This window comes from Triturus cristatus, chromosome 1_2 (assembly GCF_964204655.1).
Source record: "Triturus cristatus chromosome 1_2, aTriCri1.1, whole genome shotgun sequence".
Lineage (NCBI taxonomy): Eukaryota > Metazoa > Chordata > Amphibia > Caudata > Salamandridae > Triturus > Triturus cristatus.
In genome coordinates this window covers 309,508,760-309,649,896 of record NC_140580.1, presented here as the reverse complement: position 1 = coordinate 309,649,896, position 141,137 = coordinate 309,508,760, and the positions used below count along the sequence as shown (strand labels likewise).

At 38.8% G+C, this 141,137-nt stretch overlaps 1 protein-coding gene across 1 annotated transcript; it reads left to right on the top strand.

The window, feature by feature from the left end:
• The first annotated feature begins 34,543 nt into the window (after positions 1-34,543).
• On the top strand, positions 34,544-120,272 carry LOC146867228 (uncharacterized). Its single transcript, XM_085620399.1, has 3 exons — positions 34,544-34,976; positions 35,285-35,688; positions 120,105-120,272. Exons 1-3 carry the CDS (start codon positions 34,544-34,546, stop codon positions 120,270-120,272), a joined length of 1,005 nt encoding a protein of 334 aa, XP_085476525.1.
• Positions 120,273-141,137: the final 20,865 nt, after the last annotated feature.

Genomic DNA, 141,137 nt, shown 5'->3' with positions numbered 1-141,137 from the left:
AAATGTAGCCGGGTATCCTCTAGCCTGTTCCTTACCTGATCCCTGGCCTGGGGGAGCTTTGCTCCTACAGAGCAGCCTCCAAAACCCCAATTTCCTGCTCTAGGGCAGTACATTCTGCTCTCTCTGCCCTACTCTTGGCATACCACACGTTTTGCAAATCTCCTCTTATGAAAGCTATAAATGTGTCCCAAACTGTTGTAAGGTAGGCTGTCTCTATATTGTCAGCAAAGAAATCATTGATGGCCTTTTCCAGGGTCAAGGTGACGTCAGCGTCAAGGAGAAGGGCATGATTGACCATCCACCTAGAGTTCTACCAATAGGTAGAACATTGAAAAATCATAATTACAGGTGAATGATCAAAGATATTCCCTGGCCAATGATGAATTCTTTTAACCTTATCTTCCCTTGCTGTATACATAAAAAAAGAATCAGGCCTAGAAAAAAAGCTGTATTTCTTACTATGAAATGTGTAACCCCTTGTCTGGCCCATTTGGTGGCGCCATCCACCGTCCAACCCCAGATCTTAGAGCACACTCCTTAGAGCCTGCCTAGTTTTAGGTGTAGGGATACAGTTTCTCCCGGTAGATCTATGTAGGGGTAGGATCGAGCAGACTATTAAAGTCGCCCCGAGACTATCGGCAATGCAGCCTCCAACAAATTCCACTCTAAGGTCGCGAGTTATGAGGTGTCATCAACATTCAGTATATGAAAACCCCCACAGACAAATTCATAGTTAGAACATCTTATACCCCTCCAAAACCCATCTACACGAGCTATCTGTTTTAGATGATAGCAACTCCAATCCTGCTCCTTTCCTCAAAAGAATGGCTACGCCCTACCAAAGTTCTACCTGATACAAAACTGTGTAACTTCCAATTTACTACACTGTGAATAAAGTTGTCTACTCCCTATTGCTGTCAAATGAGTTTCCTGCAAAATTATTATGTGGGCCCAACTTTCTTCAAGATAGCGATACCTGCTGTTTTGCATTTTAATGCCATTGGGCTTCCCCTGGGGAGGGGATACCAAACACACAAAACAAACAATTGCACATACATGAACCTGGCATATCTCCCGGCTCCCATCCTATCTCTTCACTGCTCCCTACTATTTATGTTTCCTAATTATATTGATCAGACCAGCCACCTCTTCAGGGTACAATTGTTATGCATCTGGTTGTTCCACATGAAGTGCAGCATTGCCTGGAATTTTAGCTGTACTTTAGCGCCTAATTTATGAAGCTCTTCCAACCTTTTACTCAGCTCCCACTGCCGCTGATCGTCGACCTTCCAAACATCTGACCTAATAGTGAAAGAGTAATCTTTAGCAGGGCAAGGCCCGCTTTTCAAAGCTATGCCCAAAATGGTCTCCTTCACCATATAGGTAAGGAAGTTCACCTGAATCTTTCTGGGTTTCTGGCGATTCGGGTTCCTTTTAAATAGTTCCCTGTGTTATCTTTGGATCTCAAGTTCTAGATTAATGTCAGACATGTCCTTGAGAACCACAAAGGACTTCAAATTGGCCCCTTCCTCCATTTCTGGGACATGTAGAATCCAGAGGTTAGTCCTCCTTGAAGGGTTCTCGATCTTTTTTAGATCATCCCCCAGGCCTTGATTTAGTTTCGTCTGCAGCTAAATTTTACTTGCATTTTTCTGTATATCTTGCTTAACCAGTACCACTTCTTCCTCCAACACTTTAGTTCTTGCGACCACTTCATCAAGTTTTTGATTCAAAGGTAGGCAGGGGACTCGTGCCCCAGAATGATTAGCCTCAGAAACCTAAAATCAGTTTTTAATATTGGTCCTTAGACTCAGTAGTATGGTGGATAGCGACTCTTCCTCCTGCAGTCCTGCTATCTCAACCCTATCCTCCCTGCCATTCTCACCAGAAGACTCCTGAGTGGCGACTATATCCACTTGGGGCACTTCAACCATCTCCTCTCGGCTTTCTAAATAGGCTAGCACCTAAAACCTATTACTAACGGGGATCTGCGTGGATAACTGAGTTCCTCCATTCTTACCCAGCCCTTCAACTGTATTGGAAGTGCCTATATTATTTGTATCCGCTCCTTGTATGTTTTGATTTTGAGCTGTTGCATCCATTACTCTACAATAAGAATTAAGGGATAGGGTCACTCTTATCTAGATGATAGGAATTTTCCTTCCTCTAGTAACTTATTAGCCTGTTTAGAAGATTTTCAAAGCTTTGATTTCGGTTTTGGGTCTCCCAGGGCCACCCCAACAATATTACAATGGGGTTTAGCGGAATTTTCAGGGACTACCACCAAGGGGTCCTCATCTGGAATCACCCCTGAACTACCGACCGTATGCGCACGAAGCACGTACTTTGATTTTCCTCCCAGTCTGAACCTACTCTACTCCATAGAACTAGGAGACTGGGGCTGGTACTTACTTTGCTGTTGTTCCTAGTGCTCTTGCTTCGTAGTTGCCTCAATTTCTTCCCCTCTCCTCTGTACTTTTCCTTCCCCTTGCCTTGTTCTCCCAGCAGGCAGTGGGCAAATACTGCGGGGATCACCAACTCCTTTTTCTCCCAGACCTCCTCGACTTCGTGAGTCATCTGTCCTGCCGGACCTATGCTGATTCTTCCCTGTCGGGACCCAGGAGAGACCCATTCTACATCACTGGAGCTTCCGCCTGGCAAGCTCCAAGCGCGGGGTTGTAGTGAGACTCTCCCAGCATAGGAGGGAAAGTGAAAATGTCATGGTGAGCAAAAAAACTATGGATTTTGGCCCAGATCTCTGTACTGGGGTTAATGGATGACATTGTTCTGCATTCTGTCCATCAATTGTTGTGTTTGTTTAGGCAGATCAGCGGCATCTCCACCATCAGGGGGATCCGGTACCAGAAATGCAGACATTACATAACACACCCCAACAGGTAGGATGATCCTCTTTTTCTTTGTACAGTCACATCACCACATCACCGCATGTAGCCCAAGACGGGAGCCAAAATCACTCAGCCGACTAGTGCGCGGCCGCCATGTTCCTTCGATGTCTCCCCTCTCTTTTCAAGTGTTAGCTCAATAAAGTCAGCCGAATTTGTTTTGGCAATGCTGGTTTCATTTCTGTGAGTAAATGAACCATACATTATTGTGGACTCATAGTAAGTGGAACAGAAGGCCAGATATACCTTGTAGTATCAGTACTATCACTTTAATAACATGTCACCCCTGCACAGGAGTAATGAGCACCGGCCCTATAAATGGATCTCAGCCTTGTAGAAATATAGCAATATTCCTCATACTAGAATGTGAGCATGACAGAAAGAGTCAGCCCAAACAAGTCCTCCAAGCGCACAAGTGCTAGTATTGTCCCTTACATAGAATGTCAGTCCCTCCGCGTCAGTGCTGTTCATGTAACAGAAACACAGGAATTGCTGAGAACTGGGAGTACTTATTCAATCTTTCTCCAGAATGCCAGCCGTGTGACAACTTTTCAACACGGTCTCCTTAGTAGAATGTCAACCCTGCAGGGATTTGTCAGTGCTGTGTCTGTAATGGAATGTTAGCCTTGTAGAGAATTACCAGTTCTGTATGGGTTATAGATGGTAGGTTTTGACAGAAATGTTTGGGAAAGAATTTCATTCCTGAAGATAGGTAGTAGCACACATGTCCACAGCAGAAAAGGAAGTGTAAATAAGGGATTGTATTATGCTGTCTCACGTGCATCACGGCTGAACTGCAGATTAAGGTAACAAGCCATTACATTGACCTACAGGCTTGCACTTAGTGGTCCAAGCATGGTTAATTGCCATGTCTGGATGAAGGAATGACCTCATTGCTTCCTGTTACTGCTTGCTTACTTTCTCATGCTGAAGGTTCACCCACATTTTCAAAGGGTTGCACTGCTGCCTTTACCTGCCAGGTACTATTCAAGATCACACATCTGGTTTCCAATATCACTGGTCTAGGATTTCCTCTTTACGTGGAAACAGACTCCAGCATTCCAATGGGAAACGATATGTTTGAAGCGCTGGATGTTCTAGGACCAAATCAGTGTGTCTTCTTGAGCTTTAGACTACCCAAGCCTTCTGGGAGGGTTTCACAGAGACTGGTACCGCTGATGGAGCAAGGATTCAAGGAAAAGAAACTTGCTCGAATCAATCGCTCATTAACAGGTACTAATAACTAAGAAATAATAAATAAGAGAAAACTAACATGCACACACCATTTACCTATTAGGAAAAGAGCTTTATGCATGCTTGAATAACAAAGAATAATTTGCTACCTAACTGACATCTCGCTTGAAACCGGAAAATGCTTTGCGCATGTGCAAACCAGAACTGCGTAAATAACCATGTGATTAACTCGTTTGAGAGGGACATTCTCACGCATGCGCAAAGATTACTAATCTTAGATCTTGAGGCACCGCATGCTTGGCATATGCTTGCCTGAACTTCAAAAGAAGACGTTGCTGTTAGTGCTTTTGCTTAAAGAAAGGGAATTTAACATGGAATAGAGTAGAAATGGGTGGTGAACAGTGACAATCACATAACTAAGAAATTAACATCTGTTTATGTTTCTTTTATTAATAATGTATATTTGGGCCTAATGTGCTAAACCAATTAAAAAGATGGCGGTGATGATGTACGTCAGTTGAGACATGCGCGGTGTGATAAAATTGTGACCCGCTGACCGGATCGTTGACAGGCTGCCAAGAGCCAAGGACAAGTCGTTGTGGGAACATGTTCATCGACTGTAGAGTCTTATTGAAAAAAATTGTTTGAATTGATACATCGGACGCATGGGAAAATAATAAGGCAGAGTATTAAATGAGCTAAAGGGGAAGGGTTTTGCTAAACAAAGAATTATTTAAGAAATTAAACATGACAGCATGAGGTGATGACAATTCCCCTGCCCCTGCCCAATCACAGTCTATGATTCATTGATATTTGCAACTTTTGAGGGTGGGATGTATAGAATTAAAGAGTATAACTAGAGTGATTTAAGTTAAGAAAGTGGTTGACTTCGATGCTGAGTGAGGTGTGGGCGAGAGCTACTGCTGGAAAGAAGAGAACAGACTGGGAAGATTCATTCCTGAAAGACAGCCTGATTAGATTGAAGATTTATTGAAGAATATCGAGGAGGGAGAGAGTGTAAGAGAGGGATGTGCTCCAGTGTGTCAGGGTTCTAGAGAAGTGTAGAAAGTGTAGTAAGTATTATCCTATCCTGCTTCTGTTCTATAGTCTTTGTCACTTGATTTTTAAGGGTTGGGTTTCCCTGTTTCATCATTTGGTAAATATTATTCTGTCTTAAATTTGCATATCTTTTGCAAATGTATGATTTATCATGTATTTTGTCTTTTCATCTATCACACCTAATGCATTAATTTGTTGAAGGAGTCTATACGTTGAATGTACTTTGATAAATGAATTTTTCTCTCCCATGAAAGTTGATGGAGTTTGCACTGTGAATCTGTACAAATGAGCGTTCATTTTGACCGAGTTATTAGATAAAAATTCGTTGAATCTTACACGGAGTCTGTGATTATTTTATTGAGAGTTATAAGATAAAATTAATACATTTGTTAATATCACCATCAACTACTCGACTAATGGTCCATTGACCAAAGGAAGAGTGTTAATCTGTGAAGGTTAGCTAGGCATTGGCTAATCCAGATCAAACTGAAAATAAAACTTGACCCCCAGAGAAACAGTCAGGAAACTTGAATGTGTATATGGGCCCATTTTGGATGAATTTGCTGATTGTGAAATGTTCATCCTGGCCTTTCGCTGGAGCACCGCCACCCACAGATGGCTTGCAGAGTCCTCCTTGAGGATGGACAACTACTCCTGAGCCGATCTCCAGCAGTGTTTTTCAGAATGTGTTTGTGCACATGAGGGAGTTAGTTTTCCTTTAACTCTTTCTGTTTGAGAAGGCAAATTCTAGGATGTAATTGGAAAGGGGTTGTGAAGTGGCAATCGTTCGGTGTAAAATGCTGCTTCATGTCCATTGACAGAAGTTGGGTGATCGTGGTAAAGTTATGAATTGTATCCTGAGAAGGACCTGAATCATATCTAAAGCAACTCTTCTGCAAACCAAAGCTGGGTTGAATGCATGTGAGTTACAATGTCAAATAAGTATGCTGAGAGTCTGAGAGGAGCAAGAAATACAAACAGTACAGAGCGTTGTAAGTCCTAGAAGAATTTGTGATGAGCTCATCATGCAGCAAAGAAGACCTTAAAGAACTATACAAGCAGTGCATTGGTTTGGAACTAGGAGAGTATAGCACCTTATGTGGTATTTTAGTCTAATAAGTGGCTGGTTATGTGTACTAGGAGAAGTAAAGTCCATTGTAGTGGGTTTATAATGATCTATGATTTATCTACCCTGTGACATGTGTACTCCATTAAAGATTGTATGTTTCAACACCCACAGACTCTATTCTTTTCTAGTTGCTGTGTGCGTGATTATGTCAGATTGTGTGTCCACCACGTTTTGTTGGTATAGCACAATTGTATTGTATTTCATATTTTTAAAGCGCACTGTAACACTACGGGTATCCTGGCGCTGCAGTAAGAGACTCTACCACCTTGCTTCCTACCTAGTTAATTGATATGCTAAACCTGCACTCTAGGGAAAAGCCAGGTTTGAATTTTTCCCCTGAACTTCATCAGATCTTGTATCTGTCTTAGCTCAACTGGCAGACTATTCCAAAGACGTGCTGCCGCATAGCTAAAGGCTCTTCCTCCCGATTTGGCTTTCTTAATCCTGGGTATATTAACCAGCCTAGTCGAGGAGGACCGAAGGCTGCGGGTAGGTTTATACCAGTTGAACTTAGATTACATCGGTATCGGTCCCATCCCGTGCAGGGCCTTGAAGACGATGCACAGTGACTTGAACTGTATTCTCTGGAGTACCGGAAGCCAGTGAAGCTCCGTAAATGCCAGGGATGTGGATGACTATCTCGGTCTTGCTAGGGCCAGTTTGACTGCTACCGTCTGGACTTTCTGGAGTCTCCCAATCAGATATCTAGGGGATTCCAGCAGTAGAGCATTGCCATAGTCCAGGCGACTCAGAATGACACTCCTTATTACAAGTGCTCGTGCCTGATATGGGAGTAGTGGGAGGATCTTCCGAAGGACCCTAATAAGCGAAAAACTACTTCCCACAATTCTGTTGACTTGGCTTTCAAGGTTTAATTTATCATTAAAACTAACCCCGAGATTGCGTACCGTCGAGACGGGTAGCAGAGGTGTTTCTGTGGGTATGGGCCAGAATCCTAAGGGCAGAGAGCAGGGAACTTTGCCTGCTGCACAGCAAAGGATCTCGGTTTTTTCGTCATTAAACTGTAAAGTATTGTTTTTCAGCCAGCGTGCCGTTTCTAGCATACAGGTATGAAATTTTTCCAGTGAGCCCGCTTGGTCTCCCTCCGTGATACTATGAGCTGAGTATTGTCAGCGTAGTTTACCAAGCTGACCCCATATGATTTAATAATTGCAATCAGGGGGCTCATGTAGGTGTTAAAAAATATCGGGCTGATTGCTGAGCCCTGGGGAACCCCATGCCTAATCTCCGCAAACTCCGACCGATAGGGGTGGAGGGCCACTGCCTGACGTCTAGATGTCAGATATGATTGAAACCACTTCAGTGCTACCCTTCCCACCCTGACTGTTTCCTGCCTGTCCAGGAGGACTGTGTGGTTGACTGTATCGAATGCGGCAGATAGGTCCAGTAAGATCAGTATGGCCGATTGTCCCCTATCTGCTCGCATTCGAAGTTCTTCCAAAACAGTCACCAGCGCTTTCTCCGTCCCATGACCAGGGCGAAACCCAAACTGCACATCTTCCAGCTTGTTGTTATCCTCCAAATACTGTGAGAGTGCTCTACTCACCACCCGTTCTAAGATCTTTACTGGGTAGGGGAGGAGGGATATGGATCGGTAATTTTTAGGGCATGCTGGATCCAGTGTGGATTTTTTCAGCAGTGGTGTAATTACTGCTTGTTTCCAGCTCGCCGGGACCTGTCCACTGCTCAGTGATTGGTTACACAGCTGTCGGAGTATTGGAAATAGTTCACCTCCCAGCACCTTCCAGGTTTTGGGGGAAAGGGGGTCCAAAGGAGATCCCGAAGAGACTCCTAGAGCTAACTTGTTGAACTCCTCCTCAGAGGGGAGCTCAAAATGGTCCAATTGGGCCACATGATCTTCCGACTCTGTCTCCCCTTTCCTACTCTTATGCTTACTTGTCAATGGTTGCCCATCTGTCTTGCCAGATATGACCGTATCGTCAATTTCCAGCCCTTCTATGATTTTCCGTATTTTTTCATCGAAAAAGGTAGCTAGTTTGTTACATAGCTCTTGACTGGGTGGGATGCTGTTATTGGTGCACTCAGGACTAGCGATGTCCTTCATGATCTTAAAGATACCCCTGGTACTATTGGGCGCCTTCAGGATGGTTTCAGCATAGTAGTCTGCCTTGGCATTTACAATTTCCTTTTTGTAGTTGGCTAGTTTCTCCTTCCAGAGCGCTTTGTCTATCTCTGTGTATGCCTTTCTCCACTGTCGTTCATCCAGTTTACAACCCCTTTTTTTAGTCCTCAGTGTTTCATTGTACCATGGGGCAGAGGCTCTCCCCATCTTTCTAATTTTTTTAACCGGGGCAATCTGATCAAGGGTGTCCGCAGAGTGACGTATAGTTATTTTCCACCGATTTCAGGGGATCCAGAAGCCCATTGTCCTTAAGTATTGGTGATGAGTCAGCCCTCTTTATGAGGTTCTTCCAGTCCCTATCTAGGTAGCTTCTTTCCCTGGCTGCCTCCGCTCACCTTGATTTGGGGATCGTTACCTGGAATAGTACCAGATTGTGATCCGACCAGCCCACCGGGACAATGTTTTCCACCTTAACAGCTTGTTCTTCTGCAAAGATCTAATCCAAAACATGTCCCCCCAGATGAGTAGGTTCCAAGACCAACTGTGTTAGATTTAGGGTCACGAATGACTGTAGCAGATTATTGTACCCGGAGTCCAGACTCCCATTGGCCCATAGGTTAAAATCACCCAGGGCCATTACTCTGGCATGGGTAAGTGCGAAGTCACTGAGTACATCAACCATATCCTGTTGCAGTTGAAGACAGAATGGCCCCGGGGGTCTATAGCATAGTATGACCATCCAGACAAGCCCATTGCGGCCTTTAAGGCGGAGACCCATCCATTCAATGCCTGGAGCATCAACGATATCCATTGATGAGATATCCCATGTCTCCTTGAATATCATCCCAACCCCCCCTCCTCTGCCATTTGTTCTAGGTTTGTGTAGGGCCTTATAGCCAGGTGGGCATGTCAGGCCCAACTCCAGGTCAGACCCAGGTTGCATCCATGTTTCTGTGATGAATAGGATATCTAAATGATTAATTTCTATTAGTAGTTGGGCTTCTATGTGGTGCTTTGATAGTGACCTCACATTGAGCAGCCCACATCTCAGGCAGTCCATGCTAACATAGTCTGATTCTGGGCCAGCATTCTCTTCCCACTTGAGTTCCCTTTTCCCATTTCCCATGCGCCCTATCTCTCTTAATTGGTTACCTGAGTATCTCTACTTTGTCGTTCTGTTCACCCCGTTATCAGCATTCCTGGCAGCAGCATTCCTGGCGCTGAGCGCTTCCGGTTCGCGGACGGGCACAGACGGGCTTGCCTTTGGTGCGCTTTTGGCGCGCTCGTTCTGGCATACGTTTTAAATGCCCTGTGGCTTTGAGGACTAGAGCGCTCAGCTCTCCGGAAGCCACGTGGGCCGGAAGTGAGGAGAAGGTGTAACAGCCCAAAGGTCCACCCTCCGTGCAATCGGCACGTGCCGCGACGGACCAGGGTGCAGGGCAGTGTTACAAGTGAGTTCGCCTTATTCCCCCACCACTCCCCTTCGTAATATATCAACACAAGATTGGTGCAGATTTAAAAAAGTAAATGTGCAGGTTTTTTAAAAAAGTACAAGCAGCGTAGCTGGCAGTGTTCTTACCGCGTCCGCTGCGCGCTCGTTCTGGCATATGTTTTAAATGCCCTGTGGCTTTGAGGACTAGCGCGCTCAGCTCGCCGGAAGCCACGGGGGCCGGAAGTGAGGAGAAGGTGTAACAGGCCAAAGGTCCACCCTCCGTGCAATCGACACTTGCCGCGATGGACCAGGGTGCAGGGCAGCGTTACAAGTGAGTTTGCCTTATTCCCCCACCACTCCCCTTCGTGATATATCAACACAAGTTTGGTGCAGATTTAAAAAAGTAAATGTGCAGGTTTTAAAAAAAAGTACAAGCAGCGTAGCTGGCAGTGTTCTTACCGCGTCTTACCGTATGTGTGATGATGCATGAGATGGCAGCACTGCTGCAGTGGCAACTCTTTTTCGACAATATGGCTTTATTGGTGAATTGTGCCCAAGATTGTGCCAGTGGATATCAAATGTGTAATGTTGATATAAAGACTATTCAAGATATAATTAGTGTGATGTGCAATTTCTAGGAATTCAAGATAAGACAAGATTATATATTGTATAAGTAAATGGTACATTAGCTTACTCTTTTGCATGAGGAAAGGGCAAGTGAAAGCGGTCTGATGGCCCATGGTTTCTTTGTCTTTTCTTGATGAGTCTGTGAAGTTACTGATCGTGCAATGTCTTCAGGACAAGACTATACCATCTCCACTTAAGAAAAAACTCCCCTCACCGAGACAAGAAGTCCTTCCCATCAGTCGTGACTTTAAAGAAGACGCAAGTTATAAGCTTAGCGCTGTAGGGCACCTTCGAGTGATCTTGAATATTAGGCAAGAACAAGCTACAGAAAAGCACATATTTCACTTGTAAGACATCGTCCATCATGCTCCTGAAAGGACTCAGGAAAACTCAAATAGGAACCACCAGGCACCTCGATCAGTCCTAAAAGGATCACACAGAAGGATTTCTAGCCTCCTCAAACTATCTCTTGAAGATATGGTGTTCAATCACCTCCCCCACTGCCATCCAAACATTCCCTGGCATGATTCACAATCTTGGCCTAGGGCTCCAAATTCTTCCAAAGCACCATGTGAAGCATGCATGGAATATAAGTGACTCTGCTCCAACCAGCTTGCCCTTTACAGTTTGACATCTTAAGGTAGGTCACTACGTTAATGTATCTGCTGAAGTGAAAATCATGTGCATAACCATCATACAAGTTGGTCCTCAGCAATTCTCCACCAAATGAAGGTGGAGAAAGATCATCCCAGGGCAATGATCCAGGATGGTCTCTGTCCCCCATACAACAAATAGAACCTGAAATTAAAAGCCGTCATATCTAATACCAGCCACATCACTTGTAGAGTCTTAGCTCTAAGTAATTCGCCCTAGTTCTGCTGCAACCTGAAAATAGTTATTTGCTTCTTCAGCTGTAACAATGTGGTTTCATCTTTTCTAGGCACAGGCCCCAACTACCGATTTGCAACCATCAATCATGCAAACATTCATTTAAGAAGCTTTTTTTCAGTAGTTGAGGGGAAGCACGCAGAAGAACCCAAGGGGTCTGATTCAGAGTTACTGCTCTAGCTGGTGGAACATTGAGAGGCCTGGATGTGTAGAGGTGGACACATCTGCCGCAACTCTTCCTGAAAGAAAGCTGAAATGCTCCTTACTCAACCCATCTATTTTGGGACAGTTTGATTAACAGAGACATCTATCAGATCAGTTTTAATCAAGGAGAAGGGTGTAGATAGAGTCCACAATGTTTTCTCATCACCTTCACATTTCAACTTTGACCTCTGTTTCCTCCCAAGGATCATAGGCAGTCACAACATTTTGTTCCCCTCCATGCTTGAAGGCACACAGCTCTTTCAATGCATCACAAGCAAACATGACTAATTGTAAGTCCTTGAATACTGTCCACCTTCTATTGACGCATGAATGGTCCTGGGCTTTAACTAAGGCTGCCCAAACAGAGCTGCTGTTTTTTCATCTCGAAAAATAACATCAGCCTCCTCACCAACATCTCCACGGCATGCAGAGCTGAGATCTACGCTGGTGTGTAGCCCATCACGACATGGATATATGGCTGTAAGAATTGAAGAACTTGAAGAACCATGTTTAAAATTGGTGTTTTTGGAGTCCCTGTTTAAGCTAAACTTTGCTTTAAGATTCTTCATGCACCCACCAACAAACCAGTCCTTGATGGAGGTCAGAGAGGACGGGTAGAGTAGTCACAGAGAATATTCATTCTTCCCCTTTAGATTGATTGTATGTAATTTATTTACGTGGAAATCCAAAGTACCTGGAATGGATCCAGCCCTCCAAGACCTACACTGGACACCCCAGATTTAAGGCAAAGGTTTTCTAACACACTTTTAACACCAGTTGTCTAGTTTTTTATTTTTTGTAACATGTCATTTACTATGAACAGGATTAATATGGTCCTTATAATTTAGCCCATAAATGCAGTCTTATTAGCTTTACAGGCAGTCCAACCTATATACCATTGCAATCAAGTGTCTCAAACTACAAATACATTTGGAGTGAGCATTGTGTGAAAACGTTTACAGGAAATCACCTCTTGTAACCATTGCCTACACTACATATTTATAATATATTGGAGAAATATACTGTGGGGAATAGATAGATATATGATGTCCATACAAGCATCTTCCCTATCCCTTGCATTCAGATTTATACCATATTTATAATATATGTGTTGTATACACATTGTAAATATAGAGTTTGCTTATCACCACTGCACTTAATATGTACAGCTTTTAGAAAAGGCAAAAACAAGAAGAATTAAGATATTTTAATAATTAGTTATTATTAACCTTGATAAATACATCTCATTAACCCCCAAACTATCACATTAATATGATTTGGAAGTGCATTAGTAGAATGTAAGTTGTCCCGTACATTACCCTTTTATAGTCCCTGTTCTCTATATTGGTATATGTTAAAACCTAGAAATTCTGCACACCATATGATTAGTGATCAGATAAATGTAAATAACATGTCCCAAATGCGTTTCAATGGAAATTAATTTCATGAAGTGTTATATATAAACATGAATTTAAAAAAACAAGGCGAAATGTAGGTGTCAATGCATGTTTATTATTTCATTATATTTTAAATAACTGTATGCTTATAGTTCTGACTTCACTTTGAAACCAAAGAAGAAACATATTATTATAAGAATACTATATGACTACCTTTTAAAAGTTGATGAAAAGAATTTAACAGAATTTGATGTAGTTTATCACTGTCGCGGCCGGCATGGCTCCTGGGTGGGGGGGGCTGGCGGGGGGTGGGGGGGTTGCGCGGGGAGTGGGGGGCAAGGGGGTGTTCGTGCGGGGGGTTAATTTAATAATTAAACAAATAAAATAATTTAACAGGAACAGGATTCAGGCAGCCAGGCTCTCTCCCCTAAGCCAATCACAACGCTGCAAGCAGCGTTGTGATTGGTCGGGACGGCACCCAGCCAGGTGGTTATGGGGAGGCCATGTTCTCCACGTAGGCTGCATTGTGGCCTGCATGGAGAAGAGCAGAGTGCGCATGACTGGTTTGGGCGGCCATATCCTAAGTCAGTTTCCGAATACACTTAGAACGATACCTATCTAGGTATCGCTTTCTCAATAATTCAGACAGAGGAATAGCTGTAGCGCAGGAATACACCCTGTTGTATAATAGTAGACACACTGCAATCAGAAAACAAACATTCATCAAAATAACCATGGTCTATAATGTAGTGAACTACACTCTTGCACACATGTCCTTTAGATATGTATCATGAGAAAAAAACATACATGCCAGAAACACTCCATTGTCTGAAATCAAACTCTTTGGGGAACCAACGTTGTGTTTTGCCAAATGTTTTTTTTAAAGATGACTATAACATATTCCAAAGTCTCGTACTCCTTGTAGTCACCAAAATAATGAGCAGCTAAAATATTCAAAATATAAAAAAATAAAAAAATATATAGGAACAGCACAACGCATCAAGAAAGGTACTTTAAAGCCCTTAATCCTTTTAGAGAATAAAAGTTTAAGATTCCTGTGCCTGGAAAACAGGTCATACACTATCGCTATGAAAATAAAGAAAGTACGCCACAGACAAATGAAACATTCAGTTTAAAGGACTCACTGAGGAAAAATAACACGAATAAATAAGTGCTTGTTCACTAATGTTCCGCAAAACTTACCGGATACTGGTGAATTCTTTTGACCTTCAAAAGCGACAATCAGACAGATCCAGGCAGGCCACTCAATTACATAACTTAATTACTCTCAGTCGTGACTGCTGCCTAGAAGCAGCAATGGGGCGGGTGGGGGAGATCGTGCGGGTAGGTGTTTTAGAGTGTTTCAGTGTTTCAGTGTTTTAGTGTTTTATTGGTTTATTGGTTTAATGTTTTAGTGTTTTATTGTTTAGTGTTTTAGTGTTTTAGTGTGTTAGTGTTTTAGTGTTAGGAGTGTTTTAGTGTTAGAGTGTTTTAGTGTTAGAGTGTTTTAGAGTGTTTCAGTGTTTTATTGTTTTAGTGTTTTATTGGTTTATTGTTTGTGTTTAAGTGTTTTAGTGTTTTAGAGTGTTAGAGTGTTAGAGTGTTAGAGTGTGTTTTAATGTTTTAGTGTGTTAGTGTGTTAGTGTTAGAGTGTTAGAGTGTTTTAGTGTTAGTGTTTTAGTGTTAGTGTGTTTTAGTGTTAGAGTGTTTTAGAGTGTTTTAGAGTGTTTTAGAGTGTTTCAGTGTTTCAGTGTTTCAGTGTTAGAGTGTTTTAGTGTTTCAGTGTTTTATTGGTTTATTGTTTTAGTGTTTTATTGTTTTATTTTTTTGGTGTTTTAGTGTTTTAGTGTTTTAGTGTTTATTAGGTTTATTGTTTGTGTTTTATTGTTTTAGTGATTTATTGTTTAGTGTTTTAGTGTTTTAGTGTTTTAGTGTTTTAGTGTTTTAGTGTTTTATTGTTTGTGTTTTATTGTTTGTGTTTTAGTGTTTTAGTGTTTTAGAGTGTTAGTGTGTTTTAGTGTTTTAGTGTGTTAGTGTGTTAGTGTTAGAGTGTTAGAGTGTTTTAGTGTTAGAGTGTTTTAGTGTTAGTGTGTTTTAGAGTGTTTCAGTGTTTCAGTGTTTTAGTGTTAGAGTGTGTTTTAGTGCTTTAGTGTGTTAGAGTGTTTTAGTGTGTTTTAGTGTTAGTGTTTTCGTGTTAGAGTGTTTTAGAGTGTTTCAGTGGTTTATTGTTTTAGTGTTTTATTGGTTTATTGTTTGTGTTTTATTGTTTTAGTGTTTTGGTGTTTTATTGTTTTATTGTTTTAGTGTTTTAGTGTTTTAGAGTGTTAGAGTGTGTTTTAGTGTTTTAGTGTGTTAGTGTGTTAGTGTTAGAGTGTTAGAGTGTTTTAGTGTTAGAGTGTTTTAGTGTTAGAGTGTTTTAGTGTTAGAGAGTTTTAGAGTGTTTCAGTGTTTCAGTGTTTCAGTGTTTTAGTGTTAGAGTGTTAGAGTGTGTTTTAGTGCTTTAGTGTGTTAGAGTGTTTTAGTGTGTTTTAGTGTTAGTGTTTTAGTGTTAGAGTGTTTTAGAGTGTTTCAGTGTTTTAGTGGTTTATTGGTTTATTGTTTGTGTTTTATTGTTTTAGTGTTTTATTGTTTTAGTGTTTTAGAGTGTTAGAGTGTTAGAGTGTTACAGTGTGTTTTACCGTTTTAGTGTGTTAGAGTGTTTAAGTGTTAGTGTTTTAGTGTTTTATTGGTTTATTGGTTTATTGTTTTAGTGTTTTAGTGTTTTAGTGTTAGAGTGCTTTAGTGTTAGAGTGTTTTAGAGTGTTTCAGTGGTTTATTGTTTTAGTGTTTTATTGGTTTATTGTTTGTGTTTTATTGTTTTAGTGTTTTGGTGTTTTATTGTTTTAGTGTTTTAGTGTTTTAGAGTGTTAGAGTGTGTTTTAGTGTTTTAGTGTGTTAGAGTGTTTTAGTGTTAGAGTGTTTTAGTGTTTTAGTGTTTTAGTGTTTTATTGTTTTGGTGTTTTATTGTTTTATTGGTTTATTGTTTGTATTTTATTGTTTTAGTGTTTTATTGTTTTAGTGTTTTATTGGTTTATTGTTTTAGTGTTTTAGTGTTTTAGTGTTAGAGTGTTTTAGCGTTTTAGTGTGTTAGAGTGTTTAAGTGTTAGTGTTTTAGTGTTTTATTGGTTTATTGGTTTATTGTTTTAGTGTTTTAGTGTTTTAGTGTTAGAGTGTTTTAGAGTGTTTCAGTGGTTTATTGTTTTAGTGTTTTATTGGTTTATTGTTTGTGTTTTATTGTTTTAGTGTTTTGGTGTTTTATTGTTTTATTGTTTTAGTGTTTTAGTGTTTTAGAGTGTAGAGTGTGTTTTAGTGTTTTAGTGTTTTAGTGTTAGAGTGTTTTAGAGTGTTTCAGTGTTTTAGTGTTTTAGTGTTCTATTGTTTTGGTGTTTTATTGTTTTAGTGTTTTAGTGTTTTATTGGTTTATTGTTTGTATTTTATTGTTTAGTGTTTTAGTGTTTTAGTGTGTTAGTGTTTTAGTGTTAGGAGTGTTTCACTGTTTTATTGTTTTAGTGTTTTATTGGTTTATTGTTTGTGTTTTAGTGTTTAGTGTTAGGAGTGTTTCAGTGTTTTATTGTTTTAGTGTTTTATTGGTTTATTGTTTGTGTTTTAGTGTTTTAGAGTGTTTCAGCGTATTGTTTTAGTGTTTTATTGTTTTATTGTTTTTGTGTTTTATTGTTTTAGTGTTTTATTGTTTTAGTGTTTTATTGGTTTATTGTTTGTGTTTTATTTTTTTAGTGTTTTATTGTTTTAGTGTTTTAGTGTTTTAGAGAGTTAGAGTGTTAGAGTGTGTTTTAGTGTTAGAGTGTTTTTAGAGTGTTTCAGTGTTTTAGTGTTTTAGTGGTTTATTGGTTTATTGTTTTAGTGTTTTATTGTTTTAGTGTTTTAGAGTGTTTTAGTGTTAGAGTGTTTTAGTGTTAGAGTGTTTTAGTGTTAGTGTTTTAGTGTTAGAGTGTTTTAGAGTGATAGTGTTTTAGTGTTAGGAGTGTTTCAGTGTTTTATTGTTTTAGTGTTTTATTGGTTTATTGTTTGTGTTTTAGTGTTTTAGTGTTAGGAGTGTTTCAGTGTTTTATTGTTTTAGTGTTTTATTGGTTTATTGTTTGTGTTTTTGTGTTTTAGAGTGTTTCAGCGTATTGTTTTAGTGTTTTAGAGTGTTAGAGTGTGTTTTAGTGTTTTAGAGTGTTAGAGTGTTAGAGTGTTTTAGTGTTAGAGTGTTTTAGTGTTTTAGTGTTTTAGTGTTTTATTGTTTTGGTGTTTTATTGTTTTAGTGTTTTATTGGTTTATTGTTTGTATTTTATTGTTTTAGTGTTTTATTGTTTTAGTGTTTTAGTGTTTTAGAGTGTTAGCGTGTTAGAGTGTGTTTTAGTGTTTTGGTGTGTTAGAGTGTGTTTTAGTGTTTTGGTGTGTTAGAGTGTGTTTTAGTGTGTTTAATGTTAGAGTGTTTTAGTGTTAGTGTTTTAGTGTTAGAGTGTTTTAGAGTGTTTCAGTGGTTTATTGTTTTAGTGTTTTATTGGTTTATTGTTTGTGTTTTATTTTTTTAGTGTTTTATTGTTTTAGTGTTTTAGTGTTTTAGAGTGTTAGAGTGTTTTAGTGTTTCAGTGTTTTAGTGTTTTATTGGTTTATTGTTTTAGTGTTTTATTGTTTAGTGCTTTAGTGTTTTAGTGTGTTAGTGTTTTAGTGTTAGGAGTGTTTTAGTGTTAGAGTGTTTTAGTGTTCGAGTGTTTTAGAGTGTTTCAGTGTTTCAGTGTTTTATTGTTTTAGTGTTTTATTGGTTTATTGTTTGTGTTTTAGTGTTTTGGTGTTTTAGAGTGTTAGAGTGTTAGAGTGTGTTTTAGTGTTTTAGTGTGTTAGTGTGTTAGTGTTAGAGTGTTAGAGTGTTTTAGTGTTAGTGTTTTAGTGTTAGTGTGTTTTAGTGTTAGAGTGTTAGAGTGTTTTAGAGTGTTTTAGAGTGTTTTAGAGTGTTTCAGTGTTTCAGTGTTTTATTGTTTTAGTGTTTTATTGGTTTATTGTTTGTGTTTTAGTGTTTTAGTGTTTTTGAGTGTTAGAGTGTTAGAGTGTGTTTTAGTGCTTTAGTGTGTTAGTGTTTTAGTGTTAGTGTTTTAGTGTTAGAGTGTTTCAGTGTTTTAGTGTGTTAGTGTTTTAGTGTTAGGAGTGTTTTAGTGTTCGAGTGTTTTAGTGTTCGAGTGTTTTAGAGTGTTTCAGTGTTTCAGTGTTTTATTGTTTTAGTGTTTTATTGGTTTATTGTTTCAGTGTTTCAGTGTTTTATTGTTTTAGTGTTTTATTGGTTTATTGTTTTAGTGTTTTAGTGTTTTAGTGTTAGAGTGTTTTAGCGTTTTAGTGTGTTAGAGTGTTTAAGTGTTAGTGTTTTAGTGTTTTATTGGTTTATTGGTTTATTGTTTTAGTGTTTTAGTGTTTTAGTGTTTTAGTGTTTTAGTGTTAGAGTGTTTTAGCGTTTTAGTGTGTTAGAGTGTTTAAGTGTTAGTGTTTTAGTGTTTTATTGGTTTATTGGTTTATTGTTTTAGTGTTTTATTGTTTTAGTGTTAGAGTGTTTTAGAGTGTTTCAGTGGTTTATTGTTTTAGTGTTTTATTGGTTTATTGGTTTTGAGTTTTATTGTTTTAGTGTTTTATTGTTTTAGTGTTTTATTGGTTTATTGTTTGTGTTTTATTTTTTTAGTGTTTTATTGTTTTAGTGTTTTAGTGTTTTAGAGTGTTAGAGTGTTAGAGTGTGTTTTAGTGTTAGAGTGTTTTTAGAGTGTTTCAGTGTTTTAGTGTTTTAGTGGTTTATTGGTTTATTGTTTTAGTGTTTTATTGTTTTAGTGTTGTAGAGTGTTTTAGTGTTAGAGTGTTTTAGTGTTAGAGTGTTTTAGTGTTAGTGTTTTAGTGTTAGAGTGTTTTAGAGTGATAGTGTTTTAGTGTTAGGAGTGTTTCAGTGTTTTATTGTTTTAGTGTTTTATTGGTTTATTGTTTGTGTTTTAGTGTTTTAGTGTTAGGAGTGTTTCAGTGTTTTATTGTTTTAGTGTTTTATTGGTTTATTGTTTGTGTTTTTGTGTTTTAGAGTGTTTCAGCGTATTGTTTTAGTGTTTTAGAGTGTTAGAGTGTGTTTTAGTGTTTTAGAGTGTTAGAGTGTTAGAGTGTTTTAGTGTTAGAGTGTTTTAGTGTTTTAGTGTTTTAGTGTTTTATTGTTTTGGTGTTTTATTGTTTTAGTGTTTTATTGGTTTATTGTTTGTATTTTATTGTTTTAGTGTTTTATTGTTTTAGTGTTTTAGTGTTTTAGAGTGTTAGCGTGTTAGAGTGTGTTTTAGTGTTTTGGTGTGTTAGAGTGTGTTTTAGTGTTTTGGTGTGTTAGAGTGTGTTTTAGTGTGTTTAATGTTAGAGTGTTTTAGTGTTAGTGTTTTAGTGTTAGAGTGTTTTAGAGTGTTTCAGTGGTTTATTGTTTTAGTGTTTTATTGGTTTATTGTTTGTGTTTTATTTTTTTAGTGTTTTATTGTTTTAGTGTTTTAGTGTTTTAGAGTGTTAGAGTGTTTTAGTGTTTCAGTGTTTTAGTGTTTTATTGGTTTATTGTTTTAGTGTTTTATTGTTTAGTGCTTTAGTGTTTTAGTGTGTTAGTGTTTTAGTGTTAGGAGTGTTTTAGTGTTAGAGTGTTTTAGTGTTCGAGTGTTTTAGAGTGTTTCAGTGTTTTATTGTTTTAGTGTTTTATTGGTTTATTGTTTGTGTTTTAGTGTTTTAGTGTTTTTGAGTGTTAGAGTGTTAGAGTGTGTTTTAGTGCTTTAGTGTGTTAGTGTTTTAGTGTTAGTGTTTTAGTGTTAGAGTGTTTCAGTGTTTTAGTGTGTTAGTGTTTTAGTGTTAGGAGTGTTTTAGTGTTCGAGTGTTTTAGTGTTCGAGTGTTTTAGAGTGTTTCAGTGTTTCAGTGTTTTATTGTTTTAGTGTTTTATTGGTTTATTGTTTCAGTGTTTCAGTGTTTTATTGTTTTAGTGTTTTATTGGTTTATTGTTTTAGTGTTTTAGTGTTTTAGTGTTAGAGTGTTTTAGCGTTTTAGTGTGTTAGAGTGTTTAAGTGTTAGTGTTTTAGTGTTTTATTGGTTTATTGGTTTATTGTTTTAGTGTTTTAGTGTTTTAGTGTTTTAGTGTTTTAGTGTTAGAGTGTTTTAGCGTTTTAGTGTGTTAGAGTGTTTAAGTGTTAGTGTTTTAGTGTTTTATTGGTTTATTGGTTTATTGTTTTAGTGTTTTATTGTTTTAGTGTTAGAGTGTTTTAGAGTGTTTCAGTGGTTTATTGTTTTAGTGTTTTATTGGTTTATTGTTTGTGTTTTATTGTTTTAGTGTTTTGGTGTTTTATTGTTTTATTGTTTTAGTGTTTTAGTGTTTTAGAGTGTTAGAGTGTGTTTTAGTGTTTTAGTGTGTTAGTGTTAGAGTGTTAGAGTGTTTTAGTGTTAGAGTGTTTTAGTGTTAGAGTGTTTTAGAGTGTTTCAGTGTTTTAGTGTTTTAGTGTTCTATTGTTTTGGTGTTTTATTGTTTTATTGTTTTAGTGTTTTATTGGTTTATTGTTTGTATTTTATTGTTTAGTGTTTTAGTGTTTTAGTGTGTTAGTGTTTTAGTGTTAGGAGTGTTTCACTGTTTTATTGTTTTAGTGTTTTATTGGTTTATTGTTTGTGTTTTAGTGTTTAGTGTTAGGAGTGTTTCAGTGTTTTATTGTTTTAGTGTTTTATTGGTTTATTGTTTGTGTTTTAGTGTTTTAGCGTTTTAGAGTGTTTCAGCGTATTGTTTTAGTGTTTTATTGTTTTATTGTTTTTGTGTTTTATTGTTTTAGTGTTTTATTGTTTTAGTGTTTTATTGGTTTATTGTTTGTGTTTTATTTTTTTAGTGTTTTATTGTTTTAGTGTTTTAGAGTGTTAGAGTGTTAGAGTGTGTTTTAGTGTTAGAGTGTTTTTAGAGTGTTTCAGTGTTTTAGTGTTTTAGTGGTTTATTGGTTTATTGTTTTAGTGTTTTATTGTTTTAGTGTTTTTGAGTGTTTTAGTGTTAGAGTGTTTTAGTGTTAGAGTGTTTTAGTGTTAGTGTTTTAGTGTTAGAGTGTTTTAGAGTGATAGTGTTTTAGTGTTAGGAGTGTTTCAGTGTTTTATTGTTTTAGTGTTTTATTGGTTTATTGTTTGTGTTTTAGTGTTTTAGTGTTAGGAGTGTTTCAGTGTTTTATTGTTTTAGTGTTTTATTGGTTTATTGTTTGTGTTTTTGTGTTTTAGAGTGTTTCAGCGTATTGTTTTAGTGTTTTAGAGTGTTAGAGTGTGTTTTAGTGTTTTAGAGTGTTAGAGTGTTTTAGTGTTAGAGTGTTTTAGTGTTTTAGTGTTTTAGTGTTTTATTGTTTTGGTGTTTTATTGTTTTAGTGTTTTATTGGTTTATTGTTTGTATTTTATTGTTTTAGTGTTTTATTGTTTTAGTGTTTTAGTGTTTTAGAGTGTTAGCGTGTTAGAGTGTGTTTTAGTGTTTTGGTGTGTTAGAGTGTGTTTTAGTGTTTTGGTGTGTTAGAGTGTGTTTTAGTGTTTTAGTGTGTTTAATGTTAGAGTGTTTTAGTGTTAGTGTTTTAGTGTTAGAGTGTTTTAGAGTGTTTCAGTGGTTTATTGTTTTAGTGTTTTATTGGTTTATTGTTTGTGTTTTATTTTTTTAATGTTTTATTGTTTTAGTGTTTTAGTGTTTTAGAGTGTTAGAGTGTTTTAGTGTTTTAGTGTTTTAGTGTTTTATTGGTTTATTGTTTTAGTGTTTTATTGTTTAGTGCTTTAGTGTTTTAGTGTGTTAGTGTTTTAGTGTTAGGAGTGTTTTAGTGTTAGAGTGTTTTAGTGTTCGAGTGTTTTAGAGTGTTTCAGTGTTTCAGTGTTTTATTGTTTTAGTGTTTTATTGGTTTATTGTTTGTGTTTTAGTGTTTTGGTGTTTTAGAGTGTTAGAGTGTTAGAGTGTGTTTTAGTGTTTTAGTGTGTTAGTGTGTTAGTGTTAGAGTGTTAGAGTGTTTTAGTGTTAGTGTTTTAGTGTTAGTGTGTTTTAGTGTTAGAGTGCTAGAGTGTTTTAGAGTGTTTTAGAGTGTTTTAGAGTGTTTCAGTGTTTCAGTGTTTTATTGTTTTAGTGTTTTATTGGTTTATTGTTTGTGTTTTAGTGTTTTAGTGTTTTTGAGTGTTAGAGTGTTAGAGTGTGTTTTAGTGCTTTAGTGTGTTAGTGTTTTAGTGTTAGTGTTTTAGTGTTAGAGTGTTTCAGTGTTTTAGTGTGTTAGTGTTTTAGTGTTAGGAGTGTTTTAGTGTTCGAGTGTTTTAGAGTGTTTCAGTGTTTCAGTGTTTTATTGTTTTAGTGTTTTATTGGTTTATTGTTTCAGTGTTTCAGTGTTTTATTGTTTTAGTGTTTTATTGGTTTATTGTTTTAGTGTTTTAGTGTTTTAGTGTTAGAGTGTTTTAGCGTTTTAGTGTGTTAGAGTGTTTAAGTGTTAGTGTTTTAGTGTTTTATTGGTTTATTGGTTTATTGTTTTAGTGTTTTAGTGTTTTAGTGTTTTAGTGTTTTAGTGTTAGAGTGTTTTAGCGTTTTAGTGTGTTAGAGTGTTTAAGTGTTAGTGTTTTAGTGTTTTATTGGTTTATTGGTTTATTGTTTTAGTGTTTTATTGTTTTAGTGTTAGAGTGTTTTAGAGTGTTTCAGTGGTTTATTGTTTTAGTGTTTTATTGGTTTATTGTTTGTGTTTTATTGTTTTAGTGTTTTGGTGTTTTATTGTTTTATTGTTTTAGTGTTTTAGTGTTTTAGAGTGTTAGAGTGTGTTTTAGTGTTTTAGTGTGTTAGTGTTAGAGTGTTAGAGTGTTTTAGTGTTAGAGTGTTTTAGTGTTAGAGTGTTTTAGAGTGTTTCAGTGTTTTAGTGTTTTAGTGTTTTATTGTTTTGGTGGTTTATTGTTTTATTGTTTTAGTGTTTTATTGGTTTATTGTTTGTATTTTATTGTTTAGTGTTTTAGTGTTTTAGTGTGTTAGTGTTTTAGTGTTAGGAGTGTTTCAGTGTTTTATTGTTTTAGTGTTTTATTGGTTTATTGTTTGTGTTTTAGTGTTTAGTGTTAGGAGTGTTTCAGTGTTTTATTGTTTTAGTGTTTTATTGGTTTATTGTTTGTGTTTTATTTTTTTAGTGTTTTATTGTTTTAGTGTTTTAGTGTTTTAGTGTTTTAGAGTGTTAGAGTGTTTTAGTGTTTCAGTGTTTTAGTGTTTTATTGGTTTATTGTTTTAGTGTTTTATTGTTTAGTGCTTTAGTGTTTTAGTGTGTTAGTGTTTTAGTGTTAGGAGTGTTTTAGTGTTAGAGTGTTTTAGTGTTCGAGTGTTTTAGAGTGTTTCAGTGTTTCAGTGTTTTATTGTTTTAGTGTTTTATTGGTTTATTGTTTGTGTTTTAGTGTTTTGGTGTTTTAGAGTGTTAGAGTGTTAGAGTGTGTTTTAGTGTTTTAGTGTGTTAGTGTGTTAGTGTTAGAGTGTTAGAGTGTTTTAGTGTTAGTGTTTTAGTGTTAGTGTGTTTTAGTGTTAGAGTGTTAGAGTGTTTTAGAGTGTTTTAGAGTGTTTTAGAGTGTTTCAGTGTTTCAGTGTTTTATTGTTTTAGTGTTTTATTGGTTTATTGTTTGTGTTTTAGTGTTTTAGTGTTTTTGAGTGTTAGAGTGTTAGAGTGTGTTTTAGTGCTTTAGTGTGTTAGTGTTTTAGTGTTAGTGTTTTAGTGTTAGAGTGTTTCAGTGTTTTAGTGTGTTAGTGTTTTAGTGTTAGGAGTGTTTTAGTGTTCGAGTGTTTTAGTGTTCGAGTGTTTTAGAGTGTTTCAGTGTTTCAGTGTTTTATTGTTTTAGTGTTTTATTGGTTTATTGTTTCAGTGTTTCAGTGTTTTATTGTTTTAGTGTTTTATTGGTTTATTGTTTTAGTGTTTTAGTGTTTTAGTGTTAGAGTGTTTTAGCGTTTTAGTGTGTTAGAGTGTTTAAGTGTTAGTGTTTTAGTGTTTTATTGGTTTATTGGTTTATTGTTTTAGTGTTTTAGTGTTTTAGTGTTTTAGTGTTTTAGTGTTAGAGTGTTTTAGCGTTTTAGTGTGTTAGAGTGTTTAAGTGTTAGTGTTTTAGTGTTTTATTGGTTTATTGGTTTATTGTTTTAGTGTTTTATTGTTTTAGTGTTAGAGTGTTTTAGAGTGTTTCAGTGGTTTATTGTTTTAGTGTTTTATTGGTTTATTGGTTTTGAGTTTTATTGTTTTAGTGTTTTATTGTTTTAGTGTTTTATTGGTTTATTGTTTGTGTTTTATTTTTTTAGTGTTTTATTGTTTTAGTGTTTTAGTGTTTTAGAGTGTTAGAGTGTTAGAGTGTGTTTTAGTGTTAGAGTGTTTTTAGAGTGTTTCAGTGTTTTAGTGTTTTAGTGGTTTATTGGTTTATTGTTTTAGTGTTTTATTGTTTTAGTGTTGTAGAGTGTTTTAGTGTTAGAGTGTTTTAGTGTTAGAGTGTTTTAGTGTTAGTGTTTTAGTGTTAGAGTGTTTTAGAGTGATAGTGTTTTAGTGTTAGGAGTGTTTCAGTGTTTTATTGTTTTAGTGTTTTATTGGTTTATTGTTTGTGTTTTAGTGTTTTAGTGTTAGGAGTGTTTCAGTGTTTTATTGTTTTAGTGTTTTATTGGTTTATTGTTTGTGTTTTTGTGTTTTAGAGTGTTTCAGCGTATTGTTTTAGTGTTTTAGAGTGTTAGAGTGTGTTTTAGTGTTTTAGAGTGTTAGAGTGTTAGAGTGTTTTAGTGTTAGAGTGTTTTAGTGTTTTAGTGTTTTAGTGTTTTATTGTTTTGGTGTTTTATTGTTTTAGTGTTTTATTGGTTTATTGTTTGTATTTTATTGTTTTAGTGTTTTATTGTTTTAGTGTTTTAGTGTTTTAGAGTGTTAGCGTGTTAGAGTGTGTTTTAGTGTTTTGGTGTGTTAGAGTGTGTTTTAGTGTTTTGGTGTGTTAGAGTGTGTTTTAGTGTGTTTAATGTTAGAGTGTTTTAGTGTTAGTGTTTTAGTGTTAGAGTGTTTTAGAGTGTTTCAGTGGTTTATTGTTTTAGTGTTTTATTGGTTTATTGTTTGTGTTTTATTTTTTTAGTGTTTTATTGTTTTAGTGTTTTAGTGTTTTAGAGTGTTAGAGTGTTTTAGTGTTTCAGTGTTTTAGTGTTTTATTGGTTTATTGTTTTAGTGTTTTATTGTTTAGTGCTTTAGTGTTTTAGTGTGTTAGTGTTTTAGTGTTAGGAGTGTTTTAGTGTTAGAGTGTTTTAGTGTTCGAGTGTTTTAGAGTGTTTCAGTGTTTTATTGTTTTAGTGTTTTATTGGTTTATTGTTTGTGTTTTAGTGTTTTAGTGTTTTTGAGTGTTAGAGTGTTAGAGTGTGTTTTAGTGCTTTAGTGTGTTAGTGTTTTAGTGTTAGTGTTTTAGTGTTAGAGTGTTTCAGTGTTTTAGTGTGTTAGTGTTTTAGTGTTAGGAGTGTTTTAGTGTTCGAGTGTTTTAGTGTTCGAGTGTTTTAGAGTGTTTCAGTGTTTCAGTGTTTTATTGTTTTAGTGTTTTATTGGTTTATTGTTTCAGTGTTTCAGTGTTTTATTGTTTTAGTGTTTTATTGGTTTATTGTTTTAGTGTTTTAGTGTTTTAGTGTTAGAGTGTTTTAGCGTTTTAGTGTGTTAGAGTGTTTAAGTGTTAGTGTTTTAGTGTTTTATTGGTTTATTGGTTTATTGTTTTAGTGTTTTAGTGTTTTAGTGTTTTAGTGTTTTAGTGTTAGAGTGTTTTAGCGTTTTAGTGTGTTAGAGTGTTTAAGTGTTAGTGTTTTAGTGTTTTATTGGTTTATTGGTTTATTGTTTTAGTGTTTTATTGTTTTAGTGTTAGAGTGTTTTAGAGTGTTTCAGTGGTTTATTGTTTTAGTGTTTTATTGGTTTATTGTTTGTGTTTTATTGTTTTAGTGTTTTGGTGTTTTATTGTTTTATTGTTTTAGTGTTTTAGTGTTTTAGAGTGTTAGAGTGTGTTTTAGTGTTTTAGTGTGTTAGTGTTAGAGTGTTAGAGTGTTTTAGTGTTAGAGTGTTTTAGTGTTAGAGTGTTTTAGAGTGTTTCAGTGTTTTAGTGTTTTAGTGTTCTATTGTTTTGGTGTTTTATTGTTTTATTGTTTTAGTGTTTTATTGGTTTATTGTTTGTATTTTATTGTTTAGTGTTTTAGTGTTTTAGTGTGTTAGTGTTTTAGTGTTAGGAGTGTTTCACTGTTTTATTGTTTTAGTGTTTTATTGGTTTATTGTTTGTGTTTTAGTGTTTAGTGTTAGGAGTGTTTCAGTGTTTTATTGTTTTAGTGTTTTATTGGTTTATTGTTTGTGTTTTAGTGTTTTAGCGTTTTAGAGTGTTTCAGCGTATTGTTTTAGTGTTTTATTGTTTTATTGTTTTTGTGTTTTATTGTTTTAGTGTTTTATTGTTTTAGTGTTTTATTGGTTTATTGTTTGTGTTTTATTTTTTTAGTGTTTTATTGTTTTAGTGTTTTAGAGTGTTAGAGTGTGTTTTAGTGTTAGAGTGTTTTTAGAGTGTTTCAGTGTTTTAGTGTTTTAGTGGTTTATTGGTTTATTGTTTTAGTGTTTTATTGTTTTAGTGTTTTTGAGTGTTTTAGTGTTAGAGTGTTTTAGTGTTAGAGTGTTTTAGTGTTAGTGTTTTAGTGTTAGAGTGTTTTAGAGTGATAGTGTTTTAGTGTTAGGAGTGTTTCAGTGTTTTATTGTTTTAGTGTTTTATTGGTTTATTGTTTGTGTTTTAGTGTTTTAGTGTTAGGAGTGTTTCAGTGTTTTATTGTTTTAGTGTTTTATTGGTTTATTGTTTGTGTTTTTGTGTTTTAGAGTGTTTCAGCGTATTGTTTTAGTGTTTTAGAGTGTTAGAGTGTGTTTTAGTGTTTTAAAATGTTTGAGTGTTTTAGTGTTAGAGTGTTTTAGTGTTTTAGTGTTTTAGTGTTTTATTGTTTTGGTGTTTTATTGTTTTAGTGTTTTATTGGTTTATTGTTTGTATTTTATTGTTTTAGTGTTTTATTGTTTTAGTGTTTTAGTGTTTTAGAGTGTTAGCGTGTTAGAGTGTGTTTTAGTGTTTTGGTGTGTTAGAGTGTGTTTTAGTGTTTTAGTGTGTTTAATGTTAGAGTGTTTTAGTGTTAGTGTTTTAGTGTTAGAGTGTTTTAGAGTGTTTCAGTGGTTTATTGTTTTAGTGTTTTATTGGTTTATTGTTTGTGTTTTATTTTTTTAGTGTTTTATTGTTTTAGTGTTTTAGTGTTTTAGAGTGTTAGAGTGTTTTAGTGTTTTAGTGTTTTAGTGTTTTATTGGTTTATTGTTTTAGTGTTTTATTGTTTAGTGCTTTAGTGTTTTAGTGTGTTAGTGTTTTAGTGTTAGGAGTGTTTTAGTGTTAGAGTGTTTTAGTGTTCGAGTGTTTTAGAGTGTTTCAGTGTTTCAGTGTTTTATTGTTTTAGTGTTTTATTGGTTTATTGTTTGTGTTTTAGTGTTTTGGTGTTTTAGAGTGTTAGAGTGTTAGAGTGTGTTTTAGTGTTTTAGTGTGTTAGTGTGTTAGTGTTAGAGTGTTAGAGTGTTTTAGTGTTAGTGTTTTAGTGTTAGTGTGTTTTAGTGTTAGAGTGCTAGAGTGTTTTAGAGTGTTTTAGAGTGTTTTAGAGTGTTTCAGTGTTTCAGTGTTTTATTGTTTTAGTGTTTTATTGGTTTATTGTTTGTGTTTTAGTGTTTTAGTGTTTTTGAGTGTTAGAGTGTTAGAGTGTGTTTTAGTGCTTTAGTGTGTTAGTGTTTTAGTGTTAGTGTTTTAGTGTTAGAGTGTTTCAGTGTTTTAGTGTGTTAGTGTTTTAGTGTTAGGAGTGTTTTAGTGTTCGAGTGTTTTAGAGTGTTTCAGTGTTTCAGTGTTTTATTGTTTTAGTGTTTTATTGGTTTATTGTTTCAGTGTTTCAGTGTTTTATTGTTTTAGTGTTTTATTGGTTTATTGTTTTAGTGTTTTAGTGTTTTAGTGTTAGAGTGTTTTAGCGTTTTAGTGTGTTAGAGTGTTTAAGTGTTAGTGTTTTAGTGTTTTATTGGTTTATTGGTTTATTGTTTTAGTGTTTTAGTGTTTTAGTGTTTTAGTGTTTTAGTGTTAGAGTGTTTTAGCGTTTTAGTGTGTTAGAGTGTTTAAGTGTTAGTGTTTTAGTGTTTTATTGGTTTATTGGTTTATTGTTTTAGTGTTTTATTGTTTTAGTGTTAGAGTGTTTTAGAGTGTTTCAGTGGTTTATTGTTTTAGTGTTTTATTGGTTTATTGTTTGTGTTTTATTGTTTTAGTGTTTTGGTGTTTTATTGTTTTATTGTTTTAGTGTTTTAGTGTTTTAGAGTGTTAGAGTGTGTTTTAGTGTTTTAGTGTGTTAGTGTTAGAGTGTTTTAGTGTTAGAGTGTTTTAGAGTGTTTCAGTGTTTTAGTGTTTTAGTGTTTTATTGTTTTGGTGGTTTATTGTTTTATTGTTTTAGTGTTTTATTGGTTTATTGTTTGTATTTTATTGTTTAGTGTTTTAGTGTTTTAGTGTGTTAGTGTTTTAGTGTTAGGAGTGTTTCAGTGTTTTATTGTTTTAGTGTTTTATTGGTTTATTGTTTGTGTTTTAGTGTTTAGTGTTAGGAGTGTTTCAGTGTTTTATTGTTTTAGTGTTTTATTGGTTTATTGTTTGTGTTTTATTTTTTTAGTGTTTTATTGTTTTAGTGTTTTAGTGTTTTAGTGTTTTAGAGTGTTAGAGTGTTTTAGTGTTTCAGTGTTTTAGTGTTTTATTGGTTTATTGTTTTAGTGTTTTATTGTTTAGTGCTTTAGTGTTTTAGTGTGTTAGTGTTTTAGTGTTAGGAGTGTTTTAGTGTTAGAGTGTTTTAGTGTTCGAGTGTTTTAGAGTGTTTCAGTGTTTCAGTGTTTTATTGTTTTAGTGTTTTATTGGTTTATTGTTTGTGTTTTAGTGTTTTGGTGTTTTAGAGTGTTAGAGTGTTAGAGTGTGTTTTAGTGTTTTAGTGTGTTAGTGTGTTAGTGTTAGAGTGTTAGAGTGTTTTAGTGTTAGTGTTTTAGTGTTAGTGTGTTTTAGTGTTAGAGTGTTAGAGTGTTTTAGAGTGTTTTAGAGTGTTTTAGAGTGTTTCAGTGTTTCAGTGTTTTATTGTTTTAGTGTTTTATTGGTTTATTGTTTGTGTTTTAGTGTTTTAGTGTTTTTGAGTGTTAGAGTGTTAGAGTGTGTTTTAGTGCTTTAGTGTGTTAGTGTTTTAGTGTTAGTGTTTTAGTGTTAGAGTGTTTCAGTGTTTTAGTGTGTTAGTGTTTTAGTGTTAGGAGTGTTTTAGTGTTCGAGTGTTTTAGTGTTCGAGTGTTTTAGAGTGTTTCAGTGTTTCAGTGTTTTATTGTTTTAGTGTTTTATTGGTTTATTGTTTCAGTGTTTCAGTGTTTTATTGTTTTAGTGTTTTATTGGTTTATTGTTTTAGTGTTTTAGTGTTTTAGTGTTAGAGTGTTTTAGCGTTTTAGTGTGTTAGAGTGTTTAAGTGTTAGTGTTTTAGTGTTTTATTGGTTTATTGGTTTATTGTTTTAGTGTTTTAGTGTTTTAGTGTTTTAGTGTTTTAGTGTTAGAGTGTTTTAGCGTTTTAGTGTGTTAGAGTGTTTAAGTGTTAGTGTTTTAGTGTTTTATTGGTTTATTGGTTTATTGTTTTAGTGTTTTATTGTTTTAGTGTTAGAGTGTTTTAGAGTGTTTCAGTGGTTTATTGTTTTAGTGTTTTATTGGTTTATTGTTTTTGTGTTTTATTGTTTTAGTGTTTTATTGTTTTAGTGTTTTATTGGTTTATTGTTTGTGTTTTATTTTTTTAGTGTTTTATTGTTTTAGTGTTTTAGTGTTTTAGAGTGTTAGAGTGTTAGAGTGTGTTTTAGTGTTAGAGTGTTTTTAGAGTGTTTCAGTGTTTTAGTGTTTTAGTGGTTTATTGGTTTATTGTTTTAGTGTTTTATTGTTTTAGTGTTGTAGAGTGTTTTAGTGTTAGAGTGTTTTAGTGTTAGAGTGTTTTAGTGTTAGTGTTTTAGTGTTAGAGTGTTTTAGAGTGATAGTGTTTTAGTGTTAGGAGTGTTTCAGTGTTTTATTGTTTTAGTGTTTTATTGGTTTATTGTTTGTGTTTTAGTGTTTTAGTGTTAGGAGTGTTTCAGTGTTTTATTGTTTTAGTGTTTTATTGGTTTATTGTTTGTGTTTTAGTGTTTAGTGTTAGGAGTGTTTCAGTGTTTTATTGTTTTAGTGTTTTATTGGTTTATTGTTTGTGTTTTAGTGTTTTAGAGTGTTTCAGCGTATTGTTTTAGTGTTTTATTGTTTTATTGTTTTATTGTTTTAGTGTTTTATTGTTTTAGTGTTTTATTGGTTTATTGTTTGTGTTTTATTTTTTTAGTGTTTTATTGTTTTAGTGTTTTAGTGTTTTAGAGAGTTAGAGTGTTAGAGTGTGTTTTAGTGTTAGAGTGTTTTTAGAGTGTTTCAGTGTTTTAGTGTTTTAGTGGTTTATTGGTTTATTGTTTTAGTGTTTTATTGTTTTAGTGTTTTAGAGTGTTTTAGTGTTAGAGTGTTTTAGTGTTAGAGTGTTTTAGTGTTAGTGTTTTAGTGTTAGAGTGTTTTAGAGTGATAGTGTTTTAGTGTTAGGAGTGTTTCAGTGTTTTATTTTTTTAGTGTTTTATTGGTTTATTGTTTGTGTTTTAGTGTTTTAGTGTTAGGAGTGTTTCAGTGTTTTATTGTTTTAGTGTTTTATTGGTTTATTGTTTGTGTTTTTGTGTTTTAGAGTGTTTCAGCGTATTGTTTTAGTGTTTTAGAGTGTTAGAGTGTGTTTTAGTGTTTTAGAGTGTTAGAGTGTTAGAGTGTTTTAGTGTTTTAGTGTTTTAGTGTTTTATTGTTTTGGTGTTTTATTGTTTTAGTGTTTTATTGGTTTATTGTTTGTATTTTATTGTTTTAGTGTTTTATTGTTTTAGTGTTTTAGTGTTTTAGAGTGTTAGCGTGTTAGAGTGTGTTTTAGTGTTTTGGTGTGTTAGAGTGTGTTTTAGTGTTTTGGTGTGTTAGAGTGTGTTTTAGTGTGTTTAATGTTAGAGTGTTTTAGTGTTAGTGTTTTAGTGTTAGAGTGTTTTAGAGTGTTTCAGTGGTTTATTGTTTTAGTGTTTTATTGGTTTATTGTTTGTGTTTTATTTTTTTAGTGTTTTATTGTTTTAGTGTTTTAGTGTTTTAGAGTGTTAGAGTGTTTTAGTGTTTCAGTGTTTTAGTGTTTTATTGGTTTATTGTTTTAGTGTTTTATTGTTTAGTGCTTTAGTGTTTTAGTGTGTTAGTGTTTTAGTGTTAGGAGTGTTTTAGTGTTAGAGTGTTTTAGTGTTCGAGTGTTTTAGAGTGTTTCAGTGTTTCAGTGTTTTATTGTTTTAGTGTTTTATTGGTTTATTGTTTGTGTTTTAGTGTTTTGGTGTTTTAGAGTGTTAGAGTGTTAGAGTGTGTTTTAGTGTTTTAGTGTGTTAGTGTGTTAGTGTTAGAGTGTTAGATTGTTTTAGTGTTAGTGTTTTAGTGTTAGTGTGTTTTAGTGTTAGAGTGTTAGAGTGTTTTAGAGTGTTTTAGAGTGTTTTAGAGTGTTTCAGTGTTTCAGTGTTTTATTGTTTTAGTGTTTTATTGGTTTATTGTTTGTGTTTTAGTGTTTTAGTGTTTTTGAGTGTTAGAGTGTTAGAGTGTGTTTTAGTGCTTTAGTGTGTTAGTGTTTTAGTGTTAGTGTTTTAGTGTTAGAGTGTTTCAGTGTTTTAGTGTGTTAGTGTTTTAGTGTTAGGAGTGTTTTAGTGTTCGAGTGTTTTAGTGTTCGAGTGTTTTAGAGTGTTTCAGTGTTTCAGTGTTTTATTGTTTTAGTGTTTTATTGGTTTATTGTTTCAGTGTTTCAGTGTTTTATTGTTTTAGTGTTTTATTGGTTTATTGTTTTAGTGTTTTAGTGTTTTAGTGTTAGAGTGTTTTAGCGTTTTAGTGTGTTAGAGTGTTTAAGTGTTAGTGTTTTAGTGTTTTATTGGTTTATTGGTTTATTGTTTTAGTGTTTTAGTGTTTTAGTGTTTTAGTGTTTTAGTGTTAGAGTGTTTTAGCGTTTTAGTGTGTTAGAGTGTTTAAGTGTTAGTGTTTTAGTGTTTTATTGGTTTATTGGTTTATTGTTTTAGTGTTTTATTGTTTTAGTGTTAGAGTGTTTTAGAGTGTTTCAGTGGTTTATTGTTTTAGTGTTTTATTGGTTTATTGTTTTTGTGTTTTATTGTTTTAGTGTTTTATTGTTTTAGTGTTTTATTGGTTTATTGTTTGTGTTTTTTTTTTTAGTGTTTTATTGTTTTAGTGTTTTAGTGTTTTAGAGTGTTAGAGTGTTAGAGCGTGTTTTAGTGTTAGAGTGTTTTTAGAGTGTTTCAGTGTTTTAGTGTTTTAGTGGTTTATTGGTTTATTGTTTTAGTGTTTTATTGTTTTAGTGTTGTAGAGTGTTTTAGTGTTAGAGTGTTTTAGTGTTAGAGTGTTTTAGTGTTAGTGTTTTAGTGTTAGAGTGTTTTAGAGTGATAGTGTTTTAGTGTTAGGAGTGTTTCAGTGTTTTATTGTTTTAGTGTTTTATTGGTTTATTGTTTGTGTTTTAGTGTTTTAGTGTTAGGAGTGTTTCAGTGTTTTATTGTTTTAGTGTTTTATTGGTTTATTGTTTGTGTTTTTGTGTTTTAGAGTGTTTCAGCGTATTGTTTTAGTGTTTTAGAGTGTTAGAGTGTGTTTTAGTGTTTTAGAGTGTTAGAGTTTTAGAGTGTTTTAGTGTTAGAGTGTTTTAGTGTTTTAGTGTTTTAGTGTTTTATTGTTTTGGTGTTTTATTGTTTTAGTGTTTTATTGGTTTATTGTTTGTATTTTATTGTTTTAGTGTTTTATTGTTTTAGTGTTTTAGTGTTTTAGAGTGTTAGCGTGTTAGAGTGTGTTTTAGTGTTTTGGTGTGTTAGAGTGTGTTTTAGTGTTTTGGTGTGTTAGAGTGTGTTTTAGTGTGTTTAATGTTAGAGTGTTTTAGTGTTAGTGTTTTAGTGTTAGAGTGTTTTAGAGTGTTTCAGTGGTTTATTGTTTTAGTGTTTTATTGGTTTATTGTTTGTGTTTTATTTTTTTAGTGTTTTATTGTTTTAGTGTTTTAGTGTTTTAGAGTGTTAGAGTGTTTTAGTGTTTCAGTGTTTTAGTGTTTTATTGGTTTATTGTTTTAGTGTTTTATTGTTTAGTGCTTTAGTGTTTTAGTGTGTTAGTGTTTTAGTGTTAGGAGTGTTTTAGTGTTAGAGTGTTTTAGTGTTCGAGTGTTTTAGAGTGTTTCAGTGTTTTATTGTTTTAGTGTTTTATTGGTTTATTGTTTGTGTTTTAGTGTTTTAGTGTTTTTGAGTGTTAGAGTGTTAGAGTGTGTTTTAGTGCTTTAGTGTGTTAGTGTTTTAGTGTTAGTGTTTTAGTGTTAGAGTGTTTCAGTGTTTTAGTGTGTTAGTGTTTTAGTGTTAGGAGTGTTTTAGTGTTCGAGTGTTTTAGTGTTCGAGTGTTTTAGAGTGTTTCAGTGTTTCAGTGTTTTATTGTTTTAGTGTTTTATTGGTTTATTGTTTCAGTGTTTCAGTGTTTTATTGTTTTAGTGTTTTATTGGTTTATTGTTTTAGTGTTTTAGTGTTTTAGTGTTAGAGTGTTTTAGCGTTTTAGTGTGTTAGAGTGTTTAAGTGTTAGTGTTTTAGTGTTTTATTGGTTTATTGGTTTATTGTTTTAGTGTTTTAGTGTTTTAGTGTTTTAGTGTTTTAGTGTTAGAGTGTTTTAGCGTTTTAGTGTGTTAGAGTGTTTAAGTGTTAGTGTTTTAGTGTTTTATTGGTTTATTGGTTTATTGTTTTAGTGTTTTATTGTTTTAGTGTTAGAGTGTTTTAGAGTGTTTCAGTGGTTTATTGTTTTAGTGTTTTATTGGTTTATTGTTTGTGTTTTATTGTTTTAGTGTTTTGGTGTTTTATTGTTTTATTGTTTTAGTGTTTTAGTGTTTTAGAGTGTTAGAGTGTGTTTTAGTGTTTTAGTGTGTTAGTGTTAGAGTGTTAGAGTGTTTTAGTGTTAGAGTGTTTTAGTGTTAGAGTGTTTTAGAGTGTTTCAGTGTTTTAGTGTTTTAGTGTTCTATTGTTTTGGTGTTTTATTGTTTTATTGTTTTAGTGTTTTATTGGTTTATTGTTTGTATTTTATTGTTTAGTGTTTTAGTGTTTTAGTGTGTTAGTGTTTTAGTGTTAGGAGTGTTTCACTGTTTTATTGTTTTAGGGGCATATGTATCAAACTCCCCTTTAGCGAATCTCAAATTGCGAGAATTTGCGATTCGCAAAATCAGATTCGCTAAACGGGATGTATAAAATAAATCGCTAATCATTTGCGATTCCTTACAAATCGCAAATAATTCGCAGAATCCCGTATTGCGATTTCTTAATAGCGAAATTCGCTAAATAAGAAATCGCAAAAACGGGAATCTGCAAGCCTGGTGCAGGCTGATGACATCACAAACAGGAAACTGTAGTGATTGCCTGCACCTGCTCACCTGAGCCACACCCAGAGGCTGCTTGTGGAGTGTGAGGAGGCTTTCCTGGAGACAGCAACCAGCAATGGATCCCAAACAAAACCAGCAGGGCAAAGATGCAGAAAAAAGAAAGAGAAAACACAAGTTTTCAGAAAAGGAGCAGGAGGTCCTCATTGAGGAGATGGTCTGCAGCCATGAGCTCCTGTTTGGGAAGAAGGCACTCAAAGTCCCAGAGGCCAGGAAGAGGAAAATCTGGCTGGAAATACAGAGCAAGGTGAATGCTGTTGGAGTCACCACACGCACCATCGAGGAGCTGCGCAAGCGGTGGTATGATATGCGCCAGAGGTCCAAGGAGAGGGTGGCAGCCAGACTCAAGGATGCCAGTCAGACTGGAGGAGGACCATCCACTGCAGAGCAGCCAACCCCCCATGAGGAGCTTGTGGAGTCAACCCTCCTGCCTGAGAGCGTTGGTGGTGTGGCTGCAATCGACAGCTCCGACCCCTCATCCAGCAGACAAGGTAAGATGCATGCCAAATCACCCTGCACTCCTCCCCATCCCTTGCACACTCCCCCAAATGCGCATAGTTAACTCCCAACATGCCAATCCAGCCCAGGTCTTACAGCACACCCAGCAATGCATCATGGTACTCGTAGTACTGTGTCTGACTGTGTGTCCATGACACCATCACAAGTAAATGCAACATATGTGTTTTGGGGATCATTGAATAGAAATGTGTCAGAGATTAGCCGTCAAAGATTTGTAACTTTATTGAGTGCCACATGCAGACAGTAACACAAACTCATATAGTCCCCTTTACATCCACAGCACACGCCATGCCACAAGAAGACAGCGCTGAGGGAGAGGAGCCTGCAGACCCTGCGGACTCCAGCGATGAGACAGAGCAGCAGCCAATTCAGCGCAGGAAGCGCGCACATGTGCCCCCACTGCCTCCATTTGAGGATGAAGTCCCAGCAACAGGCGATGACACCGACAGGAGAGAGGGGAGTCAGGGTGTGACAGACATGCCCCGTCATGACGCACCAACACCAAGGCAAAGGGAACAGGCCATTTCCAGGTCAAGGCCCAGGAGCAGCACTGCAACAGAAGGAGAAGGCACCGTGTTCTCCGGCTTGGAACAGTGCATGTTGCAGGAACAGCGCCTGCAAAGCAAGGCAATGCGGTCAATGAGTCGCCAGCTAGGCCGCCTACATCAGGACAATCACAGCATGGTAGCGGCAATACGAGAGCTCTGTGCCACTTTGAGGGACACCCAAGCTGCCAATGACAGGGCTGGACGACGTGCCAATGCACGGCTACACAATTACACCAAGGCAGTCAACCGCCTCTGCACCACCACCAGCGCACTCACACGCAGAAGCGTAACCATGCAGGTGGACATGGCACATTGCTGCCAGGACATAGCGCGAGGGCTGGCGCAGGTGACCACTGCTGTGGAACAGCTGCAGACAGCCAATGCAGGTGGCAGCGCACTAATGGCCTCTGCTGAGAGTGAGGACACATCGAGTCGCAGCAGCATCACTCCAACCTTGCCAGGTGAAAGACGCCGCAGTGGCAGACAGGTAGCAGGCCAAGGGCGCACCATGGGGGTCAACCACCCTGGACGGCACCGACGGAGGTGATCATCTGCGGGGACACTGACTGCAACACGGGTGCATTAACCCGCAAAAGGCTGTTTGCCCTATTTCTTGTGCCTTCTCTGCACTGTGTGTACAACATGTGCTGGGGACAATTACAATTTCTTTCATGTTAAGTGTGATTAAACACTTGACACATCATCAGGCTTTGTAGTCTCATTTCCTCAACACTCACCTAAAAGTAGTTTTGTGTGATCTCAGTCCGTCTCTGGCGTCCAGCAGCTGCCCCAACTCCTGGTGCTGGTCTGGCAGGGGGAGCAGGGCGCTCGTCATCCGATGTGTCTGTATCGCTCACATCAATTGTGGTGCCTTTCCTCATTGCCATGTTGTGTAGCATTGCACAGCTTGCCACGATTTTACAGCAGGTCTCAGGGCTGTATTGCAGTGCGCCTCCACTCTTATGCAGGCACCGGAAGCGGCTCTTCAGGATTCCGAAGGTTCGCTCAATGACACAGCGTGTAGATCTGTGTGCCCTGTTGTAGCTCCTCTCACTTGCATTTGCAGGATCCAGGTATGGGGTCAGGATGAAGTCGCGCACTGCATAGGCACTGTCACCTGCATGGAAAAAAACACAATAGGTGAGTCAATGTCCCCCCCCTCAAGTGATGTAGTGGATGTATTGATGTGTGCAATGTATTTACCGAGCAGGTACCCCTCCCCAAACTCTCCAGCACTCAGACGTCTGTGTATTCCACTGTGTCGGAAGATGAAGGAGTCATGTGTACTGCCGGGGTATTTGGCTACGATGTCGGTGATGTGATACTTAGCGTTGCACACAATCTGTATGTTGAGGGAATGGTAGCATTTCCGATTCCTGTAGACATATTCAGTTTCTGCTGGGGGTGTGATGGCCACATGGGTCCCGTCAATGCAGCCGATGACGTGGGGGAAACGTGCAATCTGGTAGAAGTCCAGTATCGTTTGTTGTAATGCCTGTTGGGTGGTGGGGAAGTAAATGTGATGTGGGAGCCTCAGTAGCATTGCATCTAGGAAGGCATGGAAGAAGCGCGAAAGTGCACTCTGTGACACACCACCAACCTCCGCTATGACCCGTTGAAAACTCCCTGACGCGAGGAGGTGCAGGGAGCACAGGACCTGCACATGTGTGGGAATTGTTTGTGTCCTGCGAGTAGGGTGCTCCAAGTGGGGTTTCAGCTCCTCAATCAGGTCCATTATGGTCTGTGGGTGCAGTCTGTACTTGTCATAGATCTCCTCTTCAGTGTTCTGTAACAGGGTGATGCGCAGCCTGAAGATACGTTCCTGTCTCATTCTCCTGTGTGCAAGGGCCCGAATACGCAGCCTCCTGGCTATCACGTACATTGCAGCCATTGTGGGTGTGTTTGTTGCATTGTGGGCTGGTTTTTGTACCTTGCACCAGTTTACCACCTGCAAGCAATTGGTGTTAATAGCGATTTCTTAATTAGCGAATTTCGTAAAATCGCAATTTGCGATTTTTTCATACATGTGTTTGCGATTTCTTAGCTAGCGATTTCTTGTTAGCGATATTCGCAACGCTAAGGAATCGCAAAATAGGTATTCGCTAGGAAATTCGCAGTTTTCTTGTTTCGCAGCCTAAGAAATCGCTAATTTAGCGATTTCTTATTTTTCAGTTTGGAAATGTGTCATACATATGAAATAGCGAAAAATCAGTCGCAAACGCTGTTTTTTGCGATTCGCAGCGTTTGCGACTAATTTTTGCTTTCATACATATGCCCCTTAGTGTTTTATTGGTTTATTGTTTGTGTTTTAGTGTTTAGTGTTAGGAGTGTTTCAGTGTTTTATTGTTTTAGTGTTTTATTGGTTTATTGTTTGTGTTTTAGTGTTTTAGCGTTTTAGAGTGTTTCAGCGTATTGTTTTAGTGTTTTATTGTTTTATTGTTTTTGTGTTTTATTGTTTTAGTGTTTTATTGTTTTAGTGTTTTATTGGTTTATTGTTTGTGTTTTATTTTTTTAGTGTTTTATTGTTTTAGTGTTTTAGTGTTTTAGAGTGTTAGAGTGTTTTAGTGTTTTAGTGTTTTAGTGTTTTATTGGTTTATTGTTTTAGTGTTTTATTGTTTAGTGCTTTAGTGTTTTAGTGTGTTAGTGATTTAGTGTTAGGAGTGTTTTAGTGTTAGAGTGTTTTAGTGTTCGAGTGTTTTTAGAGTGTTTCAGTGTTTTAGTGTTTTAGTGGTTTATTGGTTTATTGTTTTAGTGTTTTATTGTTTTAGTGTTTTTGAGTGTTTTAGTGTTAGAGTGTTTTAGTGTTAGAGTGTTTTAGTGTTAGTGTTTTAGTGTTAGAGTGTTTTAGAGTGATAGTGTTTTAGTGTTAGGAGTGTTTCAGTGTTTTATTGTTTTAGTGTTTTATTGGTTTATTGTTTGTGTTTTAGTGTTTTAGTGTTAGGAGTGTTTCAGTGTTTTATTGTTTTAGTGTTTTATTGGTTTATTGTTTGTGTTTTTGTGTTTTAGAGTGTTTCAGCGTATTGTTTTAGTGTTTTAGAGTGTTAGAGTGTGTTTTAGTGTTTTAGAGTGTTAGAGTGTTTTAGTGTTAGAGTGTTTTAGTGTTTTAGTGTTTTAGTGTTTTATTGTTTTGGTGTTTTATTGTTTTAGTGTTTTATTGGTTTATTGTTTGTATTTTATTGTTTTAGTGTTTTATTGTTTTAGTGTTTTAGTGTTTTAGAGTGTTAGCGTGTTAGAGTGTGTTTTAGTGTTTTGGTGTGTTAGAGTGTGTTTTAGTGTTTTGGTGTGTTAGAGTGTGTTTTAGTGTTTTAGTGTGTTTAATGTTAGAGTGTTTTAGTGTTAGTGTTTTAGTGTTAGAGTGTTTTAGAGTGTTTCAGTGGTTTATTGTTTTAGTGTTTTATTGGTTTATTGTTTGTGTTTTATTTTTTTAGTGTTTTATTGTTTTAGTGTTTTAGTGTTTTAGAGTGTTAGAGTGTTTTAGTGTTTTAGTGTTTTAGTGTTTTATTGGTTTATTGTTTTAGTGTTTTATTGTTTAGTGCTTTAGTGTTTTAGTGTGTTAGTGATTTAGTGTTAGGAGTGTTTTAGTGTTAGAGTGTTTTAGTGTTCGAGTGTTTTAGAGTGTTTCAGTGTTTCAGTGTTTTATTGTTTTAGTGTTTTATTGGTTTATTGTTTGTGTTTTAGTGTTTTGGTGTTTTAGAGTGTTAGAGTGTTAGAGTGTGTTTTAGTGTTTTAGTGTGTTAGTGTGTTAGTGTTAGAGTGTTAGAGTGTTTTAGTGTTAGTGTTTTAGTGTTAGTGTGTTTTAGTGTTAGAGTGCTAGAGTGTTTTAGAGTGTTTTAGAGTGTTTTAGAGTGTTTCAGTGTTTCAGTGTTTTATTGTTTTAGTGTTTTATTGGTTTATTGTTTGTGTTTTAGTGTTTTAGTGTTTTTGAGTGTTAGAGTGTTAGAGTGTGTTTTAGTGCTTTAGTGTGTTAGTGTTTTAGTGTTAGTGTTTTAGTGTTAGAGTGTTTCAGTGTTTTAGTGTGTTAGTGTTTTAGTGTTAGGAGTGTTTTAGTGTTCGAGTGTTTTAGAGTGTTTCAGTGTTTCAGTGTTTTATTGTTTTAGTGTTTTATTGGTTTATTGTTTCAGTGTTTCAGTGTTTTATTGTTTTAGTGTTTTATTGGTTTATTGTTTTAGTGTTTTAGTGTTTTAGTGTTAGAGTGTTTTAGCGTTTTAGTGTGTTAGAGTGTTTAAGTGTTAGTGTTTTAGTGTTTTATTGGTTTATTGGTTTATTGTTTTAGTGTTTTAGTGTTTTAGTGTTTTAGTGTTTTAGTGTTAGAGTGTTTTAGCGTTTTAGTGTGTTAGAGTGTTTAAGTGTTAGTGTTTTAGTGTTTTATTGGTTTATTGGTTTATTGTTTTAGTGTTTTATTGTTTTAGTGTTAGAGTGTTTTAGAGTGTTTCAGTGGTTTATTGTTTTAGTGTTTTATTGGTTTATTGTTTGTGTTTTATTGTTTTAGTGTGTTGGTGTTTTATTGTTTTATTGTTTTAGTGTTTTAGTGTTTTAGAGTGTTAGAGTGTGTTTTAGTGTTTTAGTGTGTTAGTGTTAGAGTGTTAGAGTGTTTTAGTGTTAGAGTGTTTTAGTGTTAGAGTGTTTTAGAGTGTTTCAGTGTTTTAGTGTTAGAGTGTTTTAGAGTGTTTCAGTGTTTTAGTGTTTTAGTGTTTTATTGTTTTGGTGGTTTATTGTTTTATTGTTTTAGTGTTTTATTGGTTTATTGTTTGTATTTTATTGTTTAGTGTTTTAGTGTTTTAGTGTGTTAGTGTTTTAGTGTTAGGAGTGTTTCAGTGTTTTATTGTTTTAGTGTTTTATTGGTTTATTGTTTGTGTTTCAGTGTTTAGTGTTAGGAGTGTTTCAGTGTTTTATTGTTTTAGTGTTTTATTGGTTTATTGTTTGAGTTTTATTTTTTTAGTGTTTTATTGTTTTAGTGTTTTAGTGTTTTAGTGTTTTAGAGTGTTAGAGTGTTTTAGTGTTTCAGTGTTTTAGTGTTTTATTGGTTTATTGTTTTAGTGTTTTATTGTTTAGTGCTTTAGTGTTTTAGTGTGTTAGTGTTTTAGTGTTAGGAGTGTTTTAGTGTTAGAGTGTTTTAGTGTTCGAGTGTTTTAGAGTGTTTCAGTGTTTCAGTGTTTTATTGTTTTAGTGTTTTATTGGTTTATTGTTTGTGTTTTAGTGTTTTGGTGTTTTAGAGTGTTAGAGTGTTAGAGTGTGTTTTAGTGTTTTAGTGTGTTAGTGTGTTAGTGTTAGAGTGTTAGAGTGTTTTAGTGTTAGTGTTTTAGTGTTAGTGTGTTTTAGTGTTAGAGTGTTAGAGTGTTTTAGAGTGTTTTAGAGTGTTTCAGTGTTTCAGTGTTTTATTGTTTTAGTGTTTTATTGGTTTATTGTTTGTGTTTTAGTGTTTTAGTGTTTTTGAGTGTTAGAGTGTTAGAGTGTGTTTTAGAGCTTTAGTGTGTTAGTGTTTTAGTGTTAGTGTTTTAGTGTTAGAGTGTTTCAGTGTTTTAGTGTGTTAGTGTTTTAGTGTTAGGAGTGTTTTAGTGTTCGAGTGTTTTAGTGTTCGAGTGTTTTAGAGTGTTTCAGTGTTTCAGTGTTTTATTGTTTTAGTGTTTTATTGGTTTATTGTTTCAGTTTTTCAGTGTTTTATTGTTTTAGTGTTTTATTGGTTTATTGTTTTAGTGTTTAGTGTTTTAGTGTTAGAGTGTTTTAGCGTTTTAGTGTGTTAGAGTGTTTAAGTGTTAGTGTTTTAGTGTTTTATTGGTTTATTGGTTTATTGTTTTAGTGTTTTAGTGTTTTAGTGTTTTAGTGTTTTAGTGTTAGAGTGTTTTAGCGTTTTAGTGTGTTAGAGTGTTTAAGTGTTAGTGTTTTAGTGTTTTATTGGTTTATTGGTTTATTGTTTTAGTGTTTTATTGTTTTAGTGTTAGAGTGTTTTAGAGTGTTTCAGTGGTTTATTGTTTTAGTGTTTTATTGGTTTATTATTTGTGTTTTATTGTTTTAGTGTTTTGGTGTTTTATTGTTTTATTGTTTTAGTGTTTTAGTGTTTTAGAGTGTTAGAGTGTGTTTTAGTGTTTTAGTGTGTTAGTGTTAGAGTGATAGAGTGTTTTAATGTTAGAGTGTTTTAGTGTTAGAGTGTTTTTAGAGTGTTTCAGTGTTTTAGTGTTTTAGTGGTTTATTGGTTTATTGATTTAGTGTTTTATTGTTTTAGTGTTTTAGAGTGTTTTAGTGTTAGAGTGTTAGTGTTTTAGTGTTAGAGTGTTTTAGTGTTAGTGTTAGAGTGTTTTAGAGTGATAGTGTTTTAGTGTTAGGAGTGTTTCAGTGTTTTATTGTTTTAGTGTTTTATTGGTTTTTTGTTTGTGTTTTAGTGTTTTAGTGTTAGGAGTGTTTCAGTGTTTTATTGTTTTAGTGTTTTATTGGTTTATTGTTTGTGTTTTTGTGTTTTAGAGTGTTTCAGCGTATTGTTTTAGTGTTTTAGAGTGTTAGAGTGTGTTTTAGTGTTTTAGAGTGTTAGAGTGTTTTAGTGTTAGAGTGTTTTAGTGTTTTAGTGTTTTAGTGTTTTATTGTTTTGGTGGTTTATTGTTTTAGTGTTTTATTGGTTTATTGTTTGTATTTTATTGTTTTAGTGTTTTATTGTTTTAGTGTTTTAGTGTTTTAGAGTGTTAGCGTGTTAGAGTGTGTTTTAGTGTTTTGGTGTGTTAGAGTGTGTTTTAGTGTTTTGGTGTGTTAGAGTGTGTTTTAGTGTTTTAGTGTGTTTAATGTTAGAGTGTTTTAGTGTTAGTGTTTTAGTGTTAGAGTGTTTTAGAGTGTTTCAGTGGTTTATTGTTTTAGTGTTTTATTGGTTTATTGTTTGTGTTTTATTTTTTTAGTGTTTTATTGTTTTAGTGTTTTAGTGTTTTAGAGTGTTAGAGTGTTTTAGTGTTTTAGTGTTTTAGTGTTTTATTGGTTTATTGTTTTAGTGTTTTATTGTTTAGTGCTTTAGTGTTTTAGTGTGTTAGTGTTTTAGTGTTAGGAGTGTTTTAGTGTTAGAGTGTTTTAGTGTTCGAGTGTTTTAGAGTGTTTCAGTGTTTCAGTGTTTTATTGTTTTAGTGTTTTATTGGTTTATTGTTTGTGTTTTAGTGTTTTGGTGTTTTAGAGTGTTAGAGTGTTAGAGTGTGTTTTAGTGTTTTAGTGTGTTAGTGTGTTAGTGTTAGAGTGTTAGAGTATTTTAGTGTTAGTGTTTTAGTGTTAGTGTGTTTTAGTGTTAGAGTGCTAGAGTGTTTTAGAGTGTTTTAGAGTGTTTTAGAGTGTTTCAGTGTTTCAGTGTTTTATTGTTTTAGTGTTTTATTGGTTTATTGTTTGTGTTTTAGTGTTTTAGTGTTTTTGAGTGTTAGAGTGTTAGAGTGTGTTTTAGTGCTTTAGTGTGTTAGTGTTTTAGTGTTAGTGTTTTAGTGTTAGAGTGTTTCAGTGTTTTAGTGTGTTAGTGTTTTAGTGTTAGGAGTGTTTTAGTGTTCGAGTGTTTTAGAGTGTTTCAGTGTTTCAGTGTTTTATTGTTTTAGTGTTTTATTGGTTTATTGTTTCAGTGTTTCAGTGTTTTATTGTTTTAGTGTTTTATTGGTTTATTGTTTTAGTGTTTTAGTGTTTTAGTGTTAGAGTGTTTTAGCGTTTTAGTGTGTTAGAGTGTTTAAGTGTTAGTGTTTTAGTGTTTTATTGGTTTATTGGTTTATTGTTTTAGTGTTTTAGTGTTTTAGTGTTTTAGTGTTTTAGTGTTAGAGTGTTTTAGCGTTTTAGTGTGTTAGAGTGTTTAAGTGTTAGTGTTTTAGTGTTTTATTGGTTTATTGGTTTATTGTTTTAGTGTTTTATTGTTTTAGTGTTAGAGTGTTTTAGAGTGTTTCAGTGGTTTATTGTTTTAGTGTTTTATTGGTTTATTGTTTGTGTTTTATTGTTTTAGTGTTTTGGTGTTTTATTGTTTTATTGTTTTAGTGTTTTAGTGTTTTAGAGTGTTAGAGTGTGTTTTAGTGTTTTAGTGTGTTAGTGTTAGAGTGTTAGAGTGTTTTAGTGTTAGAGTGTTTTAGTGTTAGAGTGTTTTAGAGTGTTTCAGTGTTTTAGTGTTTTAGGGGCATATGTATCAAGCTAATTTTTACTCGCAAACGCTGCGAATCGCAAAATACAGCGTTTGCGAGTAAAAATTCGCAAAACGGGATGTATTAGGCAAAATCCCATCGCAAAATTAAGGAATTGCTAATTTAGCGATTTCTTAATTTTGCGTAATCATTTAAGAAATCGCACATTGCGATTTCTTAAATGATATGTAAAAAGCACCCAAGTTGTGCAAATTAACCTTAAGAAATCGCAAATTACCACCAACTTCCAGTTGGTGGTAATTTGCGATTTCCTTTCAAAATGCACTATTTTTAATTTTGCAAAGTGCCACGTGACGCTCATACATGCCCTTAGGGCATGTATGTGCGCCATATGCACACACATGCTCATTTCAGGGGTGCATCAGGGTGTCATCATGACACCCTTGCACCTTTGAAATTATTCTCAAATAGCGATTAGCAAATTGCGAATTCGCTATTTGAGAATTACTTCCCATTCATTCCTATGGGTCTCCTGGCCCATAGAAATGAATGGCCAGGTATTCCTTAATTGCGATTTCGCAATTTGCTAATCGCAATTAAGGAATTTTAAGAAATCGCAAAAAGTTTGCGAATTTTTAAATACATCCCGTTTTGCAATTCTCAAATAGCGATTCCTTAACAATCGCTATTTGAGAATCGCAAATGGTGATGTTGATACATATGCCCCTTAGTGTTTTATTGTTTTGGTGGTTTATTGTTTTATTGTTTTAGTGTTTTATTGGTTTATTGTTTGTATTTTATTGTTTAGTGTTTTAGTGTTTTAGTGTGTTAGTGTTTTAGTGTTAGGAGTGTTTCAGTGTTTTATTGTTTTAGTGTTTTATTGGTTTATTGTTTGTGTTTTAGTGTTTAGTGTTAGGAGTGTTTCAGTGTTTTATTGTTTTAGTGTTTTATTGGTTTATTGTTTGTGTTTTATTTTTTTAGTGTTTTATTGTTTTAGTGTTTTAGTGTTTTAGTGTTTTAGAGTGTTAGAGTGTTTTAGTGTTTCAGTGTTTTAGTGTTTTATTGGTTTATTGTTTTAGTGTTTTATTGTTTAGTGCTTTAGTGTTTTAGTGTGTTAGTGTTTTAGTGTTAGGAGTGTTTTAGTGTTAGAGTGTTTTAGTGTTCGAGTGTTTTAGAGTGTTTCAGTGTTTCAGTGTTTTATTGTTTTAGTGTTTTATTGGTTTATTGTTTGTGTTTTAGTGTTTTGGTGTTTTAGAGTGTTAGAGTGTTAGAGTGTGTTTTAGTGTTTTAGTGTGTTAGTGTGTTAGTGTTAGAGTGTTAGAGTGTTTTAGTGTTAGTGTTTTAGTGTTAGTGTGTTTTAGTGTTAGAGTGTTAGAGTGTTTTAGAGTGTTTTAGAGTGTTTCAGTGTTTCAGTGTTTTATTGTTTTAGTGTTTTATTGGTTTATTGTTTGTGTTTTAGTGTTTTAGTGTTTTTGAGTGTTAGAGTGTTAGAGTGTGTTTTAGAGCTTTAGTGTGTTAGTGTTTTAGTGTTAGTGTTTTAGTGTTAGAGTGTTTCAGTGTTTTAGTGTGTTAGTGTTTTAGTGTTAGGAGTGTTTTAGTGTTCGAGTGTTTTAGTGTTCGAGTGTTTTAGAGTGTTTCAGTGTTTCAGTGTTTTATTGTTTTAGTGTTTTATTGGTTTATTGTTTCAGTTTTTCAGTGTTTTATTGTTTTAGTGTTTTATTGGTTTATTGTTTTAGTGTTTAGTGTTTTAGTGTTAGAGTGTTTTAGCGTTTTAGTGTGTTAGAGTGTTTAAGTGTTAGTGTTTTAGTGTTTTATTGGTTTATTGGTTTATTGTTTTAGTGTTTTAGTGTTTTAGTGTTTTAGTGTTTTAGTGTTAGAGTGTTTTAGCGTTTTAGTGTGTTAGAGTGTTTAAGTGTTAGTGTTTTAGTGTTTTATTGGTTTATTGGTTTATTGTTTTAGTGTTTTATTGTTTTAGTGTTAGAGTGTTTTAGAGTGTTTCAGTGGTTTATTGTTTTAGTGTTTTATTGGTTTATTATTTGTGTTTTATTGATTTAGTGTTTTGGTGTTTTATTGTTTTATTGTTTTAGTGTTTTAGTGTTTTAGAGTGTTAGAGTGTGTTTTAGTGTTTTAGTGTGTTAGTGTTAGAGTGATAGAGTGTTTTAATGTTAGAGTGTTTTAGTGTTAGAGTGTTTTTAGAGTGTTTCAGTGTTTTAGTGTTTTAGTGGTTTATTGGTTTATTGATTTAGTGTTTTATTGTTTTAGTGTTTTAGAGTGTTTTAGTGTTAGAGTGTTAGTGTTTTAGTGTTAGAGTGTTTTAGTGTTAGTGTTTTAGTGTTAGAGTGTTTTAGAGTGATAGTGTTTTAGTGTTAGGAGTGTTTCAGTGTTTTATTGTTTTAGTGTTTTATTGGTTTATTGTTTGTGTTTTAGTGTTTTAGTGTTAGGAGTGTTTCAGTGTTTTATTGTTTTAGTGTTTTATTGGTTTATTGTTTGTGTTTTTGTGTTTTAGAGTGTTTCAGCGTATTGTTTTAGTGTTTTAGAGTGTTAGAGTGTGTTTTAGTGTTTTAGAGTGTTTGAGTGTTTTAGTGTTAGAGTGTTTTAGTGTTTTAGTGTTTTAGTGTTTTATTGTTTTGGTGGTTTATTGTTTTAGTGTTTTATTGGTTTATTGTTTGTATTTTATTGTTTGAGTGTTTTATTGTTTTAGTGTTTTAGTGTTTTAGAGTGTTAGCGTGTTAGAGTGTGTTTTAGTGTTTTGGTGTGTTAGAGTGTGTTTTAGTGTTTTGGTGTGTTAGAGTGTGTTTTAGTGTTTTAGTGTGTTTAATGTTAGAGTGTTTTAGTGTTAGTGTTTTAGTGTTAGAGTGTTTTAGAGTGTTTCAGTGGTTTATTGTTTTAGTGTTTTATTGGTTTATTGTTTGTGTTTTATTTTTTTAGTGTTTTATTGTTTTAGTGTTTTAGTGTTTTAGAGTGTTAGAGTGTTTTAGTGTTTCAGTGTTTTAGTGTTTTATTGGTTTATTGTTTTAGTGTTTTATTGTTTAGTGTTTTAGTGTTTTAGTGTATTAGTGTTTTAGTGTTAGGAGTGTTTTAGTGTTAGAGTGTTTTAGTGTTCGAGTGTTTTAGAGTGTGTCAGTGTTTCAGTGTTTTATTGTTTTAGTGTTTTATTGGTTTATTGTTTGTGTTTTAGTGTTTTGGTGTTTTAGAGTGTTAGAGTGTTAGAGTGTGTTTTAGTGTTTTAGTGTGTTAGTGTTAGAGTGTTGGAGTGTTTTAGTGTTAGTGTTTTAGTGTTAGTGTGTTTTAGTGTTAGAGTGTTAGAGTGTTTTAGAGTGTTTGATAGTGTTTTAGAGTGTTTCAGTGTTTCAGTGTTTTATTGTTTTAGTGTTTTATTGGTTTATTGTTTGTGTTTTAGTGTTTTAGTGTTTTTGAGTGTTAGAGTGTTAGAGTGTGTTTTAGTGCTTTAGTGTGTTAGTGTTTTAGTGTTAGTGTTTTAGTGTTAGAGTGTTTCAGTGTTTTAGTGTTTTAGTGGTTTATTGGTTTATTGGTTTATTGTTTTGGTGTTTTATTGTTTTATTGTTTTAGTGTTTTAGTGTTTTAGAGTGTTTCAGCGTATTGTTTTAGTGTTTTACTGTTTTATTGTTTTGGTGTTTTATTGTTTTATTGTTTTAGTGTTGTATTGGTTTATTGTTTGTGTTTTATTTTTTTAGTGTTTTATTGTTTTAGTGTTTTAGAGTTTTAGAGTGTTAGAGTGTGTTTTAGTGTTAGAGTGTTTTTAGAGTGTTTCAGTGTTTTAGTGTTTTAGTGGTTTATTGGTTTATTGTTTTAGTGTTTTATTGTTTTAGTGTTTTAGAGTGTTTTAGTGTTAGAGTGTTAGAGTGTTTTAGTGTTAGAGTGTTTTAGTGTTAGTGTTTTAGTGTTAGAGTGTTTTAGAGTGATAGTGTTTTAGTGTTAGGAGTGTTTCAGTGTTTTATTGTTTTAGTGTTTTATTGGTTTATTGTTTGTGTTTTAGTGGTTTAGTGTTAGGAGTGTTTCAGTGTTTTATTGTTTTAGTGTTTTATTGTTTTAGTGTTTTATTGGTTTATTGTTTGTGTTTTAGTGTTTTAGTGTTAGGAGTGTTTCAGTGTGTTATTGTTTTAGTGTTTTATTGGTTTACTGTTTGTGTTTTAGTGTTTTTGTGTTTTAGAGTTTCAGCGTATTGTTTTAGTGTTTTATTGTTTTATTGTTTTGGTGTTTTATTGTTTTAGTGTTTTTTGTTTTAGTGTTTTATTGGTTTATTGTTTGTGTTTTATTTTTTTAGTGTTTTATTGTTTTAGTGTTTTAGTGTGTTAGTGTGTTAGTGTTAGAGTGTTAGAGTGTTTTAGTGTTAGTGTTTTAGTGTTAGTGGGTTTTAGTGTTAGAGTGTTAGAGTGTTTTAGAGTGTTTCAGTGTTTCAGTGTTTTATTGTTTTAGTGTTTTATTGGTTTATTGTTTGTGTTTTAGTGTTTTAGTGTTTTTGAGTGTTAGAGTGTTAGAGTGTGTTTTAGAGCTTTAGTGTGTTAGTGTTTTAGTGTTAGTGTTTTAGTGTTAGAGTGTTGCAGTGTTTTAGTGTGTTAGTGTTTTAGTGTTAGGAGTGTTTTAGTGTTCGAGTGTTTTAGTGTTCGAGTGTTTTAGAGTGTTTCAGTGTTTCAGTGTTTTATTGTTTTAGTGTTTTATTGGTTTATTGTTTCAGTTTTTCAGTGTTTTATTGTTTTAGTGTTTTATTGGTTTATTGTTTTAGTGTTTTAGTGTTTTAGTGTTAGAGTGTTTTAGCATTTTAGTGTGTTAGAGTGTTTAAGTGTTAGTGTTTTAGTGTTTTATTGGTTTATTGGTTTATTGTTTTAGTGTTTTAGTGTTTTAGTGTTTTAGTGTTTTAGTGTTAGAGTGTTTTAGCGTTTTAGTGTGTTAGAGTGTTTAAGTGTTAGTGTTTTAGTGTTTTATTGGTTTATTGGTTTATTGTTTTAGTGTTTTATTGTTTTAGTGTTAGAGTGTTTTAGAGTGTTTCAGTGGTTTATTGTTTTAGTGTTTTATTGGTTTATTATTTGTGTTTTATTGTTTTAGTGTTTTGGTGTTTTATTGTTTTATTGTTTTAGTGTTTTAGTGTTTTAGAGTGTTAGAGTGTGTTTTAGTGTTTTAGTGTTTTAGTGTTAGAGTGTTTTAGTGTTAGAGTGTTTTAGAGTGTTTCAGTGTTTTAGTGTTTTAGTGTTTTATTGTTTTGGTGGTTTATTGTTTTATTGTTTTAGTGTTTTATTGGTTTATTGTTTGTATTTTATTGTTTAGTGTTTTAGTGTTTTAGTGTGTTAGTGTTTTAGTGTTAGGAGTGTTTCAGTGTTTTATTGTTTTAGTGTTTTATTGGTTTATTGTTTGTGTTTTAGTGTTTTAGTGTTTTTGAGTGTTAGAGTGTTAGAGTGTGTTTTAGAGCTTTAGTGTGTTAGTGTTTTAGTGTTAGTGTTTTAGTGTTAGAGTGTTTCAGTGTTTTAGTGTGTTAGTGTTTTAGTGTTAGGAGTGTTTTAGTGTTCGAGTGTTTTAGTGTTCGAGTGTTTTAGAGTGTTTCAGTGTTTCAGTGTTTTATTGTTTTAGTGTTTTATTGGTTTATTGTTTCAGTTTTTCAGTGTTTTATTGTTTTAGTGTTTTATTGGTTTATTGTTTTAGTGTTTTAGTGTTTTAGTGTTAGAGTGTTTTAGCATTTTAGTGTGTTAGAGTGTTTAAGTGTTAGTGTTTTAGTGTTTTATTGGTTTATTGGTTTATTGTTTTAGTGTTTTAGTGTTTTAGTGTTTTAGTGTTTTAGTGTTAGAGTGTTTTAGCGTTTTAGTGTGTTAGAGTGTTTAAGTGTTAGTGTTTTAGTGTTTTATTGGTTTATTGGTTTATTGTTTTAGTGTTTTATTGTTTTAGTGTTAGAGTGTTTTAGAGTGTTTCAGTGGTTTATTGTTTTAGTGTTTTATTGGTTTATTATTTGTGTTTTATTGTTTTAGTGTTTTGGTGTTTTATTGTTTTATTGTTTTAGTGTTTTAGTGTTTTAGAGTGTTAGAGTGTGTTTTAGTGTTTTAGTGTGTTAGTGTTAGAGTGATAGAGTGTTTTAGTGTTAGAGTGTTTTAGTGTTAGAGTGTTTTAGAGTGTTTCAGTGTTTTAGTGTTTTAGTGTTTTATTGTTTTGGTGGTTTATTGTTTTATTGTTTTAGTGTTTTATTGGTTTATTGTTTGTATTTTATTGTTTAGTGTTTTAGTGTTTTAGTGTGTTAGTGTTTTAGTGTTAGGAGTGTTTCAGTGTTTTATTGTTTTAGTGTTTTATTGGTTTATTGTTTGTGTTTTAGTGTTTAGTGTTAGGAGTGTTTCAGTGTTTTATTGTTTTAGTGTTTTATTGGTTTATTGTTTGTGTTTTAGTGTTTTAGTGTTTTAGAGTGTTTCAGCGTATTGTTTTAGTGTTTTATTGTTTTATTGTTTTGGTGTTTTATTGTTTTAGTGTTTTTTGTTTTAGTGTTTTATTGGTTTATTGTTTGTGTTTTATTTTTTTAGTGTTTTATTGTTTTAGTGTTTTAGTGTTTTAGAGTGTTAGAGTGTTAGAGTGTGTTTTAGTGTTAGAGTGTTTTAGTGTTAGTGTTTTAGTGTTAGAGTGTTTTAGAGTGATAGTGTTTTAGTGTTAGGAGTGTTTCAGTGTTTTATTGTTTTAGTGTTTTATTGGTTTATTGTTTGTGTTTTAGTGTTTTAGTATGTTAGAGTGTTTTAGTGTTAGAGTGTTTTAGTGTTTTAGTGTTTTATTGTTTTAGTGTTTTATTGGTTTATTGTTTGTGTTGTTGTGTTTTAGTGGTTTATTGGTTTATTGTTTTAGTGTTTTATTGTTTTAGTGTTAGAGTGTTTTAGTGTTAGTGTTTTAGTGTTAGGAGTGTTTCAGTGTTTTATTGTTTTAGTGTTTTATTGATTTATTGTTTGTGTTTTAGTGTTTTAGAGTTAGGAGTGTTTCAGTGTTTTATTGTTTTAGTGTTTTATTGATTTATTGTTTGTGTTTTAGTGTTTTAGTGTTAGGAGTGTTTTATTGTTTTATTGTTTTAGTGTTTTATTGGTTTATTGTTTGTATTTTATTGTTTTAGTGTTTTATTGTTTTAGTGTTTTAGTGTTTTAGAGAGTTAGAGTGTTTTAGAGTTAGTGTTTTAGTGTTAGAGTGTTTTAGAGTGTTTCAGTGTTTCAGTGTTTTAGTGTTTTATTGGTTTATTGTTTTAGTGTTTTATTGTTTAGTGTTTTAGTGTTTTAGTGTGTTAGTGTTTTAGTGTTAGGAGTGTTTTAGTGTTAGAGTGTTTTAGGGTGTTTCAGTGTTTTATTGTTTTAGTGTTTTAGTGTTTTAGAGTGTTAGCGTGTTAGAGTGTGTTTTAGTGTTTTGGTGTGTTAGAGTGTGTTTTAGTGTTTTGGTGTGTTAGAGTGTGTTTTAGTGTTTTAGTGTGTTTAATGTTAGAGTGTTTTAGTGTTAGTGTTTTAGTGTTAGAGTGTTTTAGAGTGTTTCAGTGGTTTATTGTTTTAGTGTTTTATTGGTTTATTGTTTGTGTTTTATTTTTTTAGTGTTTTATTGTTTTAGTGTTTTAGTGTTTTAGAGTGTTAGAGTGTTTTAGTGTTTCAGTGTTTTAGTGTTTTATTGGTTTATTGTTTTAGTGTTTTATTGTTTAGTGTTTTAGTGTTTTAGTGTATTAGTGTTTTAGTGTTAGGAGTGTTTTAGTGTTAGAGTGTTTTAGTGTTCGAGTGTTTTAGAGTGTGTCAGTGTTTCAGTGTTTTATTGTTTTAGTGTTTTATTGGTTTATTGTTTGTGTTTTAGTGTTTTGGTGTTTTAGAGTGTTAGAGTGTTAGAGTGTGTTTTAGTGTTTTAGTGTGTTAGTGTTAGAGTGTTGGAGTGTTTTAGTGTTAGTGTTTTAGTGTTAGTGTGTTTTAGTGTTAGAGTGTTAGAGTGTTTTAGAGTGTTTGATAGTGTTTTAGAGTGTTTCAGTGTTTCAGTGTTTTATTGTTTTAGTGTTTTATTGGTTTATTGTTTGTGTTTTAGTGTTTTAGTGTTTTTGAGTGTTAGAGTGTTAGAGTGTGTTTTAGTGCTTTAGTGTGTTAGTGTTTTAGTGTTAGTGTTTTAGTGTTAGAGTGTTTCAGTGTTTTAGTGTTTTAGTGGTTTATTGGTTTATTGGTTTATTGTTTTGGTGTTTTATTGTTTTATTGTTTTAGTGTTTTAGTGTTTTAGAGTGTTTCAGCGTATTGTTTTAGTGTTTTACTGTTTTATTGTTTTGGTGTTTTATTGTTTTATTGTTTTAGTGTTGTATTGGTTTATTGTTTGTGTTTTATTTTTTTAGTGTTTTATTGTTTTAGTGTTTTAGAGTTTTAGAGTGTTAGAGTGTGTTTTAGTGTTAGAGTGTTTTTAGAGTGTTTCAGTGTTTTAGTGTTTTAGTGGTTTATTGGTTTATTGTTTTAGTGTTTTATTGTTTTAGTGTTTTAGAGTGTTTTAGTGTTAGAGTGTTAGAGTGTTTTAGTGTTAGAGTGTTTTAGTGTTAGTGTTTTAGTGTTAGAGTGTTTTAGAGTGATAGTGTTTTAGTGTTAGGAGTGTTTCAGTGTTTTATTGTTTTAGTGTTTTATTGGTTTATTGTTTGTGTTTTAGTGGTTTAGTGTTAGGAGTGTTTCAGTGTTTTATTGTTTTAGTGTTTTATTGTTTTAGTGTTTTATTGGTTTATTGTTTGTGTTTTAGTGTTTTAGTGTTAGGAGTGTTTCAGTGTGTTATTGTTTTAGTGTTTTATTGGTTTACTGTTTGTGTTTTAGTGTTTTTGTGTTTTAGAGTTTCAGCGTATTGTTTTAGTGTTTTATTGTTTTATTGTTTTGGTGTTTTATTGTTTTAGTGTTTTTTGTTTTAGTGTTTTATTGGTTTATTGTTTGTGTTTTATTTTTTTAGTGTTTTATTGTTTTAGTGTTTTAGTGTGTTAGTGTGTTAGTGTTAGAGTGTTAGAGTGTTTTAGTGTTAGTGTTTTAGTGTTAGTGGGTTTTAGTGTTAGAGTGTTAGAGTGTTTTAGAGTGTTTCAGTGTTTCAGTGTTTTATTGTTTTAGTGTTTTATTGGTTTATTGTTTGTGTTTTAGTGTTTTAGTGTTTTTGAGTGTTAGAGTGTTAGAGTGTGTTTTAGAGCTTTAGTGTGTTAGTGTTTTAGTGTTAGTGTTTTAGTGTTAGAGTGTTTCAGTGTTTTAGTGTGTTAGTGTTTTAGTGTTAGGAGTGTTTTAGTGTTCGAGTGTTTTAGTGTTCGAGTGTTTTAGAGTGTTTCAGTGTTTCAGTGTTTTATTGTTTTAGTGTTTTATTGGTTTATTGTTTCAGTTTTTCAGTGTTTTATTGTTTTAGTGTTTTATTGGTTTATTGTTTTAGTGTTTTAGTGTTTTAGTGTTAGAGTGTTTTAGCATTTTAGTGTGTTAGAGTGTTTAAGTGTTAGTGTTTTAGTGTTTTATTGGTTTATTGGTTTATTGTTTTAGTGTTTTAGTGTTTTAGTGTTTTAGTGTTTTAGTGTTAGAGTGTTTTAGCGTTTTAGTGTGTTAGAGTGTTTAAGTGTTAGTGTTTTAGTGTTTTATTGGTTTATTGGTTTATTGTTTTAGTGTTTTATTGTTTTAGTGTTAGAGTGTTTTAGAGTGTTTCAGTGGTTTATTGTTTTAGTGTTTTATTGGTTTATTATTTGTGTTTTATTGTTTTAGTGTTTTGGTGTTTTATTGTTTTATTGTTTTAGTGTTTTAGTGTTTTAGAGTGTTAGAGTGTGTTTTAGTGTTTTAGTGTTTTAGTGTTAGAGTGTTTTAGTGTTAGAGTGTTTTAGAGTGTTTCAGTGTTTTAGTGTTTTAGTGTTTTATTGTTTTGGTGGTTTATTGTTTTATTGTTTTAGTGTTTTATTGGTTTATTGTTTGTATTTTATTGTTTAGTGTTTTAGTGTTTTAGTGTGTTAGTGTTTTAGTGTTAGGAGTGTTTCAGTGTTTTATTGTTTTAGTGTTTTATTGGTTTATTGTTTGTGTTTTAGTGTTTTAGTGTTTTTGAGTGTTAGAGTGTTAGAGTGTGTTTTAGAGCTTTAGTGTGTTAGTGTTTTAGTGTTAGTGTTTTAGTGTTAGAGTGTTTCAGTGTTTTAGTGTGTTAGTGTTTTAGTGTTAGGAGTGTTTTAGTGTTCGAGTGTTTTAGTGTTCGAGTGTTTTAGAGTGTTTCAGTGTTTCAGTGTTTTATTGTTTTAGTGTTTTATTGGTTTATTGTTTCAGTTTTTCAGTGTTTTATTGTTTTAGTGTTTTATTGGTTTATTGTTTTAGTGTTTTAGTGTTTTAGTGTTAGAGTGTTTTAGCATTTTAGTGTGTTAGAGTGTTTAAGTGTTAGTGTTTTAGTGTTTTATTGGTTTATTGGTTTATTGTTTTAGTGTTTTAGTGTTTTAGTGTTTTAGTGTTTTAGTGTTAGAGTGTTTTAGCGTTTTAGTGTGTTAGAGTGTTTAAGTGTTAGTGTTTTAGTGTTTTATTGGTTTATTGGTTTATTGTTTTAGTGTTTTATTGTTTTAGTGTTAGAGTGTTTTAGAGTGTTTCAGTGGTTTATTGTTTTAGTGTTTTATTGGTTTATTATTTGTGTTTTATTGTTTTAGTGTTTTGGTGTTTTATTGTTTTATTGTTTTAGTGTTTTAGTGTTTTAGAGTGTTAGAGTGTGTTTTAGTGTTTTAGTGTGTTAGTGTTAGAGTGATAGAGTGTTTTAGTGTTAGAGTGTTTTAGTGTTAGAGTGTTTTAGAGTGTTTCAGTGTTTTAGTGTTTTAGTGTTTTATTGTTTTGGTGGTTTATTGTTTTATTGTTTTAGTGTTTTATTGGTTTATTGTTTGTATTTTATTGTTTAGTGTTTTAGTGTTTTAGTGTGTTAGTGTTTTAGTGTTAGGAGTGTTTCAGTGTTTTATTGTTTTAGTGTTTTATTGGTTTATTGTTTGTGTTTTAGTGTTTAGTGTTAGGAGTGTTTCAGTGTTTTATTGTTTTAGTGTTTTATTGGTTTATTGTTTGTGTTTTAGTGTTTTAGTGTTTTAGAGTGTTTCAGCGTATTGTTTTAGTGTTTTATTGTTTTATTGTTTTGGTGTTTTATTGTTTTAGTGTTTTTTGTTTTAGTGTTTTATTGGTTTATTGTTTGTGTTTTATTTTTTTAGTGTTTTATTGTTTTAGTGTTTTAGTGTTTTAGAGTGTTAGAGTGTTAGAGTGTGTTTTAGTGTTAGAGTGTTTTAGTGTTAGTGTTTTAGTGTTAGAGTGTTTTAGAGTGATAGTGTTTTAGTGTTAGGAGTGTTTCAGTGTTTTATTGTTTTAGTGTTTTATTGGTTTATTGTTTGTGTTTTAGTGTTTTAGTATGTTAGAGTGTTTTAGTGTTAGAGTGTTTTAGTGTTTTAGTGTTTTATTGTTTTAGTGTTTTATTGGTTTATTGTTTGTGTTGTTGTGTTTTAGTGGTTTATTGGTTTATTGTTTTAGTGTTTTATTGTTTTAGTGTTAGAGTGTTTTAGTGTTAGTGTTTTAGTGTTAGGAGTGTTTCAGTGTTTTATTGTTTTAGTGTTTTATTGATTTATTGTTTGTGTTTTAGTGTTTTAGAGTTAGGAGTGTTTCAGTGTTTTATTGTTTTAGTGTTTTATTGATTTATTGTTTGTGTTTTAGTGTTTTAGTGTTAGGAGTGTTTTATTGTTTTATTGTTTTAGTGTTTTATTGGTTTATTGTTTGTATTTTATTGTTTTAGTGTTTTATTGTTTTAGTGTTTTAGTGTTTTAGAGAGTTAGAGTGTTTTAGAGTTAGTGTTTTAGTGTTAGAGTGTTTTAGAGTGTTTCAGTGTTTCAGTGTTTTAGTGTTTTATTGGTTTATTGTTTTAGTGTTTTATTGTTTAGTGTTTTAGTGTTTTAGTGTGTTAGTGTTTTAGTGTTAGGAGTGTTTTAGTGTTAGAGTGTTTTAGGGTGTTTCAGTGTTTTATTGTTTTAGTGTTTTATTGGTTTATTGTTTGTGTTTTAGTGTTTTATTGTTTTATTGGTTTATTGTTTTAGTGTTTTATTGTTTTAGTGTTTTGGTGTTTTATTGTTTTATTGTTTTAGTGTTTTAGTGTTTTAGAGTGTTAGAGTGTGTTTTAGTGTTTTGGTGTGTTAGTGTTAGAGTGATAGTGTTTTAGTGTTAGAGTGTTTTAGTGTTAGAGTGTTTTAGAGTGTTTCAGTGTTTTAGTGTTTTAGTGTTTTATTGTTTTGGTGGTTTATTGTTTTATTGTTTTAGTGTTTTATTGGTTTATTGTTTGTATTTTATTGTTTAGTGTTTTAGTGTTTTAGTGTGTTAGTGTTTTAGTGTTAGGAGTGTTTCAGTGTTTTATTGTTTTAGTGTTTTATTGGTTTATTGTTTGTGTTTTAGTGTTTAGTGTTAGGAGTGTTTCAGTGTTTTATTGTTTTAGTGTTTTATTGGTTTATTGTTTGTGTTTTAGTGTTTTAGTGTTTTAGAGTGTTTCAGCGTATTGTTTTAGTGTTTTATTGTTTTATTGTTTTGGTGTTTTATTGTTTTAGTGTTTTTTGTTTTAGTGTTTTATTGGTTTATTGTTTGTGTTTTATTTTTTAGTGTTTTATTGTTTTAGTGTTTTAGTGTTTTAGAGTGTTAGAGTGTTAGAGTGTGTTTTAGTGTTAGAGTGTTTTAGTGTTAGTGTTTTAGTGTTAGAGTGTTTTAGAGTGATAGTGTTTTAGTGTTAAGAGTGTTTCAGTGTTTTATTGTTTTAGTGTTTTATTGGTTTATTGTTTGTGTTTTAGTGTTTTAGTATGTTAGAGTGTTTTAGTGTTAGAGTGTTTTAGTGTTTTAGTGTTTTATTGTTTTAGTGTTTTATTGGTTTATTGTTTGTGTTGTTGTGTTTTAGTGGTTTATTGGTTTATTGTTTCAGTGTTTTATTGTTTTAGTGTTTTATTGATTTATTGTTTGTGTTTTAGTGTTTTAGAGTTAGGAGTGTTTCAGTGTTTTATTGTTTTAGTGTTTTATTGATTTATTGTTTGTGTTTTAGTGTTTTAGTGTTAGGAGTGTTTTATTGTTTTATTGTTTTAGTGTTTTATTGGTTTATTGTTTGTATTTTATTGTTTTAGTGTTTTATTGTTTTAGTGTTTTAGTGTTTTAGAGAGTTAGAGTGTTTTAGAGTTAGTGTTTTAGTGTTAGAGTGTTTTAGAGTGTTTCAGTGTTTCAGTGTTTTAGTGTTTTATTGGTTTATTGTTTTAGTGTTTTATTGTTTAGTGTTTTAGTGTTTTAGTGTGTTAGTGTTTTAGTGTTAGGAGTGTTTTAGTGTTAGAGTGTTTTAGAGTGTTTCAGTGTTTCAGTGTTTTATTGTTTTAGTGTTTTATTGGTTTATTGTTTGTGTTTAAGTGTTTTAGTGTTTTAGAGTGTTAGAGTGTTAGAGTGTGTTTTAGTGTTTTAGTGTGTTAGTGTGTTAGTGTTAGATTTTTAGACTGTTTTAGTGTTAGTGTTTTAGTGTTAGTGTGTTTTAGTGTTAGAGTGTTAGAGTGTTTTAGAGTGTTTTAGAGTGTTTCAGTGTTGTAGTGTTTTAGTGTGTTAGAGTGTTAGAGTGTTTTAGTGTGTTTTAGTGTTTTGGTGTTTTAGTGTGTTAAGAGTGTTAGAGTGTGTTTTAGTGTTTTAGTGTGTTAGTGTTTTAGTGTTTTAGAGTGTTAGAGTGTGTTTTAGTGTTTTAGTGTTAGTGTTTCAGTGTTTTAGTGTTTTAGTGTTTCAGCGTACTGTTTTAGTGTTTTATTGTTTTGGTGTTTTAGTGTTTTATTGTTTTAGTGTTTTATTGTTTTAGTGTTTTAGTGTTTTAGAGAGTTAGAGTGTTTTAGAGTTAGTGTTTTAGTGTTAGAGTGTTTTAGAGTGTTTCAGTGTTTCAGTGTTTTAGTGTTTTATTGGTTTATTGTTTTAGTGTTTTATTGTTTAGTGTTTTAGTGTTTTAGTGTGTTAGTGTTTTAGTGTTAGGAGTGTTTTAGTGTTAGAGTGTTTTAGAGTGTTTCAGTGTTTCAGTGTTTTATTGTTTTAGTGTTTTATTGGTTTATTGTTTGTGTTTTAGTGTTTTAGTGTTTTAGAGTGTTAGAGTGTTAGAGTGTGTTTTAGTGTTTTAGTGTGTTAGTGTGTTAGTGTTAGATTTTTAGAGTGTTTTAGTGTTAGTGTTTTAGTGTTAGTGTGTTTTAGTGTTAGAGTGTTAGAGTGTTTTAGAGTGTTTTAGAGTGTTTCAGTGTTGTAGTGTTTTAGTGTGTTAGAGTGTTAGAGTGTTTTAGTGTGTTTTAGTGTTTTGGTGTTTTAGTGTGTTAAGAGTGTTAGAGTGTGTTTTAGTGTTTTAGTGTGTTAGTGTTTTAGTGTTTTAGAGTGTTAGAGTGTGTTTTAGTGTTTTAGTGTTAGTGTTTCAGTGTTTTAGTGTTTTAGTGTTTCAGCGTACTGTTTTAGTGTTTTATTGTTTTGGTGTTTTAGTGTTTTATTGTTTTAGTGTTTTATTGGTTTATTGTTTGTGTTTTATTTTTTTAGTGTTTTATTGTTTTAGTGTTTTAGTGTTTTAGAGTGTTAGAGTGTTAGAGTGTGTTTTAGTGTTAGACTGTTTTAGTGTTAGTGTTTTAGTGTTAGAGTGTTTTAGAGTGATAGTGTTTTAGTGTTAGGAGTGTTTCAGTGTTTTATTGTTTTAGTGTTTTATTGGTTTATTGTTTGTGTTTTAGTGTTTTAGTGGTTTATTGGTTTATTGTTTTAGTGTTTTATTGTTTTAGTGTTAGAGTGTTTTAGTGTTAGTGTTTTAGTGTTAGGAGTGTTTCAGTGTTTTATTGTTTTAGTGTTTTATTGATTTATTGTTTGTGTTTTAGTGTTTTAGAGTTAGGAGTGTTTCAGTGTTTTATTGTTTTAGTGTTTTATTGGTTTATTGTTTGTGTTTTAGTGTTTTAGTGTTTTAGAGTGTTTCAGCGTATTGTTTTAGTGTTTTATTGTTTTATTGTTTTTGTGTTTTATTGTTTTAGTGTTTTATTGTTTTAGTGTTTTATTGGTTTATTGTTTGTGTTTTATTTTTTTAGTGTTTCATTGTTTTAGTGTTTTAGTGTTTTAGAGTGTTAGAGTGTTAGAGTGTGTTTTAGTGTTAGAGTGTTTTTAGAGTGTTTCAGTGTTTTAGTGTTTTAGTGGTTTATTGGTTTATTGATTTAGTGTTTTATTGTTTTAGTGTTTTAGAGTGTTTTAGTGTTAGAGTGTTAGTGTTTTAGTGTTAGAGTGTTTTAGTGTTAGTGTTTTAGTGTTAGAGTGTTTTAGAGTGATAGTGTTTTAGTGTTAGGAGTGTTTCAGTGTTTTATTGTTTTAGTGTTTTATTGGTTTATTGTTTGTGTTTTAGTGTTTTAGTGTTAGGAGTGTTTCAGTGTTTTATTGTTTTAGTGTTTTATTGGTTTATTGTTTGTGTTTTTGTGTTTTAGAGTGTTTCAGCATATTGTTTTAGTGTTTTAGAGTGTTAGAGTGTGTTTTAGTGTTTTAGAGTGTTAGAGTGTTTTAGTGTTAGAGTGTTTTAGTGTTTTAGTGTTTTAGTGTTTTATTGTTTTGGTGTTTTATTGTTTTAGTGTTTTATTGGTTTATTGTTTGTATTTTATTGTTTGAGTGTTTTATTGTTTTAGTGTTTTAGTGTTTTAGAGTGTTAGCGTGTTAGAGTGTGTTTTAGTGTTTTGGTGTTAGAGTGTGTTTTAGTGTTTTGGTGTGTTAGAGTGTGTTTTAGTGTTTTAGTGTGTTTAATGTTAGAGTGTTTTAGTGTTAGTGTTTTAGTGTTAGAGTGTTTTAGAGTGTTTCAGTGGTTTATTGTTTTAGTGTTTTATTGGTTTATTGTTTGTGTTTTATTTTTTTAGTGTTTTATTGTTTTAGTGTTTTAGTGTTTTAGAGTGTTAGAGTGTTTTAGTGTTTCAGTGTTTTAGTGTTTTATTGGTTTATTGTTTTAGTGTTTTATTGTTTAGTGTTTTGGTGTTTTAGAGTGTTAGAGTGTTAGAGTGTGTTTTAGTGTTTTAGTGTGTTAGTGTGTTAGTGTTAGAGTGTTAGAGTGTTTTAGTGTTAGTGTTTTAGTGTTAGTGTGTTTTAGTGTTAGAGTGTTAGAGTGTTTTAGAGTGTTTTATAGTGTTTTAGAGTGTTTCAGTGTTTCAGTGTTTTATTGTTTTAGTGTTTTATTGGTTTATTGTTTGTGTTTTAGTGTTTTAGTGTTTTTGAGTGTTAGAGTGTTAGAGTGTGTTTTAGTGCTTTAGTGTGTTAGTGTTTTAGTGTTAGTGTTTTAGTGTTAGAGTGTTTCAGTGTTTTAGTGTTTTAGTGGTTTATTGGTTTATTGGTTTATTGTTTTGGTGTTTTATTGTTTTATTGTTTTAGTGTTTTAGTGTTTTAGAGTGTTTCAGCGTATTGTTTTAGTGTTTTACTGTTTTATTGTTTTGGTGTTTTATTGTTTTAGTGTTTTATTGTTTTAGTGTTTTATTGGTTTATTTTTTGTGTTTTATTTTTTTAGTGTTTTATTGTTTTAGTGTTTTAGTGTTTTAGAGTGTTAGAGTGTTAGAGTGTGTTTTAGTGTTAGAGTGTTTTTAGAGTGTTTCAGTGTTTTAGTGTTTTAGTGGTTTATTGGTTTATTGTTTTAGTGGTTTATTGTTTTAGTGTTTTATTGGTTTATTGTTTGTATTTTATTGTTTGAGTGTTTTATTGTTTTAGTGTTTTAGTGTTTTAGAGTGTTAGCGTGTTAGAGTGTGTTTTAGTGTTTTGGTGTTAGAGTGTGTTTTAGTGTTTTGGTGTGTTAGAGTGTGTTTTAGTGTTTTAGTGTGTTTAATGTTAGAGTGTTTTAGTGTTAGTGTTTTAGTGTTAGAGTGTTTTAGAGTGTTTCAGTGGTTTATTGTTTTAGTGTTTTATTGGTTTATTGTTTGTGTTTTATTTTTTTAGTGTTTTATTGTTTTAGTGTTTTAGTGTTTTAGAGTGTTAGAGTGTTTTAGTGTTTCAGTGTTTTAGTGTTTTATTGGTTTATTGTTTTAGTGTTTTATTGTTTAGTGTTTTGGTGTTTTAGAGTGTTAGAGTGTTAGAGTGTGTTTTAGTGTTTTAGTGTGTTAGTGTGTTAGTGTTAGAGTGTTAGAGTGTTTTAGTGTTAGTGTTTTAGTGTTAGTGTGTTTTAGTGTTAGAGTGTTAGAGTGTTTTAGAGTGTTTTATAGTGTTTTAGAGTGTTTCAGTGTTTCAGTGTTTTATTGTTTTAGTGTTTTATTGGTTTATTGTTTGTGTTTTAGTGTTTTAGTGTTTTTGAGTGTTAGAGTGTTAGAGTGTGTTTTAGTGCTTTAGTGTGTTAGTGTTTTAGTGTTAGTGTTTTAGTGTTAGAGTGTTTCAGTGTTTTAGTGTTTTAGTGGTTTATTGGTTTATTGGTTTATTGTTTTGGTGTTTTATTGTTTTATTGTTTTAGTGTTTTAGTGTTTTAGAGTGTTTCAGCGTATTGTTTTAGTGTTTTACTGTTTTATTGTTTTGGTGTTTTATTGTTTTAGTGTTTTATTGTTTTAGTGTTTTATTGGTTTATTTTTTGTGTTTTATTTTTTTAGTGTTTTATTGTTTTAGTGTTTTAGTGTTTTAGAGTGTTAGAGTGTTAGAGTGTGTTTTAGTGTTAGAGTGTTTTTAGAGTGTTTCAGTGTTTTAGTGTTTTAGTGGTTTATTGGTTTATTGTTTTAGTGTTTTATTGTTTTAGTGTTTTAGAGTGTTTTAGTGTTAGAGTGTTAGAGTGTTTTAGTGTTAGAGTGTTTTAGTGTTAGTGTTTTAGTGTTAGAGTGTTTTAGAGTGATAGTGTTTTAGTGTTAGGAGTGTTTCAGTGTTTTATTGTTTTAGTGTTTTATTGGTTTATTGTTTGTGTTTTAGTGGTTTAGTGTTAGGAGTGTTTCAGTGTTTTATTGTTTTAGTGTTTTATTGTTTTAGTGTTTTATTGGTTTATTGTTTGTGTTTTAGTGTTTTAGTGTTAGGAGTGTTTCAGTGTGTTATTGTTTTAGTGTTTTATTGGTTTACTGTTTGTGTTTTAGTGTTTTTGTGTTTTAGAGTTTCAGCGTATTGTTTTAGTGTTTTATTGTTTTATTGTTTTGGTGTTTTATTGTTTTAGTGTTTTTTGTTTTAGTGTTTTATTGGTTTATTGTTTGTGTTTTATTTTTTTAGTGTTTTATTGTTTTAGTGTTTTAGTGTTTTAGAGTGTTAGAGTGTTAGAGTGTGTTTTAGTGTTAGAGTGTTTTAGTGTTAGTGTTTTAGTGTTAGAGTGTTTTAAAGTGATAGTGTTTTAGTGTTAGGAGTGTTTCAGTGTTTTATTGTTTTAGTGTTTTATTGGTTTATTGTTTGTGTTTTAGTGTTTTAGTGTTAGGAGTGTTTCAGTGTTTTATTGTTTTAGTGTTTTATTGGTTTATTGTTTGTGTTTTTGTGTTTTAGTGGTTTATTGGTATATTGTTTTAGTGTTTTATTGTTTTAGTGTTAGAGTGTTTTAGTGTTAGTGTTTTAGTGTTAGAGTGTTTTTAGAGTGTTTCAGTGTTTTAGTGTTTTAGTGGTTTATTGGTTTATTGATTTAGTGTTTTATTGTTTTAGTGTTTTAGAGTGTTTTAGTGTTAGAGTGTTAGTGTTTTAGTGTTAGAGTGTTTTAGTGTTAGTGTTTTAGTGTTAGAGTGTTTTAGAGTGATAGTGTTTTAGTGTTAGGAGTGTTTCAGTGTTTTATTGTTTTAGTGTTTTATTGGTTTATTGTTTGTGTTTTAGTGTTTTAGTGTTAGGAGTGTTTCAGTGTTTTATTGTTTTAGTGTTTTATTGGTTTATTGTTTGTGTTTTTGTGTTTTAGAGTGTTTCAGCGTATTGTTTTAGTGTTTTAGAGTGTTAGAGTGTGTTTTAGTGTTTTAGAGTGTTAGAGTGTTTTAGTGTTTTAGTGTTTTAGTGTTTTATTGTTTTGGTGTTTTATTGTTTTAGTGTTTTATTGGTTTATTGCTTGTATTTTATTGTTTGAGTGTTTTATTGTTTTAGTGTTTTAGTGTTTTAGAGTGTTAGCGTGTTAGAGTGTGTTTTAGTGTTTTGGTGTTAGAGTGTGTTTTAGTGTTTTGGTGTGTTAGAGTGTGTTTTAGTTTGTTTAATGTTAGAGTGTTTTAGTGTTAGTGTTTTAGTGTTAGAGTGTTTTAGAGTGTTTCAGTGGTTTATTGTTTTAGTGTTTTATTGGTTTATTGTTTGTGTTTTATTTTTTTAGTGTTTTATTGTTTTAGTGTTTTAGTGTTTTAGAGTGTTAGAGTGTTTTAGTGTTTCAGTGTTTTAGTGTTTTATTGGTTTATTGTTTTAGTGTTTTATTGTTTAGTGTTTTAGTGTTTTAGTGTGTTAGTGTTTTAGTGTTAGGAGTGTTTTAGTGTTAGAGTGTTTTAGTGTTCGAGTGTTTTAGAGTGTTTCAGTGTTTCAGTGTTTTATTGTTTTAGTGTTTTATTGGTTTATTGTTTGTGTTTTATTTTTTTAGTGTTTTATTGTTTTAGTGTTTTAGTGTTTTAGAGTGTTAGAGTGTTAGAGTGTGTTTTAGTGTTAGAGTGTTTTTAGAGTGTTTCAGTGTTTTAGTGTTTTAGTGGTTTATTGGTTTATTGTTTTAGTGTTTTATTGTTTTAGTGTTTTAGAGTGTTTTAGTGTTAGAGTGTTAGAGTGTTTTAGTGTTAGAGTGTTTTAGTGTTAGTGTTTTAGTGTTAGAGTGTTTTAGAGTGATAGTGTTTTAGTGTTAGGAGTGTTTCAGTGTTTTATTGTTTTAGTGTTTTATTGGTTTATTGTTTGTGTTTTAGTGGTTTAGTGTTAGGAGTGTTTCAGTGTTTTATTGTTTTAGTGTTTTATTGTTTTAGTGTTTTATTGGTTTATTGTTTGTGTTTTAGTGTTAGGAGTGTTTCAGTGTGTTATTGTTTTAGTGTTTTATTGGTTTACTGTTTGTGTTTTAGTGTTTTTGTGTTTTAGAGTTTCAGCGTATTGTTTTAGTGTTTTATTGTTTTTTGTTTTAGTGTTTTATTGGTTTATTGTTTGTGTTTTATTTTTTTAGTGTTTTATTGTTTTAGTGTTTTAGTGTTTTAGAGTGTTAGAGTGTTTTAGTGTTTTAGTGTTTTAGTGTTTTATTGGTTTATTGTTTTAGTGTTTTATTGTTTAGTGCTTTAGTGTTTTAGTGTGTTAGTGTTTTAGTGTTAGGAGTGGTTTAGTGTTAGAGTGTTTTAGTGTTCGAGTGTTTTAGAGTGTTTCAGTGTTTCAGTGTTTTATTGTTTTAGTGTTTTATTGGTTTATTGTTTGTGTTTTAGTGTTTTGGTGTTTTAGAGTGTTAGAGTGTTAGAGTGTGTTTTAGTGTTTTAGTGTGTTAGTGTGTTAGTGTTAGAGTGTTAGAGTGTTTTAGTGTTAGTGTTTTAGTGTTAGTGTGTTTTAGTGTTAGAGTGTTAGAGTGTTTTTAGAGTGTTTTATAGTGTTTTAGAGTGTTTCGGTGGTTTATTGTTTTAGTGTTTTATTGGTTTATTGTTTGTGTTTTATTTTTTTAGTGTTTTATTGTTTTAGTGTTTTAGTGTTTTAGAGTGTTAGAGTGTTTTAGTGTTTCAGTGTTTTAGTGTTTTATTGGTTTATTGTTTTAGTGTTTTATTGTTTAGTGTTTTAGTGTTTTAGTGTGTTAGTGTTTTAGTGTTAGGAGTGTTTTAGTGTTAGAGTGTTTTAGTGTTCGAGTGTTTTAGAGTGTTTCAGTGTTTCAGTGTTTTATTGTTTTAGTGTTTTATTGGTTTATTGTTTGTGTTTTATTTTTTTAGTGTTTTATTGTTTTAGTGTTTTAGTGTTTTAGAGTGTTAGAGTGTTAGAGTGTGTTTTAGTGTTAGTGTTTTTAGAGTGTTTCAGTGTTTTAGTGTTTTAGTGGTTTATTGGTTTATTGTTTTAGTGTTTTATTGTTTTAGTGTTTTAGAGTGTTTTAGTGTTAGAGTGTTAGAGTGTTTTAGTGTTAGAGTGTTTTAGTGTTAGTGTTTTAGTGTTAGAGTGTTTTAGAGTGATAGTGTTTTAGTGTTAGGAGTGTTTCAGTGTTTTATTGTTTTAGTGTTTTATTGGTTTATTGTTTGTGTTTTAGTGGTTTAGCGTTAGGAGTGTTTCAGTGTTTTATTGTTTTAGTGTTTTATTGTTTTAGTGTTTTATTGGTTTATTGTTTGTGTTTTAGTGTTAGGAGTGTTTCAGTGTGTTATTGTTTTAGTGTTTTATTGGTTTACTGTTTGTGTTTTAGTGTTTTTGTGTTTTAGAGTTTCAGCGTATTGTTTTAGTGTTTTATTGTTTTATTGTTTTGGTGTTTTATTGTTTTAGTGTTTTTTGTTTTAGTGTTTTATTGGTTTATTGTTTGTGTTTTATTTTTTTAGTGTTTTATTGTTTTAGTGTTTTAGTGTTTTAGAGTGTTAGAATGTGTTTTAGTGTTAGAGTGTTTTAGTGTTAGTGTTTTAGTGTTAGAGTGTTTTAAAGTGATAGTGTTTTAGTGTTGAGTGTTTCAGTGTTTTATTGTTTTAGTGTTTTATTGGTTTATTGTTTGTGTTTTAGTGTTTTAGTGTTAGGACTGTTTCAGTGTTTTATTGTTTTAGTGTTTTATTGGTTTATTGTTTGTGTTTTTGTGTTTTAGTGGTTTATTGGTTTATTGTTTTAGTGTTTTATTGTTTTAGTGTTAGAGTGTTTTAGTGTTAGTGTTTTAGTGTTAGGAGTGTTTCAGTGTTTTATTGTTTTAGTGTTTTATTGATTTATTGTTTTATTGTTTTAGTGTTTTATTGGTTTATTGTTTGTGTTTTAGTGTTAGGAGTGTTTCAGTGTTTTATTGTTTTAGTGTTTTATTGGTTTATTGTTTGTGTTTTAGTGTTTTTGTGTTTTAGAGTGATTCAGCGGATTGTTTTAGTGTTTTAGAGTGTTAAGAGTGTGTTTTAGTGTTTCAGTGTTTTATTGTTTTAGTGTTTTATTGATTTATTGTTTGTGTTTTAGTGTTTTGGTGTTAGGAGTGTTTTATTGTTTTATTGTTTTAGTGTTTTATTGGTTTATTGTTTGTATTTTATTGTTTTAGTGTTTTATTGTTTTGGTGTTTTATTGTTTTATTGTTTTAGTGTTTTATTGGTTTATTGTTTGTGTTTTATTTTTTTAGTGTTTTATTGTTTTAGTGTTTTAGTGTTTTAGAGTGTTAGAGTGTTAGAGTGTGTTTTAGTGTTAGAGTGTTTTAGTGTTAGTGTTTTAGTGTTAGAGTGTTTTAGAGTGATAGTGTTTTAGTGTTAGGAGTGTTTCAGTGTTTTATTGTTTTAGTGTTTTATTGGTTTATTGTTTGTGTTTTAGTGTTTTAGTGTTAGGAGTGTTTCAGTGTTTTATTGTTTTAGTGTTTTATTGGTTTATTGTTTGTGTTTTTGTGTTTTAGTGGTTTATTGGTTTATTGTTTTAGTGTTTTATTGTTTTAGTGTTAGAGTGTTTTAGTGTTAGTGTTTTAGTGTTAGGAGTGTTTCAGTGTTTTATTGTTTTAGTGTTTTATTGATTTATTGTTTGTGTTTTAGTGTTTTAGTGTTAGGAGTGTTTCAGTGTTTTATTGTTTTAGTGTTTTATTGGTTTATTGTTTGTGTTTTAGTGTTTTAGTGTTAGGAGTGTTTCAGTGTTTTATTGTTTTAGTGTTTTATTGGTTTATTGTTTGTGTTTTAGTGTTTTTGTGTTTTAGAGTGATTCAGCGGATTGTTTTAGTGTTTTAGAGTGTTAGAGTGTGTTTTAGTGTTTCAGTGTTTTATTGTTTTAGTGTTTTATTGATTTATTGTTTGTGTTTTAGTGTTTTAGTGTTAGGAGTGTTTCAGTGTTTTATTGTTTTAGTGTTTTATTGGTTTATTGTTTGTGTTTTTGTGTTTTAGAGTGTTTCAGCGTATTGTTTTAGTGTTTTAGAGTGTTAGAGTGTGTTTTAGTGTTTTAGAGTGTTAGAGTGTTTTAGTGTTAGAGTGTTTTAGTGTTTTAGTGTTTTAGTGTTTTATTGTTTTGGTGTTTTATTGTTTTAGTGTTTTATTGGTTTATTGCTTGTATTTTATTGTTTGAGTGTTTTATTGTTTTAGTGTTTTAGTGTTTTAGAGTGTTAGCGTATTAGAGTGTGTTTTAGTGTTTTGGTGTTAGAGTGTGTTTTAGTGTTTTGGTGTGTTAGAGTGTGTTTTAGTGTGTTTAATGTTAGAGTGTTTTAGTGTTAGTGTTTTAGTGTTAGAGTGTTTTAGAGTGTTTCAGTGGTTTATTGTTTTAGTGTTTTATTGGTTTATTGTTTGTGTTTTATTTTTTTAGTGTTTTATTGTTTTAGTGTTTTAGTGTTTTAGAGTGTTAGAGTGTTTTAGTGTTTCAGTGTTTTAGTGTTTTATTGGTTTATTGTTTTAGTGTTTTATTGTTTAGTGTTTTAGTGTTTTAGTGTGTTAGTGTTTTAGTGTTAGGAGTGTTTTAGTGTTAGAGTGTTTTAGTGTTCGAGTGTTTTAGAGTGTTTCAGTGTTTCAGTGTTTTATTGTTTTAGTGTTTTATTGGTTTATTGTTTGTGTTTTAGTGTTTTGGTGTTTTAGAGTGTTAGAGTGTTAGAGTGTGTTTTAGTGTTTTAGTGTGTTAGTGTGTTAGTGTTAGAGTGTTAGAGTGTTTTAGTGTTAGTGTTTTAGTGTTAGTGTGTTTTAGTGTTAGAGTGTTAGAGTGTTTTAGAGTGTTTTATAGTGTTTTAGAGTGTTTCAGTGTTTCAGTGTTTTATTGTTTTAGTGTTTTATTGGTTTATTGTTTGTGTTTTCGTGTTTTAGTGTTTTTGAGTGTTAGAGTGTTAGAGTGTGTTTTAGTGCTTTAGTGTGTTAGTGTTTTAGTGTTAGTGTTTTAGTGTTAGAGTGTTTCAGTGTTTTAGTGTTTTAGTGGTTTATTGGTTTATTGGTTTATTGTTTTGGTGTTTTATTGTTTTATTGTTTTAGTGTTTTAGAGTGTTTCAGTGTATTGTTTTAGTGTTTTACTGTTTTATTGTTTTGGTGTTTTATTGTTTTATTGTTTTATTGTTTTAGTGTTTTAATGGTTTATTGTTTGTGTTTTATTTTTTTAGTGTTTTATTGTTTTAGTGTTTTAGAGTGTTAGAGTGTTAGAGTGTGTTTTAGTGTTAGAGTGTTTTTAGAGTGTTTCAGTGTTTTAGTGTTTTAGTGGTTTATTGGTTTATTGTTTTAGTGTTTTATTGTTTTAGTGTTTTAGAGTGTTTTAGTGTTAGAGTGTTAGAGTGTTTTAGTGTTAGAGTGTTTTAGTGTTAGTGTTTTAGTGTTAGAGTGTTTTAGAGTGATAGTGTTTTAGTGTTAGGAGTGTTTCAGTGTTTTATTGTTTTAGTGTTTTATTGGTTTATTGTTTGTGTTTTAGTGGTTTAGTGTTAGGAGTGTTTCAGTGTTTTATTGTTTTAGTGTTTTATTGTTTTAGTGTTTTATTGGTTTATTGTTTGTGTTTTAGTGTTAGGAGTGTTTCAGTGTGTTATTGTTTTAGTGTTTTATTGGTTTACTGTTTGTGTTTTAGTGTTTTTGTGTTTTAGAGTTTCAGCGTATTGTTTTAGTGTTTTATTGTTTTATTGTTTTGGTGTTTTATTGTTTTAGTGTTTTTTGTTTTAGTGTTTTATTGGTTTATTGTTTGTGTTTTATTTTTTTAGTGTTTTATTGTTTTAGTGTTTTAGTGTTTTAGAGTGTTAGAGTGTTAGAATGTGTTTTAGTGTTAGAGTGTTTTAGTGTTAGTGTTTTAGTGTTAGAGTGTTTTAAAGTGATAGTGTTTTAGTGTTAGGAGTGTTTCAGTGTTTTATTGTTTTAGTGTTTTATTGGTTTATTGTTTGTGTTTTAGTGTTTTAGTTTTAGGACTGTTTCAGTGTTTTATTGTTTTAGTGTTTTATTGGTTTATTGTTTGTGTTTTTGTGTTTTAGTGGTTTATTGGTTTATTGTTTTAGTGTTTTATTGTTTTAGTGTTAGAGTGTTTTAGTGTTAGTGTTTTAGTGTTAGGAGTGTTTCAGTGTTTTATTGTTTTAGTGTTTTATTGATTTATTGTTTTATTGTTTTAGTGTTTTATTGGTTTATTGTTTGTGTTTTAGAGTTAGGAGTGTTTCAGTGTTTTATTGTTTTAGTGTTTTATTGGTTTATTGTTTGTGTTTTAGTGTTTTTGTGTTTTAGAGTGATTCAGCGGATTGTTTTAGTGTTTTAGAGTGTTAGAGTGTGTTTTAGTGTTTCAGTGTTTTATTGTTTTAGTGTTTTATTGATTTATTGTTTGTGTTTTAGTGTTTTGGTGTTAGGAGTGTTTTATTGTTTTATTGTTTTAGTGTTTTATTGGTTTATTGTTTGTATTTTATTGTTTTAGTGTTTTATTGTTTTGGTGTTTTATTGTTTTATTGTTTTAGTGTTTTATTGGTTTATTGTTTGTGTTTTATTTTTTTAGTGTTTTATTGTTTTAGTGTTTTAGTGTTTTAGTGTTAGGAGTGTTTCAGTGTTTTATTGTTTTAGTGTTTTATTGGTTTATTGTTTGTGTTTTTGTGTTTTAGTGGTTTATTGGTTTATTGTTTTAGTGTTTTATTGTTTTAGTGTTAGAGTGTTTTAGTGTTAGTGTTTTAGTGTTAGGAGTGTTTCAGTGTTTTATTGTTTTAGTGTTTTATTGATTTATTGTTTGTGTTTTAGTGTTTTAGTGTTAGGAGTGTTTCAGTGTTTTATTGTTTTAGTGTTTTATTGGTTTATTGTTTGTGTTTTAGTGTTTTTGTGTTTTAGAGTGATTCAGCGGATTGTTTTAGTGTTTTAGAGTGTTAGAGTGTGTTTTAGTGTTTCAGTGTTTTATTGTTTTAGTGTTTTATTGATTTATTGTTTGTGTTTTAGTGTTTTAGTGTTAGAAGTGTTTTATTGTTTTATTGTTTTAGTGTTTTATTGGTTTATTGTTTGTATTTTATTGTTTTAGTGTTTTATTGTTTTAGTGTTTTAGTGTTTTAGAGAGTTAGAGTGTTTTAGAGTTAGTGTTTTAGTGTTAGAGTGTTTTATTGTTTTTGTGTTTTAGAGTGTTTCAGCGTATTGTTTTAGTGTTTTATTGTTTTATTGTTTTGGTGTTTTATTGTTTTAGTGTTTTTAGTTTTAGTGTTTTATTGGTTTATTGTTTGTGTTTTATTTTTTTATTGTTTTATTGTTTTAGTGTTTTAGTGTTTTAGAGTGTTAGAGTGTTTTTAGAGTGTTTCAGTGTTTTAGAGTTTTAGTGTTTTATTGTTTTGGTGTTTTAGTGTTTTATTGTTTTAGTGTTTTATTGGTTTATTGTTTGTGTTTTATTTTTTTAGTGTTTTATTGTTTTAGTGTTTTAGTGTTTTAGAGTGTTAGAGTGTTAGAGTGTGTTTTAGTGTTAGAGTGTTTTAGTGTTAGTGTTTTAGTGTTAGAGTGTTTTAGAGTGATAGTGTTTTAGTGTTAGGAGTGTTTCAGTGTTTTATTGTTTTAGTGTTTTATGGTTTATTGTTTGTGTTTTAGTGTTTTAGTATGTTAGAGTGTTTTAGTGTTAGAGTGTTTTAGTGTTTTAGTGTTTTATTGTTTTAGTGTTTTATTGGTTTATTGTTTGTGTTTTTGTGTTTTAGTGGTTTATTGGTTTATTGTTTTAGTGTTTTATTGTTTTAGTGTTAGAGTGTTTTAGTGTTAGTGTTTTAGTGTTAGGAGTGTTTCAGTGTTTTATTGTTTTAGTGTTTTATTGATTTATTGTTTGTGTTTTAGTGTTTTAGAGTTAGGAGTGTTTCAGTGTTTTATTGTTTTAGTGTTTTATTGATTTATTGTTTGTGTTTTAGGGCCTCATGTAGGTAAATAAATTTTACCGGTTCTTAAATACCGAGCCGTACCGAATCGGTAAATTAGAATCGGTAAGTTATATGTAGGTAAAAATTCGGTAACAGTTACCGATTCGGTAACATTCGGTAAATACGAATCGGAATTCACCGATTCGGTAAATACCGAGGTGATAATTACCGAATCGGAAAATACCGAGGTAGTATCTACCGAATCGGAAAATACCGAGGTGGTATCAACCGAATCGGAAAATACCGAATCGGTACGTACGGATTCGGTAAATAACATCACATGACTTGACGAAACAGCTAATCCTGTGCAACGACAGCCCACCCAACCAGGAACTGCCCACACCCAGGCAGGTGTACACAATTAGCCGAAGTGGCCACACCCAGGCAGGTGTACATAATTAGCCGACCCTGGAGAGGCTCGGAGTGCAGAGGAGAGGCAGGGAGCAGTTGCATGTGCGAGCGGGAAACGAACAGCATGTCCAGCCAGAGAACACAGAAAGACGGAGGGGAAAGGAGGAGGAAGCTCAAATTCAGCCCCAAGGAACTCCAGGTGCTGGTGGAGGAGGTGGTGAAGCAGCACCAGAGCTGTTTGGGAGGCAATCCCTGCAAGTGCCTGAGGCCGAAAAGCGCAACATATGGCTGGCCATCCAGGCGCAGGTCAATGCTGTGGGAGTGACCCACAGGGAAATTGAGGTCCTCAAAAAGCGCTGGTATGACCTGAGGATTGTGACCAAGAGGAAGATGGGCGACATCCAGAAGGAGGCCAGCCAGACCGGAGGTGGAACCAACAGGGCACCTGCCCTCACCGAACTGGAGGAGCTGGTGGCGGCCACACTCGAGCAAGAGAGCGTCGTGGGTCTTGGGGACGCCGACAGCTCTGCCAGAGCCGCAACACAGCAAGGTAAGACGAAAGCACAGCAATGTAGCCGCCCCTACCCCTATCCCACATCCCCCATTGTGAAACGAGAATCACACTGCAGTCCACACGTGTCAGTGCAGACAGGCAATGCATTCCGGGAGATGTAGTCAGGGCAACACTAACCATGACGTAAATGTCACAGGGCAACAAGGCATGTCACGCACTCGAGGCACAAGGAGACAGAGGACAGATTGGAATGTGAAATGATTTATTGTGACGCTTGCAATGCAGCCCTTCGGGGACACTGAGCCAATGTTGTTTTTCTGTTCACAGATGTGACATCATGCAGTACAGGGCATGCTGCAGGGGAGACGGCACACCGGCCACAAAAATCACCTCTAGCCAGCACGAGTTCAGACCAGGGAGCAGGCCCACTTGCAGCCGCACCACCTACGCAGCCAGCCTCGCCGCACACAGAGCCAGCATCACCTCACCGAGAGCCAGCATCACCACCACCAGAGCCAGCATCGCCACTCATGTTCGATTCACCGGCCACATCTCCGCTTGCAGGTGTGAGAATGAGGAGGCGTCCAGCAGCCAGGCTACGAGCCTTAGACACCTCGTCAGACGACAGCATGGGCCCAGAAGACCGCACCGGGCCCCAGGAAGGGAGCCATCCCACTGTGCCCCACACCTCACAGGCAGCACAGACGGGAGCAAGAGGGCGCCGCAGGTCGCGTGTCCAGAGTCCACCAGCACCCACTGACGGCCATGGTGTCTTCTTGGGGCTCGAGGGCCAAATGTTGAAGCAACAGCGCCTGCAATCAAAGGCAGTAATGTCAGTCCAGAGGCACATGCGGGTGATGAGGACAAGCTTAGTCAACATGGACACAAACATTGGCGGCATAGCTGCGGGCATTCGGGACATGTCCCAGTCAATCCAGCAGTTGTGCAGCAAATTAGATGCTGACATCGAAGCACGGCGCCGGGAACGCCAGAGAAGGGACACTACCAGCAGGGCACTCAACCGTCTGGCAACTGCGACTTCCCTACTTTGCCGGCGCTCTGTGACGATGCAGGAGGGCCTAACACAGTGCTGCAGCGACCTGTCTCGGGGGATGGTGCAGGTGACAAGTGCACTAGGGGTGCTATTGACTAGTCAGGCGTCGACAACTGCTGCAGGGGATGCTGCGGAGAGCATCGACACCAGCAGCAGCATCACACCCCCCGTCCCCGAAGCACGCAGGAGCAGCAGGCGGCTTGGGGTTGGCTCTAGTGAGGATGCACAGGCCGTGCAATCCACCACTGCAGCGCGTATGCGCAAACATTGATGTGGCCCTGCTTATCCACTTGCCATTGGGTGACGTAACCCTGGACATACTCATTGTATAGATGGCATATTGCCAGATTGGCCTGTTCATGTGTTCATGGCGTGGTGCCACATTAAACTACGTCATGACTTCTCACGACTCGCTGTGTCCCCTCACTTACTCAGAAATAGTTGCATGTGATCTCTGCCCGTCTCTCTCTCCCATCGATTGCAGTTGGCACTCTAGCTGCGCTGCCCTCTGGCTGGCCTGACTCATCCTCGTTGTCCTCAAAATATGTTAGTTCCACATCTGTACCTTTTTTCGTGGCAAGGTTGTGCAGCATTGCACAAGTGGCAATTATCTTGCAGCAGGTGATGGGTTTGTACTGGCGTGCGCCTCCGCTCTTGTGGAGGCAGCGGAACCTGCTCTTCAGCAGTCCAAACGTGCGCTCCACCACATTGCGTGTAGATTTGTGGGCCACGTTGTATCGTCTCTCACTCTGGGTTGCTGGGTGTAGGTAGGGAGTGAGGATGAATGAACGGCATGCATATGCACTGTCGCCTGGATGAGTAAAAGGGAACCATCAGTTACATGCCTCTATACACTCTGATTTGCAGGTTTCAAGGGGCGTCACTGTTACTTACCCAGCAGGTATCCCTCTCCGAATTCTCCGGCTCTCAGTCGTGTGTAGATCCCACTATTCTGGAAGATGTAAGAGTCGTGGGTGCTCCCAGGAAACTTTGCAACAATATCTGTGATGATGTTCCCTGCATCACAGATCACCTGCACATTGATGGAGTGGGTGGACTTCCTGTTCCTGTAGATGTGCTCTGTCTCAGCTGGTGGACAGATTGGGATGTGTGTACCATCAATACAGCCGATGACATGGGGGAACTGTGCCATGTGATAAAAGTCTGTTTTTGTTTTCTGCAGTGCAGCCTGTGTGTTTGGGAAGCTTATGCAGTGGTGCATTCTCTGCATCATGGCATCCAGGAACTTCCTGAAGAAACGTGACAGGCAACTCTGGGATACCCCACCCACCGCAGCTATCACCACCTGATAACTGCCGGATGCCAACAGATGTAGGCTGCAGAGCTCCTGCACATGTGGGGGTATGGCGTGCGCCCTTCTTATTGGCTGGTCCAGGAGTGGGTGAAGGTCCCTGATTAAGTCCATGATGGTTTCGGGGTGTAGCCTGTACCTCTCATGTATCTCTGCATCAGTCAGCTGGAATAGTGTGATGCGCTGTCTGTAGATTTGTTCCTCCCGTCGCCACACCCTCAGTCCTGCTGCCTGTAGACGTAGGCGCCTTGCAATGACGTACATGGCGGCCATGTTGTCCACGCTGTTGCATTTTGGGTTTGCTTATGTGCATTGTTGATGGTTACCACCTGCTTTCCATCCGTGTTAATTACCGACTCTTATTTACCGATTTTCCTGGATTTCTTAATTACCGACTGCTCCTACATGTCATTTTAAATTTTTACCACTTCATATTTACCACTTCATATTTACCGATTCGTTAATAATGTATTCGGTAAATATGAATCGGTATTTTAGAATTCGGTAACTATGAATCGGTATTTACCGCCTCATATTTACCGAAAAGTGGTTTTTGGACTCCTACATCTCACTTGTCTGAATACCGGTCGGTAACGGCATATTTACCGAAAATCGGCCGTTACCGACCGGTATTTGGCTACCTACATGAGGCCCTTAGTGTTTTAGTGTTAGGAGTGTTTTATTGTTTTATTGTTTTAGTGTTTTATTGGTTTATTGTTTTAGTGTTTTATTGTTTAGTGTTTTAGTGTTTTAGTGTGTTAGTGTTTTAGTGTTAGGAGTGTTTTAGTGTTAGAGTGTTTTAGAGTGTTTCAGTGTTTCAGTGTTTTATTGTTTTAGTGTTTTATTGGTTTATTGTTTGTGTTTTAGTGTTTTAGTGTTTTAGCGTGTTAGAGTGTTAGAGTGTGTTTTAGTGTTTTAGTGCGTTAGTGTGTAAGTGTTAGATTTTTAGAGTGTTTTAGTGTTAGTGTTTTAGTGTTAGTGTGTTTTAGTGTTAGAGTGTTAGAGTGTTTTAGAGTGTTTTAGAGTGTTTTAGAGTGTTTCAGTGTTGTAGTGTTTTAGTGTGTTAGAGTGTTAGAGTGTTTTAGTGTGTTTTAGTGTTTTGGTGTTTTAGTGTGTTAAGAGTGTTAGAGTGTGTTTTAGTGTTTTAGTGTGTTAGTGTTTTAGTGTTTTAGAGTGTTAGAGTGTGTTTTAGTGTTTTAGTGTTAGTGTTTCAGTGTTTTAGTGTTTTAGTGTTTTAGAGTGTTTCAGCGTATTGTTTTAGTGTTTTATTGTTTTATTGTTTTTGTGTTTTATTGTTTTAGTGTTTTATTGTTTTAGTGTTTTATTGGTTTATTGTTTGTGTTTTATTTTTTTGGTGTTTTATTGTTTTAGTGTTTTAGTGTTTTAGAGTGTTAGAGTGTTAGAGTGTGTTTTAGTGTTAGAGTGTTTTTCGAGTGTTTCAGTGTTTTAGTGTTTTAGTGGTTTATTGGTTTATTGATTTAGTGTTTTATTGTTTTACTGTTTTAGAGTGTTTTAGTGTTAGAGTGTTAGTGTTTTAGTGTTAGAGTGTTTTAGTGTTAGTGTTTTAGTATTAGAGTGTTTTAGAGTGATAGTGTTTTAGTGTTAGGAGTGTTTCAGTGTTTTATTGTTTTAGTGTTTTAGTGTTTGTGTTTTAGTGTTTTAGTGTTAGGAGTGTTTCAGTGTTTTATTGTTTTAGTGTTTTATTGGTTTATTGTTTGTGTTTTTGTGTTTTAGAGTGTTTCAGCGTATTGTTTTAGTGTTTTAGAGTGTTAGAGTGTGTTTTAGTGTTTTAGAGTGTTAGAGTGTTTTAGTGTTAGAGTGTTTTAGTGTTTTAGTGTTTTAGTGTTTTATTGTTTTGGTGTTTTATTGTTTTAGTGTTTTATTGGTTTATTGTTTGTATTTTATTGTTTGAGTGTTTTATTGTTTTAGTGTTTTAGTGTTTTAGAGTGTTAGCGTGTTAGAGTGTGTTTTAGTGTTTTGGTGTGTTAGAGTGTGTTTTAGTGTTTCAGTGTTTTAGTGTTTTATTGGTTTATTGTTTTAGTGTTTTATTGTTTAGTGTTAGGAGTGTTTTAGTGTTAGAGTGTTTTAGTGTTAGAGTGTTTTAGAGTGTTTCAGTGTTTCAGTGTTTTATTGTTTTAGTGTTTTATTGGTTTATTGTTTGTGTTTTAGTGTTTTAGTGTTTTAGTGTTTTAGTGTGTTAGTGTTTTAGTGTTAGGAGTGTTTTAGTGTTAGAGTGTTTTAGTGTTAGAGTGTTTTAGAGTGTTTCAGTGTTTCAGTGTTTTATTGTTTTAGTGTTTTATTGGTTTATTGTTTGTGTTTTAGTGTTTTAGTGTTTTAGAGTGTTAGAGTGTTAGAGTGCGTTTTAGTGTTTTAGTGTGTTAGTGTGTTAGTGTTAGAGTGTTAGAGTATTTTAGTGTTAGTGTTTGAGTGTTAGGTGTTTTAGTGTTAGAGTGTTAGAGAGTTTTAGAGTGTTTTAGAGTGTTTTAGAGTGTTTCAGTGTTTCAGTGTTTCAGTGTTTTAGTGTTTTAGTGTTAGAGTGTTAGAGTGTTTTAGTGTTTTAGAGTGTTAGAGTGTTAGAGTGTGTTTTAGTGTTTTAGTGTTTTAGAGTGTTAGAGTGTTTTAGTGTTAGTGTTTTAGTGTTAGAGTGTTTTAGAGTGTTTCAGTGTTTCAGTGTTTTAGTGTTTTATTGGTTTATTGTTTTAGTGTTTTATTGTTTAGTGTTGTAGTGTGTTAGTGTGTTAGTGTTAGAGTGTTAGAGTGTTTTAGTGTTAGTGTTTTAGTGTTAGTGTGTTTTAGTGTTAGAGTGTTTTAGAGTGTTTTAGAGTGTTTTAGAGTGTTTCAGTGTTTTAGTGTTAGAGTGTTTTAGAGTGTTAGAGTGTGTTTTAGTGTTTTAGTGTGTTAGAGTGTTAGAGTGTTTTGGTGTTTTAGTGTGTTAAGGGTGTTTTAGTGTGTTTTAGTGTTAGTGTTTTAGTGTTAGAGTGTTTTAGAGTGTTTCAGTGTTTTAGTGTTTTAGTGGTTTATTGGTTTATTGTTTGTGTTGTATTGTTTTAGTGTTTTAGTGTTTTAGTGTTGTAGAGTGTTAGAGTGTTAGAGTGTGTTTTAGTGTTTTAGTGTGTTAGAGTGTTTCAGTGTTAGTGTTTTAGTGTTAGAGTGTTTTTAGAGTGTTTCAGTGTTTTAGTGTTTTAGTGGTTTATTGGTTTATTGTTTTAGTGTTTTATTGGTTTATTGTTTGTATTTTATTGTTTTAGTGTTTTAGTGTTTTATTGTTTTAGTGTTTTAGAGTGTTAGCGTGTTAGAGTGTGTTTTAGTGTTTTGGTGTGTTAGAGTGTGTTTTAGTGTTTTGGTGTGTTAGAGTGTGTTTTAGTGTTTTAGTGTGTTTTAATGTTAGAGTGTTTTAGTGTTAGTGTTTTAGTGTTAGAGTGTTTTAGAGTGTTTCAGTGTTTTATTGGTTTATTGTTTTAGTGTTTTATTGTTTAGTGTTTTAGTGTTTTAGTGTGTTAGTGTTTTAGTGTTAGGAGTGTTTTAGTGTTAGTGTTAGAGTGTTTTAGTGTTCGAGTGTTTTAGAGTGTCTCAGTGTTTCAGTGTTTTATTGTTTTAGTGTTTTATTGGTTTATTGTTTGTGTTTTAGTGTTTTAGTGTTTTAGAGTGTTAGAGTGTTAGAGTGTGTTTTAGTGTTTTCGTGTGTTAGTGTGTTAGTGTTAGAGAGTTAGAGTGTTTTAGTGTTAGTGTTTTAGTGTTAGTGTGTTTTAGTGTTAGAGTGTTAGAGTGTTTTAGAGTGTTTTAGAGTGTTTTAGAGTGTTTCAGTGTTGTAGTGTTTTAGTGTGTTAGAGTGTTAGAGTGTTTTAGTGTGTTTTAGTGTTTTGGTGTTTTAGTGTGTTAAGAGTGTTAGAGTGTGTTTTAGTGTTTTAGTGTGTTAGTGTTTTAGTGTTTTAGAGTGTTAGAGTGTGTTTTAGTGTTTTAGTGTTAGTGTTTCAGTGTTTTAGTGTTTTAGTGTTTCAGCGTATTGTTTTAGTGTTTTATTGTTTTATTGTTTTGGTGTTTTATTGTTTTATTGTTTTAGTGTTTTATTGGTTTATTGTTTGTATTTTATTGTTTTAGTGTTTTATTGTTTTAGTGTTTTAGTGTTTTAGAGTGTTAGAGTGTTAGAGTGTGTTTTAGTGTTTTATTGGTTTATTGTTTTAGTGTTTTATTGTTTAGTGTTTTAGTGTTTTAGTGTGTTAGTGTTTTAGTGTTAGGAGTGTTTTAGTGTTAGAGTGTTTTAGTGTTAGAGTGTTTTAGAGTGTTTCAGTGTTTCAGTGTTTTATTGTTTTAGTGTTTTATTGGTTTATTGTTTGTGTTTTAGTGTTATACACCCTTATGCATCAAGCCAAAATCCAGTCGGTAAAATACCGATTCGGGAATAGCTCCCGGTATTGTGTTAAAAATACCCAATCCCAATGCATCAACCCAAAACCCGAGCAAATAACGAATCGCTAAAAAATAACCTCGAACATACCGAATCGCTAATACCCAAAATGCTAATTTACCGAATCGCTAAATACCGAATTCGCAATTACCGAAATCACTATTAGCTCCCGGAAATTGCCAATAGCAAATAACGAATCGCACCCCAATGCAACAAAACTCGCTAATACCGAAAATCCCAAAAATCGCTATTTTGCCAGAGCTAAATAAGGGGAATCAAAACCTGGAGGTAAAGTCACAAAAAAAAAAAAAAAATCCTACATGTGCAAATGATTGAGGCAATCACTAAACCCTTAAATTTGGCCCAGGAGACCCTGTTGGCTCCCACAAAATGGCTGCCCTCTACGTGCTTGCAAGGAGGATGCGGATCAATGCAGCAGGACAGCGCAGGAGAAGGGTCCAGGAGCGAGTGTTCAGACTGCGCATAACCCTGCTCGGCCAGAATGAGGACGAGGTGTACCAGAAATATCGCCTCAATCGCGCTATGATCATGCGCCTGATTGCAGACCTGGAACCATTACTGCAGCACCAGACCCACCGGACAAATGCAATCCCTGCGCACGTTCAGGTACTATGCAGCCTGCACCTACTGGCCTCAGGGAGTTTCCAGGGGGTAATTGCGGTTGCCGGAGGTGTTTCGCAAAGCGCACTGTCACGCTTCTTCCAAAAATTCCTAGATGCCATGCTGACAATGCTCCACAGACACATCAGCTTCCCCACAACCCCACAGCAGTTGGACCGCACCAAACAGGCATTCTACCAGGTGGCACAATTTCCACATGTGATTGGATGCATCGACTGCACGCATATCCCCATATGCCCTCTGTCAGCAAATGAGTACCTTTTCAGGAACCGCAAGTCATACCACTCGATCAACGTGCAGGTTGTGTGCGATGCCAACAACATCATAACGGACCTAGTGGCACAATTCCCAGGGAGCACACACGACTCATACATCTTCCGCAACAGTGGAATGCACAGGCGACTACTCAATGGCGAATTTGGAGAGGGACTCCTGTTAGGTAAGTAGAACTACGCTTCCCCACACCAACACCACACATGTATGTACATCACCAATGCTAAGTCTATGCTTCTATCTTCTAGGTGACAGTGCTTACGCCCTGCGGGAATACATACTAACCCCATTCCTAAATCCAGCAACCCCGCAGGAACATCGCTACAACGCTGCACACATCAGCACGAGGAATGTGATAGAGCGGACTTTTGGGATTCTCAAGAGCCGCTTCCGTATCCTCCACAAGACTGGCGGCGCAATGCTATACCAACCAGACACATGCTGTCGAATAATTGCTGTATGTGCAATGCTGCACAACATTGCCACCAGAAGGGGGATACCCATGGAGGTGGACAGGGATGACGACCCCCAGGCTGACCAACCACCCGCCCAACGACGACCGGCACACATCCCAAACACAGCAGAGGGCCATAGGAGGCGGACAGACATAACGCAAAATCATTTTTGACCTTGGGTAAAATGAGACATTACAAGTTGGTGTTGGGTGCAACTGTTTAATGCACAGTAGCACTGATGATTGTGCAACAGAACTAGCATTGTGAATCATGCTCCGATTGCATAAATGTAAATAAAAGGTTCCTTAAAGTCAGGCCTGTGCAAACAGAATAATTGGATGGCCATGGTTGCTCCACCATGGACCTGCAGCATGTCCAAATTTCTAGTGCCGCTTGCCACGTACACCAAGCCTCCGCTCAGGTGCATCCAAACCCTCACCACGGCCTGTCCCCGTGGAGGCACGTGAACTTCGGCGCCTGGTACTGGCCTCTGCCAGTGACACGCTGCTGACACTGGAGGCAGCCTCACTGGTGTCATCCCCTCCCAATGCTGCAGCACTGCATGTGCTGCTCTGAAGTTGTTCCACAGCAGTGGTGATGTGTCCCAGTGACTTGGCAACATCACCGCAGAAGTGCCCAAGGTCCACCTGCAGGGAGACTGTGCGGCGTGCCAACACAGCGGTGCAGTTGCTGTGCCGTTGTATGGCCTTTGTAGCGGCGGCAGAACGCAACATTAGCTGCCGGTTACTCCTCCTCTGGGACTCATGGCCCTCCCTGATGGCACGGGTGAGCTCACGTACCTCCTCCCTGAGCTGAGCATTGCCATCAGCAACCGCAGTGGTCTGGTCCCTGACCGCCGTGCCCATGTCCCTGACCGCGGAGCCCATGTCGGTGACTGCTGCAGTCATGGCGCGCATCTCCCTCGCTAGGCGCACGATGTTGCAGCTGATGCTAGCCACATGTCTTCCCTGCAGGTTCTGTGTGCGCAGCATCCTCTCCTCAATTGCAGAGGTTGTTGGGACATCCTGGTCAGCTGAGGAGATGGAACTGCGACGGGCCCTGTGACGCCGTGCGTGTCTTGAGCCTCCATGTGGTGCAGCAGGTGGTGTGGATGTGCGCTGCGTGGGTGCCAATTGCGGGGGGGGGGTTGCCATCTCCTGCAAGGGCGCAACTTGGTGCCTGTGCCTCTGCGGTATTGTGGCTGCACTGGCTGCAGGCTGGCTTGCTGGTGCCGTTGCTTGTGGCGCAGGTGGTGGTGCCTTGGCTTGTGGCGCAGGTGCCTTGGCTTGTGGCACTGGTGCTGGTGCCGATGATCGTGGCGCTGGTGGAGGTGGTGCTGGTGGGGTGGCAGGTGTTGGCGGTGCGTGCGCATCCTGCACAGTCTCCTGGTCTGACTCCACGGGTGTCTCAGATATGATCAGCTGGTCGCTGTCGTCAGAGTCCCCAGGTGATGCATCTGTGTGTGAAACAGTGCATGATTAGTGGGATGATTACACCTACATAGTGTTGTACCCATCAATGTCCCTCTGTGGTCCAACAAATGAACAGTCTACAGCCATGTACAAAATATGTGTTGTGTGAGGATTTACGCCTGTGCCTGCACTCTGGGCTGACTAGACTACAACTCCCAAGATGCAGTAGTGTCATGTGTGGAACTGTCTGTGCCAGAGCTGCAGACACAGTGAGATTGGGCTGGGGGCATGGGTATGGATTTACGCTATGCTGGGTGTGGCACAGGCATGCATCTTACCTTGGGCACTTGTGGCTGCGCCGGACGTGTCCATCTGGATCACCCCCACGATGGCATCCCGCTCTATCGTCCCTTCCACAAGGTCCTCCAGGGCTGTGTTGGATGGTGCAGTGCTTGTTCCGCCTCCAGTCCTTCTTGCCTCCCGGAGCCTCTCAGCAATCCTCTCTTTTGCGCGCTTCCGGAGGTCATACCACCGTTTTTTGAGATCGTCGATGCTGCGGCTAGTGACGCCAACCGCATTGATCCTCTCACGGATGCGCTGCCAGATGCGCCGCTTCTCGGTCTCAGGCACCTTGATGGACAGCTTGCCAAAGAGGCGGTCGTGTTTGCTGGACACTCCCTCGATGAGGTACTCCAGCTCCCTGTCTGAAAACTTCTTCTTGCGCTTGCGTGCAGATTCAGCGCTGGATGGCACTTCCTGCGACATGATGGATGTGTGCTGTGACTGGCAGAATCTGTGTGGCCTCACTCTGCACAGCCTGTCCTTCTTTCCAGCTCCTGTCTGCTCCTCTGTCGAGGCTATGTGGGTGGGGCAGCAGTATTTCCTGGTTGGTGATGTCATCAGCCTGTTCCCGGTGCGACGCGGCAATTTGCGATTTCGCTATTACTGATTCGGTAATTGCTAATTCGGTATTACCGAACTCGCTATTAGCCAAATCGGTATTACCGAACTCGCTATTTGCTAGTGGGGCCGTTTGCGTGCCCCGCTATTAAGGAATCGGTAAATTTAGCGATTTTTAAGGAATCGCGAAATTTTACCGAATCTGTTGATGCATGCCAATTACCGATTCCTTAATGGCGATTCCTTATTTTTCGCTATTAAGGAATCGGTATTAGTTTGGTTGATGCATATGCCCCTTAGTGTTTTAAAGTGTTAGAGTGTTAGAGTGTGTTTTAGTGTTTTAGTGTGTTAGTGTGTTAGTGTTAGAGTGTTAGAGTGTTTTAGTGTTAGTGTTTTAGTGTTAGTGTGTTTTAGTGTTAGAGTGTTAGAGTGTTTTAGAGTGTTTTAGAGTGTTTTAGAGTGTTTCAGTGTTGTAGTGTTTTAGTGTGTTAGAGTGTTAGAGTGTTTTAGTGTGTTTTAGTGTTTTGGTGTTTTAGTGTGTTAAGAGTGTTAGAGTGTGTTTTAGTGTTTTAGTGTGTTAGTGTTTTAGTGTTTTAGAGTGTTAGAGTGTGTTTTAGTGTTTTAGTGTTAGTGTTTCAGTGTTTTAGTGTTTTAGTGTTTCAGCGTATTGTTTTAGTGTTTTATTGTTTTGGTGTTTTATTGTTTTATTGTTTTAGTGTTTTATTGGTTTATTGTTTGTATTTTATTGTCTTAGTGTTTTATTGTTTTAGTGTTTTAGTGTTTTAGAGTGTTAGCGTGTTAGAGTGTGTTTTAGTGTTTTGGTGTGTTAGAGTGTGTTTTAGTGTTTTAGTGTGTTTTAATGTTAGAGTGTTTTAGTGTTAGTGTTTTAGTGTTAGAGTGTTTTAGAGTGTTTCAGTGGTTTATTGTTTTAGTGTTTTATTGGTTTATTGTATGTGTTTTATTTTTTTAGTGTTTTATTGTTTTAGTGTTTTAGTGTTTTAGAGTGTTAGAGTGTTTTAGTGTTTCAGTGTTTTAGTGTTTTATTGGTTTATTGTTTTAGTGTTTTATTGTTTAGTGTTTTAGTGTTTTAGTGTGTTAGTGTTTTAGTGTTAGGAGTGTTTTAGTGTTAGAGTGTTTTAGTGTTAGAGTGTTTTAGAGTGTTTCAGTGTTTCAGTGTTTTATAGTTTTAGTGTTTTATTGGTTTATTGTTTGTGTTTTAGTGTTTTAGTGTTTTATTGGTTTATTGTTTTAGTGTTTTATTGTTTAGTGTTTTAGTGTTTTAGTGTGTTAGTGTTTTAGTGTTAGGAGTGTTTTAGTGTTAGAGTGTTTTAGTGTTAGAGTGTTTTAGAGTGTTTCAGTGTTTCAGTGTTTTATTGTTTTAGTGTTTTATTGGTTTATTGTTTGTGTTTTAGTGTTTTAGTGTTTTAGAGTATTAGAGTGTTAGAGTGTGTTTTAGTGTTTTAGTGTGTTAGTGTGTTAGTGTTAGAGTGTTAGAGTGTTTTAGTGTTAGTGTTTTAGTGTTAGTGTGTTTTAGTGTTAGAGTGTTAGAGTGTTTTAGAGTGTTTTAGAGTGTTTCAGTGTTGTAGTGTTTTAGTGTGTTAGAGTGTTAGAGTATTTTAGTGTGTTTTAGTGTTTTGGTGTTTTAGTGTGTTAAGAGTGTTAGAGTGTGTTTTAGTGTTTTAGTGTGTTAGTGTTTTAGTGTTTTAGAGTGTTAGAGTGTGTTTTAGTGTTAGTGTTTCAGTGTTTTAGTGTTTTAGTGTTTCAGCGTATTGTTTTAGTGTTTTAGTGTGTTAGTGTTTTAGTGTTAGGAGTGTTTTAGTGTTAGAGTGTTTTAGTGTTCGAGTGTTTTAGAGTGTTTCAGTGTTTCAGTGTTTTATTGTTTTAGTGTTTTATTGGTTTATTGTTTGTGTTTTAGTGTTTTAGTGTTTTAGAGTGTTAGAGTGTTAGAGTGTGTTTTAGTGTTTAGTGTGTTAGTGTGTTAGTGTTAGAGTGTTAGAGTGTTTTAGTGTTAGTGTTTTAGTGTTAGTGTGTTTTAGTGTTAGAGTGTTAGAGTGTTTTAGAGTGTTTTAGAGTGTTTTAGAGTGTTTCAGTGTTTCAGTGTTTTATTGTTTTAGTGTTTTATTGGTTTAATGTTTGTGTTTTAGTGTTTTAGTGTTTTTGAGTGTTAGAGTGTTAGAGTGTGTTTTAGTACTTTAGTGTGTTAGTGTTTTAGTGTTAGTGTTTTAGTGTTAGAGTGTTTCAGTGTTTTAGTGTTTTAGTGGTTTATTGGTTTATTGGTTTATTGTTTTGGTGTTTTATTGTTTTATTGTTTTATTGTTTTAGTGTTTTATTGGTTTATTGTTTTAGTGTTTTATTGTTTTAGTGTTTTAGAGTGTTTTAGTGTTAGAGTGTTAGTGTTTTAGAGTGTTTCAGTGGTTTATTGTTTTAGTGTTTTATTGGTTTATTGTTTGTGTTTTATTGTTTTAGTGTTTTGGTGTTTTATTGTTTTATTGTTTTAGTGTTTTATTGGTTTATTGTTTGTATTGTATTGTTTTAGTGTTTTATTGTTTTGGTGTTTTAGTGTTTTAGAGAGTTAGAGTGTTTTAGTGTTAGTGTTTTAGTGTTAGTGTTTTAGAGTGTTTCAGTGTTTCAGTGTTTTAGTGTTTTATTGGTTTATTGTTTTAGTGTTTTATTGTTTAGTGTTTTAGTGTTTTAGTGTGTTAGTGTTTTAGTGTTAGGAGTGTTTTAGTGTTAGAGTGTTTTAGTGTTAGAGTGTTTTAGAGTGTTTCAGTGTTTCAGTGTTTTATTGTTTTAGTGTTTTATTGGTTTATTGTTTGTGTTTTAGTGTTTTAGTGTTTTAGAGTGTTAGAGTGTTAGAGTGTGTTTTAGTGTTTTAGTGTGTTAGTGTGTTAGTGTGTTAGTGTTAGAGTGTTAGAGTGTTTTAGTGTTAGTGTTTTAGTGTTAGTGTGTTTTAGTGTTAGAGTGTTAGAGTGTTTTAGAGTGTTTTAGAGTGTTTTAGAGTGTTTCAGTGTTGTAGTGTTTTAGTGAGTTAGAGTGTTAGAGTGTTTTAGTGTGTTTTAGTGTTTTGGTGTTTTAGTGTGTTAAGAGTGTTAGAGTGTGTTTTAGTGTTTTAGTGTGTTAGTGTTTTAGTGTTTTAGAGTGTTAGAGTGTGTTTTAGTGTTTTAGTGTTAGTGTTTTAGTGTTAGGAGTGTTTTAGTGTTAGAGTGTTTTAGTGTTCGAGTGTTTTAGAGTGTTTCAGTGTTTCAGTGTTTTATTGTTTTAGTGTTTTATTGGTTTATTGTTTGTGTTTTAGTGTTTTAGTGTTTTTGAGTGTTAGAGTGTTAGAGTGTGTTTTAGTGCTTTAGTGTGTTAGTGTTTTAGTGTTAGTGTTTTAGTGATAGAGTGTTTCAGTTTTTTAGTGTTTTAGTGTTTTAGTGGTTTATTGGTTTATTGTTTTGGTGTTTTATTGTTTTATTGTTTTAGTGTTTTAGTGTTTTAGTGTTTTATTGGTTTATTGTTTTAGTGTTTTATTGTTTTAGTGTTTTAGAGTGTTTTAGTGTTAGAGTGTTAGAGTGTTTTAGTGTTAGAGTGTTTTAGTGTTAGTGTTTTAGTGTTAGAGTGTTTTAGAGTGTTTCAGTGTTTCAGTGTTTTATTGTTTTAATGTTTTATTGGTTTATTGTTTGTGTTTTAGTGTTTCAGAGTGTTAGAGTGTTAGAGTGTGTTTTAGTGTTTTAGTGTGTTAGTGTGTTAGTGTTAGAGTGTTAGAGTGTTTTAGTGTTAGTGTTTTAGTGTTAGTGTGTTTTAGTGTTAGAGTGCTAGAGTGTTTTAGAGTGTTTTAGAGTGTCTCAGTGTTTCAGTGTTTCAGTGTTTTAGTGTTTTAGTGTTAGAGTGTTAGAGTGTTTTAGTGTTTTAGAGTGTTTTAGTGTTAGTGTTTTAGTGTTAGAGTGTTTTAGAGTGTTTCAGTGTTTCAGTGTTTGAGTGTTTTATGGGTTTATTGTTTTAGTGTTTTATTGTTTAGTGTTTTAGTGTTTTAGTGTGTTAGTGTTTTAGTGTTAGGAGTGTTTTAGTGTTTCAGTGTTTTATTGTTTTAGTGTTTTATTGGTTTATTGTTTTAGTGTTTTAGTGTTTTAGTATTAGAGTGTTTTAGCGTTTTAGTGTGTTAGAGTGTTTAAGTGTTAGTGTTTTAGTGTTTTATTGGTTTATTGGTTTATTGTTTTAGTGTTTTATTGTTTTAGTGTTAGAGTGTTTTAGTGTTAGAGTGTTTTAGAGTGTTTCAGTGGTTTATTGTTTTAGTGTTTTATTGGTTTATTGTTTGTGTTTTATTGTTTTAGTGTTTTATTGGTTTATTGTTTGTGTTTTAGTGTTTTAGTGTTTTTGAGTGTTAGAGTGTTAGAGTGTGTTTTAGTGCTTTAGTGTGTTAGTGTTTTAGTGTTAGTGTTTTAGTGATAGAGTGTTTCAGTTTTTTAGTGTTTTAGTGTTTTAGTGGTTTATTGGTTTATTGTTTTGGTGTTTTATTGTTTTAGTGTTTTAGTGTTTTAGTGTTTTAGTGTTTTATTGGTTTATTGTTTTAGTGTTTTATTGTTTTAGTGTTTTAGAGTGTTTTAGTGTTAGAGTGTTAGAGTGTTTTAGTGTTAGAGTGTTTTAGTGTTAGTGTTTTAGTGTTAGAGTGTTTTAGAGTGTTTCAGTGTTTCAGTGTTTTATTGTTTTAATGTTTTATTGGTTTATTGTTTGTGTTTTAGTGTTTTAGAGTGTTAGAGTGTTAGAGTGTGTTTTAGTGTTTTAGTGTGTTAGTGTGTTAGTGTTAGAGTGTTAGAGTGTTTTAGTGTTAGTGTTTTAGTGTTAGTGTGTTTTAGTGTTAGAGTGTTAGAGTGTTTTAGAGTGTTTTAGAGTGTCTCAGTGTTTCAGTGTTTCAGTGTTTTAGTGTTTTAGTGTTAGAGTGTTAGAGTGTTTTAGTGTTTTAGAGTGTTTTAGTGTTAGAGTGTTTTAGTGTTAGTGTTTTAGTGTTAGAGTGTTTTAGAGTGTTTCAGTGTTTCAGTGTTTGAGTGTTTTATGGGTTTATTGTTTTAGTGTTTTATTGTTTAGTGTTTTAGTGTTTTAGTGTGTTAGTGTTTTAGTGTTAGGAGTGTTTTAGTGTTTCAGTGTTTTATTGTTTTAGTGTTTTATTGGTTTATTGTTTTAGTGTTTTAGTGTTTTAGTATTAGAGTGTTTTAGCGTTTTAGTGTGTTAGAGTGTTTAAGTGTTAGTGTTTTAGTGTTTTATTGGTTTATTGGTTTATTGTTTTAGTGTTTTATTGTTTTAGTGTTAGAGTGTTTTAGTGTTAGAGTGTTTTAGAGTGTTTCAGTGGTTTATTGTTTTAGTGTTTTATTGGTTTATTGTTTGTGTTTTATTGTTTTAGTGTTTTGGTGTTTTATTGTTTTATTGTTTTAGTGTTTTATTGGTTTATTGTTTGTATTTTATTGTTTTAGTGTTTTATTGTTTTAGTGTTTTAGTGTTTTAGAGAGTTAGAGTGTTTTAGTGTTAGTGTTTTAGTGTTAGAGTGTTTTAGAGTGTTTCAGTGTTTCAGTGTTTTAGTGTTTTATTGGTTTATTGTTTTAGTGTTTTATTGTTTAGTGTTTTAGTGTTTTAGTGTGTTAGTGTTTTAGTGTTAGGAGTGTTTTAGTGTTAGAGTGTTTTAGAGTGTTTCAGTGTTTCAGTGTTTTATTGTTTTAGTGTTTTATTGGTTTATTGTTTGTGTTTTAGTGTTTTAGTGTTTTAGAGTGTTAGAGTGTTAGAGTGTGTTTTAGTGTTTTAGTGTGTTAGTGTGTTAGTGTTAGAGTGTTTTAGTGTTAGTGTTTTAGTGTTAGTGTGTTTTAGTGTTAGAGTGTTAGAGTGTTTTAGAGTGTTTTAGAGTGTTTCAGTGTTTCAGTGTTTCAGTGTTTTAGTGTTTTATGGTTTTATTGTTTTAGTGTTAGTGTTTTAGTGTTAGAGTGTTTTAGAGTGTTTCAGTGTTTCAGTGTTTTAGTGTTTTATTGGTTTATTGTTTTAGTGTTTTATTGTTTAGTGTTTTAGTGTGTTAGTGTGTTAGTGTTAGAGTGTTAGAGTGTTTTAGTGTTAGTGTTTTAGTGTTAGTGTGTTTTAGAGTGTTTTAGAGTGTTTCAGTGTTTCAGTGTTTCAGTGTTTTAGTGTTTTATGGTTTTATTGTTTTAGTGTTTTATTGTTTTAGTGTTTTAGTGTTTTATTGGTTTATTGTTTGTGTTTTATTGTTTTAGTGTTTTGTTGGTTTATTGTTTGTGTTTTATTGTTTTAGTGTTTTATTGTTTAGTGTTTTAGTGTTTTAGTGCTTTAGTGTTTTAGTGTTTTAGTGTTTTATTGTTTGTGTTTTATTGTTTGTGTTTTAGTGTTTTAGTGTTTTAGAGTGTTAGTGTGTTTTAGTGTTTTAGTGTGTTAGTGTGTTAGTGTTAGAGTGTTAGAGTGTTTTAGTGTTAGAGTGTTTTAGTGTTAGAGTGTTTTAGTGTTAGAGTGTTTTAGAGTGTTTCAGTGTTTCAGTGTTTTAGTGTTAGAGTGTTAGAGTGTGTTTTAGTGCTTTAGTGTGTTAGAGTGTGTGTGTGTGTGTGTGTGGTTGTGTGTGTGTGTGTGTGTGTGTGTGTGTGTGTCTCAGTATCCCCAGGCAACTACACAACACATGAGGGGGGTTGAACCACAGTGACACAGATGTGGACACAGTGCCATACAAAAGTAAACCATCATTGGGACACCCTTAGTGGGCAGCACAACAGACACATGTGACACAAGCTGGAATGAACACCAACTAACACAGCAAGAGACTGACACACAACAGCACTACCCCCAAGGACCAGACATTGGGGTGACACAAGCATGCATGACACCTCCACTGTGATGACAATGGCAGATGTCGCACTAACTGGGAAACCCAGACATGTGTCCTGTTCCACAAACGTACATCACACATACACAAACACTGATCACTCAACATGGCCCCTCATCCATGGACAAACGGGAGCTAGGGGACCATCCATGCAAACATTTACATCATTCCACCCTCAACACCACACGCCCTGAACTGCAACAATGTGCATCTGTGAAGCCCACATGGACAGGTGACATTGCACATGCACCCACGACAAACACAGGAATGTTGGGAGGAACTAAGGTGCACAGACTCATCACACAAGGACAGTTTGCAACCCTGGGGAATGACAGACATACTGCACAGTATGCGGTACATGGCTATGACGTCAAAGCATACGTAACCTTCAGAATACCTGCCACAGTCCCAGGACAATGCAGAAGCCAAGGAGAACCACAAGGCACACACACATGCTGACACCTGCCAACATGGCAGCCATGAACCAGACAAGTGGGAGCAGTCACACACACATACACATGTCTCAATCACTGAAAGGTACCACCTAGGGACAACTACATGATACTGCAAATAAACAAGTGCCTCGAGGAACCCAGACTGTGTCCCATCTGTGTCTGACAACATCATCACCACTCAGAACTGACAAATCCCAATGATGATACACCAATTAACAGTAGTGTTTCATGCACCCACACATCTGGGAGCCCATGGCAAAGTAGTGGGATGAACCCAGTATCACTCAGCAAGAATCAACAACAGGAACATATCAAGGGAACACTGCCTGTGTATGAAAAAGGATGTGGACACACACACATGCTCATACAACACACACCATGGGCCCAGGCTATGTCACAGGACAACACATTTACTTGAGGGGACCTAACTCCTGTGGAAGACCAGGTGTGCCAAACATATTCACAGCATGTATTACTCATGTCAGCAGAACACGTGGCAGTCAGCCATCAGTTACCACACAATGAAGGCTCTGGTCGCAACAGCCTGGGTACGTGAGTCTCCCCCAAGTCATCTGCACATACTCAAAACATATGTCTAGCAAGTTGCACAGAGGACCCAGTTGCTCCTATAACAATGATGCCTACACCTGTAGGTCCAGTGGTGATGCGCACAAAGTCTGTGAAATTGACAAATTGGACAATGGGAAGCACATCATATGTGCATGGATGCAAGCCAGAGATGTGATCATGCAAATGAAATGTTCACAGAGATGTCCACAAATAGTTGACTCACGGCAGCAGGGGACACAGGGGCAGGGGGTGCGGTGCCTGGCACAAAGGAGACACAGGAGCTTACAGGGACCTGTGGGATGGGAGCCAATGGGAGGGTAGTGATGGTGGTGGTGATGGCGGTGGAGGGTACAGCCTCACTAGCAGGGGTTTGGTGGCTGATGACACCCGCCTCCACAAGGGAGTCATCCTCAGGGCTGCTGTGGCCCTCAGCTGGGGGGATGGTGCTGACGACTCCTCTGTGTGGCTCCACTCGCCCTCCGTGCCACTGGGTCCCCCCGACTCCTCTCCTTCTGTCCCTGTCAGGCTCTGTGGCTCCTCCTGGTCCGTGGAGCTGTCACCCTCCTGTGGCCGTGGATGTATCTGGATAGAAAAAGGAAGAAAGAGAACAACATCAGTCACCTGCACTGACTGCACACACCACAGTGAGTACATCACATCACAGGGCAAGCCGTGGCATCATCAGCTGAACACAGCTAAAAAAAGTGCCAACACTGTTTAGAATAAGACAATTGTCATTCTCAACATCACCCATGGCACACATATCCCTCCTTGACTTGTACACATATGTCTGTTGCATGTTGGATGCTAATACCCCAATGTGCCCACTTGCACCACCTACACATTTGTTGGACATGCAAGTGAATATGTAAGAGTATGTCACTATACACACAGCACATCTCTTGCTACTGACTCAGTACAGGTGTCTGGATGAAGGGATGGGCAGAGACTCATTTCATATGCTTGTGATGCATGCCAGCAACACACACTATGATGTTCTCATGTCCTGATGTGCAATGCCACAATGGGGTGCATGCTGCACACTTGAACACAATGCAGGATCACCCATAGCAAGTTAAATGTCATGGCACTGGCATGCCCTGAAAGTCAGTCAACACTGTCTCCTGTCACAGGGGCAAGGCATCCAGACAACAACAATATGCACTGATTCACAATCCTAGCTCAGGGGTAAAGGCAACTCTGCAGATGGCCGGCGCACTTGCCCATCCCCTGCCAACAACATATACAGGACCCAGAAGAACGCACATCATGCACATGTGACATATGAGTCTCTGCAAACACAACTCCCTGTACATTAACACATCACAGTCTGCCATGTACGCAACCCAGCTGCATGAAGGACACAGTTGCATACACCATTGTGCGCTGTCAGATGATCACACACCTATATGTCACACAGGTCTTGTCTCTCACAGTCACATCTCAGATGTCCAGATGTCCTTCTGGATAATGGATACCCCAGTTGTACGTAACAACCAGCCACACCCTAATGACACAGAGGCAGACACGTGAGGGCACATGTCACTAAGCACAACCTGTAATATCATACACAGGAGTGGGATTACAGAGTGTTTCTAAATGCCCTTCAGGAAGCATGACTGGCCAGGTCTACATGAAACAGTGTTTGGCCCTGCACAGTAGTCAGGTGGCTAAGCAAGTGTGACATACTTGATTCACATATTCCTGAGGCCCCAAAATTGGAGTGCCTTTCTGCATGGGTTTGTTTGGAATACCCCAGCCACATGTGGCGAGTCAGACCAGCAATTGGAACACATCTCGAGGGCACACACAGATCACATGTCAGATCTCAGGCATTGGGCATACAATTGACCCACCCATGAAACACACAACAAAGTCACGGGAACAGATGCTGTCCAGTAGATGAAGCATAGCTGACTGCAGGGACACAGTGCCCTAGTGACACAAGCAACAGACTGTAGGGGCCACACCTGTGGAACAGATGAGGAGGGTGCATCACACAATTGAGGGACCTGAGTATTGGACTACAAGACCTATGTAATGTGGAAGTCTGACCAGGCCAAAAGACTGCAATTAGCATGTCAGACATAGTACACAGATTAGGCATGGACTTACCCCCTTCCTGCTGCTGTCTGGCCTTCAGCTGCCTATCCAGGTCCGGGAAGACCACCACCAGGATCCAGGACTCTAGCTATCCTCCGGGCCCAGCCCCGATGGTCCTGCAACTTCTTCTGGCAGTTGCGGATCCGGCGCTTGTAGACCCCATCGAATGAACAGCCCGGGCGATGGTCAGCCATATCTTCTGCTTCTGGTGGGCATCAACCTGTGAGGATGATAAAGTTAAACATATATTAACATACATGCCCCAGATTTGTGCTGCACACATTTGAATATACATGTCATCATCACAAAGGAAAATGAGTCACACAGGTAGTGCAACCATGGGGGAGGACAAATCACCTGCATGTCTGACATGTGAACAATGCCTGGGTAGTTTACGCTTGCACCAATGCACTTTAGCAGCAGGACACCTGTTCATTACATGTACCTACACACTTTGGGGGATGATAGTAGTCAGTGAGAATGCTTGCCACTGGTGTACACACTGCTAGTCCTGCTAGTCAGACAACATGCATAATTAGGAAGGCAGTGGACTGCACACTCACCTGCTCCCCTGGTTTCCCATAGAGCTTGCTGTACTGTGGAAGTAGCCCGTTCAGCAGGGCCTGGTTCTCCTCCTCAGTGAAGGCTGGGGCCCTCTCCATAGTACGTGCCATTGCAGGAGCCAGAGGATGCAGAGACAGCAGCAGTGGTAGCAGGGATGTGGTCCAGTAGCATGTACTGCAGGCAAGTGATCTCCCTGGGGTCCAGCCAGCCTTATATCTGTGCTGCAGAGGCAGAATCTGTGCCATGTGTCCCAAGTGATAGTTCCAACATGGTTGCATTCTATAAATCTGACCAATCCACAGAATTGTACAACTCGTACACACCTTCTGCATCGTTCAAATCTTCACCTTCATGAAACACTGGAAATTGCAACATTGTTTTAGGCATCCAACTGAATTTCTTGTGCACAACTCGTACAAGTTTTGAATCTGCATCCGTCTCCATGACAGACCAGAGCCAATGCACCTGGCTCGTTCTACTGACTGTGCAACGCGTATTTTGAATATACACATGCACCCGTCTCCATACGATTCAATGGCCAAGGCGTACGCCTGTCTCGGACCATGCCTGCCCGACGCGTAAGCATTGTCACCCGCGTCGGACCTCATTGAAGTCAATGACAAAGCGTACGCACGGCTCGGTCATGAACCGTGCAATGCGTACGCATTGTCACCCGCGTCAGACCTCATTGCAGTCAATGACAAAGCGTACGCACGGCTCAGTCATGCACCGTGCTATGCGTACGCATTGTCACCCGCGTCGGACCTCATTGCAGTCAATGAAAAAGCGCACGCTCGGCTTGGTCATGAACCGTGCAATGCGTATGCATTATCACCCACGTCGGACCTCATTGCAGTCAATAACAAAGCGTATGCACGGCTCGGTCATGAACCGTGCAATGCGTGCGCAGTGTCACCCGCGAAGGACCTCATTGGTGTGACTATTCTACGGATTCAACACACAATTACTAGCCAGGAACACATGTGCACACCTACCACACTACAGCATTGGCCACACAGTGTCCATGGCATGTAAGGCTGCATTCCCTGTGTGTTTGGGGGGGCCACATTTTGTTTGTTGGGTGGCACTTTTGTGCAGCCACTCCCAGGCTGTGCACGTGTACATGGGGGCAGAATCCTTTGTGGGTTGTGCACATTGCCACTATGATGTGCAATTGTACAGTAATGGGCATGAGTCACGGACACAGTTTCATGTTGGATATGTTTGGGCCATGTCACATACACCCTGAGTCCAGGGGGTGATGGCAGGTACGTCACAGTGCGACCTGTAGCCACAGTACCGATGTGCAACCACAATCTGTGTGCATGTTGTGTCTCAGATGTGTCTGATCAAATGTGCCCAATGGGTGACAGTCTCCACATGCATGTGGTATATGCATCAACCTTGATGGTGTGTGTGTCTAAGAGACGTACATGTAGGGCCTGCAGGAACAACAGTGGCCACTACCTGTGGGACTCACGCTTGCCTTGTGGTGTGTACGTGATACGCTATGTCCATGCCAGTGTCGATGTGGCAATACAGGGACCCTGGGTTTCTGCATGTCAAAGATCTGTGATGCCTGTGAGACATCAGGCCTCACTTGTCACTGTGGTGTGTGTTTGAAATGTCACAGCAGTACATAGGTCGGGTGACACAACCAGAAGATTGCCCATTGCACTACATGGGACTCATGTGGACATGTGTAATTAAGATGTGAGGTGATGGTCATGTAGGTGACATATGTGTCCGTGCCCAACAGCACACACCTCAAAACATTGTGTAATGTCATGATCTATCATGTGATATTGAGCCTGGTCATGGCCACATGGGTGGATGAACTGACAATCTTCCTTTGTGCATCTCTGTACTGCAGGGCACCAGCTGTCCATCGACCGTTCCCAGACCTTGCGACCATGCAGGAACGCGACTGCATCAGATGGTACCGCTTCACCAGGCCACTGATTGCGGTGTAGGCGGAGCAGTTGGCTCCACATCCGCTACCTGGCCGGACATACCCTACAGCACTGACCCCAGAGGTGAAGGTGATGGCAGCCCTGCACTTCTTTGCTACTGGTACCTTCCAGTACACTGTGGCTACTGCTGGTGGGATGTCACAAACGATGTTTAGTCGGGTGCTACGCAATGTCTTGGAGGGGATGTTGCAATTCCTCGACCTGTATATCAAGTTCCCGAGCCCAGCTGAACTTCCTGAAATAAAGGATGCCTTTTATACACTGGGGTGGATGCCGAAAGTCATCGGATCTATTGATGGGACACATGTTGCCCTGACACCACCACAGGCACATAAGCAGGCATACCGTGACAGGAAGCACTACCACTCCATCAATGCTCTGGTGGTATGTGCTGCTGACATATCCATCACACATGTGTGTGCACGGTTCCCTGGTTCTGCTCACAATTCCTACATAATGAGGAGTAGTGGCATTGCAACGCTGATGTCACAGATGCCAGCTCAGCATGCCTGGCTTGTCGGTGTGTACTGACTGTTTCTCATTGTGTGTGTTTGTCAATGTTGTATTCTGCACTCCTACAAAACTCAGCTACTTGTTCATTTTTGTGTGGGTAGGTGACTCCGGATACCCCAACATACCGTGGTTGCTGACACCCCTCAGGAACCCAGTGACACCAGCCGAGCTGCGCTACAATGAGGCACATGGTCAGAGTAGGAGGGTGATTAAGCAGACATTCGGCCTCCTGAAAAGCTGCTTTCGCTGCCTGGACAAGACCAGAGGGGCCCTCCCATATGAGCCTGCAAAGGTGTGCAAAATAATCCTTGTCTGCTGCATGCTATACAACATGGCGGTGTGGAAGGAGGTGCCTCTCATCCAGGATGACGATGACGGTGACCAACGATGTGGAGGATCCCGGCCTTGGCCAAGATGCCAGTGATGATGAAGATGATGGTGATGTCCGCTCACAGCTCATCAACAACTTCTTCACCTGAATGTGAGTTTCCATGGTTGTTATGTGAATGTATGGAGGTAGAACTGGAGAGTGTTGTGCCAGCTCTGTTGCTGTCTGAGTGTGTCTGTGTGCCACTTGACTGGATGCGTACTGTGATGTGTCCATTCAGGTGGTGTGTACTCCACAATAGGGTAGTACTGCTAACCAGTGTTTGTGTAGGTGTCTTGCAACATGCTTTGTGCATGTGTATTGCATTTCTCTTCTGTTCTTCTGTGCTTTTGACTGTATCTAGTCTGTCCTTCCCAGGGTGCCTGTTGTGTGGTCAACACTGACCTCCAACACCCAGAAGCCAACACCAGTGTGGAAGTTGACAATTCCCATCAACTGATGTACACATCCTGGACTTCCATTCTCCAACACATTGGGAGCGTGTGTTCACTGTTACGTAGAATTACCGTGCAACTAGTGTGCTGATGTGTAATGAACCTGTGCTACGCTTTATGTGCGTTGTCTGTCTTCCCACATCTAATTGACATCTGCTTACCTCACCTGTGGACTTATTACCACTGACTGGGGTTGGTGTTGTGTCTGTGCATGCCAATGCGTTTCAGGTCAACATTATTGTGTGTGATGAGTAACATGGACATGGTGAGTATGTTTTGCGTTGCCATAGTGGTGTATCTCCCTCACATGTGTCACATCCCCATGACTCACCTTACGTTGGTCACATTGTTGCAGTATTTGGCCTGCACTGTGTTGTGTAGCAGATCGACATCTCCCTGAACATGACAAGTTGGAATCACAGCAGAGGCAAGTATGGTGTACTGGTGAGTTTATTTACAAACATGTGTTAGGGATGTGCACAGGATGGTGGGTGCTGTACAGTGGTTTGGGAATCCAAAGTTCACAATGGAGTTGGAAGTTCTGGTAGATGAAATGTCCAGAGTAAAGTCCACAGTCATCTGATACATTGGCCCAACATGAACCCTCCATGTCATGTGGGTGAGTTGTGTGCAATTGGACAAGGTGACCAGGTTGCGCACAAAGAACATTGTCCAGAACAGGTTTAGAGGTCTTGGGGGATGTGCTGGGACATCTGCCTCTCACATGTCCTTCTTCAGACGACCCCTCTTCTTCCGGATGGGAAACCTCATGTGCAGGCCTCTGCGGTGCAGGGGACTCTCCGCCAGAGTCCTCCTCCCTCCCTGTGGCGCTGGCAGATGGTGTTGCGACACATGTGGTGGGCACACAGGGGGGTGTGGACAGGTTGGTGTTGATCTGGCAGAGGCATTTTAGTATATCACGATGCACCACAGTAATGTCATCCCACTTGGCCTCCATGCGGGCATGGTGGGCGACCTGCTCGTGTTGCATGTCCTTGAGGATCCCCACTACCTGGCCAAATACTCTGGTGCTATCCTGGTACGCATCTAAGATGCGTGCCAGGTGGGGTCATCATGCAGTCCAGACCCCTCTGCAAAGCACGCCGTGTGCCTCCCACCCCTCCCAGCACCCCTCTCCACACGGGCAGGACCAGCGGCGGGATGCACAGGTGACACTGGGACCCCTTGGGTGGTGTTGCTGGTGGTGTTTGCTGTAGCTTCCGGGGGTCCTGTGTCCCTGTGCTGTGGGTGTTGATTGGCCTTGGTCTGTCCGTGTTGGCGTGGGTGCCCTGTCAGTGTCCAGATGCTGAAAGGCATGGGTACAGGGGGGCAGATGTTGATGCTGCTGGTGCTGCATGATGGCGCGCACCGGAGGGGCCAGGTTGGTCGTCGTCATCCAAAGAGGACAGTGAAAGAGTCAGACCAGAAAGCTGTGTCCACCAGAGTCTGGGACTGGGTATCCTCATCATTTGGTGCTGGGTGCCCAGCACCACCTGTGTTTGGAAGAGACACACAATATGATTTATGTTTCTACATGCATCGTTGGTTCACAAACATGACATTTTCTACTTTTCGAACAGATGCCTGCCTGTATACTGCTTTTTCCCAGCTTGTCATGGACAGAGTTTGATATTGTTGTTGGCCATTTCCCAGCATGGCCTTGTGCTCCCCACAACAGAGCCCAGTGTCAGACATCTTGTCAGTCCCTTCACACTCCCTGTGAGGCAAGTATGGTTCAGTATGATCTTGCTGGGCCATGTGGGTGGGTGTAGGTTGTCTGTGACTGCAAGTTCTATCATACTCTTGGCTACACCCCCCTTCCCAGCATGCCCATACTTCCTCCCTCTTGACTCTGCTTCCCTGTGAGGGGGTGTGACAGCAATGGCAAGATGGCTGACTGTGAAGTCCTGATGTTTGTTGGTGGCCATTTCCCAGCATGGACTTGTGCTCCCCACAACAGAGCCCAGTGTCAGACATCGTGTCAGTCCCTTCCCACTCCCTGTGAGGCGAATATCGTTCAGTTTGATCTGGCTGGGCCATGTGGGTGGGTGTAGGTTGTCTGTGACTGCGAATCCCATCATACTCTTGGCTACACCTCCCTTCCCAGCATGCCCATACTTCCTCCCTCTTGACTCTGCTTCCCTGTGAGGGGGTGTGACAGCAATGGCAAGATGGCTGAATGTGAAATCCTGCTGTTTGTTTGGCTACGAGTCCAAAGTCAACCCCTGTGCTTCACACAGCAGCACCCAGTACGGGGTATCTTTTGCTGATATTTCAATGAGGTGTGTGTCAATGCATTGGACCCGGTGAGTTGTGTGGAGTTTGTGTTGAGGGGGGTGTCTCCCTATGCTGATAAGTATGGTCAGGGCTGTCAGTCCTCCTTCCCATCATGAAACGTGCTTCCATTGAAGGGCGTGCAAGTTATCTTTCAGGATGTCAGTCAGTGGTGTCCTGCTTCTGATTTGCACACAAGCCCTAGCAGGGCCTTGTGCTCCCCACAGCAGGACCCAGTGTCAGCCATCTTGTCAGTCATTTTCCACTCCCTGTGATGTGGGCATGTTTCAGAGAGGTCTTGATGGGCCAATCAGGAGGGGGAGCATTTTCTGTGACTACAGGCCCCATCATGCTTTTGTCTACACTCACTTCACCTGCACCCCCACTATTCCTTCCTGACAGTCAGCTGCACTGTGAGGTGGTGTGTTTGTGGTGGCAAACTGTCTGGCAGGGTCTATTTGGCTTAGTGCCACTGGCTTGCTCTATTTGTTTGTAGGTTGGTGCATGTCATGACACAGTTCCCAGTCACTCTGAGATGGCAGGTATTGTGTTTGTCTGACTGGCATACACATCTTATCTATTGGTTACTGTAGCTTTGCTTGCAGTGCATGGTTTCACTGTTCCCTTGCCACACAATCTTGGGTATGTTGTTTGTGTACTCACCAGGCTCTCGGATGTCTGTTAGGCCATGGACGCTCTCTGGTGGTAAGATGCCCCGCACCTTCTCCTCCCAGGTCCTGAAGTAGACTGGTTTGGCAGGAGGGCCACCGCCAGTGCACTGACTCAGGGCGTGATCTTTTTCGATGAGTTTGTGACCCTCCTGCGCACTGAGGGTCATACCACCTGTTCTGGATATCGTCCTTTGTGCGCCTTGCTGGTGCTTGGGCGTTCACCTTGTCCACAATCCTTGCCCACATCTTGGTTTTCTGTGAGATGGGGGTCCTTTGTACCAATGTACCAAACAAATGTGGCTCTACTCTGATGATCTCGTCTACCAGCACTTCTAACTCACTATCTGTGAACTTTAGATTCTTCTTTGGGGGCATGGTGATGGGTGGTGGTGGTGAGTGATGTGTGTGTGAGGGTGCAAGTGATGGTGGGTTGGCGTTGGTTGTGCTGGGTGTATGTGTGTGTGCTTTTGTATGAGGTACTGATGGTGTGTGAGTTGTGTGATGGGTGAGTTGTGAGTGTGTCTGTGGTTGCTGTGTACTAGTGTTTGCTGCTGGCTGTGTCTCCTGTTTGCAAGGGATGATGGTAGTGATTGTAGTACTTTATATAGTTTCAGTGGTGGGTGTGTCTTTGTCCCATGTTTTTTTGGGGTATTTATTGGCTTTGTCATTGCTTGTTTGGTCCTTTTTTTGTCTTTTTTCCTTTGTGTTTTGTAGGTATGAAGGAGACGTTCATGTGACGGAAACGGACACTGCTGTTGTCTTGTACGGGCTTCTCCACCTCGTTCACGCTGCCTATCTTCTGTGTGTGGTACGCGTCGGTTGCGGCGGTCTCTATTGCTTGTGTGCCGGGTTGTCTGTGCGTGTCGGTCTCGGTCATGCGGCTTGGTCTCCGTGCGAGTCGGTCTGGTTTTACACGCATTGCATCGTACTGCGCAAATCGTACATCGCGGGTACGGGTCGGTCGGCTTCATTCCGGGTTCGTGTCGGTCGGTGATAATCGCGTCGGTTTTCCGGCCGGATCACTATTTTCCCTACGGCTCGGTCGTACGGCTTGTATTCCGTACGTGTCGGTTGTAATTCACACACGTTGCATCGTACTGCACAGGTCGTACGGCGCTGGTCCGTGTCCGTTGGTATTCGGTCCGGGTCCGTGTCGGTCGGTTCGTTTTTGCAGCCGGAATCGGAATCGGCCCCACAATGTTCAAGAGTTTCTTTACCGATTCCACAAAGCCGGCATACTTGTATACCTTTAAATGCCTGGTTCCAAGACCCTTCAAACTCCCCAATCGGAATATAGAATTGTCTAAACCTTAAATATTTCCATTTTATGTAACTGGACAAATTCCATCCCAAGTATTCTTGAGCCTGTAAGGTATAAGTATCAATTACTAAATCCGTATGTTTATATTTCCCAGCTTGTAGATGATCTAAATTCCACTGCTTTGTCCCTAGTCATTTGTCTCATCTCCTGTATATCAGGCAGGTCATAAGATCCTATTTCCATCATTATACTATATAGTTGCAAATCTCTAACTTTTTTGCTCCGGAGTTCTTCAAATATTAGATGTTTCAGTGTGCATGAATCAGCCTTAGCACAATCAATAATATAGTTAACACAACTTCTCTTATGCAACATTTCCAGAGATTTTAGACCAAATTCCAGTCTTATCGTACAGTGCGGAGTTGCCTGTCTTCAATGAAGTATGGTGTGTACACATTTCATAAAACATTTCTCAAGTTCAAGGATGACTTTCTTGTTCATAATTGGAGATGCATATAGTAAATACGGAATCATTTTCATTTGTAGTACTTTAAGTGATGGAATAATTGCATTTCCTCCAAACATTTTCATGAATCTCAAGATTGATTTAGTAATAGCTGCTGAATTAGCAGTCATAATAATAACATACATTGGAGATAATCATATCTGCTTGGCATACCACTTGCACATTAATGGAATGGTAATGCATCCTGTTACGATAGATGTGCTCACATGCCTGTGGTGAAACTAGGCCAACATGTGTGCAGTCAATGGCTCCAACAGCATTAGGTATGTGACCAAGGTCATAAAATTCCCCCTTCACATCTGCCAATTCATGTCTCCTTCGAAAGTGGATGTAGCAGTCCTTGTAGGCTAACAATGCGGACAGGACATCACTCAGCACCATGCTGAACCTAGGTTGAGACATCCCACCGACGACGGTCCCCGTGTAATGAAATGAACCAGTGGCAAAGAAATACAGTGTGACCATCACCTTTACTGTTAGCATCAAAGCTGTTGGATATATTCTATGAGGCGTCAAATGGGGCTCCAACTGAGCACATAGCACTTGAAGGGTAAGGTGATTCAGACGGAATTTCCTCATGATGTCCTCATCCTAAATGTTTCGCAGCACAGGGAAAGGCTGATGCACAGTTGGTGATCTCCTATGTACTCAGAAAGAGGACACATGTAAATATGAGTCACAGATGAGATGTGGCAAACATCTTACATAATAACTAACACAGCCCCAACATTGACATTGACCATGAAATCAGCTTAATGCACAAGTCACATGCACAGACACCTTGATCTACTGTAGTCATTACTGTGGGTGGGATGTACATGATAACTACTGTCAAATCAGAATCAGACTATGTGAATGGTATATGGTACACTCCTACATCTTATGTCACCAGCTCTGTGTGTAGCTGACACAACACATGTGGCAAACAGCAACAATGCTGAGTTGTACGTAGCTGCTGTCACTGCACAACCTTCTTACTTAAGTCTCACTAAGCACAACATCATTATAAAATGAGCACACGAGTGTAAGCTGGACAACTATCAATTTAAATACAGCACTGTATACAGTGATTAGGCACATTATGTGGTCAGTCCATCATGACTGTGGGATGAGTTGCCATTTCACACATTGGCATGTTTACAAAAAGTGAGACTCAATTACACCTCAAATCTGTATACATGCCCACAAAGACTAAATTTGACATGTGAGTAAGTACATACCAATGCATTTAATCATGTGTACTGACATGACATGTGTGGGCATCATAGAGTTAAATGTCAGGCTCTCATTTCACTTTACTACCAGGTGCAAGAATATAGTGTAAATATATAGTGATCAGTGATGCAATTTGCAAAGTGACAATGCTATAGCACAGGTAGGACGCCCCCCCAGCCGCCACACGGTCCCCCTGTGCCCTGCTGCTGCCTGCCAGTTCTCGCCGCTGCCAAGTGAGCCCCTGCGCCTATGGGCATCCCGCTGTTACTGTGCCCCCTGTGACCCGTACTCTTTCTTTGTTCTGTACCCCGTAATTCTCCTGCTCTGTGCCCCCAGTGACCCGCTTTCTTTGTTCTGTACCCCGTATTTCTCCTGCCCTGCGCCCCAGTGACCCGCTTTTCTTTGTTCTGTACCCCGTAATTCTCCTGCATTGTGCCCCCAGTGACCCGCTTTTCTTGTTCTGTACCCCGTAATTCTCCTGCTCTGTGCCCCCAGTGACCCGCTTTTCTTTGTTCTGTACCCCGTAATTCTCCTGCTCTGTGCCCCTGTGGCCCGCTTTTCTTTGTTCTGTACCCCGTAATTCTCCTGCTCTTGGCCCCCAGTGACCCGCTTTTCTTTGTTCTGTACCCCGTAATTCTCCTGCTCTGTGCCCCCAGTGACCCGTTTTTCTCTCTGTACCCCGCTCCCTAGTCCCACACTCCTGCCCTTGCCCCCCTCCCCCCGCTCCCCCCGGTCCACCTTCCCGCCGCTGCACCCTGCGGCCACGCCCCCGCTGCCCCATTCGCCACCCCGCTCCCGCCTCCCAGCTGCTCCTCCCTCCCACTCCCACTTATATGGAGGCTGCGCAGCGCTGAAGGGAGCGACCTTTGACCCTGCCTGCAGGTAGGTCGCCCCCCAGCCACCACACGGTCCTCCTGTGCCCTGCTGCTGCCTGCCAGTTCTCGCCTCTGCCAAGTGAGCCCCTGCGCCTATGGGCATCCCGCTGTTGCTGTGCCCCCTGTGACCCGTACTCTTTCTTTGTTCTGTACCCCGTAATTCTCCTGCTCTGTGCCCCCAGTGACCCGCTTTCTTTGTTCTGTACCCCGTATTTCTCCTGCCCTGCGCCCCAGTGACCCGCTTTTCTTTGTTCTGTACCCCGTAATTCTCCTGCATTGTGCCCCCAGTGACCCGCTTTTATTGTTCTGTACCCCGTAATTCTCCTGCTCTGTGCCCCCAGTAACCCGCTTTTCTTTGTTCTGTACCCCGTAATTCTCCTGCTCTGTGCCCCCTGTGGCTCGCTTTTCTTTGTTCTGTACCCCGTAATTCTCCTGCTCTTGGCCCCCAGTGACCCGCTTTTCTTTGTTCTGTACCCCGTAATTCTCCTGCTCTGTGCCCCCAGTGACCCGTTTTTCTCTCTGTACCCCGCTCCCTAGTCCCACACTCCTGCCCGTGCCCCCCTCCCCCCGCTCTCCCCCGGTCCACCTTCCCGCCGCTGCACCCTGCGGCCACGCCCCCCACTGCCCCATTCGCCACCCCGCTCCCGCCTCCCAGCTGCTCCTCCCTCCCACTTCCACTTATATGGAGGCCGCGCAGCGCTGAAGGGAGCGACCTTTGACCCTGCCTGCAGGTAGGTCGCCCCCCCAGCCACCACACAGTCCTCCTGTGCCCTGCTGCTGCCTGCCAGTTCTCGCCGCTGCCAAGTGAGCCCCTGCGCCTACGGGCGTCCCGCTGTTGCTGTGCCCCCTGTGACCCGTACTCTTTCTTTGTTCTGTACCCCGTAATTCTCCTGCTCTGTGCCCCCAGTGACCCGCTTTCTTTGTTCTGTACCCCGTATTTCTCCTGCCCTGTGCCCCCAGTGACCCGCTTTTCTTTGTTCTGTACCCCGTAATTCTCCTGCATTGTGCCCCCAGTGACCCGCTTTTCTTGTTCTGTACCCCGTAATTCTCCTGCTCTGTGCCCCCAGTGACCCGCTTTTCTTTGTTCTGTACCCCATAATTCCCCTGCTCTGTGCCCCCTGTGACCCCCTTTTCTTTGTTCTGTACCTCGTAATTCTCCTGCTCTTTTCCCCCAGTGACCTTCTTTTCTTTGTTCTGTACCCCGTAATTCTCCTGCTCTGTGCCCCCAGTGACCCGTTTTTCTCTCTGTACCCCGCTCCCTAGTCCCACACTCCTGCCCATGCCCCCCTCCCCCTGCTCCCCCGGTCCACCTTCCCGCCGCTGCACCCTGCGGCCACGCCCCCCGCTGCCCCATTCGCCACCCCGCTCCCGCCTCCCAGCTGCTCCTCCCTCCCACTCCCACTTAGATGGAGGCCGCGCAGCGGCCGCGCGCCAAAGGCGCGCCTAAGGCAAACCCGTCCGCGCCCGTCCGCGCCCGACCAGCGCCCAGTGCCAGGACCCCTGGCCCCCGCCGTAGCCAACCCACCCGACGAAGATACAGTGCCACCGCCCTCCACGCACTCAACACCGGCTGACAGCCAGCCTGCTTCAGAGCCACCCCGAAACGCACCCATGGAGCCTTCGCCTGCCACGCCTGCAAGTTCACCTGCCCCCGGACCTGCACTGAGCCCACCAGGACTGGCGCCAACAACAACCACCTCAAGTGCATCCTGCTCAACACCCGCTCCGTCCACAAGCACGCCGTCGAACTCTGGGACCTCCTCGACACAACGGCACCGGACGTCGCTTTCCTCACGGAAACCTGGATGAACGCCTCCTCAGCCCCCGACATCGCCATAGCCATCCCGGACGGCTACAAGATCACCCGGAAAGACCGCATCAACCAAGCCGGAGGCGGCATCGCCATTGTCTACAGAAACACCATCCGCGTCACGACCAACACCGACGACACCCTCACTGCCGCCAAACTTCTCCACTTCCAGATACACACCGACCACAAGACCACCCTCAGAGGCACCCTCATCTACAGACCCCCGGGCCCTCGCACACAATTCAGCGAAGCCATCGCAGACTTCATCAGCCCGCTCGCCTCCACCGACTACATCCTCCTAGGGGACCTCAACTTCCACCTGGAGAACAACAAGGACAACAACACCACCTCCCTGCTAGACAACCTCGCCAACCTCGGACTCAAGCAACTGGTCAACACCCCCACCCACTACGCCGGCCACACGCTGGACCCCATCTTCTCCTCCAGCAACCACATCTCCTTCAGCCACTCCACTGGACTCCAATGGACTGACCACAGCTGCGTCCACTTCAACTTCAGGAAAACCACAATTCACCACCGCCCGCAACAAGCACCCCGTAGATGCTGGAGCAAGATCACCTCCGACCAGCTCACCACCTCCCTGAGCCAAAACCTACCCTCATACACTACGGACCCCAACGAATCAGCCCTCAACCTCACACAGTGGATCACCAACTGCGCCAACGCCCTCGCACCACTGAAGAACCCTCCCAGCAACTCCGACAGCAAGAAAGCCTCATGGTTCACCAACGATCTCAAAGACTCCAAAAAACCTGCCGTACCCTCGAGCAAACCTGGCGCAATGACCAGTCATCAGGAAACATGTCAGCTCTCAAGACCGCCATCCGCAAACACCACCAGCTGATCCGCACCACCAAAAGGGCAGCTTTCAGAGACCGACTGGACAACAACTCCCACAACAGCAAGGAACTCTTCAGCATCGTCAAAGAGCTCTCCAACCCCAGCGCCAGCAACAACGACATCACTCCATCACAAGACCTCTGCGACGCACTCTCAACGTTCTTCCACCGCAAGAACGCCGACATCCACGACAGCTTCGGCACCCACACCATGTACTCTTCCACCGAGTCTACCCCCCCACCAACCTCTGCACCTGGACCCCCGTCAGCACGGAAGACACCACCCACACAATGAACTCCATTCACTCCAGCTCCCCAGCGGACCCCTGCCCACACCACATCTTCAACAAAGCCAACTCCATCATCGCACCCCAACTCCGGGACATCATCAACAACTCCTTCACATCCGCCACCTTCCCAGAGAGCTGGAAGCATGCGGAAATCAGCGCCCTCCTGAAGAAACCCACCGCAGATCCCACAGACCTGAAGAACTTCCGCCCCATCTCGCTCCTCCCCTTCCCAGCCAAAGTCATTGAGAAGACCGTCAACAAACAGCTGACCACCTTCCTCGAGATGAACGACTCCCTCGACCCATCGCAGTCCGGATTTGGAGCGAACCACAGCACCGAGACCGCCCTCATCGCTGCCACCGCCAACATCAGGACCCTGCTGGACAACGGTGAAATGGCCGCCCTCATCCTCCTCGACCTGTCGGCCGCATTTGACACCGTCTGCCACCGCACCCTGACAACCCGTCTCCACCGCGCCGGGGTCCAGGGGAAGGCCCTGGAATGGCTCACCTCCTTCCTTGCCGACAGAGAGAGTCCGCCTCCTGCCCTTCCGCGCAGCACCCACCAAGATCATCTGCGGCGTACCCCAAGGATCCTCGCTCAGCCCAACCCTCTTCAATGTCTACATGAGCCCCCTCGCAGCCATCGCACGCAAACACAACATCAACATTATCTCCTACGCCGACGACACCCAACTGATCCTCTCCCTCACCAACGACCCGGCCACCGCCAAAGCCAGCTTCCTGGAAGGAATGAAAGACATTGCAGAATGGTTGAAGCACAGCCGCCTGAAGCTGAACTCAGACAAGACAGAAGTCCTCATCCTCGGACCATCCCCATCCACCTGGGACGACTCCTGGTGGCTCCCCGCCCTGGGCACCGCCCCCAAGCCCACAGACCACACACGCAACCTGGGATTCATCCTTGACTCCTCCCTCACTATGACCAAACAAGTCACCGCTGTTACATCTTCCTGCTTCAACACCCTCCGCATGCTCCGTAAGATCTTCCGATGGATCCCCACCGGAACCAGGAAGACGGTAACCCAGGCCCTCGTCACCAGCCGACTGGACTACGGGAACGCCCTCTACGCCGGGACCACCGTCAAACTACAGAAAAAACTCCAGCGCATACAGAACGCATCTGCTCGACTCATCCTGGACATCACCCGACACAGCCACATCTCGACCCACCTAAGAGACCTGCACTGGCTCCCCGTCAGCAAGAGGATCACCTTCAGACTCCTCACCCACGCACACAAGGCTCTCTACGACATGGGCCCCGAATACCTCAACACCCGCCTCACGTTCTACACACCTACCCGCCAGCTTCGCTCCGCCAGCCTCGCCCTTGCCACGGTCCCACGGATTCGCAGAACCACCACCGGAGGAAGATCATTCTCCTACCTGGCGGCCAAAACGTGGAACTCCCTCCCCACCCACCTACGAATGACGCAGGACCATCTCTCCTTCAGGAGGCACCTCAAGACCTGGCTTTTCGAGCAGTAGCGGCACCCCCCCTCCCCCCCAGCGCCTTGAGACCCTCGCGGGTGAGTAGCGCGCTCTATAAATGTTACTGATTGAATGTGTCCATAGGTGCAGTAGCCGTGCACCACCACTGCGGTCACAGGCATTGGTCACAATTGAAAGATGCCGGATTGCGGTAGAGACCACCTGGCCCCCGCGGTGTGACACCGCCTATGCGAATGTAATTGCAGCCAATGGGAGCCACCATTGTGGTAGTGCAATACATGTTTGAAACTCGCGGTAGGCGTGCACCGCCACTGCGGTCATAGGCATTGGACACAATTGAAAGCAGGCAGACCAATTGCATCAGCAGAATACCCCTGAAACAACCCTAGGGGCCTATAAATGTTTATGAATAGCCGCACTTGTCACTTGCATTCAGACACTGCTGCCTGCAATTCATATACACCAACTGCTTCTGTACCTCTACTCTGGACCCAGTCATGGCTCGAACAGAGAACATTAGGGCCCGTCCCTTCACCACAGAGGAGCTTGAGGTCCTGGTGGACGAGGTCCTTGGCCAGTACGGCTGGCTATATGTTGCTCAAGAGGTACTGGTAAGTGTATGAATACAGGTTTGAGAGTACTCAGTATGCTCACATGATGTTGCTGTACAGTAGTATGTGTCTGTGAGTGCAAGCCAATGTTCATGCATTAATATTTTGCCAACAGCATGGTCCATACCTAGAATTTATTGCACTTGAGTATGTGGGTAGGATGGCAACATAGACACTGGTGAAGCTCATTTGAAGCCAAAAATCACACATGTTGGTCTGAGACTGGGTAATGTAATGTAAATGTGTGAGACACTGCCTAGCATGATGACTTCACCTCAAAGGGGTGTATAGCCTTATTTCCACAGATCCCTGACTGCATGCAATGATGTAAAGGACATACTGTAGTTTAGCAGTTATACAGTTACACTACTGATTTGAGACTCTCAAACTCTGAACACACATTCCCTGTGCCATGTAATGTCATAGTTCATTAAGTGCTCATATGCCCATTTGTGACATGTGCAATGTAGATTGGCCAGAGGGTAGTGAATAATGTGTGTACTGCTTTCAAATTCACCCTATGGAGATGTGCGTATCATGCACAGCAGTACAAGGCCTGGATCTATCACTATTTGTGCAAAATCACCTCGGAAACATTTTCTAAATGTATGATGGACATGTCATCCTTCTTTTGATTCCATAATGTGTAGAGTCTTGCATGTCTATGCACTGTTCCACCATTTTGATTGTACATGCATGTGATTGTACATGCATCTGGTCCACGTGTTTAGGCAGTGATAAGCCCTCAGGCCTGCCCAGTGAATGCACAATGTTTCGAGGGCCCATCACTAAAATGACTTTGATACACATATGTGTTGGCCACCATCCTATTTTTGAAGGAGATATCATAGGCCTGAGGAGTGCACAAGACAGGCCTACACCTTGTGACAAGAGTGTGTGAATGTAAGATCAGTTACCTAAATGTGACCTCCATGACACGTGTAGATATGAAATTGTCAAGGACATTAAGGGGTGTGTGTGTAAGATACAGTGAGTCTGACCACTACCCATCATTCACAGTGTATCCTATGCCATGCTCACTCGCATAGTGCATCATAGATGAGGCACCTTTTCCAATTGCTTTCTGTGCTGGCACTCTGCATGTGTATGAGGTGGGCATGCAGTGTGTCCATCATCATATATGTATACATTGCAATGATATGGCTTGCTCAAAGTGTACTATGTGACATGGTGTATGGGCTCTGCTGTCCATTGATGTATCTGTGTGTTATGTGTTTACATGCTCCTGTGCTGTCACACAGTGGTACACAACACAGTGTTACAAATATTCCTCTTCTTGTCTCCCATGCATACAGCTAAAGGTCCATCAACGTAAGGCCATATAGAGGGCCATTGCCCCCAAGGTGCGGTCCCTGGGTATCTCAAACCGATGCCATACACACTGCCACAAGAGGTGGGATCACATCTGCCGGCTCAGCAAAAACGTTGCTGAAATGACACTGGGGCTGGTCCCTCGAAGTGGCAGGTTGGTGCGCAGGAGCCTGACACCACTAATGACCCGCATACTGGCAGTAACACAGCCAGAGCTGGATGGACGTTTAAGGGCCCACCAGCAGCCAGTTGGGGGTTATTATTGTGCTAAGTGTGACTTTGCGCATGAGTGACTGCCTGAATTAGGCCTGGGCATAGTTCGCGGAGTTTTGCTAAGCGGAACTTTGCTAAGTTACAAAAAAACGAATCGAAGTTCCACGAGTAGCGGAGTGCAGTGCGAACTGCAGTTTGTGCTGGTATTCCTGCAGCTCGGGTCAAAATTCTACCCGAGCGGCAGCTCGTGCTCGCAAACTTGCCATTTGCGATCGCGAACTTACCGTTCTCGATCGCAAACGGGAAAAAACTCTGCAGCACATTGCGAAGCAGAGTTTTCTGCACCCCGCAAGCTCTGCAGAGTGCAGAAAACTCCGCAAACTCTGCGAACGGAGCAAAGTTCACCGCCCAGGCCTAGCCTGAATCCCAGACCGGAGCAAGTGCGGAGCTCTGTGATATCTCTGGAGTGATGCAATGGCTCCTAAAGATCCTCAGTGTTGAGTGCAGAGGGTCTGCAGGTGTCCAACATTTAGTTGCTCATGTGGTAAAACCATGAACGTTGTCATAGCAAGTCAGCTTGACATGTTTTCATCTCACATTTTGTGGATGTTGTCTGAAATGATACCTTCCTACACATGAAAAAGATTTGTGTGAAGTGCGTAGCCCAGTACACTTGTCAGGCTTGTGTGTTGTGAGGCTATCACAATAGTGTGCTCATGTGATGATGTGTAAGTGGCTACATCAATGCACAAATGTGGACTTAGGAGCAGTGAGTTGGAAGAGGACACACCTGTCCCATGGGTTGGGTTTTTCACAATGATTGAGATGAGAGCATTGTTGCAAAAAAGATTAGCCAAATATCAGCAGCATGGCACCACAAGATGTTATTTCCTGCCACAGTGACAGCAAGTGCACACAGGTGCTGAAGGGGTAGGTGGTGACGATTGCAGTGATGCATTGGCTTATTTGCATTTGCCAATTGTGCACATGGCAACATGACTGGGATGTTTAGAAATGTAAATGCAATGTTACAGAACTAGGCTATTGTGAGATTGTTTAGGCACTAGGGCTTAACATGGTTGGATGTGATCAGTGGGTAAGCCAAATTGTGATGTGACTGAGGTGTTTTACTGTAATTTGATAGATGAACAGAAGCAAATGCTACCCAGAGTGTCAGTCCTCAGTATCTGTGCATTGTGGAGGGGTGTCCATGTGCATCAGTGCATGGTGAAGTTGTGGCTACTGCTTTTAAACAGTGATTGATTTTTTGGCACATAGATGTGTCATCAATGTCATCAGTCAGCTCAACATAGGGATGTCATATGTCAGACCCTAGGTATTGTCACACATTAGCTGTCCTAATGGAGGCCACTCACAACTTCATCTACAGAAGGCACTATCATGCCTTGGATCAATAAAGGCCTGTCACAACACATGAAGGACTTGCATTACATTGCCATTCTCATGCTATTGTGCATTGTCTATGTGACTACATTGTTACATGGGGATTATTGCACTTCATTAACCAAAAATATGTGACCAAAGGGACATATGCTGCAGTGTGAGTGTCAGAGACATCAACTGGCAGTGAACAGCAGAACATCATGTTAGTGTGCTGCATTTAGAGATGTGTGCTGTGCACTTCAAAGAAATTGGTACATCTACACAGCTGACACCAATGTACAACCAATGTACAACTGTAGTTGTGCTTTAGTGCCAAACATAGTGTATTTAAGGAGGTAATATCACTTGCAAATGGATATATTTTACTTTGTATCTGTGGTGTAGTATAGTGAAATATACTTCAAATGTGACTGAGACAACATATTTGGATGTGTAGCTACCTTACCTACAGGCACATAGATGTGCCTACAGACAATTGTATGTGATGTTTAAATGCAGGGACATACATAGCTATTTGGCTGTGTCAACACAACATGGAGCATGACTATCAACTCAGCATGTTTCCATGCATCAGCTGATGATTGCACAAATTTGTCATATGCTGAAAGTACCTGGAGTAGTTAAATGTGGGCATTACAGTCAAAGTATTTGTGTTTGTATTGCATATAATGTTTGTGAGTATGGCACTATACTGAACATATGTCTCTGTCTCTTGCAACATCTACCGAGAGCAGGGAAGGAGAGGGGCCCAACACCGTTGGGGAAGTTACTGGCAAGACTGGTACACAGGAGTTCAGTAACACTGAGGGGACCAGCGCCTCGGAGAGGGACAGGAGTGCCCTGGAGGATTCCCGCCTGGAAACACCAACCTCCACATCTTCCCAGTCCAGTGGTGTCTCCTCGATGTTGGCGGGCACAGGAAGTTCAAGATCTGCATCTTCCCGGATGCTCCCCAAAGTGCAATCTGTGCCCGCAGCCCTAAGAAGGGTATAGTCTCCTTCCCCCAGGCACTGCTTCCCCTGTCTTCCCTGCTGCCCTCAGTGTAGAGGTCATAGACATTTTGAGCACAGCTGTGTGTGGGTCAGACTGCTCTCCTGAATGCCCTCCAGGATCATGGCAACAAGTTGTCACACGTTGTTGCGTTCATGGAGGGCATTCATTCGAACGTGGCTGGCCTACATCGAACTGTCCAGTCTTTGTCCTCCACAGTGACGGCAGCCATTCAGCAGTCTGAAGCTCCCAGTCCAGCTCCTGTCCCTTCCACAACCACACTCCCAGTGCCCCCACCTGACCAGAGTACACACACACCAGAGCCCTCAGGCACCCAGTCATCCATACACAGCAGACAAAACCAGCACTCTAAGCGAAGCAGACAACATACACCATCTCCACAGAACACAAAGAGCACACATGACCTCAAAACAAAAAGCCCATCACAGGACACTCAGGGACATAAGGCCAAAAAGCATGTATCCACATTACATTCCTCCGATTCATCACCATCCAAGGGCACTCCCATCCCACACCTGATCCCAAAGACACACCAACACTTGCCTTGTCTTCAGTGAACCTGGTGTCTGCCACAACTAAGCCTAAACACATTCAGAAGGCAGTATCACACAAAACTTTGACTCCCACCTATACCCCTGTGAAGCATAGACGGGAGAGCAAAGTGGGGTGTTTATCTCCTCAACAGGAGATGCAGGGGAAAAGGCAAGCCCACCCCCAGCGTACCAGAAAATCCCCATGGGAAGAGCCACCACCACCTGATACATTTTCGGGAAAGAGGGAGGCTGTTGGTGACACCTCACTTTTCACTTGTGGCAAGACACTTGTGGGATATCGGATCCCAAAACAATTGAGACCCCGCCCTACACATTCACCATCAGCCACTGAGCCTCCACACAGCATGTCTCCACCTCCCTGATCCACTACTCCACCCGTCCAAGCAGCCCTCAGGCTTCCACATCCACGGATCCCTCTACCTCAGCCAGTTCTCTCCCTCCCAGGTCCAGTCCTCCGACTAGCCCAGCCAATCATCCCCCTCCCAGTTCAACTTCCCACCCCATTCCTCTCTGAGCGGTGCCTGGACTGCCCATTTGAGGCCCCTATCCTGTGGTGATTCCATGTCAGTGGACTGTGTTACATATTGTGCAAGTTTTCATGCACACATGTGCGGACTTGAAATTTGGACTGGCCAATGGCCATGATGTTTTGCACTTTTGATGCCAAAACAGAGATTATGTAAAAAATGCTGTTACTTATGTTCTGAGCTTTGTTGCTGCCCTTGCTTATGATGCAGTGCAATGTATGTGTAAATGTTCATCTGTTACATGCTCTGTATGCAACATTCACTTTGGCATCGGCTTGATATTCTTCTGCAGAGGTTGCCAGAGGTTCCAGCCACATTTTTGTGTTTCTTGACTCAGAGGCATTAGGGTGCAATGATGCTTGTGATGCTTGTCTGTGATGGTCTACTCTTGTCCTAATTATTCTATTGTCTGGTCTCTAGTTTTGTACACATGTCATATTTGGATGCACCACAACAGCAGAGAATTCTATTCAAATGATAACTTGCGGGGTAGACAGGGTCCATCATATCTGTGGAATCTATCTTGATGTGGACACAGCAGTGTAGATGTGTAGTCATCTTGTATAGCCACATGGGTAAATTAGAATGTGTGCACTTGAGTAGTCATACAGTGTGATTGTCCTGTCATTAGCTGAAGTTTTGATGTGTATGTGCCCTTGAACATGACACTTGCACACATGTATGATCCAGTAGATGAGTGCCTGTTTGTTTACATGATCAGGCACCTGCTGTAGATTCTGGGTACATGTTGGAGTTGTTTGTTGAGCAATGTGCAGTGTGTCGGTATGACCTTGCAGTCCTGGGGCACACCTACTTGTTGTCAACGTCATTTGTGAGTATGCAGAGTGTGTCACTGCAATGCCTGTGTTGTGGGTTTATGATCAGCCATGGCTCTTGCTTACGTTTGTGCTCACTGTGCTGACTGGCTCAGGCAAATAAACATTGTAAGTGACTTTTTACATACTTTAATGTCATTTTACACTTTATTATGACCACTTTGTGCATACACATTGTGAGTTACTCCTCTATGTGTTTTTGCTCTGTACACTCCTCACCTGTCCAATACTAATGTACACACCACTTCAGTATTATATCTTCCACCCCATGCCTTGTCAGTGTTTGACCCTCCCCACCACTTCATAGTATGACACTATACTGTGGGAGGATGATCTGTGTCCAGAACCGATGTGCCCCTCAAGACTGTCTCACAATTTGTTATGTGCTATTTTCTACTTGATTGCAGTCATGGTTGCTCATGAAAAGTGCAGAGGATTTTCCAGCATAGTCCTCTAGTCATGATCCATGCATCCATGTGTTCCTGAGTTGTGCAGTAGTAGGTGATAGCAAAAGTGTGTATCTGTTTGCTGAGATACTTCTACCCAACCTGAGTGTGATGTGATCTGTGTGCTGTGATGATTTGTGATGTTGATGTTCATGGTGGAGCACTCAGATATGTGTGATACTGGTTTTGGTGGTGTTCACACACTGCTTACTGTGCATGCACTCCTGTCAGTGGATGATGCATTGTCCTTGCCAGGTGTGAGTCCCCCTGATGTCCAGCTGAGTTTGTTATGTTTATGGTTAAGTTTTTGTATGTGGATGTTATGTATTTGTTGTTGAGGGATACAGTCTGTATCCTGTGTTGGCTCTTTCTACTGACAGGTCCATGTGTCTGTAATGTTTTTTTAGCATGACATTGTTTGTGAGGAGTTTGTGTATTTGAATGCATTCAGATGTGTGTGCAATTTGTAGTGTGCATTTCTTGTATGAATGTCACATGCGGCAATGTGGAGTCTTGTTCATTAGCTTGTTTTGGGTGCACAATTGTGCTATGGCCTCCTATATTCGAACAGTCACTTGTCAGGATTGTGCATCTGAATGCTTGTGCGACACATTGACACCATGTTCACTTTGTAACTGGTCGAGTATCTATGTCAGTGTTTGCAGATTTGTATGGTTGCACACTGTGTTTATGATTGATATTTGTTCATGTATTTTTTGATTGGTTTGGATGATGGTGTCTGTGCAGTTGGCCAGAGTAGAAATGTTATCTATTCGGGTGCTGTCTGGGATCACATTGCTTATCCACTGTTTGGCTGCACATGGCTAAGCTTGTTGGACTTCTTTTGATGTGGTTTGTGTTACATGTGTTCGGCAATCGGTTTGGGATCAGCATTGGATCAGACATCCCTGAGTGGGATTCTGACAATTGTAGATACACACCAGGGTGTGGCATTGGTTATCAGGGAACTCACACAACCTTATTTTCACCTTTATCTGTGCTTCTCACAGGTGTTAAGTAGTGAAGGTGGGAGATGGGTAGATGAGGGGTATGTGTGAAGGTCATACTTGGGTTTGACAGTCAGGGAGTGTCAGCGTGAGCCATGAGTTTTGTGCTGGTGGCATACACATGTCAAGCTAGTTGACACAGATGAGGGGCTGGTCACTGTTATGCTTATGACAGTTCATATCATTCTGGGCCAATGCATTGCATGCATTGCTATTTCACAGGGATATTGCACAGATGTTACTTTCGTTCAATTTCAATCACTGTACCACCCATGTATGATTTGATGGCCTAAGTGTAGTGTGATATGTGGTACCTCTTGCATGTCATGTACAAATGGTAACAGTATTTTCTAAATGCTTTTCCTGCACTTTGTACTCCACTTTAGGCTAGTTTACGTATTATGATACAATGCTGCTGACTTATGGTATGTGTATGAGGCTACGTTTAAGTGTTGGCAGACTTGACATGCAGTGTGAACAGTTCCAAGGTTTTTAATCTGCACAGTGACTCTTCATTTCTTCATTTACTCACTTTAATTCACATGAGTGGAAGGCAGGTGTGAGGAGGAAGAGGGTTGTCATGAGTCTTAGGTCAGAGTTTCCTGCTGTCAATATAGACTCTTCCTGTCACTTTGGCATTCATTCACTACTTTGTAGTTGGTGCTACCTTTGTTGAGGTAGGGTAATGGTGAGTTGGCAGTGAAGTCAGTGTTGTTGATGTAATGGACATACACACATGGTGTCATTTATTGCAGCAGTGCACTTGTGAGTCAAATGCACAGTGGTGCTTACTTTGAGTTTGTTTTTTGAGTCAGGAATTTCTTACTGTGTTGCATGGTATGGACTATCATTGGGTGATATGGTTTGCCATTGTATGTGATGAGCCTATCAATGTCTGCTTGGGGGCTGTGGTGATCAGTGATTATGTGGTAGTGGTGTCTAATATGATGTGTCATCTACCTTGGCTCACTGACTCATTCCAACACCTTGATGGACTACTGTGAAATACACATACACACCCTGCTTGCTCTGCCCTCCTCTGTTCGGAATTGTATTTGGACTGACCCTTATTTGGGTGCAATGATGACTATTGTCATTTTAGAGGGACTCTTGCCTCAACCCAAACTTATGTTACTATACAATTGCTGATGATCCTAATGAGATGTCACTACAGACAGTGTCCCAGCACATGACTTCTTGCTGCAGATATGTTGTGCTGAGTGGTGCTTCTTTTACAATGCATGTGGTGTGGATGTTGTGATGTGTGTCTTGCTTGTCTGGGACAATGTCCTGGACTCCTACTACATTGTGGGCTGGTTTTACTGTGGATTCACCGCTGCGGTTAAATGACCGACACGACTGGGCTAGTTGCAATCATTTCTAGGAGGATGGGTGACCCCGATTCAGAGGTGTTAATTTGTTACGTGCAAGACATGTTTAATTGGACTATGGGCTATGTTCCTGTCTCCACCAGGTTGTATGTTGTAGACAAGACACGTATTTCACCGTGACAGTTGTGTGTTGTTGTTGTTGTTGTGCAGGGGTTGTATGTGGGGATATGTTTTTGACATACCTGCGGTATTGACCGCGACGGCGTCTTATCTGCTGGTAGTGGATCAGGTACAGCAGCGGAAGGGATTGTAGAGCAGGATCCATGCTGGCCAGGAACATGTGGAGGTGTCTCGAACTCGGGTTTCTATTTCCACAGTTGTGCTTCCGCCATCTCCAAATAGATGGTTTTTCCGCAGCATTCTGATGGGCTGGTTGACGCATCGTGATTTGTCTGGTGGCCGGAACGTCATTCTGAACTGTGGTCTTTCTCTATTGGTTCCCTCCGGCACCGTTGCGGAACGAAAAATCTGGCGTATCTGGAAACTCTGCGACGGATGGAAAATGGGCTATCTTTGCCCATTGTATAATGACGGTCGCGAGGAGTAACTAAATGAACGTTTTCCGCCCCTGTTTATAATTAAAGAAATAAAAATATATTTACTTTACTATTACATGACTATACTTCAGAAAATTTATCATTTTTCAAAACTGTTAAAAAAAGTATGTAAAAATATATTTTGTATTTTGTACATGAAAATTAAATGTTAACAATTCACTATACTCTATAATAAATGCTGAATAATATTAAAATGTCAGAATCATGTTTTTATTAATGTCAGAAATTGTATGACAAAACTAAAAAAAACAATTTAACTGTGAACTAAAAAATAAATACATGTGTTCAAATAAAATCATTAACAATAAAAACTAACATATGTCTCCTTTTTTATTTGAAAGGACATATAAACTCTTTGAAAAACTACATAATGCATAATGCTTTGCGAGGCTCTACCGCTACCGCAGGTGATGGGGAGGTGCTTCAACTGCACACAAAAGCACTGCCTCACCCCCGCAGTGTGGGATGCGGGACGCTGCTTGTACTTTCATTGGGGGCATCCATCTGCAGTCAACAACACGTTGGTGGGATTCTAGTCCCACGGTGCACCATCTGCCTTCCTCTGTCTCCTTTTTGACTGTCACTCACCCTGGTGGGACCGCAAGTCCCAACCAGCCCAACCACAGCAGGGACTACAGCATTCTACTGGCAGGAGCTGGTAAGGGAACCGGGAAAGTGTACCCTTGTGACTCATTTGAACAATCGTCTAAAATACCTATGCACTGTACCAGTTCGGGAAGTACCTGAGACTTTTTTCATCTATTGCCCATTCAATTTTTTAGCATTTTTCTTTTTTTCCGTTCAATGTGCCAACTGATTGTATCCTACCTCCCTGCTCTTGTTTTTATAGTTTCTATTTGTTTTAACTTCATCCAGGTGCTACCTGGTTGATTCTAGTGGAGAGGCTGCATCTTAGTTCTGACTGGTTTTAAAAATGGGAAAGCGCGCTTGCTTAGCCAAACACCCACCTCATCCCCAAGTGATGAATTCCTCCCCAATGCCACCAACCTCAATTGATAGGATTCTTCAGAGGGCTATAGGGGTGGTAACTACCAAAATAGAGTTGACCGAGAGCTGTTTGCCACTAACCCCAGACATCTTCTGTCCGGTGTATGAGCCATCCACCTTCAAAGCTGTCACACCTGTGTCTACATCCAGGTCAATAGAGCTCACATCCAGGGCAACAGAGTCCTATCCATCTCCACCCCAAGAAGTTCCACCGAAGCCAGTAACTCGCAAAGGTGGAACTATTACCAGTATACCAAAGAATGGGAAGCGTAAACTAGGAAACAGGTCAGGCACCAAAAGAAAGAAAAACATTTAGCCAACACCTAGTGTTGATGAGCTAGCTAGCACTGAGGGAACAGCAGGACCCTTTCCCAACCCTTGGACAGATGCTGATTGTCCATTTTGGGTGCGGAACCTGATAGCAGACCTACAGAGCCAACTGAGAGCCATTGTGAAGGAAGAACTTTCTCAGCTACTCAACCACACCTTTAATGGGGCATAATAGGCACACAAACACTACAATCAGTAATCCCCAATCTATAGGGAGGGGAAAGACTGTAGCTCCCAGACAGATAGTGCAGGTCCAACCTCCCCTGGCAAGCACGGCTCCCCAAGGGATGTACTCCCCAATGTGCCTCCGGGTCCCAGTAGGGCAGAAGACCATAGCAACCAGACAGCAAAAACCACTTTGACCCATTCAGAAAGGCCAGGTGTCCAGAAGGCCCAAGTCCCTAGGACTGTTACCGGCCCCAGGAGTTTTATCAATGAGAAAGGGAATCACAACCCAGCTTCCCATAAGAGGAGCTTGAATGAAAATAGTTCGACGGGAATAGGGCCCAGGGAAAGCAGAGAAGGGGTGGACCTTGACAAGGGCACAGGGAGAAGGCATGAAGCAGTGACTTTCCCCACTACAAATCTACCCCCAGCCTCACTTCTGTCTGTCATTATACTGACAGGAGTATCTGAGATTACCAACAGCCAGAAGGAAACGCAGTTAGACCTCAGAAACAAATGCCTTTTCTGGCTGGCTAGGCACAGGCAGTTCCCTTATGACAGGGCAGGGGAGATCCTAAAGGTTTGTAGAGTTGGCTGGGTGGGTACGAGACAAAATACAACGCAAGGGGACTGCGTAGTAATTACCTTTAGTAATCTCCTGATTGTCCACACCCTAGCAGGCCAGAATTCCTGCCCCCAGGAACCACCTACAGGGGTTAGGGCTTACACATTGGACTATTTCTATTCCCACTGTCATAGCCAACCTAGGGCCCATAAAGCCAGTGTCCGAGGTAAATGGTCTTTAGAACACCTAATGGCGGGCCATCCCCTCGACCCCTGCTATTTTACATTCCAGTAACAAATAGATTTGGGGCCCTAGAAGAGGTGGACTGACATGTGATGAAAGACGGCCCAGTCCCTGGATCTTGGTGCCGGCAGTCTGGAAGAGACATAGGGGAGTACAACAGCGGCCAGCTGAGTCAGATCACATGCTACGGGATTGGGATAGACTTACCATAGGTGTCCAATGGTGTATATGGGACTTGGGCAGAGACGCCTGGAATTCAAGTGGCAGCACCCCCCCCCCCAATCTTTAGTACACTAGGTGAGGTCTCCCCTCGGAAGTAGTAGAAGTACTTCCCTTGGTCTAGCAGGAGGATTCCCAATTCCCTAACTCCTACATGCATGATGCCCCTTTTGACAACTCTAACCCAGACACCAAGCTGAGGGTTTTATCCTGGAACATTTCCGGCCTAAAAAGCAAACTGCACTGCCCAGAATGGGGGCTTTTCGTGGAGAAATATGACGTGTGCATGTTCCAGGAAACGTAGGCAAGGGATGCCATCGCAAGGATCTGGTATGCATCTTTCAATGTACTGACCATTTCGGAGGGAAGAGGTAGATCTTCAGGGGGTTTATGTACTTGGGTCACTACACACCTGGGCTGTACAGTGGAGCAGCTGAATCCCCTATCCAATGACATTCAGTGCACTGTACTCACCTTCTCTTCTAGTTTGAAAACAGCCTTTATTAACCTCTATTCCCGTCCCGTAAGCCACAGCCATGAATCCCTAACCATCAACCAACTGAACACCTTTATTGCTACAGTCCCCACGAATATAAGGCTGGTTATCGGGGTGATTTTAATTGCCAATTTGAGCCCCTTGCTGTTCCTACTGACACATTTCTCAGCAAGGAGAATCAGCCATGGTTAATCCCTGACCCTTAAATCCCACCGATAAAGGCCTGGACCCCGTTGGCACTCCAGATTAATGCAGTAACACTGACCCACTCCCTGAGAGCGTGTAATGGCCGCACTAAATCAGATAAACCAGGGAAGCTAACTTTCAACAGAACTGGGCAATCCTCCCTGTTGGACTACATTCTAGTGGAGACCAGATTATGGTGAAGGGTTGTTGATTCCTCCATCCTGCCGCAACAGGACAACGACCACAACGCCTTGACCATGGAGACGGAGTTGCCAAATCTCCAAAATGGCTTGTATTCTTCGGAGTTCACAGGGCCCAGCTACAATGGGCTCTTAATCTGCTTGTTCTTTATGCACTTGGGCTACCCTGCGGGGTCACCGGCTTCTCGGAAATGTCAGTGAGCTCTGAATCTGACTCTTCATTATGGTTTGGGGGGCGTGAGATCTTCAAAATCCCACGGCTAGCGGCACCCCTGTAGTAAGTAGTTTAATACTCTCTAACAATAGAAGAAGAATAAGATGGGGGACAATCGAGCAGCCATCTGACAAGCTCGCCACACTATACTCTTTAACTATTTCGCCCTTATCATAATTGGGGGAGACTACCACGACAATGGACTCTCTCCAAAACATTGATAGAATAGCAACATTGCATGCAGAACTGACAACCAGTCTAACCAACATATTCTATCCTAGGGTATCTTCTAAGGCGAAAAAGGTTGCCAAACAATCCTGGTTTAATGACGCCTGCCATAAGGCCAAGAGAGCCTTGCTAGATGCCATCAAACTCAAGGACAGGCATCTAATTAAAAAAATGAGGATGCTCTACCGAGATACCATCCAACAAGCAAAGAAGAGCTGGGAGCTAGAAAGATGGGACACCCTAAAAATCGCCCTATCTAACAGGGACATGAAGGCGTTCTGGCCAATGGTGTGTACAGATAGTAGTGAAGGAAAGCCAGCCTTAGAGCCTAACATTGCAGCGGCTGTATGGAAGACCCATTTCCAGGCTCTATACACCACTGAGGACGTCTCAGACCCAAAGAATGAAACATCCTTAATAATCTTAGAGACTGTCTATGAAGAGGCACATGGGATCACTCTGACACAAGTTTTAAATGCTATAAGGAAGCTTCCTCTCGGCAAAACTCTGGGATTAGACAAGTTACCAGGGGACCTATTACGGGCAGAACCAAAAATATGGGGACCCTACCTATGGGTAATATTTAATGCTATTTTGAGAGGTATGGCGATACTACAAACTTGGGCCAGGGCAGAAATCTTTCCAGTTTTTAAAAAGGGTTCACCTCTACTGCCGACCAACTATAGGCCGATCAGTTTGATCGTTGTCACCCAGAAACTGTTTGCAAGGATCCTCCTCGATTGCCTTCATGTGTGGATGGAGGAGCATGAAGTCCTAAGTCCAAACCAAGCAGGTTTCAGAAGAAAATATCTCTACCATCGATCAAATCTTTAGACACCAACTACTATACCGGAAAACGGTGTCAATAGAGGGTGGTAGCCTCTATTTAATATTTGTAGATCTGAAGTCGGTCTTCGATTTGGTCCCCAGAGATAAATTGTGGGAGGTACTTAGACATCTGTGAATCCCCCCTACCTCTTGACCTTGTTAATCAGACTGCACAAGGGCAACTTTGCCCAAGTAAGGTACGGGAACTTTGGGAAATTAACATCCAGCTTCCCAGGCAATAGAGGAGTAAGGCAGGGGTGTGTGCTCGCCCCTACCCTGTTCTGCTTTTTCATCAATGCTTTGGTTGCCCAATTAAATGAGGTAAAGGATAATGATGCCCCAAAGCTGGCATGTAGTAAGGTGCCAGCAATGATGTTCACGGACGACACGCTGTTACTTTCAAAGTCGCCTATGGGCTTCCAGAGGGTTCTTGACAGCTTCCCTACTTTTTGCAAAAATAGGGGGCTGGAGATCAATACATTGAAGACCAAATTTATGGTCTTCAACCCAGCCAACTGTCCCGCCCAAATCCCTCCCTAAATGGCACCTTGCTCGAGAGAGTGTCAGTCTTCGAATATCTAGGTGTCACTCTGTCTGTAACGTTTGAGTGGGGCCTGCAAATAGCTAAAGCAAGTCTTAAGCTAGCACAGACTGTAGGGGAAATTGCTAAAAAATATAGAAACTCCTCCCACAAACCGGTCAGGCCTATAGCGGAGATCTATAAAGTACAAGCAAGGGGAGCCACAAGTATAGGGCTGAATTATTGGGCCATTGTCCCTCTGGTGGACTGACTAACATAGAGAATAACTTTATGAGACAAATGTTAGGCCTCCTGCTAAGCTCCCCCCTTATACCTCTATTCCTGGACTTAGGAATCAGACCAATCGCGGAGGAGATGGGACTTAGGCCACTAACTTTCTGGTGTAGACTGTGGCTGACTCCGGAACTAGCAGTCTATCAGTCAGAGTTAAAGGAGTTATTGAGTCGCCCGGGTTTGGGTAAAATACCATGGCTTTTATATATAAAGGATGCAAGCTGTAGGCTGGGTGAACCTAGCTTATGGAGCAACCCTGAGGAAACGTGTCCGGTAATCTCACGCTCAGAACTATCAAGAGCCTATAGGTCACTCAAACAAGCAGACATCCAGGGGGACTCTGAACTTGGACACCTGGCAGTTGATTTTCTAAGTATTAAAGCCGAATATCCGATTGAGTCCTTCCTGGATGATATCCAACCCACTCTGGCAAGGAAATTATATACCCAGTTCAGAACAGGGACCTTGCCGCTCTGTGCTTTCACGAACAAATGGCTGAAAGCCACTCCCCTTGGGTGCCCTGCTTGCAATTGTGTCGATGAGTCAGAGCTTCATGTATTTTTCTTCTGTCTTGGCTATAACATAGCCAGACAGCGCTGGCTCGTCCCACTTTGCTGGAATTTGGGGTTTTATGAACTGTGTGGAGACATTTAGAATTTTGAAGTATGGTACCCACACACCCATTGTTTTTGCCGTATCCCGATTTTTAAACTCAATGTGGCGTAGTCGTAGGGTGTTGGTAAACTCACCACCGCACTCACAAAATTCCCATAGTGCATGCACTGGCATTTTTTTATCTTTTCCCTTACTTTCAACCCCTTCCATATTTTAACAACCAAGATTAGTGATGAATTGAAATCTAATTGTGGTAAAATTGTATGTGTTTTCTTTTATGGCTGTAGCGGATTTACACAGGGTATCTGACATGGTAGTTGGTTGAGGACGAGATCAAGGTTTGAACCCCCCGAAACCTCCCACCCTGTGATTACTGTGATGTATTCTGATGCTGCTAAATTTGCAATTTGTGTTTTTATATATCTGTAATTTATTGGTTTATGTTATGTGTTTTTGTCCTAACTGTTTTTAGCTTGTACTTTTTTTAGTCTATATTGGCCGAAATAAAGTTTCTTGGAATGGAATGGAAAAAACAACCAAACAAACCTGTGGTACCCATGTGTATGTCTAGAACTGGCTTGCAAGAGTGTGAGATAATCAAAGTCCTAACCGGGGATTAGGGGGCTGCTTACGACCCCAGGGGGTGCTCCACAAGGTGGGGCACAAGGATCCAGCAAGCTCCACCAAACACTGGTGGGTCCACTGAACAGCCGTGGTTAGCTATGTTTGGAAAAGATGAAGAGCCCGCATTCAGGGCCCACAGGCAAAGAGGGGCCCTCCAACAGGTACCCCTCAAGAGGACTCCAATTCTAATCAAATCTCCTCCTTGAGTCCGTCATAATGTCAGTCATGTGTTCAACAGCCAGGGCCTGCCATAGCCGGGTATGCCACTGAGGAAGGGAGGGGACCTCCGGCTTCTTCCAAGCCGGTGCCACCGTAAGTTTAGCTGCCCCTAAGCATAGCCACATGATGGAGCGGTCTCCCAATGTTTGATGCTTTAGGTTAGGGTCACACAGTCCCAGCAGGACCCGTTTAGGTGAATCTGATATAGGGTACCCTGGTATCTCACTTATTTGAGACAGAATCTCCTTCCAAAAGGGTTGAATGGAGGGACAATCCCACCATATATGGCGGAAGTCACCTAGCATCCCGCAACCCCGCCAAAATCTGTCCGTTGTGTTTGGGAAGAAAGAGTGTCGCTTTTTAGGGAATAAATGCCAGTCGTATAAGATCTTATAGTGGGCTTCTTCTAATGACATGGACCAATTAGATATGTCATTGTAAAGTGTGTTTCATTCTTTTTCTGTTATGGGGGTATTTAAGGTAGATTGCCAGAAGGATGCATGTCGCGGGAACGAAGATGGGCCACTGTAAGGAGGAGTGAATAAAGAAATGAGATGCAGCACATGGCCGTTCCTCTGATCTGCATGAATTTCTCTATGGGAAGCAGATCCCTGGCAGCTGCAAGTCACATCTGGGGGAGCTGCACCCAGTATTTCAACTGGTTATAATGATACTACTCTGTTTGCGGTAATTTGCAAAGTGGAGAAGCAGTTTTCAGAGGAAAGTATTTCCCCTCTCACAAACATGCCTGATAACATTAGGCAGCCTCCCTTCCTCTATCTATCAAAAGTGCCCTCCGATAAGGTGGGGGGGAATGCATGGTTGAAACAGATGGGTGCGTAAGGGGAAGGAAATGGCGTCAGGACTTGTGTTTTAATACCGATGTCCCACACGCTGAGAGTAGTAGCTGTGGATATGCTAAGGTAGGCTTTTTTTTTGGTCTATATTGTTTCCGTTGCCAGAGGAGATCTTATATGGTTCTGCCCACTACTACTCTGTCCATATGTAGCCAGTGTTTGTCTGAGGCTTTTAGGAACCATTCGGAGATTGCTCAAAGCTGGGCTGCTCTGTAATACAGAGGAAAGTCTGGAAGGGGAAGTCCTCCTGTTAGTCATGGTCTGGTTAATAACCGGAGGGACAAATGCGCCCTGCGTTCCTGCCTTGTAAATCTTGATACCATGGACCTTAGCTCCACAAAGAATTCCCCATTGCTCCTAATTGGAAGACCGTGGAATAGCTATAAAATCCGGAGCAGCACCGTCATCTTGATCGCATTTATGTGACCAATCCAGATGATATAAGAGGACCCCCATCTCTCAAAATCTACTTTAAGCTGCCACAGTACGGGTGGGATTAGCTTTGTATAGATCAGATAAGTTAGGGGTGATTTTGATGCCTAGATAAGAGATTTATTTTTTAACACAATTGAGGGGCAAGATGGCTGTTATCCTCTAGTGGCAATGGCTGGTTAAGCAAGAAGGACTTTGAAGGTTTGACTTTGAATCCTGCCACCTTCTCAAAGCTTCGGAGTTCAGCTTGTATAGCCAGAAGGGAGGAGTGAGGATCTGTGATGGGCAATAAGACATCCTCAGCAATCAAAGAGATATGATATACGTCTGATCTAAATCGAATACCCTGAATTTCTAGGTTGGCCCTTTTTTTCCCTGCTAGTGATTCTATGCAAAGGGCAAAGAGCATGGGTGAGAGGGGGCATCCCTGTCTTGTGCTTCTTGATAGATTGAAAAAGTTAGATGCAACCCCATTAACTAGGCCCCGAGATCTAGGACTGTGGTAGTTAGCCTTCACCATTTCCGGGAAGTGGTCACTGAACCCAAATTGATGCAAAGTGGTCAACAGAAAGGGCCAATCTACGTGGTCAAAGGCTTTCTCTGCTTCTAAAGAGAGCAGAGCTGCTGAGATGTGTTTCTTTTGGACCTTATCTATCAAGTGAATTATCTGGCATAGGTTATCATGGGTCTGGCGCCCCTTGATAAAACCCGACTGATCGGGGTGGATCAAGTCAGGGAGAGTCTCCTCTAGTCTACTGGCTAGAATCTTTGAGTACAATTTAGCATCCAAGTTGAGGAGCACTATTGGCCTGGAAGAGTCAGATCAGATCAGAAAATACTTTATTCGACTCTTGAAAGAGCCATAAAAAATTGCACATGCATGTTTACAATTTAAAACTTTTTTAAAAAACAACAGGTCCACTTTCTCAGAATTTATACATTTATAAACAGCAGTTAATATTTGCTACGGATCTTAAAAGCAGTAAAAAGATAGTTTTAAATACAATATATAATTTCATTTGTTTCTAATGAAAGTAAATATTCCATTGCCAGTTCGTGCTTTCTGATCCCAACAGCAAGTAAGAGTGGGCAAATAAATTGCTTCCTCTGGATGGTATGCAAACTACAGAATAAAATTAAGTGCATAGTGCTTTGGCATGAATGACTATCACAAGGGCATGCTGGAAGTGATGCAAACCATGTGCCCCGAGTAGGGAAAGTGACTAGATAATGAATTATTTATAACTGCAACCTAGTCATTAAAAATGTCCGCCTTTCATATAGGTCCATTTGTAAATATAGCGCGGGATCGCTTTGTGGCCAGGAGAAAGGCTGTAGATGGTTAGGCGTGTTACGAATAAGTCCGCTGGTGACTTTGGTAGAAGAGAGATTTAATAGATGCGGGTGAAACATTCTTTAGGATGTCAGGATTTGTGTAATATTCTGTGGCACCCATCTTAGTGAAATTAATGTTGACATATCCTAACCAAGGTATATCTAGGCTCTTGTCCAGCCCCATTCAATCAGTCAATATTGTTCTACAAAGAGTAGCCTCAGTTTTTTTTCACATTTTTAACCAAAGCAACAGGGGTTGTAATGCAATTTTATCTTTCAAGTAACTCATTCCTACTTCATCACTGCAAAAAGCAACAGGGTAGTTCTGGGGCACTGATAGAAGTCTCCTTAAAAACTATTTTCCATTATTTGTAAGGATTTACAATTGATATGTCCCCAGACCCCAGCCCCAATGGTTTCCACAGAGAGGCTCTTGCTGTTATAGATCCATAAAATCTTCTTAGCCGGTTTGTGACCCAGTCTTTTAGCAAATCTAAAAATAGCATAATTGGATTTCTGGTATTGCATCATTTTAATGTTTAAAATGTGTTTGCAAATAAAATCAGCATCGAGTGGTACCCCCAGATAAGTAAAATACAGAAGTTTTTAAATTTCTTCACCCCCCAGCAAAAATGGCCTCATTTTAGAATCACATAGGTGGGGATTTTTCCTTATTTTAGGGTTAACTGTAATTTGTGCTTCCCCCATCGATGGGGATACCTGCTGGGCGGTCACTATTTCATTAAAAAGATTGGTCAAGTGAAGCGTCAAGTAAGCACCAAATGTTCTGTTAAATTGGGCATTTAAGCCATCGGGTCACAGGGCTTTGTGGCGTTTCAGAGCTCCTATTGCTTTTTGGACTCCTTCTTTCGTTATGGGCTGACTGAGCTTTTCATTGGTGGTGGGGGAAACCTGCGGCAGTTCTAGTGAGTTCAGGTACTTGGATAGGTACTTCTTGAATAGTGAGTCTGCTTTGTACAGCGTTTTATAGAACTCCCGAAAGGCCCAGGCTTTCCCTTCTTCACTATGGTGGGACACTCCCGTTTCGTTCTCAATCTGTCTAATGTACTCTTTTTCCTGTTTGGCTTTTAGTTTGCGCACCAGCAGGGATCCAACTTTGTTGTTACAATCATACCCTTATGATTGGAGGCATAAAAGTGATTTTTCTGCCCTGCTTTTGTAGAGTGCCTGGAGTTTCCCTTTCAGGGCTGTGACTTTCCTTTGGGCCTTTAAGGACAGGGCGTCCTTGTGAGTTTTTTCTGCTTGTAGGAGTTCCCCCTCCAGAGACAAACGCTTTGTATTATGTTGTTGATGTAGGGTGGTGGGCAAAGAGATATATTTGACCCACATCACTGCCTCAAACGTGTCCCAATTATTCAACTGTGAGGTCTCTTTGGGATCATTATTCAGAAATAACTCCTTTAACCTTTATCACGGAAGGGCAGGTCCCTACTAAGTATGTTGGGGAAATACCATCTCCTAAGCCGGGAGCGAGGAGCGGGCCAATTAAGTATTATTTCCAGTGGCACATGATCTGAAAAACATATAGGGTGTAATTTAGCTATGGAGACTGCCTGGCAGAGATGCTGGCTGATGAAGGCATGGTCTATTCTAGAGTAGAATCTGTGGGAATGGGAAAAAAGGAATAATCACACGCTGATTGATTCTGTGCCCTCCATATGTCTATTAACTCCATCCAATGCAACGTGGGTTTCAGCATCTTGGTGAAGACCCCTGTGGGGGCCCTGTGCAGGTAGGTAGTGTCCAATGTGGGTACCATATAAAATTGAAGTCACCTATTAAAATTATTTCACCCGTGTCAAACCCCTCCAAGGCTGTGAGTGACTTGCATAGAAATTCTGATTGCCCAGCACTGGGAGAATATATTGCAGCTATGGTACATGGGTGGCCCATTAGGATGCTTTTAACCATCAGGAATCTCTCTGACTTGTCCATCTTGGTGTCTTGTACCTGGAAGTGAACCAAAGAATGAAACAGGAGGGCTACCCCATTTTGTTTGGCGCTAGCAGAAGATTTAAAGGTTAAGGGGTAGGATTTATGTTGCATTCGGTGATCCTCTTCCCTCTTCAAGTGGGTCTCCTGTAGCTACTAGACGGACATGGTGATCCCCTACAAATTTCCAGAGGGCCTGCAGCTTATTGGGGGAGTTTAGCCCCCTTGCATTCCAAGATATACAGTTGAATGTCATTACATTCATCAGGGGGATTCTCTGTCTGCTCAAAAACTCCTCACTCGTGCCACAACCTGACCCCCAGGCAAGCCGCAGCCCCTCCACCCCCTCCTACTGCTTCCCCCGTAAAGGAGGGGCAAGCCGACATGTAGAGTACCATAGAGTGAGAAGAACAATATTAAAAAATGAAAACTAGTAAGTGCAGAGAACCCAAGATGAAGATGAAACCTCACGATTGGCTTCTTCACATGCCCTGGGGCCCTGCAAGTGTGAATGTCTGGACACCGTTCTCTGTACAATATCGAGCAGCCCATCTAGAGGGAGCAAAAAACAATGGGCTGTCCTACATATCTGACAGGCCAAAGAATTAATTAACTTTACGATCTGAGACAGGTCCCTCTGTACAAGGCAGTCTATCTTCAATGTCTTTGACCATAGGGAGTGTACCCTAATCAGCCACCAGGCTGAGAGAGACACGACAGTCATAAGAGAGTTGGTCGGGCTGGGGGCCCGTATTCTCTCAACGCTTATTTGTTTTTTCTTCCTTCTTGGATGTTTGCCAGGCTCTCGGTGGCCACTGTTCCAGTGGCCGCTCCATCTATTCTTGTTCTTGTGACCTGTCATGAAGTGGCACTGTAGCTTCTATGCCAATCTGAGCTGCCGCCTCGGACATCTAGGTAAAATTACATTGTTTGTAAACCAAATGTGAAGGCTATGCCAAATGGGTAAGTCCATCTATATGTAATCTGGTGCTCCCGCAGAGCTGCGGTAACTAGTCGAAACTGCAATCTGCATGCAAGGTGGCTTGTGCGACGTCCTGAAACAGTGAGCATGAGGCCCCCTGAAAGGTGACAGAGTTACTAGACCTGGCTTTCTGCAATAACAGTTCCTTAGTCTTGAAGGAACTGAATTTGGCAAGATTTTCCCTTGGACATCTGCTATCACCTGGAAGATGCTGGCCCACTCTAGCTTGACCTCTGGGCGATCATCCCCCAAGACGTTGGAAAGAGTTTAATCATATACAGCTCCACATCTGGCCCCTTGCTGCCACACTCCAATGCACACACTCAGATATTATCTCTGCAGGAGCAATTTTCCAAATCTCTGCATTTTAATAAGGCGAAGTGCTGCTGGGATCTCAAATTGACTGTTCCCTCTTCCACTGGCTTTAATCTCTCTTCAAGCTCCCGGCATTTTGTCTCTAAATTCAGGGCACAGGTGCCCCCCAAATCCACATCAGCCTGGATAGAGACCAACAGTGCACTAACCTCTGAGAGGAAAAGATTCAAAAGATGCATTAATGTCCGCCTTAATGTCCTCTCTAAGTTCTTTTTCTTAATTCCCCAGGCGTCACCAGGAGGTCATCTCAAGTGAGGGCCCTATTTTTTCCTGCAGTGGCCACCACTTCCTCTTCTGACGTGGACTCAGCTGGCATGAAGTAGCTCATAACTCTGTTGGCTTGAACCTTTTTCGGTGGCATAGGAGCAGGGGGTTTGGTCAGCGCACCTCCATCACTACACAACAAGGGAACCAAGGCTGGGGCGTCACAATCGGCGACGGGGGGGCCTCAATGAGGATCTGCTGGCTGTCCACCGTGGAAGGCACCAGCAAGCCGGGGCTGCTTCAGCATCTCTCCAGGGGACCCTTTGTAAGTGGTGTCCAGTCAGCTTATAGTTGGTCTCCTCAAAGGCTTCCCCTGTCTAGCCTATCGTATTAAAGGGGATGCTCACCTTCTTTAGGTAACAGTTCTCCGCTGGGGGCTTTGAGATTATCAATCAGTGGCCCAAAGCCAGAACCTGCCAGACCACCTTGATAGCTCCTGTGGTTGTCCGCAGATGTGGGAGGCAGATCCCTGTGCTGCTATCTTTGGAGCTGGGCCACCTGACCTACTGCGAGCCAGCCGGGTGCCATCTTAAGGTCAGGCAGTCTTCGCTCTCCACACAGCTTGACTCCCTACGAGGCAGGGAGGTCTGGGGCATTCAATCATTTCTCCCTGCAGGACCCTTTTGTGGTTTCCTCTCCACCTTGTTTACACCACTGCTGCTGGGCGCCAGGCACCACCACTGGACCAGAACGGCAATACCTTGATCACAGATCGCAGCTGGAGGCCGCCACAGCCTGTGTGTCTCTCTCTCACAGCTGCCCCCTCAGACTGGGATGATGCAGGCCACTGATCCGGTTTTGATCGCTGTCACACCTGCATGCTCTCAGCTCGGCCCCACTTCTGTATAGAGCAGCACTAGTTGAAGCGTAGTGCAGCCGCCATCTTGTCATCCCATATCACTTCACCTTCAGGGCTGGAGCTTCCCTTACCACATACCCTCTGACCCAGCAGGAGCGGCCAGGTAGGTGTCCGCTATGGGCAGCATGCTAGTCACATACATTTCAAGTGGTGGTCTCCTTTTGCGTATTGGAAAGCTACTGATTGCGGGGCAAGGCGCGGAGCCTAAATAGAACATGTCCACATGGCCATGATGGTTGTCATGCCCCCATCTAGTCTTTCAATGGCTTATTCTTGAGTAGTAGTTGAAGATCTTCAAATAGTTGGAAATCATAGGTTTTCATCCATAATCACCATCAGGTGATGTCCATAGTCATGTGGACCAAAAAAAAGTCAATGGGTATTCTCTCCCATGCATGCTTCGGGATATCTGACTTGTCCAATGTGTGGTGAATAGTTTTTGCAGAAAGGTAGTTGCATAAATAACAGGCCTTTCATTCCTTTTCAACACTGACATCAAGGTAAGAAAACCAAACTCGGTCTTGGAGAGCACATTTTGTGGCAACAGTTCAACGATGTCCTTCATGGGCTACCTCAATTATTTTCTGTCTCAAACTCTCCGTAATCGGGATTCTTGACCCTCATAGAATAACTCCTTCCTGAGTTCTGGAGCATTCATCCTTGACATTTTTATAGTTTTGGTGAGCAGTCAAGTGTGTTGGTTCCATGAGTGATGTGTAATTCTATACTTCAACTTTAACATGTCACTATCATGGCTCCTGGCAGTGATAATCTGTGCGAACAAAATGGCTGCTGGTGTGTTTGATTTTACAATGAAGTTGATAGAGGCCTCAACCATCTTGGATGGAGTACAGTGTCTTTGTATAGGAACTCTGGAAAAGTAATCAGCAGGGTTTTGACCCTTCCCTGGATGATGCCCAGTAGTATAATTATACTCTTCAATTCAATTCAATTCAATTTTGACTTTATTTTGGTCACAAATGTAGCCAGAAGAGCACACATGAAAAAAAACCAAATGCTCATTTTAAAAATATAAAAAAAGTTGAAAAAGTAAAGCTTTGATAAAAGTCAGCAGCAACAGTAAATTAAACAGTAGCTGTTGTCAATCATAGCAGGATGGTACATATAAAGTGCAGAGAATAGGGCCATGGTCGTAAACAAATTTCAATAAAGTGCATATAACTTGCATCATAAAATAAAAACTTTCAGTTCACATGCAAAGCATGGTCTTAATTTAGTTATTCAACGTAATCATAATAATAAAAAAAACAAAGATTAAAATGCAAAAGCCACCAAAATTATATAGATTTCTATGATTCTAAACCAGTTTAAAACAGCACCCATAAAAGTACATCTGGCAGGTCTTATAATCTAAGGCCAATACACGCAGCTTTAACAGTTCATGATTTTGTTCCAATGTAAGGCACCTATAAAAAAAAAAGAAACAGCCAGCATCACTACACGATCTGGTAATAACTGTAATGTATGAAAGCCGGACAAAACTGTTGAATGCCCCTCTTGTGACGATTATTTTACACTACAGTGGTCCATAAGAAAATAGGGATAGTCGTACGTAAATGAATATAGACCCAATCAGTCCTATATTGGTTAAACTTGTCCAGCCGGACAGAGGTCTAATATTTAATATTTTTAGTAATTATTTGAAATGTATACAGACAAAAATACTGAGAGTGGGACACAAGCCTGCATCCTACTACAGAAACAACAACAATAACAAACAATTGGGGAACATTTAAGGGAAGCGCAGGCAACGCTCACGGTTTGTTATAGAAAAAATTCTCAATATGGTGAACAAATCGCAAGGAACACCTTTACATAATCAATGATAGCATTACAGGTGTTGTATGAGGTGTTTTATGGTGTTGACGGCGTTTCGATCCATGTAAACAATGTGTGGATCATCATCAGGACATTTAATTAAGCATACCTGTGTATTAATGCCTTAGATTACAGAATATGCGATATTTGGATAAAGTATGGCTCGTGCCATGCTCGAATGGTCACAGGAAAACGTAGGTACGGGAATTTCTTACGATTTCTGGTGAAGCACAAATCGGGGCGCGAGGCGGGAACCACAGATGCATGCTCCGGTGGTGCAATGGCCTACGTGCGTGTGAACTCTTCCGATCTTTGATATGCAAAATTCGGAGGTGAGGTAAGAGCCACAGTCGTGTGCTCTGGCAGCGCAATGGCCTAGTTCTGAATATCTCGCTGCGGCGTGCAGGGGATCAGCTTCCGTCGGTGCGGACCTCCCGCACCAACGGAAGCTGATCCCAGGGAGCCTGGGGGGCAAAGCCTGCACATATTCGATTACAGCCTGGGCCATGGACTCCAAGATCCATTGCTAGTGAAAGGTAAGTGTACTTGTGTGCTTTTTCATGACTACTGCTGTGTTAGGCTGGCTCCAATGGGCCTGCAAATGAGGTATGCTGCTCATGTGGCGGTGTGTGTCACAGACCTCTTCAGAATAAAGGTGAGGTTTTGGAATGGTGTTTATCTAGACTTTTGCCTGCAGTTCCTAACTTCAGCTGTAATTGTGCAGAGGTGGCATCAGGTGATGGCTGCTTGCTTCACAAGGGGTTGGTCGGCGTGCAGACAGGGTCTGTGCTGCCAACTCGGCTGCCTTGCCAGATCCAGGTTAGCTTTGGTGAGAACAATTCACAGCAGTCATTAAATATTCATGGGCAAGGCATGCCGATGAATGGCACAGTCGACTGCCTCAGTAGTCAGCAGGATAAATTTCCATGGCATTAATTACTGTGCCATAAGTAATCTCACTACCCCACTAATGTGAGGGAGTTCAGCTAGAGGTCACAAACTCTCACTTAAAGTACCCGGTTTGACTACTTCTATCAGCAAAGCCACTGCCCTCTCGAGACCCATAGCGCAGTATCAGTGTACTGCAGACATGACTGCATGTACGTAGTGGTAACTGGTGGCTGGGCAATATAGTACGCCTTCACACGGGATGCAGCGGAATGTGGCGTAGTATTTCGGTAACAGAATTCCGCAGAGCAAAACTCAGTGAGCTCCTCCCAACTCTACATTAGACAGCACTTGTACTTTAACAGGATCAGGTGTCAGGCCCCAATCAGAAAAGATATTGCCAGGGAATTTCAGCTCTGTCTCATGGAGCTCACATTTGTCTGTATTCAATTTCAAACCTGCTTTGGCAAGTAAACTACAAACTGGTGCAAGAGCTTCATTGTGTTCTTTATGTGTAGCTTATTTATGACAGGCTGCATGATACATCAAATGACGTATTGAAACAGTTCTGCAGAGGATGACTCACCAACATTTTGTCGGCCCACCTGCATACTCGGGAGACTAGTTGGCGGTACAGCGAGGTTATCAACCTCGGTTGGGCGGGATGCATTGTCAGACCTGCCCCCGCCTAATTGAACACCGAGCACAAAGGCTGAGATGGTCTTGGGGACCTGAGGAAGCAACTTAAATTTTAATTCACAGGGGATTGAACTTTTACGCAATGCAAATCATCTTGCCTTCCGCCCAAGAATGCTGACATTGTACAGTACTCCATGCATCACTTACCTGGTAGCCACAAGGTGCATCATGGGAATCATGGTCCACAAGAAATGCGTGAACTGTGAATGGTGAGCATATCATCAAAGGGGTGGAACGGACTTTCACCAATCGTAGTGGGGCAAGATGGTATTTAAAAACGCACAGCGCAAAGCCTCCTGCAATATCCTGGCGCTGATGAAGGCCGGAACAGGCCGAAATGCATTTGCCAACAATTAAATAAAGGAAGTTTCCACTGTTCCCCTATGGGCTTCTGCTCTTTCTTTGGGAGGAGTTTTGGTTATATATATATATATATATATATATATATATATATATATATATATATATATATATATATATATATATTCACTTAAAAAAACCATAGGTTTCACACATGTTATAGTTAGCTGGACATTTCACTCGTGAAAAACCATTGAAATTCCCCCGTTATAGTTAGTGCAGGCAACTATAACTCACGCGACCGCAATCCTCTGCTGATGACGTCAGATATTACATCACTGTATTTAGACACCTATTTACCCATGTCTTCTTCCATTAATCTTTAGCTATACATATATTACAAATATTTTTCTTTCAGAAAGACACATATGTCATCAGTGATGTAATATCTGACGTCATCAGCAGAGGATTGCGGTCGCGTGAGTTATAGTTGCCTGCACTAACTATAACGGGGGAATTTCAATGGTTTTTCACGAGTGAAATGTCCAGCTAACTATAACATGTGTGAAACCTATGGTTTTTTAAGTGAATTTGCAAGGTTTTTTAAATGCTAATTCCTAACTATAACGTGTGTGAAACCTATGGTTTTTTCAGTGAATTTGTACGTTTTTATAAGTGCTAAGTTATGTATTTATTTTTTTAAGGTTTTTCACCGTGCGCGTACCGTACGCGTACGGTGCGCTTCGCGCACCGCGCGCCCACGTTACGCAGTTCGCGGAATTTTTCAGTTTCTACCGTACGCGCACGCTACGCGCACTCCGCGATTTTTCGAAAAAAAATTAAAAGAAATTTTGGCCCTTGGGGGTCCTTCTGGGACCCCCTGACAAAGGCTAGGGGGTCAGGAACTGTCCACCCTGCCCCCTTTTCACGTTCTCCACCTTTGTTTTTCACCCCCTCAGACTGCGAGAGACAAAATGGCGGCCGACACTTCCTGGTTTCGACCGATTCGAATGTTTACTAAGATCTAACAACCAATCAGAATCGCGCACGCGCACGGCAGCGTGCGCGTACGGTACATTTTACCGTACGCGCACGGAGCGCGCCTATAGATATATATATTGATTTAAATGCTATTTTCTCAGGAAATACTGAACAGATTTACACCAGACCTGCAAAAGGCACATCCCTGACCTGAGGACTACCTCTCTGCCAAATTTCAAGTAATTCTGTTCAGCCGTTCGGGCTGTAGCTGGGACTAAAGGTCCTATGGAAAAATGCATGGGGAAAATGCGTTTTGGGACCCCCCCTTTTTCTCAGCCCCCGCTTGACGAATCCCCCCGAGACTTTCAGGGAAGGAGCGGAGCGGAGCGCCCCACCTATTTTGAAAATTTCGCGAGGATTCGTCAATCGGCGCCAAAGTTATTCCAAATAGAATGTTGCGGATTTCCTATGGAAACACGATCCTAACTATAACTATCTACTGGCGACCGCCAGTAGATAATATATATATATATATATATATATATATATATATATATATATATATATATATATATATATATATATATATATATAAATATAAATATAAAAAACGGACCCCACTGATGGGGGAGAATTGGTTCAGCACAAAGACTTCCATTCCCATCATGCAATGGGAATTACTCACCTGCGAGCGCGAGGCCCACTTGAGGGTTCAATTAAGGAAAGAAATGCAAAAAGGATGGAAGGTGTGCTGCGCGCTTCCGTGGCTGACAGATGGTGTTTCCCTATGAAGAAGAAGCAGGAGCATTGAAACGCATTGAAACGCGTCAGGGATGTCTTTCTTGTGGAGTAGCGTCCTTAAGCTTGAGGGCAACTTGGTTTGAATATATATGTATAGATATATATATATTTATATATATTACCTACTGGCGGTCGCCAGTAGGTAGTTATAGTTAGGACCACGTTTCCATAGGAAATCCGCAACATTCTATTTTGAATAACTTTGGCGCCGGTTGACGAATCCTCGTGAATTTTTCAAAATAGGTGGGGCGCTACGCTCCGCTCCTACCCTAAAAGTCTCGTGGGGATTCGTCAAGCGGGGGCTGAGATAAAAGGGGGGTCCCAAAACGCGTTTTTCCCATGCATTTTTCCATAGGACCTTTAGAACGAGCTACAGCCCGAACGGCTGAACAGAATTACTCAAAATTTGGCAGAGAGGTAGTCCCTAGGTCAAGGAAGTGCCTTTTGTAGGTTTGGTGTAAATCTGTTCAGTAGATTCTGAGAAAATAGCCTTTAAATCAATATATATATCTGAGCCCGCTTACGGTACGCTTACCGTACGCTTACGGTAAGCGTACAGTGGCGTGCGCGAGCGCGATTCTGATTGGCTCTTAGATCTTAGTAAACATTCGAATCGGTCGAAACCAGGAAGCGGCGGCCGCCATTTTGTGTATTTCACTCTGAAAAAAAAGAGTGAAAACAAGGAAAGGGGGCAATGAGGAGAGTTACAGACCCCCTAACATTTGTAAGGGGGTCAAAGAAGGACAGAAAAGTACAAAAAAATACATTTATTGATTTTAAAAAAAATCACGGGGTACGCGTACGGTAAGCTTACGGTAAGCGTACGGTAAAAAAAAATAAAAAGAAAAAAAAGAAAAGCAGATTTAAGAGTTTAGATATTAGGGAGCTCTAAAAAGAGCTGTTGTGTTTATGAAGTCATTTTTTTAGTGGTACCTACAAGTAAGTACCGATGCAGAGTCTAAGGTTCAAGAGGAAGACTCTGTTCCCTTCATCATTGAAGTGCACACCATCTCCTCTATAAATGTCTTGCATGTCATAACGCAAGTTGTTGTGGTAAATGGCACCCATACCATAGTCACGGAGGAAAGCAGAAACAGATTTGTTGACGTGCTTTCTTGCTTTGTCAATCTGTGGACAGAAATGATTGGACCAGTTCCATTTTTGCCTTTGGCATATGTTGGAAAACACAAAGGCAGTTTTAGGGAAAAGTGTAAACAGTTGTGCAAAGGGGTCCTTCATAAGCATTTCCAGACCTACCCCAGTCAAAGTGCCTAGGTCATTGCCACCACAGTGCACTATTATGAGGTCAGGGTGTTGGATTTGCATGAAGGATTTCACCAATGGCATCAATTGGTGCCACTTTAACCCTCTCTGACCAATCCATTTAATGTCTACATTTGGCAAAGCAAGGTCTCTCACCATACCTGTTTTCTCTGCAAACTTTTCACTCCAGAAGACATAGCTGTGCCCTACAATCCACACTGTGAACATCTTCAAAGGAGAACTGGATGCACTCAGGAGGTGTCTTTCAGTAGAATGGCAATATGAAAAGAAAGACAGTTTGGAAATGGAGGCATACATATTTTTTTCGAAACAAAAAGAACTGATTGGCTGTTTCATACCATTCTAGAATAAAAACTAGGCTGTATGTGTAAATTAATAGAAGCATGTTTTGTATTGGTACAGAAAAATGTGTAACCAAAGAACAGTACTATGGATTTGCTGTTAGGTTTGAAAAGTCAAGCACTCTTGCTCTGTGGAATTGAAACATTGTTTGGTGAACTTCTGACCTGACTCCACACAGCAGTGTTCCATGAGCTGTTGCTACGGTAGCAGGCAGAAGTCAAGTTGGGGGAAGGGTACTAGGCAGAAGTCAAGTTGGGGGAAGGGTACTTTTGGAAAAGGGTTGGTTTTCAACCAATAGAAATGTGTGATTACATTTGAAAAAAACGGGGAAGCACTGAGATTTGAAACTTACATGTATATGTGTGGAAAAAGAGAGGGAAAGTTTGCCGTACAAATTCACTGAAAAAACCATAGGTTTCACACACGTTATAGTTAGGAATTAGCATTTAAAAAACCTTGCAAATTCAGTGAAAAAACCATAGGTTTCACACACGTTATAGTTAGGAATTAGCATTTAAAAAACCTTAGAAATTCAGTGAAAAAACCATAGGTTTCACACATGTTATAGTTAGCTGGACATTTTACTCGTAAAAAACCAATGAAATTGCCCCGTTATAGTTAGTTCAGCTAACTATAACTCGCGCGCCCGCAATGCACTGCTGATGACGTCACATATTACATCACTCATGACATGGTCAGTGACATCACTCATGACATCACTGATGACATCTCAAATGACATCACTGATGACATCACTGATGACATCATCCTTGTGATAGAGTGGCAGACCTCCTCTTCCCCTAATATAACCTTTGACACACACATTCAAAAATAGAGACTAAAATTTACAAAACAATGGACATATCAATAACAGTTACAACAACCTCTTCAGTAATTCTAAGATCCACATACACATCCACTCATTCACCAACAGTCCAATACAGTCACTCATACATGTACTCACTCATCATATGTACTCATACACCTATACATCCTGTTACACAATGCCACTCATCCATAGAGTTACTCACACACATAGTCACTCGTGCTAATAAAGAATCAAACATACATTTACTTGCATATACAGTTATTCACACACCACCACACTTACTTCTACGGAAACTTACACATACTTAGTCTTTTAAACAATTACTTATAGAAATACATACTTATTCATACAGGAACTCTTTCAATCTCTCACATATACTCACATATATACACCAATAGTCACATATACTAGTTTTAAACATATGTAGTTACTCATAAAGACACTATTGAGACAGTCATTCACTCACTAACACACCCATACACACACTCATCCACCCATGCAGTCCTGCACACATGCTCTGTTCAACACATACAAACAGTGAGTCACTCATTCATGCACCTATGCACTACGTAATACCCCCCACCGAACCATGCAGACACTCAGACTGATACTCAAAAAACCAACTAATAACCTATATAGACACCCATGTAGCTACTCACCAACCCATGCAGCCACTTATACACAAAGTGAGAGACTGATACAGATATTTACATATTTAAACATTACTCACTAAGCCATGTATTCACTAAGATACACTTAATCAGTCAGTTATACAATCAATTTTTCAAAAACAAATCATCCATTTAGACACTTATATACCCATTTATTCTTCCATCGTCCTTGAGATATACATATATAAAACATATTTAATTTTCAGAAAAATACACATTCACTGGATGATGTCATCAGTGATGTCATTTGAGATGTCATCAGTGATGTCATGAGTGATGTCACTGACCATGTCATGAGTGATGTAATATGTGACGTCATCAGCAGTGCATTGCGGGCGCGCGAGTTATAGTTAGCTGAACTAACTATAACGGGGCAATTTCATTGGTTTTTTACGAGTAAAATGTCCAGCTAACTATAACATGTGTGAAACCTATGGTTTTTTCACTGAATTTCTAAGGTTTTTTAAATGCTAATTCCTAACTATAACGTGTGTGAAACCTATGGTTTTTTCACTGAATATATATATATATATATATATATATATAGTCCCTTGAAAAAAGGAACTGAAATAAATACATTAGAATAAAATTGTTCCTGAAAGTAAGATGTGCAGCCCTTGTATTTACCCCTTAAAAATATATTAGCATGCAAAAGCCAATTTAAAAAAAGACATTCTAAAAATGTGTATCTATTAAATGGTAAATACCATTCATCCTGCAAATTACGTTTTTCCATTATTTTACATGCAATCACATACAACCGCCAAATAAATGTTAAACAAAAAGAGTTATAGGACACATTCTTTCTTTAGTTCTGTTGTGGACTAGATATGTTGCAAGACAGTGCTCACGTCCCTGACCTGAAATCCTAACCATGTATTGGTTCATAGAAGAGATATCCTTTTTAGCAAGCGTGTTGGAATGCCCAATCTTCATAACATAGCCCACAATGTTGTACTGGGGATCAGGCTGAAGGATGATTAAAAATCCACAAAGCACAAAAATAGGAAAGAGCGATTGATCTTGTGTATGTCAAAATGAGCTGTTGGGGCCAATAAGTTGGATACATGGTGTGTTGATTCCTTTCAACCGTGCCTCTGCATAGGATTCATGGGCAATTAGAGGGGCGGCTCCTCCGCTAGGGTGGAGGAGCATCGCCCCACTGCTTTCTCTCAGTGCGAAAAACAGAAACATAAAATGGTAAAACTACCATTTGATGTTTCTGCTTCTCGCACTGCACAAAACAGAAGGTTTTTTTGGGGGGCGGGCAGGTGGGCGGGTCTGCTCTAGGGCAGGGGAGGAGTGGCTTGTCTACTGCTGAGGGTGCTGACTGTTTGGTTGTCTCTCTGGGGCTGACCAAACCAGTCATGCGCACTCTGCCTTTTCTCCTTGTAGGCTGCATGAGGGCCACATGGAGAAAATGGCCTCACAGCATTGTGCTTGGCTTAGGGGAGGAGAGGAAGGCAGTCTGCTTCCTGTTCCTGGAGCAGACCGAGCAGTGAAGACATGGGACCCAGGAAAGGTTTATATATATATTTTTAATTATTTAAACCGCCCCTTCCCACGCGACCTGACCTTTCCTCATGACCACTTACCCGTCCCCCCCACCCCCGCGCCTACCCCACCACCCGTGTGCCATGCGGGCCACGATTGGGCAATTATTACACGCATAACTGGATCTCCTGGCGTTCCTAACAGAGTGCATGATGCGTTAACTAGAAAAGGTTTGGCATGGGGTAAGCTGATGGCTGCTCAAAGTTCTTGCGGTTATTAGAATTATAAAATAATTTAGACCATTTAGTTTCACGGATGTTTGATTGGTTTGCTGTTAAA

Coding starts and splice junctions, on each gene's coding strand:
- LOC146867228 (XM_085620399.1), top strand. CDS start 34,544: ATGGATCCCAAACAAAACCAGCAGGGCAAAGATGCAGAAAAAAGAAAG. Junction 34,977..35,284: donor CCCCTCATCCAGCAGACAAG/GTAAGATGCATG, acceptor TTACATCCACAG/CACACGCCATGCCACAAGAA. Junction 35,689..120,104: donor ATCAGGACAATCACAGCATG/GTAGCGGCAATA, acceptor CTGCCGCAACAG/GACAACGACCACAACGCCTT.